This window comes from Pistacia vera, unplaced genomic scaffold (assembly GCF_008641045.1).
Source record: "Pistacia vera cultivar Batoury unplaced genomic scaffold, PisVer_v2 Contig35, whole genome shotgun sequence".
Classification (NCBI taxonomy): Eukaryota; Viridiplantae; Streptophyta; class Magnoliopsida; order Sapindales; family Anacardiaceae; genus Pistacia; species Pistacia vera.
The window spans coordinates 448,641-592,819 of NW_022196168.1; the positions used below are offsets into that span (position 1 = coordinate 448,641).

A 144,179-nucleotide genomic window follows, 5' to 3' on the forward strand; every position below is an offset into this window, starting at 1 on the left:
TGTTTTGTGTGTGGGAAAACCAGACATTTTGCTAGCCAATGTAGATACAGAAAAACTGGAGACAACAAAAATCCTCCTAAAGCCAATCTGGCTAAGGGAGATGATGTTATTGCTGTTGTGGTTGTCTCACAAGTGAACATGATTGCTCAAAAGAAAGAATGGATAATTGATTTTGAGGCCACAAAGCATATTTGTAGAGATAGAAATTCTTTCTATGAATACATACCAATGAAGGATGGAGAAGAATGTGTTGACCTTGGTGATTCTCGCTCTACTCCTGTTTTGGGAAAGGGGAAAATTCTTCTTAAACTTACTTCTAGGAAAACCCTTTGACTGAGTAATGTTTTACATGTTCCAAACATTTGATATAATCTTGTATCTGTTTATGTATTAGGAAAGGTTGGAGTGAAAGTTTCCTTTGAGGGTGACAAAATTGTAATGTCCAAGAATGGGGCTTTTGTTGGGAAGGGGTATTGTTCTGGAGAGCTATTTAAACTCAATGTACTTAATGTTATTATGAATGAAAATGCATCTTCTTCTGCTTATGTTATTGATTTAATAGATTTATGGCATGGTAGATTAGGTCATGTGAATTATGGTTATTTGAAAAAGATGAAAGAACTTGGTTTATTATCAAATGTCAATATTTCAATATTGATAAATGTGATGTGTGTGTGGAATCTAAATCCACTAAAAAGACTTGTAAACGAGTTCTAGAATGAGAAAATGAGCTTCTCGATTTAATTCACAGTGATCTTGGTGATTTGAAACAAACCATGACCAGAGGAGGAAAAAAGTTTTATATAACTTTTATTGATGATCACTCTATATATGCACTATAGTATACTTATTGAGAAGTAAAGATGAAACAATTAAAATGTTATTAACATATAAAAATGAAGTTGAAAATCAACTCAATAAGAAAATTAAAAGGTTAAGAATAGATATAGGAGGTGAATATGAGTCAAATGACTTTGATTCTTTTTGTAGAGATCATGGTATTATACATGAGACTACACCTCCTTATTCTCCATATATATCTAATGGAGTTGCTGAGAGGAAAAACAGAATTTTAAAAGAAATGGTGAATGCTATGTTGATTAGTTCTGGAGCACCTTTTAATTTGTGGGGAGAAGCAATGCTTTCAACTTGTTACATACAAAACAGAATTCCTTTTAAGAAAATAGGCAAAACACCATATGAACATTGGAAATGTCATTTACCTAACCTGAAATATTTTAAAGTGTAGGGGTGTTTTGTTAAAGTCCTAATTCCTGAACCTAAAAGGAAAAGGATAGGACCCAAGACTATTGATTGTATGTTTATAGGTTATGCTTAGAACAATGCTGCTTATAGATTCATGGTAATAAAGCAAGAGGTTGGTTTGTATGATGCAAACACAATCATTGAATCTAAAAACGCAGATTCTTTGAGAATTTTTTTCCTAAGAAAATCAATTGTGAAAAGACTTTACCTCAAAATGAAACTTTGGAGAGTTCTACTCAAAATAAAACTCTTTGGAATTCTTCTGAAAGTTCAGAGTTAGAAATAAGGAGAAGTAAGACAGTAAGAAAAGCCAAAAGTTTTGGTGATGATTACTATGTCTTTCTTACAGAGAATAATCCTCAAACTTATGAAGAAGCAATGACTTCTTGTGATGCATCCTTTTGGAAAGAGGCAGTAAACAATGAAATTGAGTTCATTATGAGTAATCATACATGGGAAGTAGTTCATTTGCCTCCAAGAACTAAACCAATAGGGTGCAAATGGATATTTAAAAAGAAATTAAAAACTGATGGATCAATTGATAAATACAAGGCAAGATTGGTTGCCAAAGGTTATACACAAAAGAAAGATATAGATTATTTTGACATTTATGCTCTTGTAACAAGAATAGCATCAATTAGAGTGTTAATTGCTTTAGCGGCAATTTACAAATTACATATACATCAAGTGGATGTAAAGACAACTTTTCTTAATGGAGACCTGGATGAAGAAATTTATATGAAACAACTAGAGGGTTGTGTTATCCCAAGTAATGAGCATAAAGTATGCAAACTGGTAAAGTCTCTTTATGGACTTAAATAGGCACCAAAACAATGGCATGAGAAGTTTGACCAAGTGTTAGTCTCAAATGGTTATACAATTAATTATTCAGATAAATGTGTATATTCTAAATCATTTGAAGACAATACTTATGTGATAATATGTCTCTATGTTGATGACATGTTAATATTTAGAGCTAATATGGATGTGATAATTAAGACTAAAGAGTTTCTTGCCTCAAATTTTGATATGAAAGATATGGGAGAGGCAAATGTTATTCTTGGGATTAAAATCATTAAGATAAATGATGGTCTTAAGTTATCACAACAACACTATGTTGAAAATTTCTTAAGAAAATTTGGGTATTTAGACAGTAAACCCGTCTCAACTCCTTATGATGGAAATACTCAACTTAAAGAAAAATACACAACACAGTGTGAGTCAAAATAGATATGCCCAAATCATTGGTAGCCTTATGTACTTAATGAATAATACGAGGCCTGATATTGCTTATGATGTCACTAGATTGAGTAGGTATACTCATAATTCTAATAAGAGTCACTAGATAGCATTAGACAAAGTTGCTAGATATTTGAAGAGCACCATTGATTATGGGCTAACGTTTGGAAGTATACCACCTATATTAGAAGGATATTCTGATGGCAATTGGATATCATATTCAGATGAAATAAAATCCACAAGTGGTTGTATCTTTACACTTGGTGGAGGTGCTATGTCATGGAAGTCTTCCAAACAAACTTGCATAGCTCATCCTACCATGGAGTCTAAGCTTATCGCCTTAGAAAAGGCATGTTCTAAGGCTGGGTGGTTAAGGAATTTCTTAGCAGATCTTCCCATTGAAACTTACCCTCTTGTTTCAGTATCAATCCATTGGGATTGTCAGGTCACAATAGCAATAGCAAAGAGCAAAATTTATAATGGGAAAATAGACATAATCGGATAAGACATACCATTATAAAGCAATTGCTAGAATCTTGGGTAGTAAGCCTAGATTTTGTGAAGTCAGAGTTAAATTTGGCCGATCCTCTGACTAAACCACTAAGTAGGAGATTAGTGGAATACACGTCGAGGGAGATGAGACTTATGCCTAAAGCATAAGGCAAGAGTGATGGTAACCTTACCTATGTGATTGGAGATCCCAGGAAGTAGGTTCATAAGGGTAATAACAAGTCACTTGTTGTCTTGATAAATATTATTGAATTTTATATAGAAAGTCCTCCCTGTGGCTAGATAATATTGATTGCAGTGAATAAGGTTGAGTAGAATTAATCTTAATGAAATTCATAGCCAATATAAATGGTGGTGTGAAAAACTGCAATTCACACCTTATGGAGGTTCACCTATGTGAGTGTGGAATTGGGTCGATTTCCATGAAAGCTTAGGCAAGCATCTTTAGAGCACTCATGAAATTCAGGCTAGCACAGGGCCATAAAGTGTTAAACCGTAGAATAGTATACAATGTAGAGAATTTAGTGTGAGGAACTAATCTTCTAAATTACATAAAGAAATTGTTGGTTCATAGAAACTTAGTTGCATCAAATTTTTGTAACTCACGTTTAGTTACTCAATGATTGGTTCATAGTCCGAAAGACACCAACTCAAAAATATTAAACTCTATAATCAGTGGTGATTGGTTATTTTGAAATATGTGGGGGATTGTGATAATAGCTGCTATTATGGTATTTCAAAATACCAAGTTTTAATTGCTTTTGGACTGTTATGTGTTAAAAGCAATTGAATATTTTAATTGATTTTTGGATTGTTATGTATTAAAAGCAATTGAATTGCTACAGTTAAGGCAATTCAAATCATTCTTGGGCTGTTATGATTTTAAAAGCAATTGATTGACTTTGGTTACATCAAGAATGAGTTAAGGGAAAACGGGCATATTTTCAAGTATAAAAAGGGGTGGTTTTCTCATTTGAAAAACATAATTTTCACTTGAAAAATTCTTGTTTCCTCTGTGTTTGTTAACTTTCCAGCTCTCCTTCACCGCTGTTACATTCCTTATCCTGTTCTAAATCTCTCTTACAGAGTGCACTCCAAAAAGAGATTCGTCATTGTATCCTAGAGGTCAGTCCGTTGTTTACCTTTTTGCTCCACAAAGATACTTTCAATAGGGGCGGAATTTTGATCTTAAGGACAGTGCTTTTGCACACCTTGACGCTGCTACATCGTTATTGTTTTGCTGCTATTTTGTTGCTGTGTTTGTTACTATTTTACTACTGTATCATTATTGTTTTGCTACTATTTTCTTACTATTCTCACTATTGTCTTGCTGTTGTTTTCCTACTATTCTTGCTGCAGTTTTTCCTGTTATTCTCGTTGCTATATTGCTGTTGTTTTCGTGTTGTTTTACTACTGTTCTTCTACTATTTTGTTGTTGTTATTCCATTGTTTTGTTGCTTATTTGTATTAAAATTTCAACAATAAATACATCAACAATATAGGAAAATAAAGTTATAAAATAAATTATGATAAGATAATCATATACTATATAATATATTTCTTTAAGACACTTATTGAATTTTTAATTTAGATTTTAGGCATCAACATTATGGAAAAACAAAATGATAATAGATTACGATAAAGATATAACAACATGATCGTATAGTTACCAATGTGATAAAATGCTAATCATTTGAACTCTCTCACATCTATAAAAGGGTAGTAAACTAGTAATCGCACTGTAATTTTCATCCTGCTCTCCCAAGGAATATTGTTTACAGGAAATTCACTGGGCATTTGTGACTTTTTCACTTGATATTTGACCAGTTTGTTGCCAAGGCTTCGCTCAAGTGAAGGCCTGTTAATGAGCTGAGTCGAGCTGAGTATTTGACTAAACGAGCTCAACTTGTGAGGGGGGAAGGGTTAAACGAGTTCTAGCCAAGTCGAGCCGAGTTGCTGATAGCTAGCTCGACCTAAACTCGTGAAGGGTTAAGGGGGGAATCGAGCTTGGCTCACGAGTCGTTACAAAAATAGTCAATTTTTTTAATTAAATGAGACCTAGTGACGTCGGGACATCGCGAGAAATCCCAATCTTGGCGAGGTTGAAAACCCGACTATGGCTACCAATTATGGTGAGGTTAGAATAAACCCCACTATGGCGTGAATAGCCAAAAGGCCACCTTGGTTGGCTAAGCCAAGGATAACTAAAACCTAGAGAAAGCAAATGTTTTAACTCAAAATATATTAAATAATATTAAAGGATGAGTACAAAGGACAAAGTAAGGCTTTATTTATAGCCTTCCAAGTGAAAAGTTAAAGCATATCTCTCCCATGTGGGACAAAAAAAAAGTCAACATAAATATAATTAAAAAATTTGGATTCATGAGGTGCATAAAGGTGTTGGGCATTGGAGAGGCCAAAAGGCATAACTGTCTATTCGTATAGCTCAACATGAGTTTGTAGTCTTCCACGCATCCCCAACCCGCATTCGAATTTGATGATAGCCACTTCGTAAGTCTATTTTGGAAATAAAAAATGGTGACTCCATGCAACTGATCCAGCAATTCATCATGCCGAAGAATGGGGAAACGATACTTGATAGTAATTTTGTTCACAACACGACTATCGATGCACATATGCCAAGTCCCATCTTTCTTTGGAACTAGTAAAGCAAGGCTGCACATGGACTGACACTTTCTCTTACTAGGCCTTTCTCTAAAAGCTACTTAACTTGGCATTGTAGCTTCTCATGTTCTTTAGGATTCATGTGGTACATTGGTTTATTTGGAATGACAGAGCTAAGAATAAAATCAATAGCATGTTGAATATCTTGCATTGGTGGCAACCCTGGCTGTATCTCATTCAGCACAACATTAGAGAATTTTTGAAGTAAGTGCTTGACTTCCTCAGGCAAGGCAAGAGACACTTCATTTTCTTTGGACAATATTAACAAACACACTTGTTTTATTTCCTGACAAGCTTTCTTAAGACCAAATCTCGTGATAAATGCTGCAGACTCCTTTAGTTTCTTCAAACGATTTTTTTGGTCTCATAAGGGTCAACATTACCCTTACCCCATCATTTTTGAAAGAATATGTGTTCTTGTATCCATCATAGAAAGCTTGACGGTCATATTGCCATGGGTGTCCCAATAATAAGTGGCAAGCATTCATTAGAACAACATCACACCAAACTTCATCTTAATACTTATCCCTAATGGAAAATCGAGCAAAACAACATTTGGACACCTTGACTTCGTTTCTTTTCCTCAACCATTGTAGTTTATAAGGATGAAGATGTGCTATGGTTGGAAGCTTCAATCTCTTTACCATATAATTGGCTATAACATTTTCATAGCTACCCCCGTCAATAATGACGTTATAAACCTTCCCTTTGGATATGCACCTTGTATGGAAAATATTGTGACAAAGCAAACTTTCGTCTTCGGTCATCATAATAGTGCTAAGATTGCGACACACCATATATAAGGGATTCTCCATTATCAACATGCACTTCTTCTATTATGTCCTCATCAAGCATTTCTTCCTCACCTATTGTATCCTTCTCAGCATGATCTTCAATAACTTCTTTCTCCACAAGTGAAACAATTCTTCGATTTGGACAATCAAAAGTGATATGCCCAAAGCCTTGGCACTTGAAACATTTTCTTGAAGTAGCATTAGGAGTGCGACTAGAACGACCCTCTTTATCATTTCTATAAGGAGGCTTGAAGGAGTTTACTTTAGGATTTAGAACGGGTGCTAAGCTTTGTTTCCCATGACTTGTTGTAGTCTCCCTTTGTCTCATGGAATTTATAGTGTTTTTTCATGCTCGTTGCTTCTCAACCTTAATCGCCAACTGGATAACATCAATCAAACTCTAGTATGGTTGTAATTGTATGACATCTGCAATCTCTACATTAAGACCTCCTAAATAACGAGTGATAGTTTGCTCTTTCGGTTCATGGATATCACACTTTAGAAGAAGTTGCTTAAACTCCATCGTATACTCTTCCACTGACATGGTTCTTTGTCTTAAATTATGAAATTGAAGAAAAATGTCTCGCTGATAATGTGCTACAAGAAACTTGCGTTTGAGTTCTTGGCGCATCTTCTCCCATGATTTGATATTCTAACGACCTTCTTTTTCTCACTGTCATTTTAGATTCTCCCACCACATAGGTGCATATTTCTTCGATTTTATTGCAACCAGTTTCACACACTTCTCATTAGGGACATCTTAAAGCTCAAAATTTTTTTCTACAGTGTGTAACCAGTCAATAAAATCATCTGGTTGAAGTCTTCCCTCAAACTCAGGAATGTCTGCTTTAGAGTTTGAAATCCCAAATTCACTGCCTCGACCCCTTGGATGGAACCTAGGAGATTCATCTCATGATGAAGAGTCTTCCCCAAATGGATTGGTGCCTTCACCTTCACTATTGAAGCTATTGTTGATTTCATCATCTTGATCTTGTGTGACTCCCTGTCTTGCAAGTTGTTCTTGTAATTCTCTGATTTGGATTTGTAATTCCTCTATTTCAACATCTCGAACAGTTATCTGATGATTTTGGGGTTTTGGTGGCATTTTGTGGTAGAGGTGATGAGGTATAAAAATCAAATAATTCATAGGAACTTGATATAGTAGTAAGTGCTACTATGGTTCAATACGCACTAGGAAAATTCCCAAGAAAGTGAAGGGGTCAAAAGCAGTCCCATTTAAAACCCACTTTCCTTAGACTCTTATTATCTTGTTGACAGAATTTTCCTAGGCATGCATGTGAATTAAATAGCTACTCACTGTCCTAAACCAAAGCTCTGTAAACTACTGACTAGGCAAGGAAAAAACTAGAATAATGGCTACTTGAAAGTAAAAGTGAGAAGGAGGAAAAATACCTGAAGAAGAAACCAAAGCTCTAATACCAAGCTGACGCCAGGACGTTGCGAGAAACCCCAATCTTGGCAAGGTTGAAAACCCCATTATAAATGCCAATTATGGTGAGGTTAATAATGGCTACTTGAAAGTAAAAGTGAGAAAGAGGAAAAATACCTAAAGAAGAAACCAAAGCTCTAATACCAAGCTGACGTTAAGACATTGCGAGAAACCCCAATCTTGGCAAGGTTGAAAACCCCACTATAGATGCCAATTATGGTGAGGTTAGAATAAGCCCCACTATGACAAGAATAGCCAAAATGCCATCTTGGTTGGCTAAGCCAAGGATAACTAAAACCTCAAAAAGGAGGATAAAACAATTGCTTTAACTCAAAATATATTAAATAATATTAAGGGATGAGTATAAAAGACAAAGTAAGACTTTATTTATAGCCTTCCAAGTGAAAAGTTAAAGCATATCTCTCCCATGTGGGACAAAAAAAAGTCAAACATAAATATAATTAATTTTTTTTTCTTTTTTTCTTTTTATGCTCCCGCATCACCTGGTTTTTCATGGTATTCAACCCATTTTATGCCCTATACATTAAAACAACAACTAAATCTCTTTACACAATAAACATACAAAAAAATGTTGGGGACCTGCATGTATAGTATATTCCATTTTAATGCCACAAACTATTTGACAAACACAGGTAAACCTGCATGTATTTGCAAACAACTCAATCTCCACATGTAATCATTTCATCATATTATTTACCATTTGCCATACTGGTTCTGTTTCAACAAAGTTAGTGAAGTGAACTAAAGTTTTTGTTTGGTTCACTTTACTTAATTCATCTTTCATTAAAACAAAAAGGGGACTATATACAAACTTAATCCCAAAACATCAAAATATAATGTTTCATAAAAAAAATGGCTGTACGTTGGGCACTACATCCCGAAACCATTCTTGGCCCACTCCTGCAAACAAAAAATCAATTAAGGACATAAGTACATAAAGATGAATATGTGAACCCAAACAAAAAATCAATTAAGTTAAACCTGTACAATCCTGCTGCCACAACCAATGACATGCGGGGGAATCAAACAATCTACTTATTCCCGTCAATTGAAAGGATAGAAAGAACAATCTTCAAGTGGTCTTGCTCTTTCTTAAATGAAATAAGAAATAAAAATTAAGTTTAGATTAACATAAAATAATTGTAAATATTGAATTGCACTAAAAATAGAATCAATGGAACTTACTTTGCATTATTTCTTCATTCCATTCAAAGATTGACACCAATCACATTCACATAAGAGCAATTTCACCGTATCGGGAGACAAAGAAGCTCGATAACTATCAATAACCCTACTCCCGACACTGAATGCAGACTCTAAAGCAACAGTAGTGATTGGGATGGCTAGTATCTCACAAGCCATCATAGATAATATATGGTACTTGGTTGAATTTGCCTTCCACCATTGTAAAGCATCGAATGCCTCACGATACCCCACACACTTATGACACCCCTCTTCCAAATAACAGTCTAGCTTAGACTTACTTGGCTCAACAGTCTCCACCACATCCAGAAAATTGCTAAAATCATCCCAAGTCGCGACTCCTATAGCCATTGCCTCCTCACCAATGGTTCCAACTCCAACCCCTACTATTGGAGGTCCACAGGAAATAATAGAAGCTTTATTAGCTTAAACATACTCTTCATATAGCTCATACAGTGCATCTCGAACAGTTACAATATTTGCACGGGCTTCTAACTTAGAATACATATGGGGGAAGGCCCACTAAATTACCCTTATTTTCAATCGAGGATCCAATACAACAACCACAAACATCAACACATTAAATTCCCCTCAATATTTATCAAACTTCTCCTTCATCTTCCTTACCATGTTTCTAATGAACTCATCTTCATAGTCGCTCTTACTATCCAACATCATTTTCACTAGATAGGCCCCCTTTAGAAATAAATTAGATGTCGGATAATCACTCCTGCTAATGAGATTGGTTGTACCACTAAAAACCTTTAAAATGTCACACACTTTCTCCACTTTCTCCCAATCCTTGTCCCGTGGACAGTAATGATAACTTGAATCCCTTTCTTTCAACCTGGGAAATACTTTTTAAACTTAATTGCCATTGTCAACATTTCATACATAGAATTGCATCTTGTTTTACAATGTAGAATAAGCTTCCGAAATGGCAATTTAAATTGTTGAACAATGTCAATAAAAACCCTAATCCTACTTTCTGAAGCATTGATGTATAAGACACTCTTATGGATGTCGTCAATGATATGCCTAATCTAATAAAGTCCATCTTGAACAATGAGGTTCTAGATATGGGCACAACATCTAACATGAAACAATTTACCTCCACAAATCAGATTCCCCATAACTTCAAAATTTTCCCTCATAATTCTGATTGCAGCATCACTACTTAAAGCGTTATCCACTAAGATAGTGTACACATTATTTTCAATCCTCCATTCTATTAGGCACTTAGAAATGGAGTCAACAATCGCAACACTAGTATGCGGAGGAGGTAAATACACAAAGTTCAGGACACGTCTATTCATCGTTCAATTACCATCTATACAAAGCCTAGTGAGCACCATATACTCCATCTTCTGATTGCCAGAATTCCACAAATCCGTAGTCAAACTAATTTTTGTCACATTCTTCAACAACATCTTCAACTTCACTTTCTCACTCTCATATACCTTCGTACAATCATTTTTGCAAGTATGGTGGGAAACCAGACTCCGTTCAGGAATCCCATACTTTATCATATTGTTGAAGCCCTCTTCCTCCACAACTGAAAATGGATCCTATGCATAAGCACCCAATGGACGATCAGTTCCCTCATCATCATGATGTCAAACTTTCCACTTGAAGCAGGCAAAACAAAAGTTCCAACATCAAAACCGACAACGGGAAAAGTAATGTGTTGTTGCCTCATGGAAGCTATTCTCTTTGAACACCATTTTAAATGTCTATTAAACTGGGTGGTGCTTCTGGTGGCATTAATAGACAGCTTGGCTTTGCAATGGATACATTCTGCCTTTTTTGTACCCTCGGGAGAACCACCTCCTTAAACTCTGTCCAAACCACTGATGTTTTAGCTCTCTTTTTCCTTTGAATTGGATTGTCATTCTGCCCACCATTATCTAGGCTACTAACATTGTGTTCTGTATTTATAGTGGTCTCATTCAAGGTATGTTTATTGCCTGATGTAATTGTAATTGTATCTTGCTCTATAGAGCTACTTGAGGTACTCCCGTCCATTTCCAAACTTATAATACAAAATAAAAACAAAGGGTTTAGCTTTTCTTATTGATATTTGATGGAACACCCCTGATGAAATCAAACAAATCCAGTAATAAAACAATCCAAAAAAACACACAAGATATGGCCACTACAAATATGGAATTAATTCAGCAATAAATTGGAAATATGTGGAGTGCCTCCTGAAAAATTCAGAACTATATGTTCAAGTATTGACAAGCTAGTCAAGTAATCCTTTAAGATGAAATAATTGGAACCAAACTAAACTGCCTAGTGCCAACCGTGAGAAATAAAACCAAATGCAATATTGTGAAATTGCCCCAAGTGCATTTGGTTTATCCACTCTAGTCGTTCAGCTGTTATTGTGAAATTTGCATGGACAAAATGGTGCTTGGATGAAGAGTGTCATATAAAATGCAACAATCATCAACAACACAGTCCACAACACAAACACATTTCAATAGACAATAATCCTCAACAACATAATCCACACTTCAGAACACAAACACATTACACAGTTCAATAATCCTCAACACACTCGAATGCCAAACAAACGCAACATCACAGACACATTTCTATAATCCTCAACAGTCAACACACCTGAATGCCCAACAAATGTAACAGCATAATCCACATCACAAACACATTACACATTTGACATTTCAATGCATATTGGGAAAAACAAAGAAGAAAAATGAGTCAAAATAATACCTTACTTATTTACCGTGATAGCGAGAAAGACAGCGGAACAATGGGCAAGTTGATGGCAGGAAGAGAAGTATACAGCAATGAAGAGAACTTGGAGGTCGACGGAAATGGTGAAACGACGGCGAGGAAGAGAATAGCTATAACAGGTGATGCCGTCGGCAATAACAGTGGACCACGACAACTACGAGCGACGACGTGCAAGTTGATCAGGATTTGTCAATTTTGGGTGGGCTCGCTGTTTCAATTTAGGGATTTTGTTTCAAATGGGGGTAAATGATCGTGTTTTACCAAGTTTTACAATGGGGGAATTTGTCATTTTTTAAACTATTATGCTTAATAATTGCAAATTGCATTTAACCCTCAATAGTTTGAAAAACCCTCGGTGTGACCCTCTCTAACTCGAGCCAGATTCGGCTCGCAAGCCGTCGAGCCGAGCTAAGCAATGATCGAACTCGGATTGCAACCCATTCACGAATCGAGCCGAGCCCTTGGCGAATCGTAACTGAGCCAGTTCACGAGCCGCTTGATTCGTCTAACAGTCTTACTCAAGTGGATGACGAGTGCTTCCCCAAGGTGATTTACCCGCTCCCTAGAAATTACTTTTATCTTCCGTTGAGGAGTTACCACGCTCTCCGTTATCTTCCATTTCCTTTTCCTTAAACCTAGATTTTGATTTACAAGTTAGAACTTGTTTAGGTTTCTTTTATTTTTTTTAAGATGTCATTTATCATTATATGGTTAGCATAAATTCAACAAGTTGTTCCTTTTAATTTATTGCTATTATAGTGTTTTTTAATTTCCTATGCTAACCATTTAGAGACTAGTGCTGTTATCTTTTTTTTTTTTTTTTTTTTAATAATGATCGAGTATGTTCGGACCAGTTTATACATACTTCAACTAATCTCTGAGATTCTGAAAAATGGTTATCGCTATTAATAACCGATGAGGAATCGAACTCATGATTTATTGAATAATACGCCAAAAAGTCTCTATCAAATGACTAGAACTATTATCATTTGGTTGATCCTTTCTTAATTGTCTGTATTTCTTAATCTTTCCAACTTGTTTATAACTTAGCATAAGATAGTCCTCAACAACTTGATTGGGCTTTGACCTTATCAAGCATCCCCCACAAAACGATTCAAGCGAATTGAAAAAAAAAAAACGAAATTTTCATCACACTCTACACTAGATTTTTCATTTGCATTCAAGTCATAACTCATAAATTATTAATTTCTAAAGAGGAATCGGGAATAACGTTACATGCCATCCAAAGCCGTCCGATTATTTCCTGTAAAATGAACGGGTGATCCTATGGCTTTAGATAGTATTATTATAGCCTTGAAAACTACAAACAGAAAACTGAGAAATATAAAACATATCTTTACAAACAAACAGTCTTTGATTTGAGGAAACGACTTCGGATATTCATAGGCAAGTTGGATTGTTAATGTTTGGTCTTCTTCTCTCTCTTTCCCCATCTTTATCCATCGACCTCCCAGTCAACTCATCCCCTTTCTCCTTCCTCCAAAAACCCTAATCTCTTACGTTTTCAACAATTTCCTCAAATCAACCAAGTCAACCCTTAACATTTTCCAATCTTATTGAATTCAGTCAAATCTTTACGATCTGGTTTTAGTGTCATTACTTTCTCATTAACATTACAAGTAATTACCTTCATTCTCTTTTATTTTCTTTTATTTTCGTTTCTTCTTTCAATATGTCGTCGGAGATCGAGGTCGTCGAAGAGGTCGACCAATCATCCCAATCGCAGAATCACCAATCCAACGACGTGGTGGTCGACGAGGAAAGTCTTCGGAACGATGTCTACACGGCCGCCGCCTATGGAGATTTGGAAAAGCTTCAGAGGTTGGTTGAGTCCGAGGGTTGCTCCGTCTCCGAGCCCGATGGATTGGGCTACTATGCGCTACAGTGGGCCGCGCTTAATAATCGGACGGCCGCTGCTCAGTATATCATTGAGGTGGGATTAATTTTTAATTAAGTTTGGAATTCATTGATGAATTATTGATTTATGGTTTCATTTTATTTAATTAATTGTTTTGGGTTTCTTATATGGCAGCATGGTGGAGATATAAATGCTGCAGATCATACCGGGCAGACTGCATTGCATTGGAGTGCAGTTCGAGGTGCAATCCAAGTTGCCGAGCTTCTACTTCAAGAGGGTGCACGGGTTAATGCGGCTGATATTTATGGCTATCAGGTTAGCCTCTTTATTTATTTATTTATTTTTTTTCATGTATATGTACATCACATAAATGGGTCATATGCAGTTTTGTTGGTGTTCACATCAGTTCATATGTCTAGTTATGACTTTATGGAGATGCACAAAAACTTCCCTAGCTAGGTGAATAAAGAAAAAGAAACATCTTTGAATTCTGAAGTAATAGATGCCCAAAGAGAGGCCCAGAAATTTACTTTATCCCACATGGACCAAATCTCTTCTCCACTTGTATCCTCAAATGGAGATGCATGCGTTTCTATGAACTGAATATTGTATTTCAGTAGCAGGGGCACATTTTTCCTTGGGTTTGACTACCTTACTACTTATATTTGCTTTCTTTGCATGTGAGGGATATCTAATTCATAATTATGTTGTGGTGGTATGACCTCATAAGAAAGGTGTTCAGAAGGCTCTGAAGTCATGGCAATGTCAAACTGAAATCTTGTCTGCATTGAAAAAGTAAACAGGGTCACATTCTACATCTGTTTCCTTAAGTTAAACTAAGTATGTTCAGAGTGGGTTTCAGCATGCTTGTATGTTGTGTGTTGAATGACCACATGAGGAAGGTGTTTATTATGTTGGATAGCAGAAGCAGACACAGACTTGCCATTCAGTGGATTATGTTTAAGCAAACTTGCTTGATGATTTCAATGGAAAAAATTGATTAATTTCTATGGCATGAAAAATTTCTTGAATTTTGTGAAGACAGTATCATATTCAACCCAAAGATCACTGCATTGTATTAGATTCATGGATTGTTGACCAAAATCCTTATCTTCATGTTGTGGGATATAGTATTGATAAGAAAACAATTTGCATCTTGACCTTGAGTTCCTCTCTCTCTCTCTCTCTCTCTCTCTCATATTACCAGAATGGTAAAATATCTGGCCGTAGAAGTTGTTGGCCAGGTTAAGTTATGGTTTTCTGCGTGAGTAATGAAGCCAGAGTATGGAGATATTCTGCAAGTGGTGGTCTGTTTAGTGGAAAGTGAGGAACACATTCTTATGTTATGATTTTCATTTAGTATAGGGTGACTTAATTTGGGTTATAACTGCTTGGAACAAAGTTAAATTGTACCAGGTTTGCAAAACTCAAACCCTATTGCCAGCCCAGCATCGGTCACAAGTTGATTTTTCCTACCTTCACAATTTACTATTGTATACTTCTTATTTCAGGAACCTATCTCATAAGCCAATTTTGTGTTTTGGCTACACTTCCAGTTGGTGTCTCTAATGTGTTTTTTATCTAATTGTTGGTTTCTGAGTGTTTTCAGTCACCAAACTTCACACCAAGAGTGGGAGCTGGTGTGTTGATGCATTTTTTAACCTTCATAGTGCCCCTACTATAAATTTCTCTTTTGAATATCTTTAGGCTGCAACCTGAGTAGTTTCAAGTAGATATAAGGATAGATATTCAGAGCTTTGATTTCTTTAAGCTGGCATTGGTTCCAAAATTTACTTGTTAGCTCTACTGCATGTTACTGAAGTATATGCTGCATGTCTGATTGCTTAAAGCAACTTAAGAGGATTTCTGGTGTTGCAACGGTGAGAGGCTTTTGCAAAGCTTTAACCTGGGAGATGGAAAAATAAGTCAAAAGGTAGAGAGATAACAAAGGAGTTAAAGAAGATGGGCAGGGTATCCAAAATAAACTAACACATAGAGGAGATCGGCAGATATGTGAGATCACAGCAAGTAAAGAAAATAGTGATACCCTTGTCAAAATTATCAATTTACATATCTATTTTCCTAACAGGAAAAAGAATAAAAAAAGATGGAGATGGAGATGGAGATGGAGATGGAGATGGGCTGCAGGCAGAGGGCAGGTGAGAATAAAAAACCCTAGCCCATGTGAATATGGTTAAAAGTAACTAAAACTATCACCAGGGTGCTTGTGTAAAAATATATGGTTAGGGCCTGGTGTAGCTGCTAAATTATATCTCCCACCTTCACCCTGGATCTGGGGGTGATCTTTGAGACCACAGTAGTCCTGATCTATACCTTTGGAATAAGAAATCCAGCCTGATTGGTATGGGTTTGCGCAGAACTCGATAGACTGGGTTGAAATTGAACCCGTCTTAGTGCTTGCTCATATCTTTTCTTCTTATTTTTTTAATTCTTATTCAAATTATGAAGATGTTTTTGCTTCCTGCTATTTTCTTACTTTGGTATTCATGTGATGGTGAACCATTCTTCCTTTGTTAAGCTGCAGATTCTTATGCATAGTGCAAAGCAATGTTAAGTGTCATGGACTGACATTTAAAACATGAATTGAAGCTTCAGAGACTGACTACTGTACATTTTCAATTTTCTCATGTTAAACTAAGTTTCCTAGGCACATGTGATTAGTGTCATAATTCATTGTTTAGTCTTGTTACCATACATTTTCTTTTTCCGAGCCTGTAACATGTCAAGATGGTTTGCTAGTGTCTTATCAGAAAGGAAAAAACAAAATGATGGATGCATATTGATTGTTAACTGGACTTGGTTGCAGACTACACATGTTGCAGCCCAATATGGTCAAACAGCTTTCCTGTATCACATAGTTTCAAAATGGAACGCTGATCCTGATGCTCCTGATAATGATGGAAGAAGTCCTTTACACTGGTATATGAGAACTTCCCCCAAACCTTTATGTCAGCTTTGTTTGCATTGTTGAAAACGTTTTGAGAAGCGGCACCAAGTTTATTGTCTGAGCCCTTCCTCCATATTTGGGTTTCATATTTTTTTCCTTGCTTACAACATGCTAGAGTTGAATACGCATTCTTTTTATGTCAGTCTTAACTTATGTTTTGTCCTTACTTTTGTTATACTAACCATCAAACAATGAATTCTTCTGATTGTTTCCTTTAATTGGTAAAATGATGATATTTATTTTTGACTTGGAAAAATTTAGGGCTGCTTACAAGGGTTTTGCTGATTGTATACGTCTACTTTTGTTTTTGGATGCATACAGAGGACGCCAGGATAAAGAAGGTAAGCGTTTGTGTTGCTGTGAATTTCATTGGTCAATTATATAAAGGGTCAATTTCACCAACCAGGTCAATTCATGAATTACCCTGAGATTTGCTCAAATTCCAGACGATATGGAAAAAATTGGAATTTTCTTATCACAAACTATCTTTGCAGCGGTAGTTTATGAAAAAAATAAGTCTTATGGAAATGAAGCTACAAGAGGGTGGTTAGTGATAGAAAATTTAAGCCTTTCAATTTGTCTACAATTTGAGCAAACCTTGGGGTGGTTTGTGAAATCATCCCTTATATTTCGGAAAATCTTTTGGCATATATAATTAATATGTGTTATCTGAAATGTTCTGTATTTGGAAAATTTCAGGTTGCACTCCACTTCATTGGGCTGCTATTAGGGGTAATTTGGAGGCATGCACTGTGTTAGTACAGGCTGGAAAAAGGGAAGACCTGATTGTTACTGATAATACTGGCCTTACGCCTGCGCAGCTTGCTTCTGATAAGAATCACAGACAAGTTGCTTTTTTCCTTGTAGGTGCTCCATAACACTTTACATTGGTTAGTAATGTTACTTTGACAAATTGTTCCTTGTTTTCTCACAAATATCCTACCTTTTGGAGTTAGGAGCATTTATATTATCAGCATTGACTGATGAATGCTTATTGCCAAATGGATAAACTTCTTTTCAAGACAGTTGGAAAGGAAATTATTATTCTAATTTAGACATGGCATTAAAGTTGAAGAAAAGTATAATACAACATTGTTCAGGCTTGTATTTTTTAGTTGCCCTAATCTACAGGCAGCAACTACGCTTGGTAGTTGATATATGTAGAAAGAGTGCTGGAAATCTTTTTTCTTTGGTACAGTGGCTGCATGTTAGTGATCATGCATCTTGCAATTGATGAAGCTTGCTGTTCTCTGATGCTTTTTGTTCTTGTTCATATTTGCACCTTTTTATATCCTCATTGGATGTAGAATATGATTTGTTCATTTGTCAACATTTGCTTTTATAATAAGAAAAATTTGTGTAAATGTTTTTTATATTCTACAATGTAATTTATTTTGCTATGGCTTGTTTCAGTTAGAATTTAAAGAAAAGAGAAGATAGAAGATAAGAGGAAATCACATATTCTAGGCATCACATCTAGAATTCCTTGCATTGTTTGTAGTGTCCCTTGGCATCATACTTTGGGTTTGATTTGCTTCACACTATACTGAAAAGAGCCTTTAAGCTTCTGAAATTTTTTTAGGATTATAATTTAAAGCATTATATTGATTTGTTCTCCTAGTCTTACGAAGACTTGGACGTCCACGTTGGAATCTAGCAGATTCAGAACGTATACATACATTTATGTAAATTACCAAAATAATCCTGACCACCATAAACTACAGAAGAATGATATGCAGCAAAACAAACTTCTTATTACATGATGAAACATAAAAAATGACTTGATGTTAATTAGAAACACTTATTTAGAACTCCAGTTAAGCATCATATTGAGTTGGGATGATGTTTCCGAATTTATATATATATATATATATATTCCCCTTAGCTGCTTGTTGCCTGGGTTAATAAGTATATTTTCTTGTAATTTTTTATTTTGCAGGGGAATGCTAGAAAGTTGCTTGATAAGCGATTTGATGGGAACAGTACCCTTGGGAAGCTTTCAAAACTAGGACTTGCACCTGTACTTTGGTGTTTGATTTTGCTGCTACTTGTGACTTACATGCATTCTGTCATCATGGGTATCTGCCCTGAGCTTTCTTTAACCAGTCATTCTGTGCCCTTTTAAGGATAGTCTTTTCATTTTTGAATGTTGTCTGCAGCATCAGATTTGCCGAAGTTAACTGCTGGCTTTGGCCTTCTTGCATGGTTGGGTGTTTTCCTAGCAAGTGGCGGATTAGTTTTGTTCTATAGGTGTAGTAGGTATGCTCTAAACACTATCTAGATTTTAAACTTTGAAGCTCTAGTATGAATAGGTTGAGTTGATTGTGTTTACTGTTTTCCTTTTTTCGTTTGTTGACCTTATCTTTTCTGTTTGAGAGTTTATTAATGCCTTGACTGGTGAAACTTGATTGGCCCTCACATTGTTTTTATTGAATGTTGTAAAAAGTATGAATTGTTTTACCCTATGCATTTGGGATCTCTTTAACATTGTTCTATCAATGATCAAGTATTCCAGGAGCTTGATAGTTGCGGAAACAGCATAACGCCTACCTATACAGTGGTCAAGACCTAAACAAAATATGAAATAGAAATCTACTTCAGATTACTAATTAAATCCTCCTGAAAAAGAAATCAACTTTAGGAAAATAAAATCCAACTAAAACAAGTAATAAAATATTTGAATTCCCAAAATAAATTATTTTCTTAAATTGCTACTAAAATATAGATTCTAGATTCTTAATTTAATATTTTTAGGCTATAGAAATTGGCAAGATACTGGGCAGATCCATGGCCTGGTTTTTATGTTGAGTTCATTTATTTCAGTATGAAGATAAATTACCCATGTTCATGTCAGGTTATCCTTTTTATGAGTTTCTTATTGTTCTTGGAGCTGCTTTTCATTTGGAAATTTTTACTGTTAATTTAATAAATAAGGATTAAATATCCTTAGATGTTCACATGACTTTTAGGTTTTTTAAAAGATTGGTATCTTCAAATAATCTAATAATAATGATTGTAACTGGTCAGAACATGAAATTTGGTTGTAAACTCTTTTGGAAAGTTCTGTCCAATCCCTGACTCTTGAGAGATATGAGAACATTGTCTTCCTTTTTGTGTAACCAGCTCTTATATTTGTGTCATAAAACAACATCACATTTGAGCTTGTATATGGTTATGCATCACATCTAGTTGTTCGTATTAGAAAAGACCAATTTTTTAATGAAATAACATTGATATACAAAGGAGTAAACCAGAAGTCTTCAGAATAGAAGAAAAAAGAACATGGATTTAACTTCTGTATACAAACTCCACCAAGCAGGACTGCTAAACTCTTAAAATTATGGCACAGCTATCCAATCCTTCTGAATGACGAAAAGAAGTCCCTTCAAATTAGTTTATATCCAATTCCCACAAAGAAGGAAGATTATGAACTCTTTCCAATAGCAGGAGAAACTCAGGTCCGAGTTGCACAACTTATGGGTTCTAGTTTCCACCAAACAGCCTCAGCTTCCTTATTGTAATGTTTGGTTTTCAACATTGTGGTGTTATCTTATTTCTTGCTAACATTTTATCTATCTGTTTTTGTTTTTCCGGTTAGGGTGGGTTGGGGTTTATGAAGTTGGAGGATTGCAGCAATTTTTTATTATTATTTTTTTTTATGAATTTGATTGGCATAGTTTGTGCTTAAGGTCATTTATTGAGTTTGATTGTTTTGTGCCCCAGGATAATTAGGCTGCTTAAATCTCACTCAAGTATGATTCAGAATTTAAAAATATCTCTTGAATTGTTTCTTATCTAATTTTATTGTTTTACCTCTCACCTTTTGCAGAAAGGATCCAGGTTACATCAGGATTAATGTGCATGATCCACAAATGAAAGATGATGTGAGTTTTATTATTTTTCATTAAGATTGTTTCATGTATTATTTCTCTTTCATGGTTTCGTTTGTTTTATTGTTTTTGTCTTTGGCCCTAAATTTGATATGATTCTATCAGATGCAATTTCTTTTAGCATATGAACATTTTAAACATGGTTTTTATAATTCCTAATTATGTTATGAATATGATTGTACTTTATCTTTTGCCAGGAACCTTTGTTGAAGATTGAGATAAATAATCCTGCTTTGCTGGCTGGAAATTGGTCTCAGCTCTGTGCCACATGCAAGGTTGCTTATTTCAGTCAAGTTTTCTGCTAATATGTGATAGAATTTAACGTTTGCTTTTCTCACTATTTCCTTGTATTTTTTTTTTTTTGTATTGTCATCAGATTGTAAGACCTCTTCGTGCAAAGCACTGTTCCACTTGTGATCGCTGTGTTGAACAATTTGACCACCATTGTCCTTGGGTATCCAATTGCATTGGCAAGGTCTGACATTTATGAGTTAATAAAGTTCACATTTTGTGTCATATGTTACATCAAAATTTAATTAATGATGAAAAATGATGGCAACAAGATCTTTAATGAAGAGTGGAATTCATTTGATGTTGCATGCCGTGTCAGTGGTAATATTTATCCTGATTAGACAAAGTTTAATGTTTTTCTCTATCAGTTTGCTGTTTGCAAAATGTGTTGTATGGTTTTGGATGATATCATGGCTGGATGCTTACAGTTAGTTTGTTATGTTGATTTATGACATTTGACTTATTGGGGAGTAGTGTACTATTTCTCAAATTATTATTATTATTGTTTTAAGATAAGTTAACAATACATTATTTATTGTTCAGCGTAAAATCTTTGTGTTCAACTAACAAAGAGCTATAATATTAGACTTCATAGAAGTAAATGCTGGAAAATGTTTAACCTTTTTCCTTATCACTTGGCTGGTTGTAATTTGTAAAATATGTTGTGATTGAGGATGATATCATGGTTGGTTGGCTAAATTTAGTTTGGTAAGTACATTCAACTTACTGGGAAGTTGTGTACTATTTCTTTATTTTATTTTTAAGCAAAATAGATTATTGATTTCTCACTGCAAATTTTTGTATTGTAACTACTGAAGAACAATAATAATACTTCATACAAGTAAACTGTTTGAAAATTTTTCTCTTGGTCAGTACTTCCCCTAGTTGTCCAAATCCTCCAAGGTTGTCTTTCCTGTGCCAGCAATGGTGCTCTTGGCTTACCAGATATTTTACATCCTCTAGCAACACTTAGACCATTTCCATGTCTACCACCAAAGAGACAATTACCAACTCTATAACTGGTTCTTCCAACAGGCCTGAGCTATTTTGGGAATCACCCTTTGGTTTTGCCTTTCCACCGCCAAAGAATACTGACCAAGTTCAGTTGAGTTCAGTTGAGTTCTGGAGCTTTGTTGTATTGCTACCATCCTTGAAGTCCATGTAATCTTGAGAAATGGTAATCCTTGTTAAAAATGTTCTATTAGGGTTGTCCTAGGTCTTCTGCAGGTGATGTGCAAAAGTCCTAACAAATGCCATTTTGGCTTGACCTTGTACTCCCTCCTGGAATGGTTTGCTTTTTTTTGCTGCTATACAGTGAGTTTTTTGATGAGCCACATCAAGTCTAATTACATTACTACACAATTTAATTTTCATTCAACTCAGGAAGTTTTATGTACTGCCTCTGTAAGTTTAGTTCCATTGGTTTATTATTTCTCTATTTGATTCCATGCATACAGGAATGGTAATATGTAATAATGATATAATTTTGTGTCTTGTTTTCTCATTATGATTGCACAGTTGTCTTTTTGTTAATTTGTTTAGCTCACTTGATTGTTTATTTACCTGTACTGCAGAAAAACAAGTGGGATTTCTTTCTTTTTCTTGTTTTAGAAGTTTCAGCAATGTTGGTAACTGGTGCAGTTACCGTCACAAGTATGCATACTTTTTTGGTTCAAGCTAATTTTTGAAGATATTGTTGGATTTTATTTTTTTGGGCTTAATATTCTTAGAAACTTTGTTTTGCTGGAGGCAGGAATTTTGACTGATCCAGTGGCTCCCTCATCATTTGGAGCGTGGATAAACCATGCTAGTACTCATCATGTTGGAGCTATATCATTTCTGGTTATGGATTTTTTCCTCTTCTTTGGTGTGGCTGTTTTAACAGTTGTACAAGCTTCTCAGGTATGCCTGTTATTGTTTAAGCTGCATGTCTGTATTTTCACTTGCAATGTAATGTGCTGTGGTGTGACAATTTCGTCAGACTAGCTTCACTTGTGTAATCAATACTTGGTTTAGCTGCTGGATTTTAAAACTGTCAGGTCGATGTCCATTTTGGGGTGTGCCTATTTGACTGTAATGATTAGTTATTTTATAATCCCAAAGCGTGTTTGTTGCTGCATCATGACTATGATAGTTGTTTATGTTGGTGTTTGTCTTGCATTTAAATTTCTGTTGTTGATTGCGGCCTCTTTAATCTTCAATTTGGTTGTAAATTCCTGGTTTGGTAGTTTTTATTCATTTGAGAATGTCTATGATCATGTTGCTAAAATTTATTTTGAGAAGTTTTATAAGAATCTGGCTTATAGGATGCCAATTCTTTGTGGGGCTTGACTTGCCTCCATCTCTAAAAACTTGATTTTGTGGATTTTGGATTATTTTATTTTAGATATAGTATATAATGTTTAGATATAGATTGTTTTGAGTTTTATTTTATTCCTGAAATTTTTGTTTGGGTGTTGTTTAGACCTTGTACATCCTTTAGGTAGTACCAGCATTGTATGCACAACTTGATCACTTTTTGTGTATTAGTTCTTTTATTGAGATCTGATTCTCTCTCTCTCTCTCTTTTCTTTTAATCAAAATAAATATCTACTTTTATTTAATAGTATTAGTAGTATGATACAAAATTCGAAAATACCCTGAGAAGCAATGAATTCTTTTTTGTACTGTGGCTACTAAATCTTTTATAAGTATTGTGTCTCAACCAGCTTGTACAGGTGCACTGGGTACATAAATATTGTAAAGAATGTTTGTCTCTCCTGATGGGCTCGAGGAACATGTTTCTGTAATATTATAAACCAAAATTTTGAGGGGGATGCAAATTAATTTCCCTTAATCATATTATACAATGCATTAATTTTAAGCGCTGAATGATTTCAATATTTGTTTTCTCTTCCATGTGATATAAACAATTTATTTTTGCAATATAAGCAAGTTGTTCTGAAGTCTTTGATTTCTTGTGACAGATATCCCGCAATATAACAACAAATGAAATGGCAAATGCATTGCGCTACAGCTACCTTAGAGGTCCTGGTGGTAGGTTTAGAAACCCATATGATCATGGGTGTAGAAAGAACTGTTCAGATTTCGTAATCAATGGATACAACGAAGATGTGGAGGTGATAGAAGATATTGGTGATTCTGAAGGGATTGGAATGATGCAGATGTCAAGAAATTCAAACTTGCAAAATGGGGATGGCCATATGCATCATGCAAATGGCAATGGCCATGTTGCTGTTAACGTGAATTCTAAGAATGCCAACACACATCATGGGCATGGACATGGTCACGGACATGGACATGGACATGGACATGTCCATTCCTCTCATTGCAGCCATGGTAACCATAGTAAATCAAAATCCGATAGCATCCCAGTTGGCCTGGGACTTGGTCTCGGACGCAATTCTGCACGTTCTGTTGTATCTTCATGATGTAATGTAGGCATGGATTGAAAGCTGAGATTCATGTGCATTGTATCATATAATCAATCATACATCAGCTTTAGCATCACCAATTTTAAATGATTGTTGCTCTTTTTTGGTACCAAAGGGTGTTCAATTCTTGTACACTTGGTTTTTGGTGAATTAATTTAGTTGCTCTGCAACACCCATCTATCCCTTTGGATGTTTTTCCATTGCACAATGTAAATATTGATGATGGTGGATTGCCCCATATTTAACTAGTAAATTTTTTTAACACTTGTTTTTCTCTTAATAATTTACATGATTTAGAGGTCTTTATGTATCTGCACCCACTTCTTTGTTAGGAATTTTCCTTTTTAGTGTAACTTTTAGGGAATGTGGGGGCAATGGTTTGGTGGGAAAGTTAGAGAAGAAAGTAGATGGTCATGGATTCTAATTCTATGGTTGTAAGTTGCAAACAAAGTAATGACTATTTCTTGCAAGAATCCCCCACTTCTACTTCCACATCACCGATTTCATTTTCATTTTGTGGTCCATCTTTTATATTATACTTGTTTTTTTCCTTACTGATGGCTTAGAAAATATATATATGTATATATCAAAGAATAAGATATTCTGTTGGGATAAAGGATTTTCCTTTATTTTCTTTTGATTTCTTACAAGTTGGCTTTTATAGTGATTTTCATTGTCAATGAGACACTAAATCAAACATATAAAATTTGTGTTATAATCAAGGGAAATTCTACAACATGATAAAGGCATTAATACAAAATTATTAGATATATGTGTGTACAACTTTATTATTCAAAAACAGTATCTTGTTTCTCTTGAATTATATTTTTAAGACAATTTATTAAATATTAATTAATAATCAAGTGAAGCGGCATTTGTGAGCATAGACGGTCCTTGTCCCGCCGAAGTCGAGCGCACCCTGCTCGTGACTGATAGTGACGGATAAACTGGAACCCACTTTTTCCTGTCTCATCTCATCACCCATTTCCACGTGTTATCCATCAAACGGCTCCCCTCCCCTACTACTCATAGGCTCCTGCCCCCCGGCTCGCACTCAGCAGTCAGCTCTCTCATTTTGATCACCCTTTTATTGAACTGAAAACACAAACAAGAAGAGGGTGAACTGTTTGTTTTATGTGGGTGATATTATTACGATCATCTCTTAACTCAATTCGACTCCTTTTAATTATCAATGTTTTTGTGCGCGAATGCATCACTTATAACTGTAGTTTAGAGCTGTACCGTTTCTTTGTCACAACATACTTGCTATGTGTTCAACTGGGTTTTTTCTTTTTCCCTTATTTTTTATTTTTTCCCAGGCTTTATTTGCAGCAAATTTTTTTGGTATATAAATTGTTAGTGGTAGAACATCAATTATTATATGAAAATAACTCTTTATGTTTGATTAAGAAGTTTTTGATCGAGGATGAATCCGTGGTGTTATTTGGTTCATTAAGGATTCTGGGTGTTTTCCTTTTTAGTTGTATTTTTGTTTATTCATCTGTACCGATGGCATGGTAGATAAAGCCTTCTCTTTTTTTTTTTTTTCGTAAGAGATTGATTTTGGGTTAATTGTTGGTGTTAGAGAACTTGGTTTTAATAGTGTTACTTTTTCTGGTCTGCAGGGTGAAGTGGAGGTAATAATGCTGGATGCTTTGTTCTGAAATGCATTTTAGTACATTCTTCTTTGCATTTTTTGAGATCAATTGAGAGTTTGCAAGATCACCACTCAATGGGGGGAATTTGTTCAAGGAAAAGAGATCAACAGGTTGTTGAAGACGGTGTACAAAGAGGGGTCTCTAGATTGTATTTGAGAAGTTGCAGTTCAAAGTGGTTGCGAACCTCATTTCCTCGCCCTCCAATGGAAAGTAAGCCAGGGGGAGTTAGTTGTCCATCTCTCATGGAGTTATGCATAGATAAAATATGTGAGGTACTTGTTTGCATTCCCTGGGTGTGTTTGATTGAGGATTTCTCTTTGCTTGTACTTTTCTTACATGTTTCAACCGTGACAGGATATTGACAAATATACTTCATTCTCAATGCTGCCAAGAGATATAAGCCAACAAATCTTCAATGAATTGATATTTTCTCATGGTCTTACTGATGCTTCTGTGGAAGCTTTCCGAGATTGTGCTCTAGAAGTAAGACTTTGTCTGTGGTTTGAGCATTGAAGCACTAATTATAATTAAGCTTCTCTACCTTGTTTAGTTCTTGATGGAGGCTTTCAGTTATAAAATATCCGTGATTTGTTTGCAGGATGTTTTGTTGGGTGAATATCCTGGAGTGAAGGATAGTTGGATGGATGTTATTGCTTCACAAGGGTCGTCTTTACTCTCTGTTGATCTTTGTGGTTCTGATGTCACAGATACTGGGTTGGGTCTCTTAAAAGATTGTACCAACATCCAAGCATTAACCTTTAACTATTGTGACAAAATTTCAGAACTTGGGCTGAAGCACATTAGTGGTGATCCTTTCTATTTTTTCCTATTACACGCAGCTAGCTTATTGTAAACTGTTGTGTTATAATTTTATCTTTTTATTATGATGGCCATTTCCATTAATTAGATATTCTTGTTAATGAGACCCGGTGATGTTTTTCTGTTTCCTTGATTTCTGTGTGTTTATAAACTTCTTGATAAGTTCTTATTAGTTTATTTTTCGTCTCCCTCCTGTCACTGAGATCAAGCATCCAATCATCAGCCATGCTACGTAGGTGTAATGTTTGGGAATTTATATTTGTAAATTTTCTAAAACAGTTGTTTAAGAGCTGCTTCTCAGCAATGATTAATGCCCAAATACAGAATAATTATTTATGGTTATGTGCATGTTTATTTATTGCAAGAAGAACCTTTCTACTTGCAAGGTTTAAGCTGCAATAAATGTTCTACCTTCTGAATGTATCTATTGCCATCTACATGTTAATTCTTCATGTTCTATAAGTAGTAAATAGTTAATAACTTGGTAGATAATAATCCTGCCTTTCATGTGGTTTGATGTTGATATGCTGTTGCTTAAATGACAATTAAAGTATTAGTTATGATGTTGTTACTTCCAGAACCCTGCTTTGGGGCTATGACCTCCCACAGTTTTGTGGTGAAATCTTTTTGTGTTCATTTCCCTCCCTCATTTCCAAATATTATCTCTGGAGTAATCATTTGAGTTAGTTTACTGATTATCATTATATTTGGTGCGGCTGTGAATAATTATGTAATCTCATCCTTTAGGTCTTATGAACTTGACATCCTTGAGTTTTAAAAAGACCAATGGTATCACTGCCGAAGGAATGCGTGCCTTCTCCAACTTGGTGAACTTGGAAAATCTGGACTTAGAGAGGTGTTCAGGGATTCACGGTGGATTTGGTCATCTTAAAGGTTTGTTCTGTGTCAGTTAATTTCTGATGATGACAGCTATAAAGTTATATTGCCAAGTTAGATGGAAACTCATGTTTCTTTGATGTACTGGTTAAATCTTTGAGAAAAAATTGTGTTTGTGAAGAATAAATTCCTGTTCTGTGTCAATTAATTGAACAAAGTTTCCAAGTAAGATTCAAGCTCTTGCTACGCGTATGGCTCATGGAAATAACAAGACATGTGATTTGTTGCAAAGATGAAGACAAATGTTTGTTTTTTATTTCCTTTTTGGTGTGTGATGGGTAAGACCAATATGAACGTCTTTGTCATTTATTTCTTACTTCCTTTTAGCGTTAAAAGTTGCGATATAGCTTTTTATGAATGCTAGTTTGATTTAAGCTGCATGTGTTTCTTTATACATTGACAAGCTTTGTGCTTTTGGGGTAGGTGGAGAAGCTTTGGTTTTATAAAAATTGCAGTGTACTGAAAGTTTCTTTATTTTTATATTTTTTCTGTTGGAAGCGAATAGAAGAATTTCAAAGGTTTTTTGCAAAATTTTGACAATCATTTATTCATTATTTTGGGCATCGGCTTCTAGCAATTTCAAATACCTTTCACTGTTTTTAATTGACACAGTAGAGGTGCTGTTGTTATATGATTTAAGAACTTTGATTGAGATTTTTAATAGCTATATTTTACATTAATGGTTGAATTTTTTCAACTTCTTTTGTTTTTGTATTTCATTTATAATCAATTTTTTTGGTGTTTCTTATAAATAGAAAAAGAATAGTACAAAGAAAACACTTAGCATTTTCATGTCATTTTTTGTGTTCTTTAATTGCTAAATAGTCTAATGGCCTTGTTCATTAGGTCCTAAACCTGTAAAGTTACCTTTGAAAGTGGAGGCAGATTCTTTTGGTGGCTAAGAGTTTATTGTGGATTGCCAAAATGTGGGGCAGTGTGTCATCTAGTGCATTTATGTGTCCTTTTTATTCCATATTATTGTCAACTTAATATGACTAGGAACAGATGCAAACTATTAGTTGTACTTCAGGACTTTCAGAAAGTTGCTATGTTAGCATGTTGATCGTGCTCATTTAAGTTGCCACAAAAATGTTCACTAATTATTATTATTTTTTAATTTCTTTCAGGTTTGATGAAACTTGAGTCCCTGAAGATCAAGTGTTGTAAATGTGTTACAGATTCGGACATGAAATCTCTCTCAGGTATTTTAAAATATATTTTAACTTATCTAAAATTAAGCCGTTACATTTATATATTCCAGCCTTGGGTCTTTGGTGGTCCTGTTTGAACGGTGACATGCCACTAGACCTTTAATGTTCAATATTGGATATATGCAAATATGTGGCACTCTAGGTTTCTGTGGTTCTTTCTTATAGTTATACTGTGATTCTTTAGAGATAAGAAATATGCTGAACCATCCACTTTAGGTCCCTGCTCTGTTGGTTGACCGTTGACTAATTCAAATTTTGTATAACATATAACAACTTATTGAGAAGAATCTGAGACCTTATAATTTAGTGATAGAAAGTTAATTATAAAGGTTAGTGTGCAAAATTCATATGGGCTACTCTGTTATTGAATGTCTACCTTAGTGCTAAATTTTTGTATTGGATTTTCTAATAACAATCTTTAAAATGCACTACAACTGTTAAAAGTATTATTTAATCAATATATTTGGCAAGCTAGCTAGTAATTTGATTCAATATCTTTTCTAAAATGAATTGTTGTTTATCATGAACAAGTTATTTGGATTAGCTACAATATGTTGTCTCATAAGTTGTTGGCTGATTGTCTTAGCGTTAGCATTATATGAAGCCATGTTTTGCTGCATGAAAGTTGTCTTTTTTCACCACATCAATTAATTGGTGCTGGGATTGATTGTTAATTGTTGTCCGAGAGGAAGTTCAATGAAGTTGGTTATAACTTATCCTGCTAAGTGTCTATTAATATTGTTCCGCATTTTTCTGTCAGCTTAAGCTTTTAGGATTATTAGTGTTTCAGCTTTGTATTAGAGCCTTATTGGTGGATATGTCATAATTTGAATCATAAAGATTCTCCTATTCCATGAATAAAGTTATAGAACAGCAAGTTGAACGTCTGCTAGGAACAAGTGGCAACCTAATTAATAAATATGACCATACATGTGAGTGTGTTTGGATTCTTTTGTATGAACTTATTTTTATCATTAATGATGTCTTTTTTTTATTTATTTTTTATTTTATTTTTAAGAGGACATTGGTATTTATTTCATTTATATTACAAATAGAATACAATGTTGTTAGATGAGCCAATGGTCAACTACAAAATTGATGAGAAATTAGTGATGCGAGATTTTCTCCATCTCTATGCACTATTAAACCTCCGACTTAAGTGAAAACAGCTGCCCGCTTTTTTAAGTGAACAATAAAGAAGCATCTTGGAATTCTTTAATAATGACACCTGTTAAGATTCCAAAAGTGAACTCAATCTCACAAAAAAATGGCTCTCTTTTATGGATTCCTAAAAGACATTTGTGTTATTTTCTATCTGCATTACCCAAAAAAATTGTTGGCACTGAACACCTCCATAAGAAGTTAGCTGTTTGCCTCTACCACAAGCACAAAAATATTCCATTAATAGGGATACTCAAGATCTTGAATTTGGGATAAACCTACATCAATCTTGCTGTCTCGAAGAGATGATACCACAATTTCAGAGCTATAGGGCAGTGAAGGGACTGATGATTGATGCTTTACCCATTATTTATTTATTGAGTCTTTTTTATCTTTTTTCACTTAACACACTGGGCAGGGTTCAAACAGAACTAGTTTCATTTGTTTTGGAAAATATCACATGTTAATTCTAACCAAGGTTATTGCCCATGGTGAAATTTGAACTTTACTGTGGACGTTACTTCCAAATCATCTTTACTGAAAAAACAAATGTTATGATTAGCCATTTGTCAACCTGTCAGACTATGATTTACAAGAAAAAACTTCCTGAAGATCTAACTCTTAAAGCCTGGTGTCTACCCTAGAATTATTCAGTGAGGCACTCCCTAATTGGACTGATAACTAGAAAGTTCAACAACTGTATCGTTCAGGTTCCTTAAGAAATCAAGATTCTAGCCCCAAGAAACAGGGAAAAGTCCTATGGGTCCTACTAGATTAAGCAGATTTTCTCAGCTGGTAATTTTTTTCAAAATAATGTGTTTCAATTAATACTCGATGGTAATTCTTAACACATTAAGTTTTTTGTTGAAGACCAAGTGAAGAATTTGGCATGAATTTTTGTCTCTAAATTTTTTATGTTTGGCTAATTTATTTAACCTCTAATTTTCTACCTTTATCAGGGCTTTCTAAGCTGAAGGAGTTACAAATTTCCAACTGTAACATTACAGATTTTGGAATTTCTTATTTAAGAGGTATTTTGCAGTTTGCTTTGTTTAATTATTTTTTATTTTTCTTTTCATCTTTGAAGATCATGAGCATGGTTGCTTTTTGTTTTCATTGTATGCATATGACTCACTGAATTGTTTCTTTCATTTCATGTCTGTTATTTCACAGTTCACTATTCTGTACCAATTTTTTATCTTTGTTGTGTACCGTGAAAAGTCAAATTGTGGTTTATTTTTATTAGTGTTTGTAAGGGTATTTTAGAAAGTTTATTTCTTATAAATAATATGTACTGAGATCAGGGAAAGTTTGTGGTTTATACACTACTTTTTGCATACTTCTCCTTGTAATCTAAATCCTAACATGATATCCATGCTAAGTTGACTAGTCTTTTGTTCAAGTTCCTTCATTATTGAGATGGCAAAGCCTGATCCTAACAGTGTATTGATTGGTCAATAAATGCTTTTTTTATTCAGCTTTTGTATAATTATTTTGTCTTTTTTTTTTTTTTTTTTTAAATTAAAAAAAGGTTGCAATTTGGTATGAGGTTGCAATTTATTGTTAATGATTATAGAAAATGACCAGAGGAGAAAACCTTGTCAATTGATGTCCCTAGCCACACTATGATTGTTCCCAAGTTGACAATCATTCGTTTGCTTTATGTTGTGCTTCCTAATGCATTGTTACCTTATAGTATATGCGTAGATTTTTCTACTCTTAATTTGAGGCTATTCACTTCCAATTCTTTGTAAGTGCTCTTTATTAATCCATTCATTTAGGAATTCCAACTGGTTTGACTATGTTGAAGTACTTATTTTATTATAGTTGGATGCTTACCAGTCACAGTATTTAGTCCTGTGTACAGACTGAGTTCCTTAAGGCTGAAGTTGTTGGATCTTTATCTGTATATGGCAGGTTTGCGCAAGCTTATTACATTGAACTTGGAGGGATACGATATTACTGCTGCTTGTTTGGACTCAATCTCAGGTCAACTTCTCTTTGGCTTTTTTATTTGTTATGAACCTTTGGTTGCGTTTATGATTATTGATACAATCATTTGAACCTTGAATTGAATAATTGGGTTTGTCAAGTATATTTGAAATACTGAAATGATAGAGACTTAGCTGATAGATTGGAAAAGGTTACAGGTGATTCTTGGGCTCTATCTATGCAATATGTTATATGCTTGGAGTTTAGTGTGAACAAGAGTTTGTACCATTGTCAGGCAAGGATAATGAAAAGTTGGGGATATAAAATCACCCCTTTTCCCCCTCTGAATCAGCAATGTTTACTATATTTGTGCTTGCCTGTTAAAATGTTCCTTTGCTAATTCTTGGAGGACCAAGATTGAACAAGACATTTTTTATAACTTGTGAGTTTGAAGGTGAGAAAGGAATATCTTTTAGAGACCCTTCAACTGTCATGATATATTAAGTTAATGACTTTCTCAAATGTTTCATCTTACTGGTTCTATCTTATTTGTTTTATTGGAGGGGAAAGGTATTAGTTCAATTATTTCTTAGAAGTTAATTTAATTTTTTCCTTTGATTTGTTTGTTTAAAGCAATTCATCTTTGTGTAGCTCTTGAAGCCCTGGCATGCTTAAATCTTAATAGATGTCGTCTATCAGATGATGGATGTGATAAGTTTTCTGGTAAGTAACGTTTGAACTTCTGTTACCAAATTGAATTTGGTGCTATGCAGTGAAAGGAAAAAAAATAAAGAAAAAATAATAGGTACTATCTCTTATTACTCTATTGTCTATATATCTGCAGGACTTAAAAACTTAAAGGTATTGAGCTTGGCATTCAACAATATAACAGATGCTTGCTTGGTGCATCTAAAAGGTACTCTCTCTCCTTTTCTCACAATCATAAGAGTATAAATCCATATAGATACTATTTTATAACCTATGTTAACTAGTGACATCAGGCTAAGGGAGGTTATGCGAATTTAATTCTTCAAGGCTTTGACCATTCCACATTCCAAATTTATTTTCCACGTTAATGAAGTTACTAAGGACTGTTATTGACCAATTTAGTGTTCACACCTAAAGAGATATTTTTACTTTTCACAAAAAAAAAAAAAAAATTGCTGATTTGAGAACTTTTATGTGGAGAGTAAAGTATTGATAATTGTATTTTGATTGATTCATTCATTAAAGATTTGAAGAGAGTTTTTTTGAATCCGGTACCACTTCACGGTGGTCATTCCTGTAGCACTTTGGTAGTTTGAAAGATCTTGTGTACAAGGTCACTTTCCTATCTGGGATTGTTCAGTTGGGATCCTATCTTCTTAATCCAATTTTTGTAAGACTTAGATACCTTAAGGTAGAAATTCATGCTTGTGATGATCCTTAATGAAGGTCATTTTTGGGTATAATAGCATCTAGAAATTTTAATACTTATGGATTATTTATGCAAATGTCGAGATGCTATTAAAGTTTCTTAATATTGGTTAATGGACTTGAGATTGAAATAGGCATGCAAAGAGGAGGAGGCAGGTTTGAAGGATAAGGATAGTTATCAATCGAGGTTGGCCATGCTCAATCCATGAGATCTCAACCACAAAATAGAGCATGCATAATTGATGTGTTTTGAAAATGACATATATTAGATGCAATTGCAGTCATCCACCATGCATTAATTAAATTATTTATAATTTGTTTCATGTTTATGGCAAAAATATGGTGCAATTAATTCTAACCCTTAATTAGTTAATGATAATAACAATAACATAATTACAACAAGACAATACAAAGTAAAAGCATAAAGATTGTTTTATTATTAATTAAATGTGAGATAAAGCTGCAACCATAACATAATTGTTGAAGTGCCAATTTCACTACTACTATTCACATTACTAGCTGCATAATCCCAGATAGCTTATGGGGGTCCTCTTCTTTCTGAAAAGTTAACTTTTGGGCAGTAGTGTCCACAAAGTTAAAATGTTTCTTTCTTTTTCACCTTTCAAAACTAGGAAGCAGTCATTACATGAGTTTTATTTTGTGTCAGGCTTTTTGGAGCCTTTTGGAGGCTGCCTCTATTCCTCTGTGATTATTGTTTGTTTTTGGGTGGTGGCTGTGTTTTGTTCTCGACTTTTTGTATCAAGCTATAGATGAGACGGTCAATTTGTTTTCAGGTTTCCATATATGTTTTTGTACTATTTCAGTTTCTTATCCAAACAGAAATTTTAAAAAAAAAAAAAAAGGTTTAGGGGATCCATCAAACCATGTTTGGTAAACAAATTCTTACATGTCAATGTGGCAGTTTTCATATTTGTTTTAACATAATAAGTTTAGCTTACAATTGTTACAAACTGTGATAGTTAAAGTCTTTGAATGTCCTGTTTAAAATTTTAATAATTTTCAGTTGTTGGATACTCTAGGTGAACTACCCCATTACTATATTTATATTAAACTTAGAGATAACTCATATTAAACATGCGTAGAAACAGATTCTCAAGTAATAGTCAAGCAGTTAGGAGCATGTATGTGGCAATAAGCAGATCAGACTAAATAATCCTTGAAAGGAAAGAGTTTATAAATGACCGCTCTAACAGTGCTAATAAATCTATGGGAGTGGGAGAGTTTGTAATTCTATGTAAGCGAGGTGGTTTGAGTGAGCGATTGAGATTGTGGAAAGAATTGAGTTTGGGTAGGTTTATAGATATAGAAAAAGGAAGCAACATTTTTAAACAATTAAAGAGTGAAGTTTGTTAAGAGTGTCATCAGGAACAAAATCTAAAGAGGTTCTTTCATGCTCTCTTTTTTTTGTCTTAGAAAATGAGAATATATATTCTTGCCTTTCAGCTAGCCTGACAGGCCTGGTTTGACAGGCTATCATGCCAGCTTAGCGCATTCCTTCTTCTGGGTATGTGCTTGGTCAGGCAATATGAAATTTTAGGCCATACTTGAGCTGCATCCTCTGTGTTGGCCAATTTACACCTTGGGATGAAAAGAAAAAGAAATAAAAGAAGAATGAAGAAGGGAGAGAGCAGGTTGTACATATAATATGTGAAATACTCTGAAAGCTGTTCTTTTCGGTGACTGGAATAAAAATGTTATCGGAATTTACAATAGTAGCTGATTTCTTGCTCGAATCCCTAATTTGATCATTGTAACTATTAATTAATACTTCTTGCAAAATCTAAAGCTTGTAACTGTTATTTTTAGTGGCTTGTATAGCTGTTGTAAGACCTTAATCATGTAAAGAGCAAATGGTTTCCAAGGTTGTAAGTACTTCATTTTAACACAATTGATAAAATTAGATGCAAGGAGCTTTTTCTGAATATCCCATTTATACAATTAGCCTCATAAATGTTCTGTCTTCCATGAGTGGCGATAAGTCCATGGTTAGGGATTTTTAGAGTTGAAGTTTTTGGATCAGGAGAAGTGTTTTCATTTTGTTTTGTTCTATGAACCCTAGGGTTTATGGACATCTTCTCCATTTGTATGGACATCTTGTCCACTCTTTTAAACTTGTATATTTTATGTACTTTTTATAGAGAGTATTTGTTTCTTAGCAAAAAAAAATTATTTGTTTTCAGATTTAACAAATTTGGAGAGCTTGAACTTGGATTCATGTAAGATTGGTGATGAAGGGCTTGCTAATTTGACAGGTTTTTTTCTAACTAATTTATGCTTTTTCATTCTGTTGTCTGCCATGTTATTGGGTGGTTTGCCTTTGTAATTTTATGCATGTGTTTGCCTTCCTGAGCAAATAGTGTCTTTTATCTTTCTATAAGATTTCAGGATAGCTTTATAAAGAATAAATAAATAAAATAAAATGTCTAATCAATGAAATTTGTCATTAGTATATTTTTTATACCACCTAGAAAGCAACAAAAAAGTGCATACTTGGGTGATAGTGCTTGCTTGGCTTTTAAGTGAAAGAGAAAGGTTTCTAATAATCTGCATCAAATAATAATTTTGCTTATTTGGTTCTTCTACTCAGGCCTTACACTCTTGAAAAATCTTGAGCTGTCTGATACACAAGTTGGAAGCAATGGACTCTGCCATCTATCTGGTCAGGACTCCATCTCTACATACCATCTGATACTTTGTGGTATAAATGTTTCAAACTGTGTTAATATTGACAGCAAGAGAAAGTTGAATTTAAAATAATTTGTTTCATATAATGGGAGTTTAAACATGATTTATTTATTCTTTTTTATGATGACATAAGAAAAGAAATGCTAGAATGATCTATCATTTGAGAATGTTGTGTTGTCATCATGTCACAAAGGTTATTTTACAATTTACCTGTCTTGTAAAGCAGAGACATTTCTGTGCATGCCAAAGGAGTTCTTACTATTTAGCATTCTCGCATTTTTGAAGAAAAGTTGGGTGAAGATGTTAGTGATTTATGGGATAGGATTCGGTTCTTAGCATTGCTTTAGGCCTTGGTCTCTAAGGATTTTCTCGATTTTTCACTTTTCTTTATTCATCTAAATTGGGATGGGGTTATCAATTAATTTGATATTGGGGTTTTTGTATAGATTGATTCACATCTATATTGTACAGCTTGTGTCCTTTTGAGAGTCTGTTGCGGACATCTGGTCCACTGCTGTAACTCTTTTTATCATCAATACATATAATTTGTCCTATAAAAAAATGGAGAATGAACTCTTAATACTTTCCTAGCTGCATATTATTACTCATAGTTTACCTTTAGTTCACTTACCATCTGGCACATTGATTATGATTTTTTCTGTTGGTCATCTTCATTTGATTTTCAGTGAATGTTCATTTTGTTTGATGTGGGTTATTGAATGCATGGGCTGATTTATGCAATTCCCTATTCTTAGGTCTGATTCATCTGGAGAGCTTAAATCTGTCATTTACCTTGGTAACTGACAGTGGTTTGAAAAGGTTGTCTGGACTGACATCTCTTAGATCTCTTAATCTGGATGTACATAATGTTACGGATGCTGGGCTTGCAGTTCTGACAAGTAAGCAAATTTTCATGTATATTTTCAGTGCACCATGCCAATATTATGCATCTAGATTGATGCTTGGTAGAAAACTTCTCCCTGTTTTTGTTTTATGTTGTGATTTGTTGGAGAGAAATATTTATATCTTCTAGTTGAGGTACTTGTTTTTTCTGTATTGTTATCTGTATGATGGAAAGAAATTTTGTACTGCTTAACGTGTTAATTTATTTGTTCAGGTTGACATTCCTCGTGTATTTACACGATTAATTCCCTCCATCACCCGCCCCCCCTCCTCTCCCTCTCTCGCTTCTTCTTCCAATTGACTTTCAAATTTTTGCCTTAAATGTTTTATTGCGAAGTTATAAAAGTGAAATTTTTTTTACAAAACATTCATGTTTTGCTTTTTAGTTTATAACTGTCTTATATGATAGAATCATACTTTTGGTTTAATAATCAATGGATCTGTAGGATATTTTTAGCCTTATCAAGTTACTACCAAAGCTTAAGTTGTTAGGTAAGCATTAAAACTCAAACGCACCCTGGTGTGTGATGCATCAGGCTCAGATATTTTTCAGACTTAAGTATTAAAACTTAAATGCACCCTGGTGTGTGATGCAGGTGGATAGGTTATTCAGGGTTTGTTATGCTTGTACAGATACATACTTAATATCTGATTTTTCTGCTTTTGCTGATGCAGGTTTGACTAAATTGACAAATCTGGATCTATTTGGGGCTCGCATTTCCGACTCTGGAACAAAGAGTTTGCGATGTATGTTAAAAGATCATTCCACCACTTGAGTTATATGGATGTCTTTAACTTTTGCCTGTTGGATTTTTTTTCTTTGTAGCCCTTTGTTTCCCCTAAATAGCTCATCTTTCCCTTGTTTGACAAATGATATGAAAGAGACTGCAGAAGTGATATTCTTTCAAGTCAGCATAACAAGCGAATTTGTCCTTAATATGTTCTAATTTCTGTTACTTTCATGCCATACAGGCTTCAAGAACCTCCAATCCCTTGAAATATGTGGTGGAGGTTTAACTGATTCTGGTCTGCAGAATATTAAGGATCTTGTCTCCCTGAAGCTGTTGAGCCTGTCACAAAATTATGATCTGTCAAACAAATCCTTGGAAATGATTTCTGGTGTGTTCTACTTTCCATTACTCAAATTTATGCTTTTAGTAGTCGTTGGACAACTGTGATTTATTATTCTGGGTTGATAGATGGCTCACAGGCATAATTGAGTCTGTTGTATGGTATATGCTGTATTGTTGCCATTTTTTTATTGATTTTTGTGCAATCAGTTTTAGCAAACACAGTTGCAGTGGGTTTCAGTTGGTTATCCTGTCTCTGAACTTTATAATATAGAATCAGAATTATTTTGATGCTTAATTGATGTAGGACAGCCTGAGATTTTGGGATTTAATAATATCTCTAGGGTTTGTTTTCTTTCCTATTTGAATAATGAGTGAATTTTGTTTTGTGGGTTGATCTACATTCCGATTTGGTGTTGATTATTTCCTAGTCAATTTTTTTTTTCAAGACAATGATGCTACACATACAAAGTTGGGATCCCAAATTTGTATCCTAACCCATGTAGAGTTGATTTGACAATATAAGATGATGAGATAAGTGAACTTGACAAATCAACTATCACATGAATTGGAATACAAATTTGGGATCCTAACTTTGTATGTGTAGTATTACTCTTTTTTTGAAATAGGTCTTGGTCTCCTAGATTAGGTAATTATTGTTAGTAGACTAGAAGTAGAGAAAATAACCAAATTTGAGGGGCTGAGTTAAAAGTTGACCAAATTTTTTGTAGTTTGGACCTTTCACCTTATGTATCAAAATCTTCTTCGCACAAGTACAGAATTGCCATACAGCCATGGAAATAAAACCTCAGACCTGCAAATTTGTTCTTTGTATTTCCAGATTTTCAATTCAAATTTTTTTCACTTTACACCAGTTTTCCATCCCATTTCTTATCATTGTTAAACTAACATATAGTGTCATAAACATTTATTAAAGCACGATTCAATTCAAAATAAAAGAAACAAAAATCAAAACCCTAAATGTTAGAAAAGTGGTTCCTAAATCCTAATGTGGATTACTCAATCAAAAGAATAAATTGAGAATCCGTTATACAATGGTCTTCAAATCGGTTTATATATCCTCTTCTGCCACTGTAAACCCGATGAACCCAGCAACTCTTGATTTTTTGATGGGATTTCTTCTTTGAATCATCTGATTTAAGCATACGGTAAGCAAAAAGATGTTACAATGTGTACCAAAAAGCTATTTACCTTTCAAGTCAAGCAAAACAAAGCCTAATACACTAAACCAAGTGAATCATGGTTCCTGCCAGTTGAAAGTTTTTGTTTCCATGGCTGTATGGCTGAAAAAGAAGATGGGGATATTATTGTCCAAAAATAAGGTTAAAGTTCTCACTTACAAAACCTTTTAAAAATTGGTTAATTTTCAACTCAACCCCCCAAATTTGGTTATTTAAGTCGTTTTCTTCTTGAGATATGAACTGATAAATAATAATGGCTTTCTTAGTATATCGATTCATATTATAATTATATTATAAGTCTTCTCAGTAAAATAATCGATAGGACCTCATTTATGAAAGGAAAACAACTAGCTAGGAGATAGACCCACACTTATGGAAATTGATGAACGCCTCCAATTAGGAATCCCTATTGTTCAATAGAAAGATATAAATCAAATTAGGAAAGAGAATGAAATAAATTTTAGAGAAATTACATTAAGTCCCTTAAAACTCTTTATGTTGTCCTAAATCTAAAAGACTATGTTTGATTTGCCTCGTTCTGCGTGCTCACAAGTTTTAAACCAGATTCAAGTGATTTATAAGCTTGAAAACGTGTTTCCATAACATAATACCTCCTTTTATAGTTCGATTTTTATGAGGGAATATTACACTTTAACCAAGGTTTGTTGTTTATAATCTGAAAATAATCTTGGTTTCAAAGATAGAAGTCTCCCATAAAGTTTTCAAATGATCATAAACGTGCCCTAGGACTTTTGTAAAATTTATTAGAAGCATTCTCTATATCAGAGGCCACTTTCTGTTTCTAGAATTAGAGGATTTGTGAGTAATTAGGTCAAACCTCTGGAGAAGTCCATGAAAATTACCATTTTTAACTGCCCAAAAGATTTGAAGCTCGCATTTTTACCTCTGCAAAATATATGACAAGCTACGATAATATCAGTTTAGAAAAGCAGGTGAAGGATTTTTCTATCAAAAACCTTATAGCTAAGATCATTTTGAGCTAAGATGCATGATACGTCCCAAAGTCAGACAACCGTGTAGTAGAAAGTTACTCTCCCAAAGTGAGCTGATATTTTAAAATTAAAGAGCTTGGTACTTTCCATTAGAGATTTTATGCTGACTATCAATCTGTCCACATTAAGATTGCCATCACAATATTTCCTGCAATAGATTATAGATTTTCCACATGAGTTGCAGATAAACTTAAATCTCTTTAATTGAAATGTCTGCATTTTTCAATGTCAATTCAGGACTGACTGCTTTGGTATCATTAAATGTTTCGAATTCTCAAATAACCAATGAAGGGCTGCATTATCTGAAGCCTCTGAAGAACTTACGCTCATTATCTCTGGAGTCCTGCATGGTGACAGCATCTGAAATCAAGAAACTGCAGATGACTGCCCTCCCTAATCTTGTCAATTACCGGCCAGAATAGTTCTGGAGCATTTGTAAATGCCTGCTGTCAACTCGGGATAGCTTTATGTACAGGTTAATAACTTAAAAATACTAGTGTGCCACGAGCATGGGGGACGACAGTGGAACAGTGATAAATATTTAAACAGCCTATAAAATATGGAAGGATCACATATGTAAATATGGCTTGCTGTTGATTCTGAAATTTCCTTCTGTAAAAAGTTGTACATAGGTGACTTATGCTGCAGCAAACTGCATTGTGTACCCTGAAATGGTTTTCAGAGTGCTTGCTGATGGTTTTTGTTGTAAATTTCAAAGCTACTTGTTTTCCGTGTTGAAATCTTGTTATGAACAAATACTTCCCTGCATTATTGTCAAGCTTTAAATCTGTGGATGCTGGGTAGTGCATATTCTTTTTGGAAGGGAATTTGATCAGAGGCAGCTTCGTTAATCAACCTTAGCATACTGTTGTTGATTATTTGGTCATTGTCCTTTCCTGTGCTTAAACTGAGAGTGAGGGGAATTGGTTTTTTCATTTGGTTATGGTAAGAATGCCCCAATTTTGATATTGCTGGGATGGGTGCAACTATTTATCCTAATGAATAAAAATAAAATAAAAAAAAGAACTGTGGTCTTGCTTAGTAACCAGGATGTTCTGAAGGATTAATTATCTCCAAATTCCTTTCACCCAACACCTTACAGTGCTGAGGGGGTTAGAAGTTAGAACATATTCTTATTTCAAATTTTAAGTTCTAACTAAACACCATCTTGATTAAAGGTTCAACTGCTAGAAATCTGCAATCAACAGTGAATTAAATGAAAAACAGAAAAAGCACAAAATCAATTACAGAATATGTAAAACCAAGGTCTATTGGTCGAAATCTAACGTCCAAAGTTCAGATTACATGAGAAGAATCTCAACTAGAAACTTAAACTACAAAATCCGTAAGGCAAGCAAACAATACATTATTGTAATCTCTAAAAATGAATTACACATACAAATATTCTGCTAACTGTAATACAGGAAAAATGGCGGTGAAGGCAGAAACTAACAAAAAAGAGAAATTCCTGCTACTTCATCTTGTCTCCTACTATGTGTGAAAAAAAAAAAAAAACGTTTAATCTTTTGTCTTGGAACAAATTATAGAATACAAATCCAGAACTAAAATTGTTCTCTTTTTTGTATCGAAAAGTACATTACTGAAGCTGAAAGCTGCACCTAAAGTTAAGTACCAAGAAAACCTGCAAAGCAAATAAGCGAAGGTCACAACTAGGAATTTGTTGCGGCAACGTAATCAAATATGAGATTTATGTAAAAATGATAACAAAGATATAAAATAAAAACATATGCAGACCAGAGGTGACCAACCATGAGAATATATATTAGCAACCATTTCTAAAGACAAGGAATCAAGTGATTTTTAGCATTTGGCTACATAAAGGAGCATGTGCCCTGGACTCAATCATAGAGGAGATAAATGGTTCTCCAGAATATGTAAAGAGGTAAGATAGATAAAACAATATAGCAAACAGTTTGAACTGAGAATTTGAGATAGATTTGGGAAGCTCATATATGAAGCTGGAAGCAGAGCAAGAAAGCATACTCTGCATTCAGGATCATATTTTTATCAAATATATCAAGACACAAAATAATTACTCTGTTTACTAATGGAATTGATTCTCCTGACAGAGTCCCATACAAAACAAATACTATTTTAAGAATAGATGATCCAGCCCTACCCCTTATTTAAGAAGGCATATTTCTCGAAGAGCTAAACTATATTTCTCTAAGCGTGTAAAATCAAGCAATATGGTGTTTGTACCTTCACAGATTTTGAAGTAGTGGTTCCATATGCTCAAAATTTAATGGCCTTTTCCCCACCAAAATTTAGAAACAGAAAACAGAAATGAAAACAGAAGAGCGTAGCAGCATATTGCTATGAATTGATATGCAAAGGCTAACAATCAAAAAAGCCACCTAGAAGAATTAAAAGGCATTCTTTTCACACCTCACCAATTACTTTAACATGGTTCATTTGATAGGCCAATTATTTATTCAGTTTTTTCTTGCTACGGCATCATATAATAGAGAACCTTCAGAAGTGTAAAATAGTTTGAACCCAGCTATAAAACCCTTATAAAGAGGAGTATTATTTGTTGTCACATAGTTTTCAATTATCCTCTGGCTTAATAAGAGTGCACCATTGTAGATCAAAAGCAAATATCACAATACATTTCAAAAGATGAGCTACATCAAAATGAAATATTGATTAGGAGATTCTCATAGAAAGTCATCCTAGCTTTCTCTATTCTTAATGTTTTCATGAAATAGTACCTTCTCAATACACTCATCGTGCAATTTGTAGAACATGTTAAAACTCATGGGAAATTTCTTTTTTGAAAAAAAAATAAATAAATAAAAAATAACCTAACCTCAAACGCCATAACCAGATTATTGGTAGGCAATGCATCTTACCTAATAAAGCAGCATCTGACCAAAGATCTAAATAGTATTTTAGACTGCCAATAGAAAATTTTTGCAACAAAACAAGCTGAGTAATCTTAATACAAAAAATCACCTGCCAAGCAAAGATGACAGTAATGTAATCTGCTAGATAAAAGCTTCTTTATGACACAACATGGGGTTCTAATTTTCATTATTATGCATCACGGCAATAACTCAAACAGTGCTTTGCATCATACAGTTTGCAGAGATTTCCTCATATTTAAATTTTTTTCTGTATTAAATCAGCATGAGCATTACCTACCTCAAAACACAGTACATGATATTCCAGAGAACAGAGCAGAAGTGAGTCTTTTCAACATTTTCCTCTTCCGTTTCTCTTCAAAATCTGCTTAAAAAAAGGAGGTTCATGCATGCTCTAAAGCGTAATAAAGCTTTGAAACTCGCCGTCTGAATAATGGTTCAAGCCTGAATGATGGAACCCTACTTTGCCACTTTTTAGCTTCATACATTTCATTCCATGCCTGTACTATCTCATCAATTTTAAACCCTAGACCTGAAATCACAGATTTTAACAGATATATTGCTTAGTTTCATAGATATTATTAGTTTCTGGTACAAGATTTTGAATTAGTAAATTGTGTGTTACCTTTCACAGCATGATCATTAGAACAATGGTTCTTTATCATAATAGCTACATCCGTTGGAGATGCTCCAGCAAGCTCAAACTTCTCAACTGCAAATTCCAAACACTCGTGCCAGGTTGGGAGCCCAAGTTTGTATTCCATAATGGATCGTTCATAGAGTATGGTACCCCATAAGAGGTTTATCTGGGACCTTATGCTTGTAGCCTGCTCTTCAGCTTCATCTGCTGATATATCTTTAAATAAACCATCCAACCCAGCTTTCTGCAACAGGTTATCAACTTCCTTTCGTTTGGAAAGTCCACTCAAGCGTTGTCCTTCCAATTCTTCCCACATCTGCATGCCCTTATCCATATTCTCCTCAGCACTATTATAAAGCTGTATAACCTCCGTAGAGGGCCATGTATCTAAATCAGCATTGCTACTCATTGCATAATACCAAGAAAGTTTTGCCTGCTCAAATTGCTGCTGACCTAGTGCTAAATGACCTTCATAGAAATCTGGTTTGATTCTTAATGCTTCATCATATCTCTTTCCTGCTCTGGTATATTCTTGTTGTGCCAAATCATATGCAGTTCTTATCTGTTCAAGTGCAGATTCTTTTGAAGCATCTTCAGCAAGGTAAACCCTCTTCCTTGCCCTGGACATGTGAACATTTCCCCAGTTGAACAGTGCTAATGCTGCCATCTCTTGGAATTTATCTGCGGCACAGCTGAATAGGCCTTGGGCTTCTTCACTTGTAACAGTATCCTCCATAGCCTCAGAGTATACCTTCATGCCAAGTTCATGAAGATTCAAGTATGTATCAGAATCTAAACCAACATGGTTCTTGAAAAGCTGAACAAACTCGATTATCCAGTCATCTAGACAATATGACTCCTTTTCTGCTGCCATGCCTCTTCCAACGTTCCCATTCTCAAATCTCTCATAGAGTGGATCCTGTCCAGGATTAACCTCTACTATATACAGCCTGGCAGAACCCTGCAATTCTGCTGATGCTTCAGCCCATCTTAGTTCTTCATCAGTTGTAATTGTGATTAAATCACCTTCTTCATCCCGGTACTTAATAAGAACAGCTTTGGAGCTTGGGAATCGATCACTTATAACCTCTCTAAGTTGCATGAGACTGCAATTATGCGGCAACTGAGCCACTCTTATATCCTCTCCATACACCAACTTTACAGTCTTCTTTGGTTCTTCCTCGTTCGTACTACTAATTTTCTCTTCCACAACCACCTTATCCTCAGTCTTCTTGTCCACAATATCTTCATCAATCTTCTTATCCTCAATCTTTTCATCAATCTTCTTATCCTCAATCGTTTCATCAATCTTCTTCTCGTCAATTTTGTCCTCAACCTTCTTCTGTTCAAGTTTGTTGCTCTTCTTCTTCCTTGTCTTCTCTTTCACCCCTTTTGGAGCAAAAGAACCAAGAGGAGGTTCAACATAATCTGGAGGTAATTCAATTACAGTATCATTCACCCTTAATCCCTTACTCTCAAGTTCTTTCTTCACCCTCTCTGCTATCTCAATTGCCATTGCATTATTCTTCTCCAGATTCAGAACTGTAGTAACATCTCTGAACGCCAAATCCAACCTATTCAAAGCCTCGTAACACCTAGCCCTTTTTAGAAGCGCTTTACTATACTTGGGTGTGACTTCTAGAGCCAAATTGCATTCATGAATCGCCTTGGGATATTCACTCAAACCCATCTGCATATAGCATGCTGCCATGTTACTCCGAAGGTAGGATACATCTATATGATTCTTTGGAAGTAATTTGAGGGCTTTATCGTATTTCAGCATAGCTCCTTCCTGGTCTCTCTTTTGAAACAGTTTGTTACCTTCGTCCTTCAACTCCTGAGACATGGCAATGAAAACTTCCATGTCCTTATCATAAGCTTTAGGACTATTACTTAGCTTTGCATTACCATAATTTGATTGCCCACCTGTCTGTTTCTTCTTCTTTCCACTTTGCTTCTCCATTGAGAATCCAGCAATCCAAAGAACCCAAAAAAGGGGGGAAAAAAAAATATTCAACCCGAAAGAAGTCTACCTACTCAAGCCTCAACACTCACTATCCAATCCAAATAAACACCACAAAAACTAAAGAGCAATTATCAAATTGAATCCAAGCTCTCCTACAAGCTAAACAATACCAACACCCCGACAACCTACGTTACATAAACTAAAGGTGCCAAGTAATACCAATACAACTTTAAACCACTAGTTTTGCCTCAATATTTACTCTGATATGGATCCTCACAACCCAATCCAACAACATAAATGACAAATCAGAAAACAACAAAAAGCACACAAATGTAAAGCTTTTAAACTACAAAACCCAAAAGCAATATGCACATAAATCCCCAGAAAACAACTTCAAAGTCGCAAGTTTCTCCTCTGAGCTCAAATGGGGAAATTACAAATACAAGAGAAGTAAGATTTTTTATCTCTCCAAATCAGGATTTTCTAGTATTTCTTCAAGAATAAACAAATCCCAATTCAGAGAGAAACCAACTAGCACGCAATTCAGCTAATAAACACCGTTGCAAAACTTGTTTCAAGAAAATGAAACAATTTGAAAATAAAAACTTATCTGGAAAATGAAACGTTGTTGAGAATGAGCTTGAAATTATGGAGGAAAGAGTGAGAAAATGGGATACGGTTTTAGTTTGTTTAAATGTAAAGGAGAAAACCCTTCAGTGCTTTTGTAAATTGTAAGATTTTGTTTCATAGCTTAACGTAAACGCCACAAGAAGCTGAGAAAAAATATGTTTTTTGTTTTCCTTAAAAAAAAAAAAAAAAAAAAAAATACAAGTGGTGGTTTCGTTGATTCCAAGTTTGTTGGGGACGTTTGATGTAAAGTTAAAGGCAAAGATCTATTTGACTTTTGTAGTTGGCTTACTCTGATTCTATATGTTAATCATATTATATTTGTTCAAAGGAAAACATTAATGACCAACTTTTAACTCAAAAGAGTTTCCATCTTTCAAGCAATCAATACATTTTTAATTCCAATTTAAAGCACTTAATTACCCAATTATGTTGTTGAGGACAACCCCACTACTATCCTAACTTACATGGTTTATAATAAAGTTACATATATCCGTTAATGAAGTTCATAAATCCGTTAAATTCGTAGGTTTTTACTTAATTAACCCTAGCTCAATAGCCCAAAATAAATTAAGATTAACATTAAAAAAGAAAGATAAATCATAAAAAATTTAAGGAAATTATTATCGACTTCAAGTAATTAGTATTTAAATTTAAATGTTTCATCGTCCTACTATTCATAATCTATTAAATGTAAATATATTTAAATTATCTCTTAAACCATTGGATTTGAGATGATTAAACTAACCCTATTAATAATATAATACAAGTAACATAGTCAAAAAGAAGAAAAAACCGGGTAGAAGCCAAATTGGTTAAGAAAGAGGTAAAGATTAAAATATGAGGACAGTGTAAGAAAAAAGAGATGGCCGACTCTTCAAGTTTGCCAAAAAAGAAAAATTGGTGGCCACATAGACAGACAATGGTAGTGGGCATTTATCCTTTAAACAAAACCCATGTGATTTCTGATCAAATCCAATCTCACTTTCTTTTACTTTTCTCACATGCCAAAACGGCAGACGCCTTCCCCAAGAAAGCTGTCGTTTTAGGGAAGCATGTAAAGTTGGAAATTTCTACAAACGTGAGTAGCTGTTACAAGTCACCGCCTCAATGTGGTAATGTTGTCAACTCTTTGACGGTCCGCCTTGTTTTCATCTGACGGTCGTTAGTTTTGAGGCGTACGTGCCTGCATTTTTGCGTAGGGCGCTGCTTCGACAGTCCTTTTCCATTGTTTGTTTAGATCATTTTGTATTTATCTTTCCGTGTATTTGTGCTCATTCAAAGTCATGCTATAGTATTATTCATTGCAACAATTTACAAGACCGTCTTATTAAGGAAGACGTGTGAAACATGTAGGCATGGAGAGGGACAAGTAATGGTGGAAAATTGACCTGACCGGTCCAACCCAACCCGGGTTATGGGGTTGGCGGGTTAGGCCCCCCTCTTGGCCAAAAAGGTTGACCCAACCCAACCCGTCAATCCTAACCCAATGGGTTATGATGCGGGCCGGGCTGGGGTAGCCCATAATTTTTTGTTTTTTAATTTTTTCTTTTGTGTAATTGTTTTTAGTTAACTTTTCAAATATCAATAATTCAATTAAATTATTATTATTATTATTATTATTATTATTATTATTTGTTAACATTTCAAATATTAATTCAATTTTAATACAATAAAATTGTAATATAAGAAAAATTAGATTTATTCATTTATCAAAAAATAAAATAAGAAATTATAACAATTATTGTCTCGTTAAAAACCTTACCAAGAAAAACCCAATAGGACAAAAACTTGGTAAGGAAAAAAAAGGCCAATAATTGATAATTAATTTACAAGTTACAATTTACAAAACAACTAATTTGGGGGTTGACTAGGACTTCCCTCATCTGTATCATCTGTATTACAAAGTTGAAACAATTTTATTAAAGTATTGTTGACAACCTCATATTGATCCTGATAGCACGATCGTTCCCAATCTCAAAGACATGTGAGGACTTCAATCATTTTTTGTGAAAATTTAGTCCTCCTTTCATTTAAAGTTCTTCCACTTGCATTAAATGTTTATTCGGATGAGACGGTTGAGATAAGAATAGCGAAAACATCCACGGCAAGTCTTGATAATACCGGAAAAATACATTTTCTGGTTTTCCAATATTTTAAGCAATCAAAGTTGGCTCTTTATTGTAGATCTGCTGGTAACACTTCGGGGTTTCCCAAATATTGTTGAAGCTCATTACTCTGTGACTGCATGGAGGACAGTACATTCGTTGTTGGTGCTTCTGAAGAGGAGGTTGTGCTTCAGGTTCGCGTCCTCTTCGGCCTATTAAGTTCACTCCAGGAGTCGAAGTCTTCATTTGTTTCTTCTAATGCAACTTCCTTGAATATTTCAACTCTTTGCTGGTTCCCATACCTATTTTTATATTGCAAATATACCTCTGTGAGACACTCTTTTACCTCTCCTAGTTGATTGGCATATGCTTCGTTTTGTAAATTTTCAGTTAATGTGTCTAAACCATTTTCTAAACCTGCTACTTTAATTCTAGGATCAAATATAGCACGTAAACAATAAAGAAAAGGAATGGGTTTCCAATATTTTAAAAAAAAAAAAAAAATTCATTGTCTTTGTTGGTTCACCTAAAATTTCATTGTTTCTGTTTTTTCTAAATAAATCTGAAACTTTTATAATTGTATGTATTACCAACGGACTAGTAGGATAATACACACCAGAAAGTTGTCAAGTGGATTGGTAAAAAAATTTAAGAAAATAATGAATTTTTTTAGCTATATGCTAGAGCTGGGCATTTGGGACCGGGCCCAAAAGCCCAGCTCCAAAAACCGGTCCTAGGAGGCCTGGTCCCAAAACGGGACCAGGCCTAAGGAGGAGGGCCCGGGCCCGGGCCCTCCACCGGGCCCTCCTTCAAGGCCCGGGCCTGGGCCCGGTCCCAGGCCTAGGCCCAAAAGTTTTTTGTCTTTTATCAATTTAATCCTTTGTAAAATTACATTAAACCCCCTAAAATAAGTATAAATTCAAGGACTAAAAATTTTTTTACAAAATTTATTAAAAAAAAATAATAATAACCGTTGGCTGCCAACGGTTATATTTTAATTTATAACCGTTGGCAGCCAACGGTAACTGCCAAGTGCCGACGGTTACATTTATTATTTATATAATACAAGTTTTTTTTTTTTCATTTCCCCCCCCCCCCCCCCCCCCCCCCCACAACTACACTATAAACCCTAAAACCTTTAATTTTTTTCACACCAATCCTCATTCTTTCATTCTCTCAACTCTCTACTCCAAATCTCCAATCAATTTCTCATTCAATTTATATTTATAATTTATTTATATTATTCAAATTTTTTTCTATTTTTCAATATCACATCATTCATATTTATTTAATTTCTTTTATTTTTTTTAATTTATTATTTTATCATAAATTTATAATGTCTTCCCCAATGAGTTTACGTTCCATCCACCAGAAATTGAAGCCTTCAATCCATTTTCACCATTTCCTCCAGAGGATGCAGCTGTAACTCCACACCCATTCGGCCGGGACAAGGTGTAGCCAAACAATGTGACGTGCGAGTCAACGGGCACGGACATAGCCCAACCCCCCGACCGTCAAAGAGGGTCGTGTCCGAGCTCTGGCGATACTTCACCAAATCAAAACGCCAAAGACAAATGGGAGGGGGAAGAATCGTGTGGGATATGTATTTATTGGAACCATTATTGGGGCTGAAAGGGGACTTCGATGATGCGACGACACGTAGAGAAGAAGCATCCCCAAATAAATGCATCTTCAAGCGGATCAGGTACAAATCAAACTCAACTTAATTTTAATCCACAATCCCAACTCTCTCACATGGCAATACAATACACATGTTGCACACGAGAGAATAGCAAGATATATAGTTGCTACAGACTCTCCCATTTGTTTATCTGAAAATCCTTTTTTGTTAATATGGTTAAAACTGCTTTTTGTCCAGCATATACCCCTGTTAGTAGAACTACAAGTAGAAGAATATACTAAAACTTTATAACAAAATAAATATAAACTTAAAAACGAATTTCAAAATTTTAAGAATATATCTATTGCACTTACATCAACATATGGGCTTGTAGATCAAAACCAATTTTTTAACTGTTACAGTACATTTCTTAGATCATAATTGGGTTTACAACAAAATTGATAGGTTTTAAACCTATTGAAAAACATAGTGCTGAAACTATTTATTTTACGATTCTGAAGTTTTGCAAGAATTTATTAACTGATAATTTGTAGCGCTAACACTTGATAATGCAGCTCTAACACCGCGCAATATCTTTATTTGAAAAGAAATTGGATCCACTTGGTGAGGCAAATTTTACACCAGAGATGTGTGTCACATCATCAATTTGATAGTTAAAGCAGGTTTAGATGCTATCACTTCAAGGATTGAGAGGGTGCGTAGAGCTATCGATTTATCGTCGGCAGTAGCAATAAAAAGTGCAAGAGTACGTCAAATATTGTGCAAGAGGACCCACCGGTTCGACCTTTGAATTATGTACAGACATGCCTATCCGTTGGAACTCTACCTACTGAGTTGGAAAAGCTTTGCCAACCGCGAAACAAATTACAGATTTCGTCAACCGGAAGACCTATCCAGAGGAAGTTGTCGATTATGATGATTGGGGGTTTTGTGAACTTTTTTATTCATTTCTTAAAAATTTTTATGATGCTACTAATACATTAAGTGGTATTTATTATCCAACTACTAATTTAGTGTTAGATATTTTAGTTCAAATTGCAAACTTTTTATCAATATAGCATGATAACATTTTTAGTGAAATTGTTTCAGTATGGAAGAAAAATATAAGAGATATTGGTTAGATATTCCATTCTTTAATGGATTAGGCCTTTTTCTAGATCCTAGGTTTAATTATCCGTAGTTAACGATGTATTACTAAGTTAGGCCATTATTTAGGACATGATTATACGTTCTTATTTGACTGACTTTAAAAACAAATTGGATAGCTTTTTTCTTTATATAGAACAGATACAATGCAATAGAAGTGAAGTGGAACATCTGGGAAGGCTATTAGGACCTTGATGTAGCCCCCCCTCAATGGTCGACCAAGTGGGCATATGTGGGACGTAGCGGAAGCTCCAGCTCTAGCTCCAGCTCGTACATAAATAGACCAAATGAGATGACTCGCTACCTACAGGTGGACTTGACCTTTATGACGATGAAGGAGCACTTGACATGATTTTCTTCAATGGTGGAACCAACAAGAAAGTCATTCCCCATTATATCCCAAATGGCACGTGACATTTTCTGTGCCGTGTTCTACAATTGCATCCGAGTCAACATTTTCAACGAGTGGTCGATTGTTGAAGACAGAAAGGTTCTTTAACCGATGAGATGTTTGAAGTGATAACGTGTTTACGGGATTTACTCATGGAGAGAAGAACTACCACAGCACCCTGAAGATCCCGAACTACTCGAACTCTTTAGGAATACAGATTTGAATAATGTAACTAGTGTTGACGATGAAATTGAAGATGAATAATTTAATAAAAAAATTATTTAATTGTTTATTTGTGAAGCGTGAATGTGTGAAATGTGAATATTATATTTATGTTAAAAATTAAAATTAACTTTTAATTTATTTTTTTTAAATTAATTAAATTTTTAGAAACTTACTAATCAACCCCTAAAAAATACTAAAAACCCCCTATAAAATTTCGTTTTGCCCCCAAAATATAAAAAAAAAATTGAGGGGGGAAAATAAAATTTTCCAAACACCATGGGACCGGTCCTAGGCCCATGGGACCAGGCCTTAGGCCTGGTCTGGGTCCTGATTTTTCTCATGGGCCTGGGCCCACAAGGGACCAGTCCCTTGCCCAGGTATACTATATGCCAATCATTTTCTATCAAATAATGAAGACCTCTATTATTTGCTACAAAATAACTAATTAAATTTGCATAAGGTAAACATGAATCAAGCATTAAATAAGTACTATTCCATCTAATAGACATGTCTAATACAAAAGTTTTAGGAGACATATTTGATTTTATACAAGCATCTTGAAATTGAGCATTTCTTTTATTACTACTAGTAATCCAAGCAAAAGAATCCCTAATTCTATCAATATTATCTTTAATTGTTTTCATACCACTTTTCACAATTAAATTACTAATGTGACATACACCGCGTTGGAGAAAAAACTTTAAATTGTCATAAAAATGATAATTAATTTTAAAAAAATCTATAGCTGTACTATTAGTACTTGCATTATCTAAAGTTAAACTTATCACTTTATTAATAACATCATAATCTTCAACAATTTTATTATAAATTTGTTGACCACTATGATCCACATCCATTAATCTAAATCCTAACAAAAATTTATTTAATTTACTTTCATTATCAAAATAATTACTAGTCACAGAAATATAATATTGTTTAGTTCTACCACTCCAAATATTGACGGTTAGAGCCACACTAACATGACAAATATGTATTTTATTTTTTAATTCTAATTTCATTTTCCCAAACAATTTTATTAAATCATTTCTAGTTGCAGTTTTAGAATAACTTTTAAATCCTGGAAAAAAAAAAGAATTTTTAATAAATCTTTCAAAATATTTATCTTCAGTCATATTAATAGGTTGATCAGTTGCAGCAATATATAAAGCTAATTGTTCTCTATATACATCATAATTATAACGCAAAGTAGTACTCATATTAGTTATTTGAGTTTAATTGGTTTCTCTATTTCCATGTTGAGTAATATGTTTATTAGCATGCCTTTTTAAAGTACTAGTATCATTACCTAAACCAGCTTTATAAATATTTTCACAATACTTGCATCTTGCTTTCTTCACTTGAACTCCATTTTCTGTCTTGTAAAACTTATCGAAATGCACCCAAACATCTGATGTGTGTCTGTCGTCAGTTTCGAGAGCAGTTGATGAACCCGCTTCTGCTTGAGATGAAGTTGGACGAGGATGACAATTACGAGGATGACTTCTAGAATCACCGGGAGTGTAATTAAAAAAAAAAATTTGATACAGAAGAAATAAAAAATTAAAGAAGGAGAATTGGAATTTGGAAATATGAATTGAAAATTACAAAAATTAATAAAAATTAAAATGAGAGCAAATTGACAACAAAGAGAATAATTGAGAGATTTCAATAGAGATTAGAGAAAATGAGAGAATGAGAGAATTTGGGATGTGAGAAAATATGAGAGTTTAGGGCCTATTTATAGAAAAAAAATGGGAAAAGAAAATGACAAAAAAGACCCCTCCAAGTGCTATAAAACAGCTATATTTCAAGGGTAAAAAGGGTATTTGCAAAATAAAAAAATCATTTTTTATTTTTATTTTTTTCAGCCAACCCGTGGGTTGAAAACTCCCAACCCGACGGGTTGCCGAGTTTTTTGGCAAAAAAAAAAAAAAGCAACCCGCTTGGTCGCCAGGTTGCTATATAAAAACCTGGCCCACCCGACGGGGTGCATGCGGGTCAGGTTCAACCCAAACCGCCTAAACTTGGCCCGCCTTATAGGCAATCCGGGTTAAACCCTCCTTAATACAGGTCAGGTTAGGGTTGATTTGCCTAACTCGACCCATTTGTTCCACCTTTAGGGATGAGTGGTCCTTGCCTTTAAAGAGAAATAAAAAATATATTATTTTAGAAATATATCAATAGTTATAAATTGTATGAGCCAAAATTCGTATTGGGTCTGACGAGGTCCAACCGTAATAGTAATAAGTGACGGCCCAAAGTCTTGGCCCAATCCCAACTGAACCCATGCTTAGAATACCTTGGGAACTATTTGCTCTATGAGCTGGGAGTTAAACTAAACTGGGTCCGACCCATTCGCCCTTAGCAATCCATAACAAGGATTAGAATCCTAAACAAGTTCCTCTTCTGACAAGACCTCTTATCTCACCAAAAAGGAAAGCCTTGACAAATAGAGGCAAATAATCAAATATCTTCCCAAAAAGAGAGTTCCCCTACCAAATAGGACTCAGAGTTTTACTAGGATTCGAGTCTTTGTAGTTCACTACATAAGCTGAGGCCAACTCCCTCATCGGGCATTCGCAAGAGACCACCCTTAAGCCTTGATTCTTATATCGCCAAACCCATGATCTACTTGAATCCCCTCGCATTGCTAGGACTCCTTGAGAGACTCAATGAGGCACCCCGCATGTATGTCAAGGCTGTCAGTGGCTCTCTTTACAATATTCAGTCTTCAATTCAATTGTAAATTTAACGTTTCCATAAATTAGTGTGGGACTTTGACTTTCACCTGGGAATGTGAATTATTAAGAATGCATGTGAATGATGAAGCCCTGCCTGGAATATGATTGATGAAACTAAGAGGTCGTTGATAAGCCAAGTTATCAAATTTATGGAACAAGTGTGACGCCTCTCAAGCATTTCATCAAACACTTGGTGTGCGTCACCCCGACATTCTAGAACCTTCTGGAATACTCTTGTATATGCTAGAATCTTGTAATTAATATGGTAGTTGGTAGATAGTAATTGGTAGGTGGTATTTTAGAGTTAGCTAATCTTCACCGTTGATTTCGGGAGATCTAGACCGTCCATTGTAAGCTCCAACTACTATAAAAATGGAAGGCCTTCATTTGGCCAAACCATCCAAGAATTGTAAAGTTCTCTCATTAGTAAAGAATTCTCTTCTAGCATCTCTTGTGAGTTTGTGTGAGTGTTTTCTTACTTGCAGGGCTAGAAGAGTGAGTGAGCAAGGCTGACTTAGGGCAATCGTCGGGAGATTGGCACATAAGGTCGTACTAGTCTGAAGGGAAGCAATCAGATCGTAACATTTGGTATCAGAGAGGGAAGATTCTTTGTTCAAGATGTCGTCTGAAGTTTGCCATGAAGAGCAAATGGGGAGGGAGGCCAATCCTAGCCCCAATCCTTCCAAGAAGAACTCTCAAGGAGGGAAGGACAAGTCCGTGGACATGATAGCCTCTATGGAAGCACGGGTGATGCGTAACAAGGTGAATGTTGCCAAAGTGAAGGAACACCTTGACGTCCTCGATCAAAAGATGGACGATGTTGAAGGCATAGTCAAAACCATAGGAGAGTTTCGCCACCATGTTGCCGAGAAGCACCGACCTTTTGAGGAGTTCCAAGAAGTGGTGTTGGACTCTCTCAGGACATTACAAGCTCAAGTGGAAGAGCTCCGATCGGGTCTAAAGGAAAGCAAGGGCGATTAGGCGTTTTGCAAGAAGGGGATGGCAAACGAGGTTGTCACCAATGTCGCACCTCCCGTAAGGGTCGAAGTTCCAAGACCGCAGAAGTATGGGGGAAAGCGAGATGCCTAAGAGCTGGAGAACTTTCTATGGTCCATGGAGAGGTACTTCGAAGTCACTAATGTCCAAAGTGAGCAAGAGAGGGTGAACATTGCAACCTGAGACATCCGCATCTGAGACTGCCAACATGGGGTGCCTCCAACTTCTCAATGCCTTAAAGGTAAAGCCCGTACAACCTAATGTTCAAAATAAGTCCCTCATGCATGTCGAACCCACCATCAACGGGAAGAAAGTTCAAGCCTTATTAGACACAGGTGCTTCTCACAACTTCATCAAAGATAGCGAGGCGAGACGGTTAGGCCTCAAGGTGAAGAAATCAAATGGATGGCTCAAGATGGTGAATGCTGAAGCTAAACCACTTAGGGGTGTGGCTCGAAATGTTGAGTTACATCTTGGCACTTGGAGCAGTAAGGTAACATTTTCAGTTGCACCTTTAGATGATTTTTACCTTGTTCTTGGCATGAAGTTTCTCAGGCAATTCAATGTGGTACCCCTACCGCGATACAACTCTATGTGCATCCTCGAGGGAGTTTCATGCATGGTTCCGACAGTGAGCAAGGACGCACCAAGCAACCAACTCTCCGCAATGCAAATTGAGAAGGGACTTAAGCAGAAGGAAGAGACCTTCCTCACCATGGTGCATGAGTTGGAGGATGAGAGAGGTGGGGATACCGTGGAGCTAATACCGAAGGAAATATCCCAAGTCCTTAAGGAGTACAAGGATGTCATGCCACCCGAGTTGCCAAAATGCCTACCACTTAGGAGAGAGGTGGACCACAAGATTAAGCTAGAGCCGGGAGCCAAACCACCCGCCAAAGCTCCATACAGAATGTCACCACCGGAATTAAATGAGTTGCGGAGACAACTCAAGAAACTTTTAGAAGTCGGATTCATCAAGCCTTCGAAAGCACCATACGGAGCTTTGGTTCTCTTTCAAAAGAAGCACGATGGGTCGTTTAGCCTTTGTATCGATTACCGAGCACTCAATAAGGTAACCATAAAAAACAAGTATCTCATTCCACTAATTGCCGATTTGTTTGATCAACTTGGATAGGCTAAGTATTTCTTTAAGCTTGATTTGAGATCAGAGTATTACCAAGTGCAGATTGCGGAGGGGGATGAGCCAAAGACCGCATGTGTGACGCGTTACAGAGCTTTTGAGTTCAAAGTCATGCCATTCGGCCTCACCAATGCCCCTGCCACATTTTTCACCCTCATGAACCACATCTTCCATCCATACCTTGATCGGTTCGTGGTGGTCTACCTCGACGACATTGTGGTGTACAGTAATACTCTCGAGGAGCATGTCGAGCACTTGCGAACAATTTTTCGAGTGTTACAAGAAAATGAGTTATATGTCAAGCGAGAGAAGTGCTCATTTGCCAAGCCAGAGGTAGAGTTTCTCGACCATAAGATCACGGATGTGAAGCTCATCATGGACAAAGCTAAGGTGAAGGCTATTACTGAGTGGGAAGCCCCAACAAAGGTTACCGAGTTATGCTCTTTCTTGGGCCTTGTCAATTACTACCGAAGATTCATCAAAGGCTATTCCACCATTGTCGCACCACTCACGGATTTGCTTAAGAAGGCCACAAAATGGGAGTGGATGTTTGATCGCCAACATGCCTTTGATTCTTTGAAGAAAGCCATCATGGAGGAGCCAGTGTTAGCATTGCCCAACCATTTGAGGTACATACTGATGCATCTGACTTTGCTATTGGAGGTGTGTTAATGCAGGATGAACATACCATAGCATTTGAAAGTCGAAAGCTCAATGATACGGAGCTGCGATACACGATGCAAGAGAAAGAGATAACAGCCGTGGTGCATTGTCTACACACTTGGCGGCATTATTTGCTTGGTTCCAAGTTCTTGGTGAAGACGGATAATGTAGCAACAAATTACTTCTAGAGTCAGAAGAAACTCAGCCACAAGCAAGCTAGACGGTAAGATTTCTTGGCCAAGTTTGACTATATGTTGGAGTACAAGCCTGAGAAAGCTAACTTAGTGGTAGATGCATTGAGTCGGAAGGCCGAGTTCGCAGCCATAAGCAAAATACAAAGGGACCTCCTCAAGCTCATAAAAGAGGGTCTCGAACATGACACATTGGCCAAGCAACTCATCACCTTAGCCCAAGATGGTAAGACCAAGCACTTTTGGGTAGAAGATGGCCTCCTATACAGTAAAGAGAGAAGGGTGTATGTTCCGAAGTGGGGAAATTTGTGAAGGAACTTGATCAAGGAGTGTCACGACACCATATAGGCTGGACATCCCAGAAAAAGGCACACTCGAGCACTATTAGAGGCAACTTATTATTGGCCACAAATGCGGGACGATGTCGAGCAATTTGTGAGAACTTGTCTTGTGTGCCAATAAGATAAGGTGGAATACCAAAGCCCCGCAAGATTGCTGGAACCGTTGCCCACACCAAGTAGACCATGGGAGAGCATTTCAATGGATTTCATAATGTGCTTACCGAAATCCGAGGGGTTTAGTACTATCATTGTTGTGGTGGACAAGTTGTCGAAGTATGCTACCTTCATCCCCGCATCAAATGAGTGTATAGCAGAAGACACAGTCAAGCTCTTCTTCAAGCATGTGGTAAAGTATTGGTGTCTTTCGAAGTCTATCATCACTGATCGGGACAGTTGGTTCACAAAGAGATTTTGGACTGAGTTGTTCAAACTCATGGGGTCGGCGTTGTACTTTTCTACAAACTTTCACTCTCAAACCGATGGGCAGACCGAGAGAGTGAATGTTTTACTAGAGATATATCTACGGCACTTTGTGAGCTCCAACCAACTTGATTGGGCAAAGTTAATTGATGTAGCCCAATTTTCATACAACTTGCAAAGGAGTGAAGCCATCAACAAAAGCCCATTTGAGATAGTGATGGGCCAACAGCCACTCACGCCGCACACCATGGGTAAAAGTTATAAAGGGAGCAGCCTCGCGGCATTCAAAGTTGCTAAGTCATGACATGAGCAAGCCGACATCATACGAGAGTATCTTGACAAAGCAACCAAGAAAATGAAGAAGTGGGCGGACAAGAAGCAGAGGCATGTGGAGTACAATATGGGAGATCTAGTACTTGTCAAAATCCTCCCATCACAACACAAGTCCACCCGGCCACTACACAAAGCCCTTGTCCGAAGATATGAGGGGCCACTTCCCATAATCAAGAGGGTCAGTAATGTATCTTACAAGCTTGAATTGCCCTCTTGGTTGAGACTTCATCCGGTCTTCCATGTATATGACATACCATGAAGATGCGGAAGATCCAGGAAGGGGAGAATCAAAACAGGCACCATTTGACAACACCAAGTTCTATGACAAGGAGATGGAATGTGTGTTAGCCGATCGTGTCATTCGACAAAAGGGCCACTCTCCAAGTCGGGAATACTTTGTCAAATGGAAGGGGCTACCGAAGAGTGAAGCTAGTTGGGAACCCGAAGATGCATTGTGGCAATTCAAAGACAAGGTCTAAGAATTCTGCGAAGAGTCGACGAGGACGTCTCTGGTTTAGGTGGGGGAGAATGTGACGCCTCTCAAGCATTTCATCAAACACTTGGTGTGCGTCACCCCGACATTCTAGAACCTTCTGGAATACTCTTGTATATGCTAGAATCTTGTAATTAATATGGTAGTTGGTAGATAGTAATTGGTAGGTGGTATTTTAGAGTTAGCTAATCTTCACCGTTGATTTCGGGAGATCTAGACCGTCCATTGTAAGCTCCAACTACTATAAAAATGGGAGGTCTTCATTTGGCCATACCATCCAAGAATTGTAAAGTTCTCTCATTAGTAAAGAATTCTCTTCTAGCATCTCTTGTGAGTTTGTGTGAGTGTTTTCTTACTTGCAGGGCTAGAAGTGTGAACGAGCAAGGCTAGAAGTGTGAACGAGCTAGGCTGACTTAGGGCAATCGTCGGGAGATTGGCACCTAAGGCCGCACGAGTCCGAAGGGAAGCAATTGGGTCGTGACACAAGGCAGCAAAATGTACTATCAAGTACAAATCATGAAACATTGTGCTGCTGAGAACTAAACTTTTGCGCAACTTCATTTACAGAGCAAGCTCTGCTCATATACGCAGCAGCTCAGGCCTTTTACAGTTGAATTGGACTGTTAGAGCTTAAGTCTGGCAGTTGAATATGAGCTTACTTAATTAAGCGATTCCTGAACTGGAGCTGGAGCTATGACAGTTGATTTGGACTACTGAAATACAGCTGACTGTATATGTTGTGAACTGCCCTGCAAGCACTCACTCTGATGAGCTTCGTTGAATCAACTCTTTGACAGTTCGCCTTGTTTTCATCTGATGGTCGTTAATTTTGAGGTGTACGTGCCTGCATTTTTGCATAGGACGCTGCTTCGACAGTCCTTTTCCATTGTTTGTTTAGATCATTTTGTATTTATCTTTCCGTGTATTTGTACTCTTTCAAAGTCATACGTGCCTGCATTTTTGCATAGGATGCTGCTTCGACAGTCCTTTTCCACTGTTTGTTTAGATCATTTTGTATTTATCTTTCCGTGTATTTGTACTATTTCAAAGTCATGCTATTGCTATAGTATTATTCATTGCAACAATTTACAAGATTGTCTTATTAAGGAGGACGTGTGATACATGTAGGCATGGAGAGGGACGAGTGGTCCTTGCCTTTAAAGGGAAATAAAAAATATATTACTTTAGAAATATATCAATACTAATAAATTAGTGTGAACATTTTAATTTTGTTGTAATATATATAGTTCGAAAGAGGAATTATGAGAATAAGGAAAAATATAATAAGGGGATTAAATTGAGATGATTGAAGAAGTAATTCTGAAAGCTTATTATGGATTGTGGCAATGTGCAGCTATTTGTAGTTTGAGCCGCCAGTAGGACCAATTACATTAACCCAAAGAAAAGCAAACTTTTTTTTTTTTTTTTTTTGGTGATCGGGAGTGTCTAAACCAATTTGCGCACACCTCAACTAATCCTTTAGAGCCCTAAAGTGAATCATCAGGTAAATTCTATCAGTGGTTACCCCTATTAGTGTTTAGGAGGACTCAAATTCAGAAACTCATGTAGGAGTCTCTTTGCTCTTTTACTAATAGGTCGCCAATTAGTGGTTAAGCAAAGCAAACTTGCTACTCTTGTACCATTCCCCCTCCCTTCCTTTCATGTACCAACATTAATAATTTAGCTACAAGCCTAAGTGAGAAGATTTAATCCAAACCTCTTAAAAACATAGCTTATAGAGTAGAGCTATATTTAGGTCATTGAAAAGGGTGGTGAAACTGTCAACAATATCATTGGATGACTATGAAATTGTCTTGAGCATGAAGTTCCCGAGACAGTATAAATGTGGTGGTAATGCCCTATTGCAAATGCAGTTTGCATAATAGATGATGGTCCATGCATAATTCTTACAATAGCCAAATCATAATCGAAAGGGAAACGGCAGCGAAGGCTTAAGTCTAAACACACTCAATTGCTAAGACAACTTAAGCCTTCTTTTAAATATATTTTTAAGCCCCAATAATAATAATCTTTTAGAGAAAAAAAGATAATGGGTTAAGAAAGAGTTTTAGAAAGAAGAATATCGGGCTAATTTTGGGAAGAAATATAATATCTTAATAAATTAACTATTTTTTTAAATGTTTTTACTTAAAAAGAATTTTAGTGGGACTTAAATAAGAGGACTCTTTCACATAATTAGGTGGGAGATAATGTCACGTCTAGCCCAATTCAGAGGTATATTGGCCAAATCCATGTTGAGAGGTTAGGATATGGAGAATATCTTTAAGGAATCTTTCCTGAAAACTCCTTCACCAAAAATGTGTATCAGATAAGCTCCTGTATGTGATAGAAAAAAACATCAAAGACAGGCATATAGTTTTTATCCGAATAGGGCTTAATCATGGCCTTCAATTCTTATTGGATATATATATATATATATGTTGACCTCTACATCTACTTGTAAACATGTATATATAGCCCGCTAGTTTGTTCGATTTATTTATTCCAAGTATTGTATTCATTTGAAAGATAATAATATAAAATGAGTTCTCCCAATCTCTAACTTCCTGTGTTCTTAATTTATTGAGTGTTTTGATTAATAAGAGTGATGGAATCTCTGATCTTTCCACAACAAATCTAAATATTTAAAGTTAGTATAATTTCATTTTATAAATACAGTATGTTATTATTAGACAATTCATTTTATGTTTAGAAGCACTAAATTATCTTTTGCGTATTTTATAACCAAATATTAATACACTATATAGCATCCGTGTATTAAACAAATTCATCCATCCACTTTATTCTATAAAATACAAGGAGATTCCCTATTTTCAGTGAGATTTTGAGAGATTTTTAAATTATAAACACTTTAATTAATTTTAGCCCAAACTTCAAAGAGTCACAAAAATTAACCCTTCTGGCCATTAACAATTATAATGCATAGAAGGAGAAATTCCACTGGAACCCAAAATAAATTAAGCACAAAACATCAAATATTATAACAGCAAAGAAATTTTATCAACTGAAATAATGCGAATATAATATGATCATCTTATTCTTGTTATTAACATTTATTTCCAATCTTCTTAAGTTTTGTTGTTTTGAATACATCTAGGTTCAACCAGAGGTTTAGTAAACACGCCTACAGATTGTAATGCCATCACCTAATGGGACATGAGAAAGCTGGACGCGAGGATCACCTGCAAGTAACTTGTTGAGTTCCAAAGTTGCTTGCCTTCCTGCTTTTAGTATCTCTGGAGTCTCATCTTCTGGCATTGCAACCGATCCTATCCACAGTGTATTGTCATACACAGCAATCCCGCCCACCTTCAACAATTTCATCAACCTCTCATGGTAGTTCCAATAATTAACCTTGTCGGCGTCTACAAAAGCGAAATCAAAGCTGCCGTCATTTCTACTCTGTAGATGAAACAGAGGATGGGAGATTGTATTTAGAGTAAATTTGAGTAGAATATAGAGAGTTTGAGATGTTTAAAGATCTTTACATCTTGTAATAACTGATCAAGAACTGGTAGAGCCTCTGACTCTATGAAGTCTATCTTGTGTTCAACTCCAGCTCTTTTAATCACCGGTAATCCTATATCATATGCTTCACGATTCATATCAATTGCTATAATCTGCATTAATGCATTAATTTCCAGTCATAAATAGTTCACCATGATAAGACTGATGACAAAGTCGAAAGCAATGGCACTCTGAGGTCGATAAATTACTTACCTTACCATCTTGGGGAATGGCGAGAGCAGTGAGCAGAAGGGAATATCCAGTGAAAACCCCAATTTCAATTGTTTTCTTGGCATCAACTAGCTTCAAGAGCATCGCCATGAACTGACCTGCATCTGGTGCAGTACTCATCATAGCCCTACAAATTAACAACATCAACAACAAATGTGTAGACTAATAAATATCATTATTGCCGATTTTGAATGGATTCTGTTAACAAGCTTGAAATGTCATTGAGCACAAGCTACTTATTTTCAACCTGATTTACTTCTTTATCCATCTGTTATCACATTAGAAACCATGTCTAACAGGCCTATCCGGGCACCAAATGGAAGATTTAATTCTAAATGTTTGAATGGACTTGTATCAAAATTATTATAATGTTGATAAGAAAGTAAATATAAAGAAGAACAAATACCTTGGATGGGCAGCAGTAACATCCCTTATCTCCCGCAGAGGCTCGGGTTCTCGGGGGTACACGCTAGTCTCCAGAACATACTGCCAAAATATTATAACTTGACATTAACAAGTTTATTAAAAAGACAAAAAAACAATTATCAGTAGACAGAATTAATGGGTGATGATACATTGTACAACTCTTCAGTCTGCAGTAATCCTTTAGAAAATCTTGCTGGCGGCTTTGTGCCTTTCTCCATCGTACCCTTCAGTCTAGTACTTGACAGAAGATTTTTCAAAGTTATAAACTGATGTAACATCAAGTGATTTGAACAATAAGTAAAAATTAAATTACTCTGGTCAATTAATTGAAGTAAATTGCATTACAATCACCTATTAATTATGTAATTCAATTAAAGACCACAAAGAGAAAGGAGTTTCTCAACACAAGTATACAAATGGACAGTCAAGAATAGATATCAAAGCAGTTCAGCAATTAAGACTCAATGTAACAGTTACACTTACAATTCAGGTTCACATTTAACTTTGTCTACGTTAAAACTAGGTTAACTATGAAGTGGTTTAAAGTAGTAATCCAAACAAAATGTCAATTTCAAGCAAATTAAAGCCCAAAAAAATAGTCATCCCCAGAATATCTCAATAAAATCATATCAATAAGGCAAGTTGGCTGCATTAAAGGAGCGTACCAGAATAGTGCTATGCTCAAACCTTAGGGGTGGATAATGTGAATAAGCCCATCAAAATCTATGCTGAACATGAACAGAAAGAGAGAAGTAATTAATACCGATATGAAGATCAGTTGACGATGACGACGAGTGAATTTAGAGCGCACTGGGAGAAGGGTTAGCTGGCCGGCGTCTTCTTTTGTCTTGGATGAGATGAGATGAGATGAGATGAGATAGATGAAAATCACTTGCAGAAGCATATATACTTACACAGAATTCCCCTCCAAATGCCGCTATGGATCAATGGATCACGTGACGACAAAAGTAATAGAATAAAGAAACGCTGCGTTTCTTCCATTATTCGAAAATAATAAAACCACGGAAGGTTGCGCATCGAATCTGTGTATCGAATGACGTGACAAAATCCTGACTGTTGATTAATTTTAACTGATAATGAATCAACGGTCAAAATTTTATCACGTTATTCAATACACAAATTCGGTGTGCAACCTTCGATAGCTGTAGCATTACTCTTCATTATTTCACCACTGTTTTGTCCATATTCCAAATACAAATGCGTCTTCTATTTTCAAAATCATATCCTAAATTAAAGGCTATTTTAAACCCTCTAAGTTTTTTAATTAATAAAAACACCCTCAACAAAAAAAAATTATAAATTGATAAAAATACCCCCACCCACTTATAGTTGCCAGATTCCGACAACCACCATCGGTGGTGGCTAGAATCTATCACAACGACGCACTACTAGTCAGAACTGGCCGGCAATGCACCAATTTTGCCTTTTTCGACTAGATCTATAGTGGATCTGGCCATCGTTGACGACCAGATCTGGTTGTGGACAACTAGATTTGACCGTAGATTTGGTTTTTTCTTACCAAATTCATGGTGAATCTGACCGAAAAATGTCAGATCGGTACACGACCGACTAGATTCGACCGGTCATATGTTGTAATGCCAGATTCCGGGTTGTAATGCCTATAATAAAAGTTTAAAAAATCAATAATACACCCCTACCAACCCAACCACTGTCGGCCGTCGACAACCATCGTCGGTAGCTAGCAACCTAACAATTCACAAAAGACTGGAAATGGTCATATCGATGCACGACTGCCATTTTCGGCCTTCCATGTGCTGTGGCCGTTAACGACCATCGATCTGGCCGTTGATGGCTAGATCTTTGGCCATTTCCAACTAGATCTCTAGCCGGAAATGGCCATATCGGCTCACGGAAACCATTTCTAACCTTCCGCGCGTCGTTTAGATGGCAACGATAGCTAACCATTGGCGGCCGGCAACGGCAGGTGGGTGGGGGTGATGGCTTAGGTGGACTACAATTTGTTTTGAATTCAAGGGTAATTTTGTCCAAAAAATTAATTAATTGAGGTAAAATTGTAAAAGTCAGATTCATGTAAATTGATTTTAAAACAAGGGCATTATTATCCAAAAATTTATTAATAAGGGATGAAATTGTAACAAAAATAAGATAACCAAGTAATCTTACAATACTTAAGAAATTAGAGGTAATCGGATTATCTCCAATATTACCAACAATAATTATTATCGGCATTGAAAGATTACCAGAATTTTATATTACTTGACAACCAAACATGATAATCAAGTAATATAAAATGACATAACCTTAGTAATCCTATATAATCCCCAACCAAACACCCCCTTCAAGTTTATCTCTTAACAGTTGTGGTGGTTGCTTATGTGAATGGTGCTTGTGGTGGTGGCTTTCTTGTGTCGGCAAGGGGTTTGGTTCGGAGAATGTTGTATAACTAGGAATGTTATATTAATGGGAAGATAGATTATCTTGAAGATTATTGAGAATGTTTAGGAAAATGTACTTAGTTAAGTTGGAATAAATTAGTGGGTATGTTATATTGATAGGTTTGGTTGAGGGGAATAAATTGTTTGGTATGTTATATAAATTACTGAATTATATTATTATTTTTTTAACCCCTATACTTGAGAGTTTAGCTAAAACATCCCATAATAAAAGTTTAAAAATTAATAAAAGACCCTAGCCACCCAAGCCACAATTGGCCATCGATCACCACCGCCGGTTGTCAACTATTATGGTCAGAATGGCACATGACCGATCAAATCTGGTCGTTGATTTGACCGTTTCGACCATTAACGGTCATGGATCTAGCCGTTTCTTGCTAGATCAACGGATCTGGCCGAAAACGGCCAAATTGATGATTATTAATAGTCAGATCGATGCACAGCTGTCTAGATGCAGCCCATCATGCCTCGTTTTGGCGCTAACGGTTGGTGGTGGTGGCCAAATCCAACCACCACTCTAAGGTAATTGTTTTTAAGTTCAAGGGTATTTATGCCCTAAAAATTTTGTATATAAGGATAAAATAGTCTATAAATATTATTGTAAATTGTTTTCAAAACAAGGGCATTATTGTCCAAAAAATTTAATAGTTAATGGTAAAATTGTAACAAAATTAAAATTACCAAATAATCTTAAAATACTTAAGAAAATAATAGTATTCAGATTACCACCTATATAAGTATATAATCAACAGTAGTGATTATTGGTTTTGGAAAATTATCAGAATAGTATCACTATGTTTGGCTTACTATTTTTATCCAGATTCTGGATCCTATTCTCCAAATAATGTTTGGCACATTATTCCAAGAATATTACCCTATTTTTTTAAATTACTTTTAGACCCCATAAGGTTATTAATTTCATCAAATACACACTAAAAAAAAGTTTAAAAATTATCAAAAACACCCCCGCAACCCATACTTGCCAGATTCCGGCAACCACCGTCGGTGGTAGCCGAAATCTATACAACGGCCAACCTGCCGACCATAAATGGTCGGAAGTTCACCGATCTGGCCTTTTCCGGCCAAATCCACCACGGATTTGGCCGAAAAAGGCCAGATCTGGCTGTGAACGACGGCCATATCTTTGGCCGTCGCTGACTGACGGCCAAAGATGGCCATCGTTTTGGCCTTTTTGGGCCGTCGACGGCCATGGCAGGCCATAGATCTGGCCTTTTCCGACCAGATCTGTGGTGGATCTGGCCGGAAAAGGCCATAACGACTCGTTACGACACAGATCCGACCGGTCTGTGTCGTAACGCGATTTTCTGGCCAAATTCTGGCGGTGGTGGCCAGAATCTGGCACTGCAGGTGGTGGGGGTATTTTTGTCGATTTACATGTTGGGGTATTTATGAAATTAGCAAACTTAGGGGGTTTTTCTATAAATTTTTAAATTTTACCTCGTAATACTCCCATATTCAATTATCCAATACTACCCCCAAAATAATAAACCAAACGCATACATAGTATATTACTTCACAACGAAAGCCGCTATATTAGGTAAATGCAATGAACTCTATGTTTAATTCATTTTAACTTTGAAACCAACTGATTTTAGAAATTAAAAGTAAAAAAAAAAAAATGTGTTAGTGAGATTTTTGAGATGAGAAAAATAAATGATAGAAAATTTTGAAAATTAATTTATAAATACAATATTTGAAAATTTATTTTATACCACGTGATAAAAGTCACATGACTTGCACATGTCTCACTCCATTCGGCTATCTATGACATGGCAGAAGATGATTGGGCCATGAGCGTGGAGTCTGGTCATCAGCGCCATCAGATCAGCGATACCAGTCTCCCAAGCGGACTCCAGACTTTCCCAATTTCAGAATTCGAGTTAGTGAGATTCATTTGCTGTCTCTTCTTTTTCGTTTAATTACGAAACAGAACTATGAGATTGGCGTGTTTTGTTCTTCTCGTTTCATATTTCGTATGCAGCTACGTGGTAGCTGATCAAATCTACCCAGCTCATGTAGGTAATAAGTAATAACCCATTTTCATCTTTATTTATTTATTCTTGTTATAATCGATTCAATAGCTTTCTTTTCCTTTCTGAGTTTAGCTCTATGTACATTTATCCAATAAAGAACTTCTCTTTGATCTTACTATTCATGTTTTATCGGTAATTTCATTGTTGTTTTCATCATTTGAGCTTGGTTTTATGTCAATTTCTTTGATTTAACATCTAATTTTTATTTGGGTTGGTATTGATTTTCTTTTTTGGAGAGTTTTCGGTGAGTTATGGAAGAACTGGGATTTTATGAAGCTTATGTAGAGCTTAATGATTTGAACTTGCTTTTAGATTACGATGGGTTTAAGCTTCTGTGTCTTTGTGTAATGTAGTTGGGAGTGTGTCTGCTCTCCTTGCTGTCTTTTATGTTCTGGGTAGAGTTTTGACTCCATGGCTAACTGTGCAAAGAAGCATTTCTTTCTTTCTTTCTTTTTCTTTTTCTTTTTTTCTTTTTGGTGAGCTTGTGCTGGATGTATGGAGTTCACCTTACTGTATGCTGTTCTTCCTTGGTTTGCTATATATTTAAAGACAAACCATTAGAAAATTTAATTTTTGTGTGAATCTTGGTGATGAAAAGGTTAGAGAATTTTACGAGAGTGAAAGCTTTCATGGGAGAAAGGTTTGGAGATTTTTAGATTTGGGATCAAATAAACTCATCAGAGTAGTTGAGCGTTAGACATTCAGTGCTTTTGAAGAGCTTTGGTGCCACCCAAAGGGTGTGTGGCCTGGTTATGTGATTATGTTAGTGGTTTAGAGCAGCCAACGTGATGTCTTTTAGGATTTCAATTGCTTAGCATTCATCTGTTGATTTTAGTTTAAAGGTTTGCTTTGGGCTAAGGTTTGCTGCAGGCTACCTAGAGCCAACCATATGTATTTGAGATAGGTTTCTGGTCCGCCTTTTGATTATTATATTTAGTAGTACTGGTAATAAAAAAATAAATGGGGATACTTAAGATACAGGTTCATCTAGATATCTGCAGTTCTTTTATCTAAAAGAACAGGTTCATCTAGATATCTGCAGTTCTTTTATCTAAAGGAACTGGCACAATCGTGTTAGTTGACAAGGGACTAAAATCATGAGGTGCTTTATACAGGGGCTGACCATGGATAATGCAGTTGTTACTACTCATGGCCTTGAGGTCCTTTTTCAAAGTGTATTATCAGTCATAAGAAGACATAATGGTTAGGCTCTCATGCACTTGTGTGTTTTATATGCTAAAAAACTTAGTCATTGTATAGAAATTATGCCATCTGACCACTTTGCTTTAAACTTATCACTTGCTTTTCTTGTAATCCTATTTTCTTATGTTTGATCCTGGTGTGCTAGGTATTTTATTTTTGTATACTTTTCTCTCATTAATGGGTTTACAGGTGGTACATTTGGCCGCAGCTCTCGTGAGCCAAAATACAAGATTGAATTCCATTCAGAAGACTCCCCATTTCATCCTGTAAGTATTGCTTAGACTTTGGAGTTTTTACTCCCCTTTTCGTTCTCATTAAAAGTTGACCATGGCCATTATGATCAGAGAGTGCATAATGAGACCAATATGCTGAACATTCTCTAGACTTCATATGTTGCAGATATCTATCTGCAAGTCTCTTTTGTTTTCTTTAATATATATATATAAGATATCAATCATTAAATTGATTTCAGTTGGTATTGCATGATTTTCTCTAGAACAACATATTTATTATGGCTGTATGAATTGTTATGCTGGAACTCGAGGACAGTATTGCTATCTAATAGCATTGTGTTCAACTCCAGCTCTTTAATCACCGGTAATCTATATCATATGCTTCACGATTCATATCAATTGCTATAATCTGCATTAATGCATTAATTTCCAGTATAAATAGTTCACCATGATAAGACTGATGACAAAGTCGAAAGCAATGGCACTCTGAGGTCGATAAATTACTTACCTTACCATCTTGGGGAATGCGGAGAGCAGTGAGCAGAAGGAATATCCAGTGAAAACCCCAATTTCAATTGTTTTTGGCATCAACTAGCTTCAAGAGCATCGCCATGAACTGACTGCATCGGTGCAGTACTCATCATAGCCCTACAAATAACAACATCAACACAAATGTGTAGACTAATAAATATCATTATTGCCGATTTTGAATGGATTCTGTAACAAGCTTGAAATGTCATTGAGCACAAGCTACTATTTTCAACCTGATTTACTTCTTTATCCATCTGTTATCACATTAGAAACCATGTCTAACAGGCCTATCGGGCACCAATCGAAGATTTAATTCTAAATGTTTGAATAGACTTGTATCAAAATTATTATAATGTTGATAAGAAAGTAAATATAAAGAAGAACAATACCTGGATGGGCAGCAGTAACATCCCTTATCTCCGCAGAGGCTCGGGTTCTCGGGGGTACACGCTAGTCTCCAGAACATACTGCCAAAATATTATAACTTGACATTACAAGTTTATTAAAAAGACAAAAAAAACAATTATCAGTAGACAGAATTAATGAGTGATGATACATTGTAACTCTTCAGTCTGCAGTAATCCTTTAGAAAATCTTGCTGGTGGCTTTGTGCCTTTCCATCGTACTCTTCAGTCTAGTACTTGACAGAAGATTTTTCAAAGTTATAAACTGATGTAACATCAAGTGATTTGAACAATAAGAAAAATTAAATTACTCTGGTCAATTAATTGAAGTAAATTGCATTACAATCACCATAATTATGTAATTCAATTAAAGACCACAAAGAGAAAGGAGTTTCTCAACAAGTATACAAATGGACAGTCAAGAATAGATATCAAAGCAGTTCAGCAATTAAGACTCAATGTAACGTTACACTTACAATTCAGGTTCACATTTAACTTTGTCTACGTTAAAACTAGGTTAACTATGAAGTGGTTTAAAGTAGAATCCAAACAAAATGTCAATTTCAAGCAATAAAGCCCAAAAAAATAGTCATCCCCAGAATATCTCAATAAAATCATATCAATAAGGCAAGTTGGCTGCATTAAAGGGATACCGAATAGTGCTATGCTCAAACCTTAGGGGTGGATATGTGAAAAGCCCATCAAATCTATGCTGAACATGAACAGAAAGAGAGAAGTAATTAATACCGATATGAAGATCAGTTGACGATGACGACGAGTGAATTTAGAGCGCACTGGGAGAAGGGTTAGCTGGCGGCGTCTTCTTTTGTCTTGGATGAGATGAGATGAGATGAGATGAGATAGATGAAAATCACTTGCAGAAGCATATATACTTACACAGAATTCCCCTCCAAAGCCGCTATGATCAATGGATCACGTGACGACAAAAGTAATAGAATAAAGAAACGCTGCGTTTCTTCCATTATTCGAAAAAATAAAACCACGGAAGGTTGCGCATCGAATCTGTGTATCGAATGACGTGACAAAATCCTGACTGTTGATTAATTTTAACTGATAATGAATCAACGGTCAAAATTTTATCACGTTATTCAATACACAATTCGGTGTGCAACCTTCGATAGCTGTAGATTACTTCATTATTTCACCACGTTTTGTCCATATTCCAAATACAAATGCGTCTTCTATTTTCAAATCATATCCTAAATTAAAGGCATTTTAAACCCTCTAAGTTTTTTAATTAATAAAAAACACCCTCAACAAAAAAAAATTATAAATTGATAAAAATACCCCACCCACTTATAGTTGCCAGATTCCGACAACCACCATCGGTGGTGGCTAGAATCTATCACAACGACGCACTACTAGTCAGAACTGGCCGGCAATGCACCAATTTTGCCTTTTTCGACTAGATCTATAGTGGATCTGGCCATCGTTGACGACCAGATCTGGTGTGGACAACTAGATTTGACCGTAGATTTGTTTTTTTCTTACCAAATTCATGGTGAATCTGACCGAAAAATGTCAGATCGGTACACGACCGACTAGATTCGACGGTCATATGTTGTAATGCCAGATTCCGGGTTGTAATGCCTATAATAAAAGTTTAAAAAATCAATAATACACCCTACCAACCCAACCACTGTCGGCCGTCGACAACCATCGTCGGTAGCTAGCAACCTAACAATTCACAAAAGACTGGAATGGTCAATCGATGCACGACTGCCATTTTCGGCCTTCCATGTGCTGTGGCCGTTAACGACCATCGATCTGGCCGTTGATGGCTAGATCTTTGGCCATTTCCAACTAGATCTCTAGCCGGAAATGGCCATATCGGCTCACGGAAACATTTCTAACCTTCCGGCGTCGTTTAGATGGCAACGATAGCTAACCATTGGCGGCCGGCAACGGCAGGTGGGTGGGGGTGATGGCTTAGGTGGACTACAATTTGTTTTGAATTCAGGGAATTTTGTCAAAAAATTAATAATTGAGGTAAAATTGTAAAAGTCAGATTCATGTAAATTGATTTTAAAACAAGGGCATTTTATCCAAAAATTTATAATAAGGGATGAAATTGTAACAAAAATAAGATAACCAAGTAATCTTACAATACTTAAGAAATTAGAGGTAATCGGATTATCTCCAATATTACCAACAATAATTATTATCGGCATTGAAAGATTACCAGAATTTTATATTACTTGACAACCAAACATGATAATCAAGTAATATAAATGACATAACCTTAGTAATCCTATAAATCCCCAACCAAACACCCCTTCAAGTTATCTCTTAACAGTTGTGGTGGTTGCTTATGTGAATGGTGCTTGTGGTGGTGGCTTTCTTTGTCGGCAAGGGGTTTGGTTCGGAGAATGTTGTATAACTAGGAATGTTATATTAATGGGAAGATAGATTATCTTGAAGATTATTGAGAATGTTTAGGAAAATGTACTTAGTTAAGTGGAATAATTAGTGGGTATGTTATATTGATAGGTTTGGTTGAGGGGAATAAATGTTGGTTGTTAATAAATTATGAATTATTATTATTTTTTTAACCCTATACTGAGAGTTTAGCTAAAACATCCCATAATAAAAGTTTAAAAATTAATAAAAGACCCTAGCCACCCAAGCCACAATTGGCCATCGATCACCACCGCCGGTTGTCAACTATTATGGTCAGAATGGCACATGACCGATCAATCTGGTCGTTGATTTGACCGTTTCGACCATTAACGGTCATGGATCTAGCCGTTTCTTGCTAGATCAACGATCTGGCCGAAAACGGCCAATTGATTTATAATAGTCAGATCGATGCACAGCTGTCTAGATGCAGCCCATCATGCCTCGTTTTGGCGCTAACGGTTGGTGGTGGTGGCCAAACCAACCACCACTCTAAGGTAATTGTTTTAAGTTCAAGGGTATTATGCCTAAAAATTTTGTATATAAGGATAATAGTCTATAAATATTATTGTAAATTTTTTCAAAACAAGGGCATTATTGTCCAAAAAATTTAATAGTTAATGGTAAAATTGTAACAAAATTAAAATTACCAAATAATCTTAAATACTTAAGAAAATAATAGTATTCAGATTACCACCTAATAAGTAATAATCAACAGTAGTGATTATGGTTTTGGAAAATTATCAGAATAGTATCACTATGTTTGGCTTACTATTTTTATCCAGATTCTGGATCCTATTCTCCAATAATGTTTGGCACATTATTCCAAGAATATTACCCTATTTTTTAAATTACTTTTAGACCCATAAGGTTATTAATTTCATCAAATACACACTAAAAAAAAGTTTAAAAATTATCAAAACACCCCCGCAACCCATACTTGCCAGATTCCGGCAACCACCGTCGGTGGTAGCCGAAATCTATACAACGGCCAACCTGCCGACCATAAATGGTCGGAAGTTCACCGATCTGGCCTTTTCCGGCCAAATCCACCACGGATTTGGCCGAAAAAGGCCAGATCTGGCTGTGAACGACGCCATATCTTTGGCCGTCGCTGACTGACGCCAAGATGGCCATCGTTTTGGCCTTTTTGGGCCGTCGACGGCCATGGCAGCCATAGATCTGGCCTTTTCCGACCGACAGTCTGTGGTGGATCTGGCCGGAAAGGCCATAACGACTCGTTACGACACAGATCCGACCGGTCTGTGTGTCAACGCGATTGTCTGTAGTATTATTCATTGCAACAATTTACAAGATTGTCTTATTAAGGAGGACGTGTGATACATGTAGGCATGGAGAGGGACGAGTGGTCCTTGCCTTTAAAGGGAAATAAAAAATATATTACTTTAGAAATATATCAATACTAATAAATTAGTGTGAACATTTTAATTTTGTTGTAATATATATAGTTCGAAAGAGGAATTATGAGAATAAGGAAAAATATAATAAGGGGATTAAATTGAGATGATTGAAGAAGTAATTCTGAAAGCTTATTATGGATTGTGGCAATGTGCAGCTATTTGTAGTTTGAGCCGCCAGTAGGACCAATTACATTAACCCAAAGAAAAGCAAACTTTTTTTTTTTTTTTTTTTGGTGATCGGGAGTGTCTAAACCAATTTGCGCACACCTCAACTAATCCTTTAGAGCCCTAAAGTGAATCATCAGGTAAATTCTATCAGTGGTTACCCCTATTAGTGTTTAGGAGGACTCAAATTCAGAAACTCATGTAGGAGTCTCTTTGCTCTTTTACTAATAGGTCGCCAATTAGTGGTTAAGCAAAGCAAACTTGCTACTCTTGTACCATTCCCCCTCCCTTCCTTTCATGTACCAACATTAATAATTTAGCTACAAGCCTAAGTGAGAAGATTTAATCCAAACCTCTTAAAAACATAGCTTATAGAGTAGAGCTATATTTAGGTCATTGAAAAGGGTGGTGAAACTGTCAACAATATCATTGGATGACTATGAAATTGTCTTGAGCATGAAGTTCCCGAGACAGTATAAATGTGGTGGTAATGCCCTATTGCAAATGCAGTTTGCATAATAGATGATGGTCCATGCATAATTCTTACAATAGCCAAATCATAATCGAAAGGGAAACGGCAGCGAAGGCTTAAGTCTAAACACACTCAATTGCTAAGACAACTTAAGCCTTCTTTTAAATATATTTTTAAGCCCCAATAATAATAATCTTTTAGAGAAAAAAAGATAATGGGTTAAGAAAGAGTTTTAGAAAGAAGAATATCGGGCTAATTTTGGGAAGAAATATAATATCTTAATAAATTAACTATTTTTTTAAATGTTTTTACTTAAAAAGAATTTTAGTGGGACTTAAATAAGAGGACTCTTTCACATAATTAGGTGGGAGATAATGTCACGTCTAGCCCAATTCAGAGGTATATTGGCCAAATCCATGTTGAGAGGTTAGGATATGGAGAATATCTTTAAGGAATCTTTCCTGAAAACTCCTTCACCAAAAATGTGTATCAGATAAGCTCCTGTATGTGATAGAAAAAAACATCAAAGACAGGCATATAGTTTTTATCCGAATAGGGCTTAATCATGGCCTTCAATTCTTATTGGATATATATATATATATATGTTGACCTCTACATCTACTTGTAAACATGTATATATAGCCCGCTAGTTTGTTCGATTTATTTATTCCAAGTATTGTATTCATTTGAAAGATAATAATATAAAATGAGTTCTCCCAATCTCTAACTTCCTGTGTTCTTAATTTATTGAGTGTTTTGATTAATAAGAGTGATGGAATCTCTGATCTTTCCACAACAAATCTAAATATTTAAAGTTAGTATAATTTCATTTTATAAATACAGTATGTTATTATTAGACAATTCATTTTATGTTTAGAAGCACTAAATTATCTTTTGCGTATTTTATAACCAAATATTAATACACTATATAGCATCCGTGTATTAAACAAATTCATCCATCCACTTTATTCTATAAAATACAAGGAGATTCCCTATTTTCAGTGAGATTTTGAGAGATTTTTAAATTATAAACACTTTAATTAATTTTAGCCCAAACTTCAAAGAGTCACAAAAATTAACCCTTCTGGCCATTAACAATTATAATGCATAGAAGGAGAAATTCCACTGGAACCCAAAATAAATTAAGCACAAAACATCAAATATTATAACAGCAAAGAAATTTTATCAACTGAAATAATGCGAATATAATATGATCATCTTATTCTTGTTATTAACATTTATTTCCAATCTTCTTAAGTTTTGTTGTTTTGAATACATCTAGGTTCAACCAGAGGTTTAGTAAACACGCCTACAGATTGTAATGCCATCACCTAATGGGACATGAGAAAGCTGGACGCGAGGATCACCTGCAAGTAACTTGTTGAGTTCCAAAGTTGCTTGCCTTCCTGCTTTTAGTATCTCTGGAGTCTCATCTTCTGGCATTGCAACCGATCCTATCCACAGTGTATTGTCATACACAGCAATCCCGCCCACCTTCAACAATTTCATCAACCTCTCATGGTAGTTCCAATAATTAACCTTGTCGGCGTCTACAAAAGCGAAATCAAAGCTGCCGTCATTTCTACTCTGTAGATGAAACAGAGGATGGGAGATTGTATTTAGAGTAAATTTGAGTAGAATATAGAGAGTTTGAGATGTTTAAAGATCTTTACATCTTGTAATAACTGATCAAGAACTGGTAGAGCCTCTGACTCTATGAAGTCTATCTTGTGTTCAACTCCAGCTCTTTTAATCACCGGTAATCCTATATCATATGCTTCACGATTCATATCAATTGCTATAATCTGCATTAATGCATTAATTTCCAGTCATAAATAGTTCACCATGATAAGACTGATGACAAAGTCGAAAGCAATGGCACTCTGAGGTCGATAAATTACTTACCTTACCATCTTGGGGAATGGCGAGAGCAGTGAGCAGAAGGGAATATCCAGTGAAAACCCCAATTTCAATTGTTTTCTTGGCATCAACTAGCTTCAAGAGCATCGCCATGAACTGACCTGCATCTGGTGCAGTACTCATCATAGCCCTACAAATTAACAACATCAACAACAAATGTGTAGACTAATAAATATCATTATTGCCGATTTTGAATGGATTCTGTTAACAAGCTTGAAATGTCATTGAGCACAAGCTACTTATTTTCAACCTGATTTACTTCTTTATCCATCTGTTATCACATTAGAAACCATGTCTAACAGGCCTATCCGGGCACCAAATGGAAGATTTAATTCTAAATGTTTGAATGGACTTGTATCAAAATTATTATAATGTTGATAAGAAAGTAAATATAAAGAAGAACAAATACCTTGGATGGGCAGCAGTAACATCCCTTATCTCCCGCAGAGGCTCGGGTTCTCGGGGGTACACGCTAGTCTCCAGAACATACTGCCAAAATATTATAACTTGACATTAACAAGTTTATTAAAAAGACAAAAAAACAATTATCAGTAGACAGAATTAATGGGTGATGATACATTGTACAACTCTTCAGTCTGCAGTAATCCTTTAGAAAATCTTGCTGGCGGCTTTGTGCCTTTCTCCATCGTACCCTTCAGTCTAGTACTTGACAGAAGATTTTTCAAAGTTATAAACTGATGTAACATCAAGTGATTTGTACAATAAGTAAAAATTAAATTGCTCTGGTCAATTAATTGAAGTAAATTGCATTACAATCACCTATTAATTATGTAATTCAATTAAAGACCACAAAAAGAAAGGAGTTTCTCAGCACAAGTATACAAATGGACAGTCAAGAATAGATATCAAAGCAGTTCAGCAATTAAGACTCAATGTAACAGTTACACTTACAATTCAGGTTCACATTTAACTTTGTCTACGTTAAAACTAGGTTAACTATGAAGGGTTTTAAAGTAGTAATCCAAACAAAATGTCAATTTCAAGCAAATTAAAGCCCAAAAAAATAGTCATCCCCAGAATATCTCAATAAAATCATATCAATAAGGCAAGTTGGCTGCATTAAAGGAGCGTACCAGAATAGTGCTATACTCAAACCTTAGGGGTGGATAATGTGAATAAGCCCATCAAAATCTATGCTGAACATGAACAGAAAGAGAGAAGTAATTAATACCGATATGAAGATCAGTTGACGATGACGACGAGTGAATTTAGAGAGCAGTGGGAGAAGGGTTAGCTGGCCGGCGTCTTCTTTTGTCTTGGATGAGATGAGATGAGATAGATGAATATCACTTGCTGAAGCATATATACTTACATAGAATTCCCCTCCAAATGCTGCCATGGATCAATGGATCACGTGACGACAAAAGTAGTAGAATAAGAAACATATACTATATTTCACCACTGTCTGTCCATATTCCAAATACAAATGCATCAGTCGTTTCCTATTTTCAAAATCATATCCTAAATTAAAAACTATTTTAAACCCTCTAAGTTTGTTAATTAATATAAACACTCTTAAAAACAAAATTTATAAATTAACAAAAATACCCCTATCTATCTACAGTTACCAGATTCCAACAACCACCATCGGTGGTGGCCAAAATTTGTCACAACGACGCATTATCAGTCAGAACTAGCCGATAATGCACCAATTTAACCTTTTTCGATCAAATCTACAATGAATTTGGTCATGGATGGTTAGATCTAACTATAGATCTGGTCTTTTCCGATCAAATCCATGATAGATCTGATCAAAAAAAGGTCAGATCGATGCACGACTGACCAGATCCGATCAGTCGTGCGTTGTAATGCTAGATTCCGGGTATGATGGCCGAAATCTGGCAACTGTGGATGGGTGGAGGTATTTTTGTCATTTTACAAAAAAATTATATATTAGGATGTTTAGTTAAATTAGCAAACATAGGGGGTCTTTTTGTAATTTTTGAATTCTATCTCGTAAATAACCACCTAACTCTACCTACCAATAATATTCCAAAAATACTATTCCAAATAATCAAACAAACACACACATATATTTTACAATTACGATAATTCTTATTATTTATAACCCCTCCTCTACTTTTAAATTTCTTCGTGTGCATTGGTTCAGAGAATACTGTATTATTGAGAATATTATATTAATGGAAAAAAAAAAGATAAACTTGAAAATTACTTGAAATGTTTAAGAAAATGTGTTTAGTTGGTTGAAATAAGTGATGGATATATTATATTAATATGTTTGGTTGGGGGAATAGATTGATGTGTATGTTATTTAAATTATTGAATTGTCCTCTAATTAAATATCATTATTTAGATTATTGTAACCCTCCTAGATTTAAAAACTTAGCAAAAACAACCTTATAATAAAAGTTTGGAAAATCAACAATACACCCCTACCAACCCAGCCATTGTCGGCCGCCGACAACCACCGTCGGCAGCTGGCAACCTAACGGTGCACAAAAGACCGGAAATGGCCATATTGGCGCACGACTGCCATTTTCGGCTTTCCATGCGCTGTGGCCGTTAACGGCCATTGATCTGGAAATTGACGGCTAGATCTTTTGCCATTTCCAACTAAATCTCTAGCGGAAATGGCCATATTGGCTCACGGAGATCATTTTTGACCTTTCGTGCATCGTTTAGGTGGCGGCGGTAGCTGACCACTGGTGGCTGGCAACAGCAAGTGGGTAGGGGTGGCGGCTTGGGTGGACTGCAATTTGTTTGGAATTCAAGGGTAATTTTATCCCAAAAAAATTAATTAATTGGGGTAAAATTGTAAAAGCTAGATTCATGTAAATTGATTTTAAAACAAGGGCATTATTGTCCAAAATTTTTATTAATAAGGGATAAAATTGTAACAAAAATAAGATAACCAAGTAATCTTACAATACTTAAGAAAATGGAGGTAATCAGATTACCTCCAATATTACCAACAATAATTACTATCGGTATTGAAAGATTGCCAAAATTTTATATTACTTGACAACTAAACATAATAATCAAGTAATATAAGATGACATAACTTTAATAATCCTATATAACCCCCAACCAAACGCCCCCTTCAAGTTTATCTCTTAACAGCTGTGGTGGTTGCTTATGTGAATGGTGCTTGTGGTGGTAGCTTTCTTGTGTCGGCAAGTGGTTTGCTTCGGGGAATGTTTTATAATTGGGAATGTTATATTAATGGGAAGATAGATTATCTTGAAGATTATTGAGAATATTTAGGAAAATGTGCTTAGTTAGGTTAGAATAAATTGGTGGGTATGTTACATTGATATGTTTGGTTGAGAGGAATAAATTGTTGAGTATATTATACAAATTACTGTATTACCCTTCTATTATTATATTATTAGTTATTATTTTAACTCCTATATTTGAGAATTTAGCTAAAACATCCCATAATAAAAGTTTAAATATTAATAAAAGACCCTAGCCACCCAAGCCACTATTGGTCACCGATCACCATCGCCGGTTGTCGACTATTGTGGTCAGAATGGCACATGACTGGTCGGATCTGGTCGTTGATTTGACCGTTTCAACCATTAACAGTCATGGATCTAGCCGTTTCTTGCTAGATCAACGGATTTGGCCAAAAACGGCCAAATTGATGGTTGTTAATGGTCAGATCGATGCATGACCGTCTAGATGCAGCTGATCATGCGTCGTTTTGGCATTAACGGTTGGCGGTGGTGGCCAGATCCAACCACCAGTCTTGGGTAATTATTTTTAAGTTCAAAGGTATTTATGCCCTAAAAATTTTGTATATAAGGATAAAATAGTCTATAAATATTTTTGTAAATTGTTTTCAAAACAAGGGCATTATTGTTTGAAAATTTAAATAGTTAAAGGTAAAATTGTAACAAAATTAAAATTACCAAATAATCTTAAAATACTTAAGAAAACAATAAGTATTCAGATTACCACCTATATAAGTATATAACCAACAGTAGTAACTATTGGTTTTAGAAAATTATTGGAATATTATGGCTTCGTTTGGTTGGATTTTGAGAATGCTACTTTTAGTATTCCCAAAAAAGTTAAACAGTAAAATACCCAAAAACTCACAATATTATTCAACTTTATTCAACATGTTTTAAACCCCCTAAATTTGTTAATTCAATTAAATACCCCTAAATATTTTTAATGTTTTTGTTACGGTGACTCCGGCCACCCTCCGGCGATGGTGGCCGGCTGTCCGTATTTGAGGGTGGATTGGGGGTGTTTTTGTTAACTTTTAATGTTTTATTATAAGGGGTGTTTTGTAAAAAAAAACAAACATAAGGGGTATTATTCAATTTGTAAATCCTACATCGTATACCCGCCCAATTAACTTTTTTTTTTTTACTTTTTCAAAAAACTTTTCCCAAAAACACAAAATGTGAACCAAACGGAGCCTATATTATTCACAACGAAACGTTATATTAGGTAAATGCAATAACTCTATGTTTAATTCATTTTACTTTGAAACCAATGATTTTAGAAATTAAAAAAAAAAAAAATGTGTTAGTGAGATTTTTAGATGAGAAAAATAAATGATAGAAAATTTTGAAAATTAATTTATAAATACAATATTTGAAAATTTATTTTATACCACGTGATAAAAGTCACATGACTTGCACATGTCTCACTCATTCGCGTACTATGACATGGCAGAAGATGATTGGGCATGAGCGTGGAGTCTGGTCATCAGAGCCATCAGATCAGCGATACCAGTTCCCAAGCGGACTCGAGACTTTCCCAATTTCAGAATTCGAGTTAGTGAGATATTTGCTGTCTTTCTTTTCGTTTAATTACGAAACAGAACTATGAGATTGGCGTGTTTTGTTCTTCTCGCTTCATATTTCGTATGCAGTACGTGGTAGCTGATCAAATCTACCCAGCTCATGTAGGTAATAAGTATAAACCCATTTTCATCTTTATTTATTATTCTTGTTATAATCGATTCAATAGCTTTCTTTCCTTTCTGAGTTTAGCTCTATGTACATTTATCCAATAAAGAACTTCACTTTGATCGTACTATTCATGTTTTATCGTAATTATTGTTGTTTTCATCATTTGAGCTTGGTTTTAGTCAATTTCTTTGATTTAACATCTAATTTTTATTTGGGTTGGTATTGATTTTCTTTTTGGAGAGTTTTCGGTGAGTTATGGAAGAACTGGGATTTATGAAGCTTATGTAGAGCTTAATGATTTGAACTTGCTTTTAGATTACGATGGGTTTAAGCTTTGTTGCTTTGTGTAATGTAGTTGGCAGTGTGTCTGCTTCTTGCTGTCTTTTATGTTCTGGGTAGAGTTTTGACGACTCCATGGCTAACTGTGCAAAGAAGCATTTCTTTCTTTCTTCTTTTCTTTTTTTTTTTTTTTGGTGAGCTTTGCTGGATGTAGGAGTTCACCTTACTGTATGCTGTTCTTCCTTGGTTTGCTATATATTTAAAGACAAACCATTAGAAAATTTAGTTTTTGTGTGAATCTTGGTGATGAAAAGGTTAGAGATTTTACAGAGTGAAAGCTTTCATGGGAGAAGGTTTGGAGTTTTTAGATTGGGATCAAATAAACTCATCAGAGTAGTTGAGCGTTAGACATTCAGTGCTTTTGAGAGCTTTGGTGCCCCCAAAGGGTGTGTGGCCTGGTTATGTGATTATGTAGTGGTTTAGAGCAGCCAACGTGATGTCTTTTAGGATTTCAATTGCTTAGCATTCATCTGTTGATTTTAGTTTAAAGGTTTGCTTTGGGCTAAGGTTTGCTGCAGGCTACCTAGAGCCAATGTATTTGAGATAGGTTTCTGGTTCGCCTTTGATGATTATTTAGTAGAGTATGGTAATAAAAAAATAAATGGGGATACTTAAGATACAGGTTCATCTAGATATCTGCAGTTCTTTATCTAAAAGAACTTGCACAATCGTGTTAGTTGACAAGAACTAAATCATGAGGTGCTTTATACAGGGCTGACCATGGATAATGCAGTTTTACATATGCTTGTGGTCCTTTTTCAAAGTGTATTATCAGTCATAAGAAGACATAATGGTTAGGCTCTCATGCACTTGTGTGTTTATATCTAAAAAACTTAGTCATTGTATAGAAATTATGCCATCTGACCACTTTGCTTTAAACTTATCACTTGCTTTTCTTGTAATCCATTTTCTTATGTTTGATCCTGGTGTGTGGTATTTTATTTTTGTATACTTTTCTCTCATTAAGGGTTTACAGGTGGTACATTGGCCGCAGCCTCGTGAGCCAAAATACAATTGAATTCCATTCGAAGACTCCCCATTTCATCCTGTAAGTATTGCTTAGACTTTGGAGTTTTTACTCCCCTTTTCGTTCTCATTAAAATTGACCATGGCCATTATGATCGAGAGTGCATAATGAGACCAATATGCTGACATTCTCTAGACTTTATGTTGCAGATATCTATCTGCAAGTCTTTTGTTTTCTTTAATATATATATATATATATAAGTTCAATCATTAAATTGATTTCAGTTGGTATGCATGTTTTCTCTAGAACAACATATTTATTATGGCTGTATGAATTGTTATGCTGGAACTCGAGGACAGTATTGCTATCTAATAGCATCATGGGATTTGGTCGGGTGTTTCTTACCTTAATGATGTAAACATTGAGCTTATTACAATAACTTTATTGCTTGTATTGAACTTCTCAGAGGAAAAACAACTAAGCTGCTTTGTGTTTTTTTGAATTTTTTTTTTCTTTCAAATATTATTGTAAGAACTGAAAACAGCTTTTTTCAGAGAAGATTTTTTTTTTTTTTTTTTTTTTTTTTTTTTTTTTTTTTTTTTTTTTTTTTTTTTTTTGCATTTGGTATGTCTTAAGAAAATTTTTTAGACATGATTGTTAACGATTGACAAATGTCTGATAATAGTTGTTAGCGACCACGAGTGAGCCAAAGTGATTAAATGTAATAAATGATGGTTGAGTGTATTGATCATCTATGATCAATTGCGACAATCAATCCTTGTAAAAAGTTGTTGACAGTTTCTAATGATGTGGCCAACAGTTGTCATAGACCAATAGTGAAAGTGAAAACATCAATTGTTATCAATGATACTTAACAAAAAAAAAAATTGTTATCAATGATGAGGTGGTAAGAATCCTGGTTGATTGGTCATGATTGTTTTGGATATTGACTATTGGTAGTCATCTGATGTTTCTGGAAGATTTCAACACATTTTGGAAAATAACTTATGGACTTTATAAATTTTGAAATTTCCAGTATTCTTCAGAAATTAAACTTCGTTTTCTGTTCACTCGGAAATATTTTCCAATAGACCAAACAGGAAAATCTAAAAAATGGTTCATGCAAGTTCTTTTCTGCTGTAGAACCAAACAAGACATGTTAAGCGTCTTGACATGTATACGTTAACATATACAATTTTTTCAATGTAGATGGAAATCTGTCTACATTTTAAAGTTTTGACCAATCCTTTTGCTAGAAGTTCTCTAAATTATCATATTCACAATGTGACTAGAAGGTTAACAGAAGCTTATGTCTAATGGGCCAGGTTCATGTTTTAAAGGTTGTCAGTACCTTTATCCTGTATTCATTGTTACTGAACCTAGCAATTATGCATGATGGGTTTGTGTTTCATGTTGGTACTACAATTATCTTGCATTCAGTCTGGTTGACTGATGTTTAGAATCTGTATTAGTTCCATCCTAAGTCTGTATATGTGATCTTATTGTCTGAATTTAGCTGCAGAAAAAAGAGTACTAAGGTATCATGATCTAATGCCTAGCCCTAACAATTTTTCAGGATGATGACCAGGAGTCTGTGGTTATGCCCAATAAAAATGGACAGAATTTCTTATGTTACTTGCCTAAGGTGGAGAAAACCAGCATTGGGAAGCCAGTAGCGCAGCATAACACAAGCAGCATGATTCTAGAAACTGAGAAACGTGTTAAATTGAAGACACCAGATGAACTGCTTGAACCATTGAAGGACCGGTGCTTTATCAGAGTTGGCTTCTGTCACCCAAAAAATTATTTTTGATTTCTTATGTTGATTTATGCCTAAGATATTTTCTAAATTTATTAAAGAAATAATTTAAAAAATTCTTTTTTCCTTCCTATAGTTACTTTTTGCTTACTAGAAATTGTTGTTATTGTCTTTGTATTTCATGACCTTTTTTTGTTTTTTATAATTGATGCATTGTTCACACATATATGCAGCAAGAGGGTTGGTGGTCATATGAATTTTGCTACCAGAAAAAGTTACGACAACTGCATTTGGAAGATGAAAGGGTAATCTTTTAATTGTACTTAAGGCGATTTCCTGTTTTCCTCTAGGACCATTATTGTTTTATTCACTTCACTGTGTTTGATGTTTCCTGCACAATATTTTCTGTTGTAGAATGTCTTGCTGGTAGATGAAGTATGCTGTTATTCAAGAATAAATCAAAACTAGGAGGGTTCATACGAATTTTCATTTGCTGAATTTGGTGTTGGTACCCGATGTATAGTGGATCCTTCTCTTCCTGTTCAATATGTTGTTTTCGTTTTTGCACTGTTTTTGTAATAGTAAAAGTAGTGGTATTAAAGATCAAGGACAGCTGTAGTAGCTGTTATATTTATTTTTCATTTTCAGTGCTTTTCATTTCTTTTTAGGATTTAAAAGAGTAAAAAAGACCTGACAGCTTTTTCTTTCTTGAATTCACTTGCTACAGGTGGTTCAGGAATTTATTTTGGGTGTGTATGATGAAGAGGCAACAGCTGCTTTCAACCAGAATCTTTCTGACATTTCCACACTGAAAGACCCTCGCTCCAAAGATGCATCGCAAAGGTATTATTTCATCACAAGGGTGAATCATATAAACAATCTTTAAATTTAAAAAAAAAAAAAAAAAAAAAGAGGAAAGTGTTTATCATGCTAAATGTTTCATCTAGGTACCATGCTCATCAATTCACAAATGGAACAATCTGTGATCTCACAAATCAGCCCCGAGAGACTGAGGTATAAGTGATTAAGTCTTCTTTGGTTTTGGTCTTTCTCCTTATTTCCCTTCTCATCTGTTTCGCTCTCATTTTTATGTTCAGGTGAGATTTGTGTGCTCAGAACCTAGAGCTATGATTAGTTCTATTACAGAACTATCGACATGCAAGTATGCACTTACCGTTCAGTGCCCAATGCTTTGCAAGCACCCGTAAGTTCTCTCTCTCTCTCTCTCTCCCCGAAACAATTTCTATCCATATGATGTGGAGGAAGTAGAATACATCAATCATATCCAAATACTTGTTGCTATTTAAGTAGATAGTTTTGCCGGATGATGCTTTTCATAAAGTTGTTTGCATACACTTGACATGAACATTTTAATTATAATAGTTGTCACTTTCTCAAATAATATTTTCTGATTCCATCTATCATTTTATCAAGTCTTAGCATATGATTCTGTTAACAAACTTAATCACTGCTTTATTATTTGTCTGTCTCATTACTGCAATCTTGATAATTACAACCATTCTAGCAGAAAGTTTGTCTTTTTCTTCATGGTGATGATAAATTCTAGATTGGAGAGGCAAGCAATGTCTGTTTGCAACATATTTTTGCTTGTCTGTTGTGTAAGTTCACTCTCTTCATGCATCTCACTCTCAAACACTCATCTGTTATCCACCTTCCTCATCGAACGGAAAAAAACCCAAAGTGTTCATTTGCTACAAAACATTCCAATTTACCCTAAATGAATTGCGCATGTTATTTTACGTTTGCAAGTCAATTTCTGTGCTGCATTACTTGTTCTGATGACTAGCCTTTACTCTACAGTTTGTTCCAAGAAGAGAGACCGGTGTGGCACACCATTGATTGTAATGTGCTTCCAAAGGATTACAAGGTAACAAAAGTAGGGGAAGACAAAGTGGAACCTGAACAGATTTTTATGGTCACTGATGATGCTTCTCCATCAAATTATGAGACACAAGAATAAGCAACTTATTATTGACAAAAAAAGGATTCTGTCCATATCAATTACTTAACAAAGGAAAGGATTTTACTCAGTGTCTCGCCCTTCACCCACATATCAGTGCAGTAGATAGTTATTTTCAAATCTTTACAAAACAAAGTTACTCTTCATTTTTGAGTATTTGTGTAGTCATCTTAGGGAAATCTCAAATTTCCATCTTATCAAATATTACAATACTACATAAATTCTGGGATTATAAATGGTAAATGTTGAACTTTTTCAGCTTTTTAATGGCATGGGGTTCACCTAATTTTAGGCTAAGCCTTGGGGAGTATTGAGAATTTGTTGTCTTATAAGTAATGTCGATGGGGTAATGGTATTTGTACAAAAAGAGTTTGTACAAATTGACGTGGTATATTACAAAGTATGTCATGTGATATTGGGACTCATGTAATTTAATATCACATTAATGTTATGTAGACTCTCATATCATGTGGCATTCACATATTGTGTCACGTCAGTTTGTATAAACTCTCTTTGTACAAATAGCATTACTCAATGCCGATGTTAGTTAGGGGGTGTTTGTCTAAGCTTATAAGCTGGTCAAACTTGCTTATAAGCTATAAAATTAAGCTGACCTGTTTGTTTATAATTTTTTTGAGCTTATAAGTTGAGCTTATAAGCCAAAAAAAATAAGTTGGGGGGGAGGTACTTATTTTTTTTGGCTTATAAGCACTTTGCTTATAAGCTAGTTTGACCAAGTATATTACCACATTATCCTTGTTTAATTTTAAAATTCCATAGTATGTCATTGTTTAATATAGTACTGTTTTGAGAATTTATAAGACAAAGGTACTTAAAGCCATATTTTATAACAACACGTCAAGTTACTTCATCAGTCACTTATTAAGTACTTTAACCAAACACGTAATGCTTAAAATTCAAATGCTTATAAGTAATTTAGCTATAAGAATTATTGGCTTATAAGCCATTTTCATAAGCTCAGACAAACAACCCCCTTATTTATCAATTGTATGGAAAGATTGTTTGTATACAAACTGGTGTGGGAGTGGCACATTGCCAATACACAATAAAATAGAGTGGTAATACACCCATAATTTTATAATAAATTTTCTTTTAAATCTCGACGTGACAATTCTTAATTGATCAGTCGTAATATGAGGGGAGATTTATTATAAGTTGACTAATTACGAGTTACTTATTAGGGTGTAAGTGGAAGTTTGTGAAAGAATATCCTTCATAAAATTAACAAGTGTAAAAATTTATTCGAAAAAAGTAATTTATGTGTGAAGAGTGAGAATAAATTAAACGATCAAGAACAGTTTCTTCTTCAATCAAAACACAAAAAAAAAAAAAAAAAAAAAAAGAAAAGAAAAATACTAAATACCTTCAAATCCTTTTGGCCACATCTGAAATCTGAATGACCAAATTCTCGCTTCTTTAAAACGATAGCAATCAATAATTAAAATGATAAAATCCTTTCCACTTTTACCCTTATTTGTACTAATAATTTAGAGACCCTTATAAAAAAATTCAAGGAGTCAAAACTGAACTCCTGAAATTTATCTAATTTGGTTTTCTAATTCATAAGATTGTAAAAAAAGCTTTGAGTTCTCGGTAATTTTAATGGTTTTTTTTTTTTTTTTTTTTAATTTTATTTCCTCTTGATTTTTAGCCAAAAAAAAATGTAAATTGAAATAGATAAAAGATTTCTAGACGGTAATTTTCTTCCCTTAATTTCCTGAACCACTAGACGTATAAATTCGTAATTTTGTTTTGTTTCCTTAAACCAAAGTTGCTGAGGAGATCCACAAACCAGAAAAAGAGAAAGATAAAAAAAAAAAAGAGGATATATGGAATAATGTATTAGGGGTTATGATGATTTTATACCATTGAAAGTTAGCTAAATTAAATTTACAGGCGCTTTTTTTTTTTTTTTTTTTTCTTTTACATCCCTAATTCAAATAGTATGGCATGTTGGCTTTTATTATTATCCATATTTCAATCTCTTCTACAATATTTGGCACATTATTATAGAAATATTATCTAGTTTTAATATTTAGACCCAAAAGGTTATTAATTTCATTAAATACCCATAAAAAAAGTTTAAAAATTAACAAAATACCCCCGTGACCCATATTGCCAGATTCCGGCAACCACCGATGGTAGCCAGAATCGCCAAACGATGAATTACCTACCGAAAATGGACGGTTATAATCACCGACCTGGCTTTTCCAACCAGATCCCCAGTGGATTGACGGAAAGGCTAGATCTGGCCGTCAGCGACGACAAGAAATGTCAATGACGGCCACATCTGGCCATCGTTGACCGAAAACGACAGCAATATCTTTGGCTGTCGTTTTGCTTTTCGACGGCGACGGCCACGACAAGCCGTTAGATCGGCGCTTTCGGCCAGATCGCGCGTGGTGGATCTGACCGAAAAAAGGCCATAATAATGCGTTACGAAAGATCGACCGGTCGTGTCGTAACGCGATTTCCGATCAATCGGCGGTGGGTGATCGAAATCTGACACTGCAGGTGGTGGAGGTGTATTTGTCATTTACATGTGGGATATTTATTAAATTAGCAAAATAGGGATTTTTTATTAAATTTTTAAATTTTACCCGTACTACTCTCATATTCAATATCCAGAATATCCCTAAAATCCTATCCAAAATATAAACCAAACGCACCGAGAATTTTTCATTCTTACTCAGCAATATCAGCTAGAAAACAGAAACATGCGTGATAAAGTACATATACTCAGTGAATAAAAGCTTGTCCAACTGTTATTTCTACTACTAGAGATTCAAATAAGTAAGCTCACCCATCCCATAAACATAAATATGACATCTACTTGTGCCTTAATACAACAACACATACCTTTTATTATTATACACGTATTTACCTGCATTATGTTGAAGTTGTGTTTCTTCTTCTCTTGGCTGACTAAGCAGAGCCAAGTACTCACTTATTGCTTCACACCTTTTGAACTTCAATGTATAGTGTAAAACGATCTCCCGTAATTCATTGGCAAGTCACCCCATCTCTGCATCTCGCTCTTCTATTTCACTTGCATTGTGTTGATGTACCTTCAACATCCTCATTGCCACTCAAACTACTTGCACCCATGTTGTTAGCATTGAAACGGAGGAACTTTCACTGTTATTAGCTGCACTGTGGGGTTTAACCCAGGTTGCTCAAGTAGTCGGGCCATTGCTTGGTCAAAATTGCTACCACCTGACAAGTCCAACCACTGAACACAAAAGCACATAAAAACCTCGTAAGAGCCTTGATAGGATACCAAATGCAGGTCTCCTCTGAGTTTATTGACTGAATAGACATATATCAAAAATATATTTTTTTATACCAATACAAGATTAGCACAAAACGTATATAGGCATACTTCAAACTTCTATTAATCCTAAATAATAGACAATGAACTTATTTGACATCTCTAACTCTGAGCCTATTGGCATTGTTTGTGCAGTGAAGGCAAAAGGGGTTTCCATCAAATAAACAGGAAAAATTATCTACAGGTGCTGTGAAAGAGTACCTTTTGAACGTTCAAAAACCATAGAAACAAGCTGTTCAATTGTGCATCTGCTGCTTGGCGACGTCTTTCCTTTTTTAGATTCAATAAAACCTTAGTTAAAAAAATAAAATAAAAATTAGTGATGAATAGTCTAAATTAATTCAAATAGAAAATTAATGAGAAAAGACAAATAACTGTATGCAGAATTGTTTCTGGATTTGTTAAGTCATCCAAGCTTTTGAGTGTCATTCTCATTTCTTCGAAGGCTTCAGCAGCAGATCTTTCTAACCAAACTGCCAAATAAGCAATTTCAACTTTGGTCCAGGACACTTGATAGCTGGCTGTTGAACAAAACAAAATCATTATATACTAGACAAAGATCCCTTATACGTTTTAATATCATATTAAAAAAGAAAGAGAACTGAAGTTTTTGTATTGCTTACCCAATCGAGACCAATTCTTTTTAAGTTTTGGAGATCCACAGCTTTTCTCAGGGTGTCACTCATACTTTTTTGCTCCCTGCAAACATGTTGGCATTCAACAAAATGATGAAGAAGAACTTAATAAATTTATTGATGTTTCAGGTGAATGAGAGAAAAACGATGCAGTGATACACACATACAGATAGCAAGAATTTTATCTATTGTCAGTAGGAAACATGACAGCAAGACCAGATAGACAAACAAAATTCTTCTATTTCTATAGGCATGTTAAGTACTTGGTGTAGTACAAATGAGTCGTCGCTAGAATGCTTAAGAAAACATACAGAGATATAAATTATAGTATTATTTTTTTGTAAGCCTATTGCATTAACTTATCAAATAACGTCACCTATCCCTCTTTGCCGTTCATTACCTGCCTTTGCTTGTCTCCTTGCCTTCTTCTCCACAAGAAAATCAAAGGCACCAACATCTTGATTGCTATTCGCAAAGCCCTCTTTGCATCATGTTCGTGAAGCCCATGCTGATAACCAAGGATAAGGCTTCATCTGGCACTTGTAGCTGAAATCAACCACAGAATATTGTTCACAAAAAAAGAAAATAAGAAGAAAAAATGAAAAAAACCTTTTTGAGTATGAACTGACAGCTGGCAACAAACAGAAACACTAGGAAAAAGCTTAAGAGGCCATCCTCTTTGTGATTAATTTATATAATATTAGCGTTAGAGATTGTAATATAAATATTCCTTCAATTTACAAAGAATTGAAATAACTATTTTACAATTTAATTCTTTAAGAACAATCTAGACATACAAACTAAGGCAGGTAAACAGAGCAAATTGTTCTCAATATATTTGGTTTGACCTATATTCCAACTTAATTCTCTGATCATATAATTTTCATTATCACCTGAAGAATTGTGCTTGGCAGAGGACAAGCCTTAGATTTATCGAACTGACCACTGTGATATGCCACACAACCTTCAAAAGCTCACATCTAATGTCTACAAAAATAAGATAAAAGGAACTTAGTTCACAGGCTGGCCAAAATTATTCTTGTGGTCAGGAGCATAAAGACTGAAAAGTGAAAATGAACACTCACAAAGCAAGCTCTGGATAACGACCAGCTTGAAGCAGTCTCATAAGTGAGGAGTCTTTCCAATGAGAACGTTGTATTCCCTCTAGCTTTTCAAGGCGTACTCTGCCACTGAAAGCCAGCTAATGTCTTGGAGCAAAAATAGCCAGCCATGTCTATTTGCAGAATCGGGACATTCAACAAGCTGGAGCAGAAAACATGGCCAAAAGGAAGAAGATTTTTAAAAGATTGAAGTTTGATAAGGGGGAACCTCCATAACAACGTCCATCAGCCATTGCTAATTACAACAGTAGTGTTTCAATAGAATTAAAATTCGTCAAAGTTGTAAGGGTTTATAGCACGTTTGTGTTACAGACTGAGTAGCAAGTAATCAAAGCTTTAGGATTATATAATTTAAACTACATATGAATCAAAAGCAAATTCAAGAAAGTTAGACTATTACAAAAATAGTGATTAACATGCATATTATTTATAAGCAGATCACGAAAGAGCTCCTGATAGAGAAATTAAATAGAGCAATTTCAGTAAATCAAATGATTGTAAGACCCCACGTGAGATGACATGGCCAAAGTGATAATCATGGACTGAAAAACGATCCAAATGAAATAACCATTAATTGAAGAATGAAAAGTTTTCTCACCTTCAATGACCTTGGATTGCAAAGAGAGAAAGCCTCTACAAAAGGGAAGAAAACGAAGCACTAAAATTATAGGTTATTAAAAGGCAAAGATTTAACTGGATTAATTAACAACCATCTTCAGTGGTGAAGAATTTTAGTAATGCTAACCCTAATGTTATAACAGCTAAAAAAATTGTGGAAAAAACCAAAAAAAGGAGAAACATTGAAAAAACTAGTCCCTCAAGACATCAAATACAGGTTGCTCTCCTCATAAGCGATATCGAGAGTAATGAGATCACACTATTCTAGGCTGTCAAAGAATAAACCAAAAATTGTACAGCCATCAACAAAGTGTCCTTCTGAGATGTTGGGTAAAAGGATGTTCAATCAATTACTCTTCACAGAATGATAAACAGCAACAAACATTACAAAATAAAAAGATATTAGCAACTGACCTCTCCATGGTGAGCACTTCCAAAGCAATCCCTATACATTTCCCTCTTAATTAGACTCTTAGCATTTGCATGAAGCATCAGACCCACATCATTGCCCTATCAAATGACAATTAAATGTTAATATCACAGACCAAAAACCCTTAAAAGTCCAAAATATAGCACATCTAATTTTAGTGAAACATATTACAAGCAAAATCATTCATATATCATACCGCCGATCAGTCTCAGACCCAAATTGTTTTCTGTCCATTTTGATCTTCAAGCTCCAGGTGAAGTCCTCAACTGGTAATGAACATCTGCATGTCTCTAAGTGCGGTAGCAGCTGCCCTATCAGTTGGATGTATAAGTTAAGAAGTCAGTAAACATTAAATCTGAAGAGAAAAGACTAGTAATTGATTTTAAAAAAGTAATCTTTTTCCCTCCCGTTCTCAGCATCACTTGAAGAGAACAGGGGGAATAGATATCTGAAAAAAAACACGTTGAGCAGAAAGAGACAATTATAACCGATCATATAAGTCAATCACATTAGGGTACAAACTAAATGTCTATATTGGCTTGATATAATATCTGTTCACCACTCAGTTAAAATGGGCAGATTTTACTGCATAGTCAAATTCAAGTAGACCTTTAATATTGCAAAATCCAACTCGGGTTTAACAAATAGAAACAACCAGATTACCTACTTAGCGCAATGTTTGCCAATTATATTACTAGAAGATAAAAATAAATGACAACAATAAAAATTTAGTGAAAATCCTAGGAAAGACTGGGGCGTATCGTTAGGGAAAAGATAAAAGAGGAAAAAGAAAACACAATTTTCCTTATTTTGTAAAGAGAAGAAAAGATATTCTCTCACACTAAGTTGTACAAGAACAAAAATAAGTTGTGGTAACATATAATTGTTTAAAAGCCAAATTTGTATCGTTTTCAACAGCTTTCCAAGACACCAAACAAGCAGAAACCTAACACAAAGAAATAAAGCACAGACCATGAAGATAATTGAACATTCTACCAAATTCAAATACAATTACAGTGATCGTAAACCAAAGCTATACATACAAACCCAAAAGGCTTTACAACACGTTTAGAACCCTCACAATGCCACTTCTCACTCATCAAACACATTGAAAATCCAGGGAGATATCCATCACACCGCACAAAACCATTACACAAAAGTAATTACATAATGGGACAAGGCAACACAAAAAACATATAAGAATCAAAGAAATAAAATTTCTGACTGAATGAGAGCCATACTTTCATACAAAGACACAGTTAATCAAAACCAACAAACCCAATCCACCACAAAAGCTAAGAATTTTGAATTTTCTCAAACAATTCAACACAGTGAGTCCATGGATAACTTTCAAAAACACCATTCGATCAAAAACAATAAGAGGTAATCCAAAATTACAAAATTCAACATGGCGACCCACATTTATCTAATTCATCCCAAAGGCCGCACTTTGATATAAGCAACTAACTTAAAAAAAGATCAAAACCCAGAAGCAGATAGAAATTAAACACAAGAGTGTGTGAGAGACTCACGATGCGCGGAGATTACGAGAACGTTCTTCTTCAGCGATCAATCATCCTTCCCGACTTGCCCTCGTCAACAGAGAGGAGACGGTGGCGGAGAAATCTTAGCGTTATTCTGATAACGCCAAATTGGCTCAAATTTTTCAATGCCATCAGCCCGGCTTTCAAAGACTTTGAGTCACATTTAACAAGTTGACGGTTGAGGCAAAGTTTGATCGCTTTGAACTTTTTGCAACAGGTATGCTCAGTTTGCCAGTTCACACTCTAACACGCAACCCAAGTGCCTGCTATCTTCAGTTTCGCCATGAAGACTCGATTCTAACGGAGAAGTGAAAGAGAACTGACTTTATGTTTGGCTTAAGAACAAGGAGATCTTCAGGCTGAAGTTTGTAAGTGGAGTTATGATCTTATTATATTATACGGGGATAACCGACTCACAATACCAAGGTTTCATAAAGACAAAGTGGTACCCAAAAGGTTTGAAACGACAATAGATACCTTGTCATATTCTGTAGTGGTTCGTTATACACCGTTTCTTCCTAGTGAAAGACAAAATGCCCTCAAACAGTTTGAATCTTTGTTTATTTATAAAGCAATTTAAAAAACCCAAGTTACAAATTGAACTAAATACCCCAATGTATAAATTTATAAAAACAAAAACACCCCACCACCTGCAGTGCCAGATTCGGACACCACCGTCGGAATCTGGCCGGAAAGTGCGTTCGCACAGACCCGTAGGATTGTGTCGTAACGCGCGATGCCTTTCGCCAGATCCGTGTGACTCTGCGGAAAAGGCAATCTCGCAGAGCTGGCGTCGACGACAAACCCATCTGCGGCGTCGCGGCAGATTTGGCAGTAGATAGGCCTTCCGGCCAGATCAGCACGGATCTGCCGGAAAGGCAAGATCTGGCTGTGTTCGAAGGCAGATCTGCCTTTTCCGGCCAGATCTGAACGGAAAAGGCCAGATCGGCAGTACGACACAGACCCGATGGGTTGTGTCGTAATGTAGTTTCCGGCAGATTCGGCGATGGTGGCCGGAATGGCAATGGGGGTGTTTTTGTTATCTAACAAACTTTTTATATAGGGGGTGTTAATTAATTAGCAAAACTTAGGGGGCTTTTAGATATTTAAATTTTAATAAAACTAAATTGAAACTTGAAGGGCATTTTAGTCTTGTCAAGATTAATAAACAGAAATCAGTAACAGAACATGACAGAGGTACCTATTTTCGTTTCAAAAACCTTTGGATAACCAACTTATCGTTACGATAATCTTGGGTTGCACAATCGTTCGCCTATTATACGTTAAGATTTGCGAAAAGAGGGCGAGATTTACACAGTGATTTATTAAAATTCCAATTTCTTATCTTTTCATAGTAAACCAGTCCACTTTCTATAAGAAGTGAGTTTGGCTTCAGAGAGTCACAAACCACTAATCAAATTTATCGTTATAAAATGTTAGAAGATACTTTCAATTGTCTAAATCAATAATAAATATCACACTAGGGATAGCAGTTTTATTTGGTTTTTAAGACATTGACATAGAATATCAAATTAAACTAACTAGACTAATTCCTAATAGGGGGTTTGACAGTAAAATAATTGGTCTCTTTGTTGAGTTTTTGGGTTCAAAATAGGATCACTACACACCATATATTATTGGTTACTGATCCTTGAATTAAGGTGTTTAAAGACCTTAAGAGATTAATGAAGACCTTGAGGTACGCGAAGTTGGCCCAGACACTAAGTTACCAAAAAAAAAATCAAACTAAAGACACATCATTTGAGAAAATTTAAAGTATGTAGATACAAGATTTTATCTCTAAAATTGGATTAAAAGGGTAGTTTCGCATAGAATATCTGCTGGTTACCAAAAAAAATAAAAATCAAGCTAAAGAAACATCTCATTTGAGAAAACTTAAGTATTGTAGATACACAGATTTTACCTTATAAATTAGGGATAAAGGGTAGTCCGCGTAATATATCTCTACGGTTCTCAAAAAAAAAAAAAAAAAAAAAACAAAGTAAAGACACATGTCATTTGAGAAAATCTAAAGATTGTAGAGAACAGATTTTACCTCCATTAAATATAATTAAAGGGTAGTCTCGCATAGTAGATTCCTACGGTTACAAAAAAAAAAAAAAAAAAAAATGAAAAAATAAAAAAAGTAAGAAGACACATCTCATTTGAGAAGATCTAAAGTATTGTAGATACGAGATTTTACCCATAAATTAGGGTTAAAGGAATCTCACGTAAATGTATTTTTTCGGCTACCCAAAAAAAAAAAAAAAAAAAAAAAAATAAACTAACAAACGACAACTCCATTTGAGGAAAATCTAGAATAGTAGATACGAGATTCACTCATTAAATTAGGGTAAAATGATAGTCGGTAGATATATCATACCGATTACATAAAGGAAAAAAAAGAAATCAAACTAAAGCACATCATTTGAGAAAATCTAAAATATGTTAGATACGAGATTTTACCTCATTAAATTGGGTTAAAAGGGTAGTCTTGCGTAAATATATCCTACCGTACACAAAAAAAAAAAAAATCAAACTAAAAAAACACGTCTCATTTGAAAAATCTAAATATTGTAGATACGGATTTTACCTCATTAAATTATGGTTAAAAGGGTTGTCTTGCATAAAAATATCTACGGTTACCAAAAAAAAAAAATCAAACTAAAGACATCTCATTTGAGAAAATCTTAAGTATTGCAGATACTAGATTTTTCTTCATTAGATTAGGGTTAAAAGGGTTCTGCCGGTAGATAGTATATCCTATCCATACCAAAAAAAAAAAAAAAAAAAAAAAAAAAAAAAAATCAAACTAAAGACACATCTCATTTGAGAAAATCAAATATTGTAGATACAGATTTTACCATAACTAAATAGGATTAAAAGGGTAGTCTGATGTAGAAATATCCATCGATAACCAAAAAAAAAAATTAAAACAAACAAACACATTCATTTGGAGAAAAATATAAGTATGTAGATACGAGATTTTACTATTAAATTAGTGTTTAAAAACGTTGTCTCAATTAGATATATCCTAATCTATTAAGGAAATTTAATGTCCCTAACTATAATAGGATAAAAATCCTATTCTAATTTCTATTACACAAGAATTCATTGCCTTATTCAACTCCTTATACTAAAAGGAAAAATCTAACCATATATGGACTCTTTAATATTATCATTCTATGAGATAATCTTCATCTTCCTATTTTCCTCTTGAACCATTCACCTAACAAAGGAAGGTCACCTAAGTAAAGGACTCATATTTACTCTCTTAATATTATATCCTACGAGTGTCTTGACTTGAACGTCTTGTCAATGCACCCCGACCGTTTTCTGTGCTTAGTAGAGATTAGTTTTCTTGCAAGGTACTGTTTTTTGTGCTTGTAGGGATCCAAATTAGTAGAGAACAATGTTCTTGCAAAGTTCCAAAGCGAATTAGTGGAGACTAGGTACTGTTAGCAAGAGTTTGACAAGGTCACTGTGAAGTAGAGGAAGGACATAAAAGGGACTTCTACCCTATATGCAATTCTGCATCAACAAGTACTATGATAGTAATAAATTAATGTTTGCTTTCTTTAAAATAAACATAAAAATTAAGGCCGCATTAAATTTAAGCAAAATGAAATAAACCGAATAGTTGATGGGTTTTATGTTGTTTTGCAATATCTAATTGTTACGTATTTAAAGATGTTGGAGGTGGTAATTCACTCACTGGATTTCTTGGTGGTAGCAGCAATGAAAATTTTAACTACATGTCATTAGGGGTTTTGACACAAACCATAATCTGAACATGTTGGTGTGAAAGATGTTAGGGATGTGAAAAAAAAAAAAAAAAGCAGCCCAGCCCAGACATAAATTACACCCAGGCCCGGACCTGGAAAATCAGGCATGAGCCATGAGGTCTACCTAGGCCGGGATATATTATATAAGTTTTATTAGTAAAAGTAGAAAGAGAGTAATGCTACAGTTACTGACGGGTGTGCACCGAATTTATGCACTGAATGACGTGGCACAATCCTGACCATTGATTTATTATCAGTTAATATTAATCAACGGTCAAGATTTTGTCACGTCATTCGGTGCACAAATTCGGTGTAAACTTTTCGGTAACTCTATCATTTTCCTTAGAAATAACCCGCAGGCTCATAGGGACGTAGCCTGGTGGTTTACTACACTTTCTTTGGTTGGCCACTTGGGTTTGAATCGTTTGGTCCGTGGGGATAGGATAGAGGTTCAAAATGCTTTGGGCAATGACCCACCCCCTATTCTTTTTTGTGAAAAAAAACATAACCCTTATAAAAAAAATTTGAAACCCTTAAAAAATTACAACAGCCCCCTTATACACTATTCAACTACCTTTTAAAATAAAATATAATCAATAATCTCTTAAGGGTGCATTTGGTTTCAACAATGTTTTATTACCAAAAAGATAAATTACCAGTGAGATAGATAACTTTGAAGATTAATGAATATAGATTATTATTGTGTATGGTTTGTGTAGACTGTATAAATAATTAAGGGTGCGTTTGGTTTAGTATTTTGGATAGGATTTTAGGGATAGTATTGGGTTATTGGATATGGGAGTATTACGAGGTAAATTTTAAAAATTTATAAAAAAGCCCTTAAGTTTACTAATTTAACTAAAGACCCTAACATGTAAAATGACAAAAACACCCCCACCACCTGCAGTGTCAGATTCCGGCCACCACCGCCGGAATCTGGCCGAAAAATTTCGTTACGACACAGACTTGTCGGATCTGTGCCGTAACACTTCGTTATGGCCTTTTCCGGCCAGATCTACGGTCTGTTATGGCCGTCGACGGCCGGAAAAGGCCAAACGAGGGCCATCTTTGGCCATCAGCGACGACCAAAGATGTGGCCGTCGTTGACCGTCAACGACGACCATTTCTTTGGCCGCCGCTGACGGCCAGATCCGGCCTTTTCCGGCCAGATCCGTGGTGGATCTGGCCGGAAAAGGCCACAGCGGTGAACTTCCGGCCATTTCTGGTCGGAAGTTAGGCCGTTGTACAGATTCCGGCTATCACCGACGGTGGTTGTCGGAATCTGACAAGTTGGGTTGATGGGGGTGTTTTTGTTAATTTTTAAACTTTTTTTCAGGGGGTATTTAGTGAAATTAATAACCTTATGGGGTTAAAATGTAATTAAAAAAATAGGGTAATATTTCTAGAATATTGTACCAAACATTATTTGGAGAATAGGATCCAGAATAGGGATAAAAATATTAAACCAAACATGCAGTAATATGTTTGGTTAGTAGTAATTACAAAATACATAGATATGATTTTACTGAAATGCCATTTACAAGATTATTTATATACATATATGGCATTTTTGTCCAAATAATTAATTAATGACGTTAAAGAAGTCATTCAACAAGTTGGGTTAATTGTTATTTGATATCAATAGGAGGACATTTGTGTTTAGAGTTTTATCAATTAAGGGTAAAATTGGAACAAAAATAGGATTACCATGGTAATCTTAAAAACCACCCTTTGAGTTGATAATCACATAAAACCCCTATATCACCTCTCATATTACCTGAGAAATAAAAGATTACCTGGAAAATGAACACTCACAAAGCAAGCTCTGGATAACGACCAGCTTGAAGCAGTCTCATACGTGAGGAGTCTTTTCCATGAGAACGTGTATTCCTCTCTAGCTTTTTCAAGGCGTACTCCGCCACTGGAAGCCAGCTAATGTCTTGGAGAAAAAATAGCACCAGACCATGTATTTGCAGAATCGGGAATTGTCAACAAGCTGGGAGCAGAAAACAAATGGCAAAAGGAAGAAGATTTTTAAAAGATTTGAAGTTTGATAAGGGGGAATCTCATAAAACATCCATCAGCCATGTGCTAGATTAAACAGGTAGTTTCAAATGAATTAAAATTCGTCAAAGTTGTAAGGGTTTATAGCACCGTTTGTGGTTAAAGACTGAGTAGCAAGTAATCAAAGTTAGTTGATTATATAATTTAGCTACATATGAATCAAAAGCAAATTTCAAGAAAGTTAGACTATACAAAAAGTGATTAACACATGCATATATTTTATAAGCAGCTCACCAAAAGAGCTCCTGATAGAGAAATAAATAGAGCAATTTCAGTAAATCAAATGATTGTAAGACCACTGTGAGATGACATGGCTCAAAGTGATTAATCTGGACTGAAAACAGATCCAAATTGAAAATACCATTTTAAATTAGAAGAATGAAAAGTTTTCTCACCTCAATGACCTTGGGATTGCAAAGAGAGAAAGCCTCTACAAAAGGGAAGAAAACAGAAGCACTAAATTAATAGGTTATTAAAAGGCAAAGATTTAACTGGATTATTAACAACCACTTCAGTGGTGAAGAATTTTTAGTAATGCTAACTATAAATTGTATAACAAGCTAAAAAATTGTGGAAAAAAAAACAAAAAATAAGGAGAAACATGAGCAAAAACTAGTCCTCAAGACATAAATCGCAGTGCTTCTCAAATGTCAGTAATTGGCTCATAATAGATCTCGAGATAAATGAGATCACACTATCTTAGGCTGTTAAAGAATAAACCAAGAATTGTACAGCCCATCACGACAGTGTCCTTTGAGATGTTGGGTAAAAGGATGTTCAATCAATTACTCTTCACAGAATGAATCACAGCAAAACATTTACAAATATAAAGAGTATTAGCAACTGACCTTCCATGGTGAGCAATTCCAAGCATCCTATACATTTCCTCTTAATTAGACTTTAGCATTTGCATGAGCATCAGACCCATCATCATTGCCTATCCAAATGACAATTCAAATGTTAATATCACAGACCAAAAACCCTTAAAAGTCCAAAAATATAGCAACATCATTAATTTTATTGGAAACATTATTACAAGCAAAATCTATTCAAATCATACCGCCGATCAGCTCAGACCCAAATTGTGATTTTCTGTCCATTTTGATCTTCAAGCTCCAGATTGAAGTCCTCAACTGGTAATGAACCATCTGCATGTCTCTAACAAGTGCGGTGCAGCTGCCCTATCAGTGGTGTATAAGTTAAGAAGTCAGTAAACATTAAATCTGAGAGAGAAAAGGCTAGTAATTTGATTTTAAAAAAGTAATCTTTTTCCCCTCCGTTCATCATCATCACTTGAAGAGAACAGGGGGAATAGATATCTGAAAAACAAAAACCGTGAGCAGAGAGAGACAATTAAACCGATCAATAATAATCACTCACATTAGGGTACAAACTAAATGTCTTATATTGCTTGATATAATACTGTTCACCACTCAGTTAAAATGGGCAGATTTTACTGCATAGTCAAATACAGTAGACATTTTTAGATTGCAAAAATCCAACTCGGGTTTAACAAAATAGAAATCAACCAGATTACCTACTTAGCGCAATGCTTTGCCAATTATATTCTAGAAGATATAAAAATAAATGACAACAATAAAATTTTTAGTGAAATCTTAGGAATGAGGTACGTAGGGAAAGATAAAAGAGGAAAAGAAAACACAATTTCCTTATTTTGTACAAAGAGAAGAAAAGATATTCTCTCAACTAAGTTTGTACAAGAAACAAAATAAGTTGTGGTAACTACTATAATTTGTTTAAAAGCCAAATTTGTATCGTTTTCAACAGCTTCCAAGACACCAAACAAAGCAGAAATCTAACACAAAGAAATAAAGCACAGACCATGAAGATAATTGAACATCTACCAAATTCAAATCCAATTACAGTGATCTAAAACCCAAAGCTCCTCCATCCAACGCCCAAAAGAGCTTTACAACACGTTTAGAACCCTCCAATGCAATCACTCTTCTCACTCAATCAAACACATTGCCGTCACAAAGGCAGATATCATACACACGCACAAAAACATTACACAAAAGTAATAATATGGGACAAGGAACACAAAACACATATAAGAATCAAAGAAATAAAATTTTCTGACGAATGAGAGCACTATCATTTCTCATACAAAGACACAGTTTATCAAAACCAACAACCCATAATCCACCACAAAAGCTAAAGAATTTTGAATTTTCTCAAACCATTCAACACAGTGAGTCCATGGACTAACTTTCAAAAACACTATTCCGATCAAAACTAATAAGAGGATAATCCAAAATTACAAAATTCAACATGGCGACCAAATTATCTAATTCATCCAAAAGGCCGCACTTTGATTATAAGAACTAACTAAAAAAGAATCAAAACCCAGAAGCAAGATAGAAACTTTAAACAAAGGGGTTGAGAGGCTCACTTGATGCGGGAGAATCTCGAGAACGTCTTCTTCAGCGATCACTCATCCTTCAACGATTGCCCTCGTAACAGAGAGACGAGTGGCGAGAATCTTAGCGTTATTCTGATACCCATTGGCTCAAATTTTCACTGCCATCGCGTCTTTCAAGACTTTTCCAGCACATATCAAGTTGACGGTCTGAGGCAACATGTTTGATCGCTTTGCAACTTCTTCTCGCAAAGGGTATGCTCCGTTTTCCAGTTACCCTCTAACACGCCAACCCACGTGCCTGCTATCTTCAGTTTCGCCATTGAAGACTTCGATTCTACACGAAGTAAGTGAAAGAGAAACTGACTTTATTGTTTGGCTTGAAGAAAAAAGGAGACTTCAGGCTGAAGGATTTGGAAGTGGAGTTGTGTACTATCTTATTATATTATACGTTAAGAGTTGCGAAAAGAGGGCGAGATTTACACAGTATTATTAAAATTCCAATTTATCTTATCTTTTATCAAAGTAAACCAGTCCACTTTCTATAAGAAGTGAGTATTGGCTTCAGAGAGTCACAATTCCACTAATCAAATTTTATCGTTATAAATGTTAGAAGATACTTTCCCATTGTCTAAATCATAATAAATATCACACTAGGGATAGCAGTTTTATTTTGGTTTTAAGACATGACATAGGCATATCAAATAAACTAACTAGACTAATTCCTAATAGGTTGGTTTGATAGTAAAAATATTTACTCCTTTGTTGAGTTTGGGTTCAAACCTTAGGATTACCTACTACATAACACTATGGTTACCTGATCGGCTGATCCTTTGGACTGTAAGGTGTTTAATAGACCTTAGAGATTAATTGAAGACCTTGAGGTACGCGCAAGTTGACCCAGACACCAAGTTACCAAAAAAAAAAAAAAAAAAATTAAACTAAAGCACTCTTATTTGAGAAAATTTAAAGTATTGTAGATACAAGATTTTATCTCATTAAATTAGGATTAAAAGGGTAGTCTCGCATAGATGTATCTTGCTGGTTACCAAAAAAAAAAAAAAAAAAAATCAAACTAAAGAAACATCTCATTTGAGAAAATCTAAAGTATTGTAGATACAAGATTTACCTTATTAAACTAGGGATAAAGGGTAGTCTCGCGTAAGATATATCTTACCGGTTCCAAAAAAAAAAAAAAAATAATCAAAGTAAAGACACATGTCATTTGAGAAAATCTAAAGTATCGTAGATACAAGATTTTACCTCATTAAATTATAATTAAAGGTAGTCTCGCATAGATATACTAACGGTGTACCAAAAAAAAAAAAAAAAAATGAAATCAAAGTAAAGACACATCTCATTGAGAGAAGATCTAAAGTATTGTAAGTACGAGATTTACCTCATTAAATTAGGGTTAAAAGGATAGTCTCGCGTAAATATATTTTTTCGGTTACCCAAAAAAAAAAAAAAAAAAAACTAAAGACAAATCTTATTTGAGAAAATCTAAAGTATTGTAGATACGAGATTTCACCTCATTAAATTAGGGTTAAAATGATAGTCTCGCGTAGATATATCATACGATTACTATAAAGGAAAAAAAAATCAAACTAAAGACAAGTCTATTGAGAAAATCTAAAATATTGGATACGAGATTTTACCTCATAAATAGGGTTAAAAGGGTAGTCTTGCGTAAAATATCCTACGGTTACCAAAAAAAAAAAAAAAATCAAACTAAAGACACGTCTCATTTGAAAAATTCTAAAAATATTATGATACGAGATTTTACCTCATTAAATTATGGTTAAAAGGGTAGTCTTGCAAAAATATCTACCGTACCAAAAAAAAAAAATCAAACTAAAGACATCTCATTTGAGAAAATCTAAGTATTGCAGATACTAGATTTTCTTCATTAAATTAGGGTTAAAGGGTTCTTGCCGCGTAGATATTCCTATCCAAAAAAAAAAAAAATTAAACTAAAGACACATCTCATTTGAGAAAATCTAAAATATTGTAGATAAGATTTTACCTAACTAAATTGGAGTAAAAGGGTAGTCTGATGTAGATAATCCAATCGATAACCAAAAGAAAAAATAAAACAAAAAAAACAATCTCATTTGAGAAAATATAAAGTATTATAGATACAAGATTTGCCTTATTAATTAGGGTTAAAAGAGTTGTCTCAATTAGATATATCCTAATCTATTAAGGAAATTAATGTCCTAACTATAATAGGATAAAAATCCTAGGTAGAAAACAGAAATATGCTGTGATAAAGTGATCATATACTCAGTGAATAAAAGCTTGTCAGAACTGTTTATTTCTACTACTAGAGATTCCAAATAATTAAAGCTTCACCCCATCACCATAAACATAAATATTGACATCTACTTCTGCCTTAATACAACAACACATACCTTATTATTATTATACACGTATTTACCTTGCATTATTGTTAGAAGTTGTGTTTTCTTCTCACTTGGCTGACTCAAGCAGAGCCAAGTACTCATTTATTGCTTCACCTTCTTTTGTAACTTCAATGTCATAGTCCGAAAACGCATCTCCCGTTAATTCATTGGCAAGTTCACCCTCCATCTCTGCATCTCGCTCTTCTATTTCATTTGTCATTGCTGTTGATGTACCTTCAACATCCTCATTGCCACTCAAACTACTTGCACCATCGTTGTTAGGCATTGAAACGGAGGAACTTTCACTGTTGTTACCTGCACATGTGGGGTTTAACCCAGGTTGCTCAAGTAGTCGGGCCATTGCTTGGTCAAAATTGCTACCATCCTGACAAGCTTCAACCACTGAACACAAAAGCACATAAAAACCTCGTAAGAGCCTTGATAGGATACCAAATGCAGGTCTCCTCTGAGTTTATTTGACTGAATAGACATATATCAAATAATATATTTTTTTTATACCAATACAAGATTAGCACAAAACGTATACGGCATACTTCAATACTTCTATTAATCCTAAAATAATAGACAATATGATCTTATTTGACATCTCTACCTCTGAGCCTATTGGCATTGTTTTGTGCAGTTGAAGGCAAAAGGGTTTTCCATCAAATAACAGGAAAAATTATACATACAGGTGCTGATGAAAGAGTACCTTTTGAACGTTCAAAACCCATAGAAACAAGCTGTTCAATTGTAGCATCTGCTGCTTGTCGACGTCTTTTCCTTTTTTTAGATTCAATATGAACCTGCAGTTAAAAAATAAAAAATAAAAAAATAAATTAGTCATGATATATGTCTAAATTTAATTCAAATAGAAAATTTAATGAGAAAAGACAAATAACCTGTAATGCAGAATTTGTTTCTGGATTTGTTAAGTCATCCAATGCTTTTTGAGTGTCATTCTCATTTCTTCGAAGGGCTTCAGCAGCAAGCTCTTTCTCAAACCTGCCAAAATAAGCAAGTTTTTCAACTTTGGTCCAGGACACTTGCATAGCTTGTGCTTTGAACAAATACAACATCATTATATACTAGACAAAAGATCCCTTATACGTTTTTAATATCATATTAAAAAAGAAAGAGAACTGAAGTTTTTTGTATTGCTTACCCAATCGAGACCAATTCTTTTAAGTTTTGGAGATCCACAGCTTTCTTCAAAGGTGTCACTCCATACTTTTTTTGCTCCCTGCAAACATGTTGGCTATTCAACAAAATGATGAAGATATGAACTTATAATAAATTTATTGATCGTTTCCAGGCTTTAATGAGAGAAAAACGATGCAAGTGATACACACATACAGATAGCAAGACATTTTATCATATGTCAGTAGCAGGAAACATGACAGCAAGACCAGATAGACAAACATTCTTCTTATTTTTCTATAGGTATGTTAAGTACTTGGTGTAGTACAAATGAGTCAGTTCGCTAGAATGCTTAAGAAAACATACAGAGATATAAATTTATAGTATTACTTTTTTCTAAGCCTATTGTATTTAACTTTATCAAATAACGCTCACATTATTTCCCTTCTTTGCCGTTCATTATCCTCCCTTTGCTGTGCTCTCTTTGCCTTCTCCTCCACAAGAAAATCAATGGCACTCCCAACATCTTGATTGCTTATTCGCAAAGCCCTCTTTGCATCATGTTCGCTGAAGCCCATGCTGATAACCAAGGATAAGGCTTCATCTGGCACTTGTAGCTGAAATCAACCACAGAATATTGTTTCACCAAAAAAAGAAAATAAGAAGAAACAAATGAAAAAACCTTTTCTTGAGGTATGAACTGACAGCTGGCAACAAACAGAAACACTAGGAAAAAGCTTACAGAGGCCATTCCTCTTTTGTGATTAATATTATATACCTTTAATGCTTTAGAGATATGTAATATAAATATTTCCTTCAATTTACAAAGAATTGAAATAACTATTTTACAATTTAATTCTTTAAGAACAATCTAGCATACAAACTAAGGCAGGTAAACAGAGCAAATTGTTCTCTAATATATTTGGTTTGACCTATATTCCAACTTAATTTCTCTGATCATATAAAGTTTATTCATTATCACCTGAAGGAATTTTGCTTGTGCAGAGGACAATGCCTTCCGAGATTTATCGAACTGACCACTGTGATATGCCACCACCCCTTCCAACAGCTCCATTCTTAAATGTCTACAAAAATAAGATAAAAGGAACTTAGCTTCACAGTGCTGGCCAAAATTATTCCTTGTGGTCAGGAGCATAAAGACTGAAAACGTGAAAATGAACACTCACAAAGCAAGCTCTGGATAACGACCAGCTTGAAGCAGTCTCATACGTGAGGAGTCTTTTCCATGAGAACGTTGTATTCCCTCTCTAGCTTTTTCAAGGCGTACTCCTGCCACTGAAAGCCAGCTAATGTCTTGGAGCAAAAAATAGCACCAGACCATGTCTATTTGCAGAATCGGGACATTGTCAACAAGCTGGGAGCAGAAAACAAATGGCCAAAAGGAAGAAGATTTTTAAAAGATTTGAAGTTTGATAAGGGGGAACTCTCATAACAACGTCCATCAGCCATGTGCTAGATTACAACAGGTAGTTTCAAATAGAATTAAAATTCGTCAAAGTTGTAAGGGTTTATAGCACGTTTGTGGTTACAGACTGAGTAGCAAGTAATCAAAGCTTTAGTTGATTATATAATTTAAACTACATATGAATCAAAAGCAAATTTCAAGAAAGTTAGACTATTACAAAAAAGTGATTAACACCTGCATATTATTTTATAAGCAGCTCACGAGAAGAGCTCCTGATAGAGAAATTAAATAGAGCAATTTCAGTAAATCAAATGATTGTAAGACCCCACTGTGAGATGACATGGCTCAAAGTGATTAATCTGGACTGAAAACAGATCCAAATTGAAATAACCATTTTAAATTAGAAGAATGAAAAGTTTTCTCACCTCAATGACCTTGGGATTGCAAAGAGAGAAAGCCTCCTACAAAAGGGAAGAAAACAGAAGCACTAAAATTAATAGGTTATTAAAAGGCAAAGATTTAACTGGATTAATTAACAACCATCTTCAGTGGTGAAGAATTTTTAGTAATGCTAACCCTATAAATTGTATAACAAGCTAAAAAAATTGTGGAAAAAACAAAAAAAGGAGAAACATTGAGCAAAAACTAGTCCCTCAAGACCATCAAATCGCAGTGCTTCTCAAAATGTCATGTAATTGTGTCTCATAATAGATCTCGAGATGTAAATGAGATTCACACTATCTTAGGCTGTTAAAGAATAAACCAAGAAATTGTACAGCCCCATCACGACAAGTGTCCTTCTGAGATGTTGGGTAAAAGGATGTTCAATCAATTACTCTTCACAGAATGATATCACAGCAAAAACATTTACAAAATATAAAAGAGTATTAGCAACTGACCTCTCCCATGGTGAGCACTTCCAAAGCATCCCTATACATTTCCCTCTTAATTAGACTCTTAGCATTTGCATGAAGCATCAGACCCATCATCATTGCCCTATCAAATGACAATTCAAATGTTAATATCACAGACCAAAAACCCTTAAAAGTCCAAAAATATAGCACATCATTAATTTTATTAGAAACATTATTACAAGCAAAATCTATTCATATATCATACCGCCGATCAGTCTCAGACCCAAATTGTATTTTCTGTCCATTTTGATCTTCAAGCTCCAGATTGAAGTCCTCAACTGGTAATGAACCATCTGCATGTCTCTTAACAAGTGCGGTAGCAGCTGCCCTATCAGTTGGATGTATAAGTTAAGAAGTCAGTAAACATTAAATCTGAAGAGAAAAGACTAGTAATTTGATTTTAAAAAAGTAATCTTTTTCCCCTCCGTTCGTCAGCATCACTTGAAGAGAACAGGGGGAATAGATATCTGAAAAACAAACACTGTTGAGCAGAAAGAGACAATTATAACCGATCACTAATAAGTCACTCACATTAGGGTACAAACTAAATGTCTTATATTGCTTGATATAATATCTGTTCACCACTCAGTTAAAATGGGCAGATTTTACTGCATAGTCAAATTCAAGTAGACATTTTTAATATTGCAAAAATCCAACTCCGGGTTTAACAAAATAGAAATCAACCAGATTACCTACTTAGCGCAATGCTTTGCCAATTATATTACTAGAAGATATAAAAATAAATGACAACAATAAAAATTTTAGTGAAAATCCTGAGGAAACGAGGTACTTAGGGAAAAGATAAAAGAGGAAAAAGAAAACACAATTTTCCTTATTTTGTACCAAGAGAAGAAAAGATATTCTCTCAACTAAGTTTGTACAAGAACAAAAATAAGTTGTGGTAACTACTATAATTTGTTTAAAAGCCAAATTTGTATCGTTTTCAACAGCTTTCCAAGACACCAAACAAAGCAGAAATCCTAACACAAAGAAATAAAGCACAGACCATGAAGATAATTGAACATTCTACCAAATTCAAAATCCAATTACAGTGATCTAAAACCCAAAGCTCCTCCATCCAACGCCCAAAAGAGCTTTACAACACGTTTAGAACCCTCCAATGCAATCACTCTTCTCACTCAATCAAACACATTGCCAGTCACAAAGGCAGATATCCATCACACCGCACAAAACCATTACACAAAAAGTAATTACATAATGGGACAAGGCAACACAAAACACATATAAGAATCAAAGAAATAAAATTTTCTGACTGAATGAGAAGCACTATACATTTCTCATACAAAGACACAGTTTAATCAAAACCAACAAACCCATAATCCACCACAAAAGCTAAAGAATTTTGAATTTTCTCAAACAATTCAACACAGTGAGTCCATGGACTAACTTTCAAAAACACTATTCCGATCAAAACTAATAAGAGGATAATCCAAAATTACAAAATTCAACATGGCGACCACATTATCTAATTCATCCAAAAGGCCGCACTTTGATTATAAGCAACTAACTAAAAAAAGAATCAAAACCCAGAAGCAAGATAGAAACTTTAAACAAAGAGTGTTGAGAGGCTCACTTGATGCGGGAGAATCTTCGAGAACGTTCTTCTTCAGCGATCAACTCATCCTTCAACGACTTGCCCTCGTCAACAGAGAGACGAGTGGCGAGAATCTTAGCGTTATTTCTGATACCCAATTGGCTCAAATTTTCACTGCCATCGCCGTCTTTCAAGACTTTTCCAGCACATATCAAGTTGACGGTCTGAGGCAACATGTTTGATCGCTTTGCAACTTCTTCTCGCAACATGGGTATGCTCCAGTTTTCCAGTTCCACCTCTAACACGCCAACCCACGTGCCTGCTATCTTCAGTTTCGCCATTGAAGACTTCGATTCTACACGAAGTAAGTGAAAGAGAACTGACTTTATTGTTTGGCTTGAAGAACAAAGGAGACTTCAGGCTGAAGGAAGTTTGGAAGTGGAGTTGTGTACTATCTTATTATATTATACGTTAAGAGTTGCGAAAAGAGGGCGAGATTTACACAGTGATTTTATTAAAATTCCAATTTATCTTATCTTTTATCATAGTAAACCAGTCCACTTTCTATAAGAAGTGAGTATTGGCTTCAGAGAGTCACAATTCCACTAATCAAATTTTATCGTTATAAATGTTAGAAGATACTTTCACATTGTCTAAATCATAATAAATATCACACTAGGGATAGCAGTTTTATTTTGGTTTTTAAGACATTGACATAGACATATCAAATTAAACTAACTAGACTAATTCCTAATAGGTTGGTTTGATAGTAAAAAATATTTACTCCCTTTGTTGAGTTTTTGGGTTCAAACCTTAGGATCACCTACCACAATAATATTATGGTTACCTGATCCTTTGAACTTATAAGGTGTTTAATAGACCTTAGAGATTAATTGAAGACCTTGAGGTACGCGCAAGTTGGCCCAGACACCTAAGTTACCAAAAAAAAAAATCAAACTAAAGACACATCTCATTTGAGAAAATTTAAAGTATTGTAGATACAAGATTTTATCTCATTAAATTAGGATTAAAAGGGTAGTTTCGCATAGATATATCTTGCTGGTTACCAAAAAAAATAAAATCAAGCTAAAGAAACATCTCATTTGAGAAAATCTAAAGTATTGTAGATACAAGATTTTACCTTATTAAATTAGGGATAAAGGGTAGTCTCGCGTAGATATATCTTACCGGTTCTCAAAAAAAAACTAACTAAAGACACATCTCATTTGAGAAAATCTAAAGTACTGTAGATACGAGATTTCACCTCATTAAATTAGGGTTAAAATGATAGTCTCGCGTAGATATATCATACCGATTACTATAAAGGAAAAAAAGAAATCAAACTAAAGACACATCTCATTTGAGAAAATCTAAAATATTGTAGATACGAGATTTTACCTCATTAAATTAGGGTTAAAAGGGTAGTCTTGCGTAAATATATCCTACCGGTTACCAAAAAAAAAAAATCAAACTAAAAACACGTCTCATTTGAAAAAATCTAAAATATTGTAGATACGAGATTTTACCTCATTAAATTATGGTTAAAAGGGTTAGTCTGCAAAAACTATCTACCGAATACCAAAAAAAAAAAATCAAACTAAAGACATCTCATTGAGAAAATCTAAAGTATTGCAGATACTAGATTTTCTTCATTAAATTAGGGTTTAAAGGGTTCTGCGCGCGTAGATATTCCTATCCAAAAAAAAAAAAAATAAACTAAAGACACATCTCATTGAGAAAATCTAAAATATTGTAGATATAGATTTTACCTAACTAAATTGGATAAAGGGTAGTCTGATGTAGATAATCAATCGATAACCAAAAGAAAAAATAAAACAAAAAAAACATCTCATTTGAGAAAATATAAAGTATTATAGATACAAGATTTGCCTTATTAAATTAGGGTTAAAAGAGTTGTCTCAATTAGATATATCCTAATCTATTAAGGAATAATGTCCTAACTATAATAGGATAAAAATCCTATTCTAATTTCTATTACACCAGAATCATGCCTTATTCAACTCCTTATACTAAAAGGAAAAATCTAACCATATATGGACTCTTTAATATTATCATTCTATGAGAAACTTCCATCTTCCTATTTCCTCTGAACCATTCACCCTACCAAAGGAAGGTCACCTAAGTAAAGGACTCATATTTACTCTCTTAATATTATATCCTACGAGTGTCTTGACTTGAACGTCTTGTCAATGCACCCTACCGTTTTCTGTGCTTAGTAGAGATTAGTTTTCTTGCAAGTACTGTTTTTGTGCTTGTAGGGATCCAAATAGTAGAGAACAATGTTCTTGCAAAGTTCCAAAGCGAATTAGTGGAGACTAGGTACTGTTAGCAGAGTTGACAGGTCACTGTGAAGTAGAGGAAGGACATAAAAGGGACTTCTATATGCAATTCTGCATCACAAGTACTATGATAGTATAAATTAATGTTTGCTTTCTTTAAAATAAACATAAAAATTAAGGCCGCATTAAATTAAGCAAAATGAAAAAAACCGAATAGTTGAGGGTTTTATGTTGTTTTGCAATATCTAATTGTTACGTATTTAAAGATGTTGGAGGTGGTAATTCACTCACGGATTTCTTGGTGGTAGCAGCAATGAAAATTTTAACTACATGTCATTAGGGGTTTTGACACAAACCATAATCTGAACAGTTGGTGTGAAAGATGTTAGGGAGTGAAAAAAAAAAAAAAAAGCAGCCAGCAGACATAAATACACCAGGCCCGGACCTGGAAAATCAGGCCTGAGCCATGAGGTCTACCTAGGCCGGGAATATTATATAAGTTTATTAGTAAAAGTAGAAGAGAGTAATGCTAAAGTTACTGAAGGGTGTGCACCGAATTTATGCACTGAATGACGTGGCACAATCCTGACCATTGATTTATTATAAGTTAATAAATCAACGGTAAGATTTTGTCACCCATTCGGTGCACAAATTGGTGTAAAAATTTCGGTAACTCTATCATTTTTTAGAGAAAACCCGCAGGCTCATAGGGACGTAGCCTGTGGTACACACTTTCTTTGGTTGGCCACTTGGGTTTGAATCGTTGGTGTGGGGGATAGGATAGAGGTTCAAAATGCTTTGGGCAATGACCCACCCCCTACTTTTTTGTGAAAAAAACATAACCCTTATAAAAAAAAATTTGAAACCCTTAAAAAATTACAACCGCCCCTATAAACTATTCAAACCTTTTAAAATAAAATATAATCAATAATCTCTTAAGGGTGCATTTGGTTTCAACAATGTTTTATTACCAAAAAGATAAATTACCAGTGAGATAGATAACTTTGAAGATTAATGAATATAGATTATTATGTGTATGGTTTGTGTAGACTGTATAATAATTAAGGGTGCGTTTGGTTTAGTATTTTGATAGGATTTTAGGGATAGTATTGGGTTATTGGATATGGGAGTATTACGAGATAAATTTTAAAAATTTGTAAAAAAGCCCTTAAGTTTACTAATTTAACTAAAGACCCTAACATATAAAATGACAAAAACACTCCCACCACCTGCAGTGTCAGATTCCGGCCACCAGCCGGAATCTGGCCGAAAATTTCGTTACGACACAGACTTGTGGATCTGTGCCGTAACACTTCGTTTGGCCTTTTCCGGCCAGATCTTACGGTTGTTATGGCCGTCGACGGCCGGAAAAGGCCAAACGAGGGCCATCTTTGGCCATCAGCGACGACCAAAGATGGGCCGTCGTTGAACGTCAACGACGACCATTTCTTGGCCGCCGCTGACGGCCAGATCGGCCTTTTCCGGCCAGATCGTGGTGGATCTGGCCGGAAAAGGCCACAGCGGTGAATTCCGGCCATTTCTGGTCGGAAGTTAGCCGTTGTACAGATTCCGGCTATCACCGACGGTGGTTGTCGGAATCTGACAAGTTGGGTTGATGGGGGTGTTTTTGTTAATTTTAAACTTTTTTTCAGGGGGTATTAGTGAAATTATAACCTTATGGGGTTAAAATGTAATTAAAAAAATAGGGTAATATTTCTAGAATATTGTACCAAACATTATTTGGAGAATAGGATCCCGAATAGGGATAAAAATATTAAACCAAACATGCAGAATATGTTTGGTTAGTAGTAATTACAAAATACATAGATATGATTTTACTGAAATGCATTTACAAGATTATTTATATACATATATGGCATTTTTGTCCAAATATTAAATAATGACGTTAAAGAAGTCATTCAACAAGTTGGGTAATTGTTATTTGATATCAATAGGAGGACATTTGTGTTTAGAGTTATCAATTAAGGGTAAATTGGAACAAAAATAGGATTACCATGGTAATCTTAAAAACCACCCTTTGAGTTGATAATCACATAAACCCCTATATCACCTCTCATATTACCTGAGAAATAAAAGATTACCTGCAAACCAAACGGGTAATGACAAAAATAAAGATAGATTACTGAAGTAATCTTCTAATGGTCCTAACCAAAGTAACCAAAATTTACATCCAAACCCTACCGTGCGTTTGATTCAGGAAATATTATATACATAGGAATGTTATATTAATGGAATATAAATTATTTTAAGGGTGGATTTGGTTCAATGAATGTTTGATTACTGAAACATTAGATTACCTTGAAGTATTGGGAATCTTTAGGAAAATATGTTTGGTTAGTTGGAATAAATTGATGGGTATGTTATATTAATATGTTTGGTTGGGCGGAATAAATTGGTGGATATATTATTTAAATACTAAATTACGCTCTTTTTAAATATATAAATATTGTTATTATTAATTTTTGAATAATTCTTTTAACCCAACATTTAAGATTTAGCTAAAACACCCTTGCTTATATAAAACTTTAATTTATAACAAAATCACCCCCACCACCCGAAGCCACTGCCCGCCATTGTCGACTGCCATGGGAAGTCACCAGAAGTCGCTTGGAGTCACCGTGAGTAGCCCACTGTAATCGAGAGGCTTCAATATGGTCGTATCTGGCCATATCGAAGCCTTCTGGTTACGGTGGGCTACTCACGGCAACTCCAAGTGACTTCCGACAACTTTACGCGGCAGCCGATGGTGGTTTGGCTGGCGGCAAGCAGAGACAGGTGGGTGGGGGTGGTGGCTTGGGTGAGCTGCAATTTGTTTTGACTTCAAGGGTAATTTTGTCAAAAAATTTAATTAATTGGGATGAAATAGTAAAATCTAATTCATGTAAATTAATTTAAAAAAATTGAGGTTATCAGATTACTTCCAATATTATCAATAGTAACTACTATTGGTATTAGAAGATTACCAGAATCTTATATTACTTGACAACCAAACGTAGTAATTAAGTAATATAAGATGACTTAACCCTAATCCTATATAACCTCCAACTAAACGCCATTTAAAGATTATTGAGAATGTTTAGGGAAATGTGTTTGGTTAGGTTGAAATAAATTGGTTGGTATGTTATATTGATATGTTTAGTTGGCAAGTAAATGGGTGGGTATGTTATATAGATTACTAATTTGCTCTCCTTTTAAAATATTAAAATATTATTATTATTTTTTTTAAACTCCTACATTTGAAATTTTGCTAAAACACCTCAACCATATAAAACTTTTATTTGTAGCAAAATTAACCCCACTCACCCCAAGCCACTACTGGCAACTAGCCATCACCGTCGACAGTCACTGGAATGGCGCACAAACAGATCCATAGCCTGAAACGACCACAGATCTGGTTGTGAAAAGGCCAAATATTTGGTAGTGATTTGGCTATTTTTGGCCTTTGATCTGGCTGAAAACAGCTAGATCCCGCTAGTCGTGCGCTAATATGGTAACTGCCGATGACGGCTGGTGGTGGTCTCGGGTGGTTGAGGGTATTTTAATAACTTTTTAAACTTTTTTGTAGTAAAAGTGTTTTAGAAACATTCTCAAATGTAGGGGATTTGGGTTAATGATTATTTGTTAGATATTTGAGAGCAATTGTGTTCGAAATGGTATTTAATTAAGGGTAAAATAGGTATTAAAATCATATTACTTCGATAATCTTTTAATAATACCCCTTAACAAGGTAATCTGATTATCCTCTATATTACCAACAGTAAATACTATTTACAATAAAAGATAACCGTTATATTTTATTACTTGTAAATCAAACAAATGAATCTTAAAAAATAAACGAAGATTATCGAAGTAATCTTATATGACCCAAACCAAACCCACTCTAAGTGATTTTTTTAAACCTCTTAGTCATATCAACCAAACTTGGGCTTAAAGCCCAGATAAGCCAATCATGGCCTGGATTAACCCAGGCTTTTTCCCAAGCTTGATCTTGCATTTTTTTTTAAAAAAAAAAACCAAGACCCTAACGTTTTACATTCCAAGAAGGTGTTGAGTAATGGCCTAGGCCTAGTGTCACGAAACTATTTTGGTGTAGTGGCACACGTCGGTGATGGGCCTGATGGCGCTAAACCCCCGCTTAGCTAGCCAACCCAAAAGCCCTAACCAAGGTTAAGAACACAGGTCTTGCTGGAATTCGCACAAAAATGGAAACTCAAATAGTGAGCACGAAATGTTTACGAAGACACCAACCTTCAACCTTTTATTTGTTACTGAAAGAAAGGAAAGACAATGACCTAGCTCTCATAATAAGAGGGCTTTATGCTTTGAGACACCCTCACGAAACATTCTCTAAAGACTCACGATAGTTCTCTTGCTACTCTAGGCTATATAAAGAGTGCTTAATGCTTAGCAACATCCAAGCCGCGGTTTCTTTCGCTGAAGATGGGCTCAAGTCTGGTTTTTGGCTTTTTCTAGTTGATTCCGAAGTCTAAAATCACTTCTGAGGCCATCGTTAGACTCCCCATAACATCTTTTATAAAACTCATACCTTCACGTGTCAATCTCACTCACTGTTGCAGACTATGTCCAATAATTACTAATAGTGTTAGGTTAAAGATGCGAATATGTAATAAATACAATCAAGGATATCAATTTGGGATTTCGGTAAACCCCGAGTGGAAATATTGGTATACTTCTTTTTTTTTTTTTTTTTAATCTTATACAGTTATACTATGTTATCTTTGATGACATTATAATATTACTTATAATATCTTATAGAGTTGGTATTATCAAAAACAACAAATATACCAAGGAGAGTTATATAATATGTAATATTATTCAAAATATATGAATATAATATGACACATAACTGCTAGCTTAATTTATCATTTCATTCTTCAAAATTATTCGATAATTTCCTTAATGTCGCACGTCACTGTTAAATTATGATATAATTTTTCTAACAAAAATGAATGGTAATTTTAGGATTATTCTTTTTCTTTTTCGAGTTGTTATTTTAAATGAATAGATTTAAAATGTAAATAAGAAATTTAATTTAATATTTTTAGATGTAAGAATGTGCCTAGGAAAACCACAAGAATAAATTAAAATATTTAAATTAATACTTTTATGATCTTTACTCAAACGGTCTACCCATATTTCCGTGATACCATCTATATCAGCGATCATCAGCTTAAATGTGATCACTCAGTTTCAGTCCAGTAGCCATGGCAGCCGGCGGCAAAAAACCCAAAACCGCCACAACCACCGCCGCCAAAAAACAAAAATCCAAACACTTCACTCCAGAACTCCTCTCTCTTATCTCTGCCGCCACCTCCGCCGCTCAATCTTTCCTCCTCCACAACGACATTCACCTCCTCCCCTCCCAAATCCTCTCCCTCGAATCTCTCTTCTCTTCTCTGTCCTCCCATTTCCCTTCTCTCCCTCCCTCACTCCCCACTTACCCCTCTTTCTTCCCTTCATTCCTGTCCACTTTCTCCAACCCCTCCGACCTCCAATGGCTCCGTTTTTTCCGCATGTCTCACCACACCTTCTCCCATCTCCTCTCTCTTCTCTTTCCCGTTCTTTCCTCCTCTCTCCCTTCGTTTCCTCCAGATGCCGCCCTCGCTGCCACTCTCTTTCGTCTCTCCCACGGTGCTTCGTATAAATCTCTCGCTCGCCGCTTCGGTTTTCCTTCTTCTGCTGACGCGTGTCGCGTGTTTTACACTGTTTGCAAGGGGATAAATGAAAAGTTGGGAAATTTGGTGGACTTTAGAGATAATTTGGGGAGGATTGTGGTGGGTTTTGGGTGGATTTCGTTGCCTAATTGTTGTGGGGTTTTGGGATTTGGGAGTTTTGGTGTTGAGGGTGAGTTACTGGGGAAAAATGGGTCTTTGTTGGTTCAGGCTTTAGTGGATTCTGAAGGAAGATTTCTTGATATTTCTGCTGGTTGGCCTAGTACGGTGAGGCCCGAATCAGTTTTACATCAAAGTAAGTTGTTTTCAGGTGTGGAAGAGTCTAGGGAGTTCTTGAATGGACCTGCTTATGAGTTGGGTGATGGTAATTTGATTCCTCAGTATATATTGGGGGATTCTTGTTTTCCTCTATTGCCTTGGCTTATAACACCTTATATGAGAAGTAATGAAGAGGATAGCTTTGGTTCAGCTGAGAAGGAGTTTAATGCTGTGCATAGTCGCGCAATGGGGCTGGTTGGGGCTGCTTTGGGTAGTGTTAAAGCCCGGTGGCAGCTTTTGGGTAAGAAATGGAAGGAGGAATGTGTTGAGTTTTTTCCTTTTGTGATTGTGACAGGGTGTTTGTTGCATAACTTTCTGATAAAGTATAGCGAGCCGATGCCGGATGATGATGTGGTGTGCTTGAAGGAAGAGGAGCTTCCGGTTTATGAAGGAGAGGTAGATGATAATGGGCGCAGGATTAGAGATACGCTCGCTGAGCATTTGAGTCGGGTGAGTTTGAGAAGATGAGTGCTGAAATTATGCTTGTGGTTGAGTTGTAGTCTTTCTTCTGCTTTTGTTTGAATGCTTCATGGTATATAGTAGTTAACTGGCTTCACTTTGTTTAAATTCTAATTTTGAAATGCTTTGCTTTAACTGCTTCATATGTTTTTAATTTTGCATTCTTAAATGAGAGTTTGATATCTATTGGCACAATCTTGCACTGTGGAGGAAAGAAACAATGCTAACATGATGGAATTAGTAGTCAAACATTGGATGTAAAGTTCACTTGTTAAAACTTAAAAGCGATTCGTGTTTGTATTGCGTGAGTCTGAGGATGGACACCGTAGCTTATCTGGCCATCACAAGATGGTAGCAAGTGCCGATTCATATCAATTAAACTATGCTCTATATACTATGAGTGTGCATCACAGAGTTTAAATCAGTTAACGCGAGGTATTTTCCCAGTTAAGTTGAGAAAAGCTGAATCAGAGGTCTCTCAGAATGATCTTCTCCTTTGTTTATTTTGTGTGTGTGGGTGTCAGTTTGATAGGAAACAAAAAGAATGTCATTTCCCTTTTATAATTTTTGCTGGACATGCTAGGTCTGCCCGGCTGTTGGACTTGCATGTGACAACGGTTGTTCGGGAATTGATTTTATATGGCTTACAATATTTTCTGGCCTCTTTCACCTCATAACTTAATTCCTCCAGTTTGTTTCTCCCTCACTCTTAATCCAATGCTACTATAAAGCTCGAATCCCTATATATTTTATTTTTCAGTTGTTTGGGGAGTTAAAGAGGGATGGGATTATATTAAGAGGCTGAAGGCTATTTTAGTATGAGCTCTGATTACATATGTGATGACTACAAACGCCCATTATGAACTTAAAATACAACCAACTTGTGTTTGTATAAAATTCAAAAGAGAGGGCACTATTGCAAGAACCCTTTCTTGACATGTTTGAGATTTCAATTGCTGCGATACAGTGGGCTGTGGGTATTTCAAGTCACATGGTCTTTAAAGAAAGTGCTTCTTGTTTTGCATTGTTCTTTGACAATAGATTTGGAAACACTTCACTTTAAGCAAGGAGATGGGACTACTTGTTGGTCAATTTGGTGGTAGAGAAATTAATGAAAAGCTCCACCATCTATTACCCAGCTCAAGTGTTGGATTTTGGATGGGATGTTAGTCTTCTTAAGGGGAGTAATCCAGCTGAGCCGAGCTTTGGCTAGCTGGAGCTCTCCACTTGGCTGGACGTAAACAGTAAAAGCTTGAACTCAACCGAGCTTAAGATGTTTAGCTCGAGCTCGATAAGAATATGGGGGATCGAGCTCGAGCCGAACTTGATTTCAAATGAAAATATATCAAAATGAAGACAATGGAAACAACTCCTAGGCCCTAGCCATAAATTTTACACCAATCGAAATCCTCATAAACAAATCAAAAGAAATCCCCATAAACATTTAAAGCATACAAAACCCATAAACAAATCAATTATATCATTAGATCGTTATGGTCAATGTACAACTCTAGGAGGTGCACCAATTGATAGAGACCTGGAATATAGAACATCTTATTAATATTCAGAATGATTATTCAGAGCAAACTATCTAATCAAGTTTCTTAATACATAATTGACATGATGTTTAATACATAATTTAACCCATATATATAATTTTTATTTTCAAAACTAAAGCAATAAAATATGTGAAATGCTTGATTGAAATAGGTTAAAATATTTTGGAAAATGTTTTGGGTAAACTTCTAGAAAGTAAAATAAGAAATGTAAAAAGTATTTTGTTAGTGAATTTTAAAATATAACAATTTTTTTTTAATTATATTTAATTTTTGAAATTTTTTTCACATCAAAATCTAACGCTTTTATAGATGGCAGTGTTGCTTGATACAAAGAACTAAAATTTGTTTTGTGGTAGCTTGAGGGAAGACAAGTCTGACAATCTCATCGTGGCTCACGTCCAGCACTTCTAATTTGTTCAAAGAGCCTAGTATTGGGAAGAGTTAAAAGAAAAAAAATTCCTAAATCAAGACTTCATGCGGACTAAATTAAGTAGCTCAATGAATTTATTAGAAAGCTATTAATTTTTATTATGTTGAATCCAATATCCAGTCAATCAAGCTATTTGAATAATCCCACTAAACCACTATTGGATGGTCCAATAGTAAAAGAGTAAAGGAGGATTTACGTTTATATGGTCTCCCGAGTTCGAGTCTTCATGACTCTTAATAGAGGTGGTCACTAGAACTCTTACCTGGAGACTCTTAATAGGGGTGGTCACTGAAACTCTTATCCGACCGGTAGTTCTAGGGTCCTAGAAGATTATTGAACATTGAAGAGAAAAATTGTTTATGAAAATATATTATTTCCATCAATTAAGTCAATTAGTAACAATATTTTTATTTTCATATTTTTTATATAATATATTGAATTTATATGGATTATATTTATTTTTGAAATCATGAAAATACTACGTTGAGTAACTAAAAATCACTTTAAATATATGTCAACAAAGTATCCATTTCTTGGAATGTAGTAACAGTTTCAAACTCACTACTCATAGTTGAAATTAGCATCAACTGTCATAGTCCGTTATTTCCCATTGCATTGAAATGATAATATTTATAATATCTTTTAAGCTAGTACTAATATTGAAAATTTTAAGCCTTTATGCATTATGAATTGAGACAGTGGTTTTATTTTAGAATTTTATATTAAGTTATCAATTTATGATAATGGTAAGCAAAAAGATCTCACATATTATCTTTATTTATGATTTTAATATGCTCTTATTTTCACTAACCCTTTTAAATTATGTTAAAAAGTGTGTAAATGTAAGTGTGTGTGGGATAAAGGAGGGCCTTGACCATTTAACCCATTGCTATGCTGATTGGTTATCTCCATGTAGGTTGGCTATCATAATTTCCCACACATAAACTCTAATCTTTGACACCATATATGAGGTCTAGTAACTCTTTTAGTATCAATTATTAATTATTTAAAAAAACTGAAGTTGTTAGGTAAATGGGTTACCCAAACCTACTACAAATTCATTACAAACCCATTGGATTTTACCCAAATCAGCCCAACCTTTATTATATAGTTGGGTTCACCCAACCCAAATGAATTGACTATTGAGACAGGATCTCCACTGTTTTTTGTTGCCATTCCCTTCAATTATTCAAGGTATTGACATTTGACACCTAAGAATGAGAGACGAGTCGAGCAGCTCGCAAGCTACTCGAGCTTGGCTCGTCAAAAGCTCACACTCGACTCATAGCCATCGAGCTCAAGCTCGAGTACACCTCAAGACTTGCGAGCTCGAGCTCGAATACTAATATTTAGGCTTGATTGAGCTTGACTCGAACTCAAGCTCATCACTGTTCATCACGAACCAAGCTCGAGTATCAAGATACTCAATTCGGCTCTGCTCGTACACACGACACCCCACAGCCCCCAAAAGTCTCTTATTTAAGTTCATTAGTGGGGTGCAAATAGATCTACTCTTATTAATTCTTAGATAAAATACTTTGAAAGAGATTTAATAAGAACAATACCTCCCAGACTCGATCCTTTTTCATTCTATTTAAAGAAACATTGTCAAGCAACAACAGAAATAACGACAACTACCCAATTATCCAATCATTCAAGTGCTTAGATAAGATTAGATCCTAACCCCAAGGCAACCTGATAATCTATAAAGATATAAAAAGAATAAACAATAGAGCATTCCCCAACCAAGAATCCTCTCAAAACAAAAGCATAAATTTTGTTCATTCCAAAATGTTACAAATAAAACTGAAAAAAAGAGAATCTTGAGATATAACTTTCCACGGGCTTTAAAAAGTCATTCTCACAACCCCCATTTGCTTGAATGAATTTTAAAATGGGTGTAGAGATTGTTTCTATGGGTGTATATAGCCTCACTCTTTTTCCTTTTTTGTTTTATCACAAATAAGGCAGAATAATGTAAGAAAAAAAATCTCAAGAAAAGCATCACCAATACCTTGTGCTGGATGAGAAGGCAAGTCACTCATCATGACCCAAAATTATATAAAACTTTTGCTGTTTCTATTTATATAAAGAATTTAAATTCTAAATTATTGTAAAACATCAATCTATGTCGATAATTCATAAGGGTTTTGTGTTTTAATTAACATAACAAGCAATCAAAATGGCAAGAAATNTTAATTTTAATTTTAACATTATAATCAAACATTTAATGAAGAATAATAATCAATTCGAATATTATTATATTCTAAGAAAACATGTAAACCTAGTTAAAAGCAGGGACGAAGCCAGGGGGTCACTTGACCTCCTCAACTTTGGAAAGTTTCCTATTATTATCATCTTATATCATAATAATAGGCAATTGATTGCATGATTACAAATTTTCAATGAAACAATTAAATTAACATAGGAGAGGGAAAAAGTTACTAACCTTGATTAGATAACGTGTTCTTGAGGTTACAATTGGAAATTGATAAAGACTCAAGAGAAGTCATGCTCCCAAGCATTTGAAGAGATTTATTGCTGAAAGTACTGTAGCCTACGTCCAACTCTGTCAAATTCTTGAAAGTGGGCAATTCTAAGTAAAGCAAAAGAAATATATAAGTGGAAATATATAAAGATATACCATAAACTAAATTAATGTTTTATTATATTTAACAAAATTAATTTAAAAAAATAAAAAGCCTGATCAAACCAATATTGGACAATAAGATATGAATGATCTATGAGACTAGAGTCAATCCAGCATTTCATATTCTGAATTAGGTTTGGACTATCCTTTCCAAAACCCTTTTGGGACAAGTTATCTCATGGTACTTATTAAACTCTTTAGTGTAAGATTAATTGAATGTCCCAAACCAATTAACTAATATTTCTAAATTAGAAATTGTTATCATTATCAATATTATAAATAATAATATAAATTTTATTTTTAAAATTATAATCAAATAATTAATGAATAATACTAGACGTTAAATTAATGTATACTAAAGGTTGTATAAATGATTTGTTTATATAAGTAACATTATTCAAAATTTAATATTAAAAAGCGTTCCATTCTAAATTTAGGCATAGGCCATAAATAAGAAATGTCTTAATTTATTCAAAAAGCATAATCTTGTGAATATTATAATGTTTGCAGTTGATAGAAGCGATTTCATTTATTAATCAAGTTCATGCATGAATAACAAGCAGCTTGGTTGCAAATATGTTTTAATTTAGCTAGTCCAAGATAATTATGTTTATATGTCAACCAAAAATACATGACATTGTTAATTTCCAATTACAAATTAATTTAAGTTGTAAGGAGAGGGAAAAGTTACTAACCTTGGTCAAATAAAGTGTCGTTGAGGTTACTTTCAATCCGACACTATCTCCTTTTGATAAATGCGGAAACGAGAAGGAAAATGTGCTATATATTTTGTCCACGCAGAAACAATGAGAACAAGAATGTGTACACATTCACACGATATTACAACTGGCAAACTAATAATGAATTCACATAATGTAAACATTAACAATATCACAGAAAGTTCACAAGTTGACAATAAGACTTTACAGTGAGCAACGTAACTGACCTCACGATCACAACGATGATTCGTAGCCTTCTCATCCTAACATTATCTCGTTACTTTTTTAGGCATGATAACATGATGTGAAAACGGCTTGGAAACTTTTTTTTTTTTTTAATTAGATATAGAAAAATTTGTAATGCCATGATTTAATTGGAATTTTTTTTTTTTTTTTTTTTAACTTTAGTGAAATAATACAATTTTAATGTATTTATTTGTATTTGATATAATATGATTATGAGTTTTTTATTCTTCTAATATTTATATGTTTATTAGTAACTTTTGGCATTATTAAAATCTAGGAAATTACAGCAATAGTTCGGCAACAATTGAAAGTTAAATGATTAAAAAAGTCCACAAAAGTGGCCCATCATATGGTTTAGAATCCTAATACAATTGATCTATAAGAGTTAAAATGGAATGTTTAATGGTTTGGGCCGAGAACAAGTAAAGTACGTTGGGTCTGGGTTTTGCTACTTAACCCACCACAAACTAACATTTGGTTCATTCTAAAAAGATTAGTAGGACACAAATTTTTCAACACAATCTATTTTTGGTATAAGTGTATTACCATTTTAAGTAATGTTATAGTCACCGAAGTAGTACATCGAATTTATGTACTAAATGACGTGGTAAAATCTGGACCTGATTAATTTTAACTTAATATTAATCAACGGTCATGATTTTATCACTCATTTGGTGTATAACCTTCTGGCTACATCTTTTTCGAACCATTTTTAGGCACTCTTTTAGTTGGAGATTAAAGGGTCAGTTTTTCGAAGTACAAACATCTATTATTGTTGGCAATGCTCAACTAAATGTAAGAATAAGAAATCAGATCAATGGCTTACTTCATTATTATCCTTAACCTGGTTTTTTTTTTCGGGCCAGTGGACTCCGGCACCGTGACTAGTTTCCAACAACCCATTTCAGCCATTGTATTATTCAAGATATTATAAAATTGTAAAATAATAATTTTAGACCTCTTTAATATTTTATAAGTTTATATTTAGATGCTACGGTATATGAAGTATTTGATTAATGTGTTCTTTAAAAATTTTCAGTGTTTAGATTTAAGTTAATTTTTTTTTTTTTTTTTTTTGATGAAGTGGTTTTTTTGAAAATAATTTGCTTAAAAAAAAAAATCAAAAGATTTAAACTATATAGATTTAAATGAAAGTCAGAAAACAAAACAAAACTTTAGTAGAATGTTAGCACTACGCAAATTCGATGAAACATATTGCAATATCAATTTCTTAATCATATTAAGATGGTTCTTCACTAATTTAGATGTTCTTTTGAACTATTTTCCTCCGTTGTTATTTCCTTTGACTGTCATTATATAATTCTTTATTTAATCAAAAGAAAATAGTATATATTATTAGCTATTTGATATCATAAGCTAAAAAAACCCTTCAAAAGGTCGAGAAAATATCCTCAGTTCTACTTTTACTTTTTATACAAAATTTAAATAAATAAATCTGCAAAAAGATTTAATAGAATGATTCACCAGTTTGATTTTGAGAAAATCTAAATTTTAGTGAACAAAAGTTTTCGAAATGCTTATACAAGACTATGGCGGCGTTTGGTAACATATCTAATAACTATATAGTGTTGACAACAAATAATCTTTAGTCTTGATCTAGAAATCAAAATTTTAAGCTTTTTCCATTTAGAGGAAAATGACTAATTCTCAACCTTAAAGTGGTAAAACCAAAAACCAATATACATAATACTTGCTTACTTACGAACTTACTATTATCTATAACCTTTGTAAATATAAAGCATAGTACGGGTACCTAAGATAACGATACATAAACTAGTACGGATACCATATGTAATTTAACAAAGGTGAGTAAAGTAGTTACTAAGTCGTGAGTAAGCATAACATTACTCATAAATATGATAAATATTCATTTTTTCTAAAGTATTTAGAATGAAACAAAACAGTGCAAATCATAGTAAAAATGAAGTTTTTAAATGAAAAAAAAAAAGCTTCAAGTTGACATTGCAAAGGCAAACTTAGTGGGGTTGTTATTCGACCCCTTCAACCCTTTTAGGTTTAATAAATAACAAAACTGTCCCTGCTTTCAAAAATAACACGAATCCCCTTACTGTTGGTGAGCTGTTAGTGTAATGTAGAATTTACAATTATGAGTACCTTTACATTAAAAATATTGAAAATAGATTAAGGAATTTATTTTTTAGATATAAGTTTTAAGTTTCATTAACATTAAATAAAAGTAAAATCTCTAAATTTTGGTGTCATCCTCGATAGGCTTTCTTCAACCACCAATAACATATTGATTAATAATGTATTATTTGAATTACAAAATAGTTGGCACCCTATAATTTTATGGTCTATTCATGAAATGATAGTAAGATAATCAAGAATATGTTGGCACTTTTACATCAACAAAAGATTTCATATTTAAAGAGAACACAAACATGCAAGTTTCAAGATATGTAAATATAATCCAATAACTATTCATGATCAAATCACTTAGGGAGATGATCTACAACAAAATAGTAGCAGATGTTATCCCAACTCAATAATATAGAACCATCTACGACGCCAAAAGGGTTTATGAGTAAAACTGCAACAATCCCTAAGAGCACAATTACATAGACAGACACAACAAAACTAATATAGAAGATTCCATATCAATGAAATCATTGTCTCTCCACTAATACTTGAATCTTTTGGCCTGTTTAACTTGATTCAATTGCATTGCAACTTTTGCGCAATGGTTTTCACAAAGAAATGGATTTCCCTCATAGCTACCTTCTTCAAAGGTTGAATTGTGCAATCTATCAGATTTTTTCCCGATAAATTATTGTGTCCACACTGAAAACAGCCAAATATTTACCTCTACAAGCTGGGAGATTTTCCAATCAAATTGTATATGAAAATCCAAACTCTCGACCTGCTTAAGATTTGAAAATGTCGGTGGGATTGGTCCTGTCAAGTTGTTGTGAGAGAGATTAAGTGTATGGATTCCAACAAGATTTCCAATTTGATAAGGAATCACACCAACTAGCTTATTGCAGGAGAGATCAATCCCAGACATGTAGGTGAGAATTTTTCCTTGGTAAGAGTAAGATATATTTCTTCGTTGTAAACTCTAAGTTTCTTCCTTCCTCATTGGAGATTCTTTGGAGCCCCAGGAAAATCAGGTAAGGAATCAGAAGCAGCAGTGACAATTGTATATTTAAACAAGGAGGATATGTCCAGATAGCTTGTTGTGAGAAAGATCTATCAAGCGTAATTGACTTAACTTACACAAAGAATTGGCACTTCACCTTGAAAATTGTTATTACTCAAGATAATAAGTTAAATTAGAAGTACCAATCCAATCGGGATGTTGCTTTCAAAGTGATTATATCCGATATCTAGCGTCGTAGAGAAGAACTTATGGAGAATCCATCATTCAAGTCGTCCCTGTAACTTTTTTTTTGACAAATGAACTTGTTATTGATAAGGGAAAGCAATGGTAACTCCCTAATATTTTTCTCTGAAAGGTTAATACTTCAAGACTTTCTAGTTGACAAAACTCTGTTGGGATTGAACCTTCAAGATGATATTTACATTATATATCTTCAACAATGGCATATTTCCTAACCACCCTGGTATGTGCCAACAGATGGTTATCACTTATATACAACCCTTCCAAAGAGCAATCAGACAAACTATCTGGATCTTTCCTGTGAAATTATTGCCATCCTTGCAACACTTTAAACAGCTTTTTAGGTTAAAATTTGCAGGGAATATTTCACCTTGGAGGCTATTATTGACAATACAAGGAATTGTAGTGAGAAACAACCCATGGCCAAATGATGAGGAATTCCCTCAATCAAGAAATTGTTGGACATTCCAAACTTTCCAATGAGTTCATATCACCAAATGAAAGGGAAGCTACCATTTAAAGCATTTCTGACATGTAAGTTTTTAGCATGGTATAATCTCCAATTTCGTTGGAATATGCCCATGAAGAATTGATGGATATATCTAATTCTTCCAAAACAAGTGAGGATGAATTGGTAATTGCAAAGGCCTGAAAGAGAATGTTAACTAGATAGTTTTTCTAGGTGGTATTGTTGTTAACAACCAAACTGGAAACTTTCCCGTCAAATTACGTTTGAGAGTCAACTTCTTGTAAGGCATGCTGACTGTAGAGAATTGGGAAATGAACCACTATATCCATAAGCGGGTATACGATGGAATTTAATTGAAAATTTGGAGTCAGGAAATGACTCAAATCCTCCATAGATCTCATTATTCTCACGATAAGATCTTGAGTTGTGAATGGTTAAAAAAGGTTCAAGTGAGATCGGATTTGGAAATGATTGTCCGAAAGCCTTAACTCTTGATGGAGGTTAGCATCTTAAGAGGGGATGAGGAGTGTCTCCTGTAAAATGATTTAAAGAGATGTTAATACTTGAAGGGAAGTCAAGTTTGCAAGACACGAAGGCAAGTACCCCCTAAATCATTGTCTTCCATAAGTAACTCTCGGAGATTTACCAAGTTGCGATTCCTGCAATACAACATGTTCTTTTACAGCACACTTTAAAGCTAAGAAGATTATAAGGTGGAAACCATTACTCCATAAAATATATGCTTAATATTTTTAACGTGTATAGTGTACTATCTTCAAAGTCGACCTAAATTTAATCTTATTACTAGATCCTTTGATTAATGAATCTATAAGTGTTATTTTTAAGGGTTATTAGATATATTGTTCTTTTAATCTAAGATAAATAACATCTGCAGTAATTTAATCTTATACAATTTTTATAGTTCAGAGCTCACTTCATCATAGTAGTTCCAATTCTATTATTTTTTTAAAAAGTTGTTAAAAGAGAGGGGCAATTGGTTTAATAAATTTAACGTGCAAGGAAAAGGAGAAGCTGTATACCTTCCTCAAGTCCGTCTGTGAAATTACAACCGGTAATGATAAATGCGTGAGAAGTCATCCCATGTTTGAGTAAGTGAGAGCTGAAATCCGTACAGTTGGCAAATCTACAAACATTACACAAAAATATTGATAATGAGGTTAAAGAAGATTATCCTATAAGTAAATTGGATACTAAATCCAATGCATAGTTCAATCAAGTACTGGTATTATAATATGTTTTGAGTAAAGTTGAGAGAGTGAAATCCATTACAGTTGGCATCTACAAACATACACAAAAATATTGATATAATGAGGTTAAAGAAGATATATCCTATAAAGTAATTGGATACTATCCAATGGCATAGTTCAAATCAATTACTAGTATTTATAATTAAATAATAGTAAAAATAGGTTGATTCAGATGATGCTACGGTTTAATGACAACCAACTTTGTTTTTAAGTTATTAAATCATACAAATATAATGAATGAAGTTAAGAGATACACTAACAATAACCCAATAAGTTGATCAACTCATGTTTGGTTAATGACTAGTATTTATTCATATTTAGGTACAAATTTTGCTGAGATTTATGTAATTTTTTTTACTCTAATCACTAATCAGTTCATTCGATCATTATTTATCTCCTAAGAAAACATTTATGTTATAATTTTTCCTAAATATTTTTGGACAATTATCTCATTCCTTAAGAGACTTTCTAGTTAAACTAATTGATGTCCCAAACAAATAACTAATTCTAATTATAAATTTTATCATTATTAATATTTTAGATAATAATATAAATGTTAATCAAAAGCCTCCATTCTAACACTAACACATGACTTCAAATCAATCAAACAAAAAAATCACGTCTTAGATTTCTCTATTTTATCACACATCAATCATACGAATATATGATTCACAACCCAAAAATCTAACTAAAACAAGGCAACCGACATCGAATCTACAACAATGATTAAAAAAAAAAAAAAAGAATAACATCGTAATAATATAAATAATTACTTTAGCAGCAGTGAGAGCTTCTTGGGATTTTTCAAGGGTGAAATTATTCTTCTTGTGTTTAATAGAGTCCATCATTTTCACAGTACGACGAGACGGCCTAGAAGAAGAAGAAGAAGTTATCTGACTCAGCTTTGACGAACATGAAAGCTCCAACACAAGTCCTACAGCTGTAATTGTAGCAGCCATGTTTAAGATAGTCTCTCACTCGCCAGTTTCAAAATGTTGTTTCGAGTTCGAGAAATAGAAGATGAGAACTGAGAAGTGTCTACATTTGTAAGAGGCACACCGCTCCACTCTCGCTTTACAGGGGAATTGATTTTTACCAAGATTGTGGCGTGAAATGATCTTTAGTGTCATTACCTTACCACCCCTAAAGTTTGAGTTTTTATCTCACGCCCCAAATATATAATAAATTTTCTCAGTACCCTCCCATTTCAGAAATTGTCACATGTCTTTCACGGTCTTGTAACCCTTAATAAAGGCCTCTATATAAATGGTAAAAAAAAAAAACAAATTAAATGTTATCCCCTGTTAAAATTAATATTTAATGTTTTATAAAGATGATCGGGAACTCCTTAGATGAAGAGAGTATAACAAAAAAATAAATAAATTAAAAAAGAGAGACAATAAGGGTGATAAATAAGATGTTGTTAGCAATGCACGATCCTAGGTGGCATCATTTAATATTATTCTGAGTAGTATTTAATTTTGTTTAATGATGCCAACTTTGTTAAATGCAACGGTTTTAGGTTTATTTTTATTGGTTTAAGTCGTTAATAAATCAACTTGTATATAATTCATTTTATAACAAGTAGTATTGAGTTTCGTTTTATACATCACTTGGTCCATTTGATTAATTTGATTCTTTTATTAAATATTTTTTTTATTAATTTTAGTTTAAAATTTATTAAAAGAGCATAACAAATTAGATGGATATTTTTTTCATTTATTTCTTTTTTTAAGATTTTAACAGAGTCACTCTAATGTCATTATTCTATGGCAAACAAGTCTCACTTTCTCAAATCCCAAGTTCCTATCATGAGGAGAGCTAGCCACTAGCCACCATCGCGCTGGGCCAGTGGCTAGGCCTCTCTTTATAAACCATTCTAATCACTCCAAACAGATTTTAATCAAAATTCTGCTTTTACCAGCAAAACCTCCGCCATCAAATTTCATCACCCAAATCCAATAAAATCTAACTTAAAAAATTCAGCAGTCTCATTAATCTAACCTTCAAAATTTTATTAGCAATCTTATATATCTAATCTCCAAAATCTAATACCTAAATTTCATTAAATCTAAAATCTTAAAAAAGAAAAATCCAAAAACATAGAAAAAGGAAATATGTTGCTGCAATGGAGGTTGTTGGCAACCAAATTTGGCCGTCACGTTTGGGCTCCATGTGACGGCCTAAATCTGGCCACTGCAAGGCTCTAGATAAAGGAAGAGAACGAGGGAGAAACCAAAGAAATAAATGAATAATATAGGGGTGTGTAAAAGAATCGGTCAAAATCAGAATCGACGGGTATTCGAGTTCTAGTTTTAGTTTTTTTATCCGGAACCAACCCTCAAAAGGTAGGTTTTGGTTCTAAAAATCAAGAACTGACATTGTGTGGGTTTGGTTTTGCTCCATCACCTCAGGAACCAGAATTGAACCCTGGAATCGGGACTAAATTGAAATATTATAAAATGATGAAACCAGAATGGACCTTGAAATTAGGACTAAATTGAAATGTTATAAAAATATAGGGACCATTTAAACATTTTGTGATTCAATAGAAATTTTACCTGATTTCTTCTGAATTTTTTCTTGTTTTAAAATTATTTGAATCAAGCACTAGTAATGGAATGATTTCCAAAATAGTTCAATTAACGAATGAATTGTCAACTTGTTATGATGAGGAAGGAAAATAAACTTTCTCATTTCATATATAGGGGAAAGGGTTAGATTATTCAAAGTCTAATTAACCTATTACATTAATATTCAACAGCAACAATTGGCTTTTGATTACCCATCTACTTTGAAATACAAAGAAACTCAACCTCAATCCCCATCGATATCTTCGAAAACACATGAGGCTTAAAAGTTGTTCTTCTGCCAGGAGTTCAATTTCAGTAACACCCTTTTCTTTAATTTAAGAGAAACCCAAATCTTCATTGTTCATACAAAAAATCAACAAAACATAAACAAATCAACAAAACATAAACAAATCAATTTGGCTATTTTTTTCTTTTTTATCAAAAAATCAGCGAAGCATTAAAAAATAAATCTGACACAGATCCTCTTTTGATTAATGCGGAAACGAAGAAGGAAAATGTGCCTACATATTTTGTTCAACACAGAAACAATGAGAACAAAGAAAGTGTACACATTCACACAGATATTCAACATGTGCAAACTAATAAATGAATTCACAATTATGTAAACATTAAACAAATATGCACAGAAAGTTCACGTTGACAATAAGACTTACAGTGAGCAACGTAACTGCCCTCACGACTTCACAGACGATGATTCGTAGCACTTCTCATCTAACATTATCTCGTTACTTTTTTAGGCATGATAACATGATGTGAAAACGAGCTTGGAAACTTTTTTTTTTTTTTAATAGATATAGAAAAATTTGTAATGCCATGTATTTAATTGGAATTTTTTTTTTTTTTTTTTTAACTTTAGTGAAATAATACAATTTTAATGTACTTTATTTGTATTTGATATAATATATTATGAAGTTTTTTATATGCATTCTAATATTTATATGTTATTAGTAATCTTTTGGCATTATTAAAATCTAGGAAATTACAGCAAGTTCGGCAACAATTGAAAGTTAAATGATTACAAAAGTCCACAAAAGTGGCCAATATGGTTTAGAATCCTAATACAATTATCTATAAGAGTTAAAAATGGATAGTTTTAATGGTTTGGGCCGAGAACAAGTAAAAGTACGTTTGGGTCTGGGTTTTGCTACTTAGACCCACCCACAAACTAACAGATTTGGTTCATTTAAAAGATTTAGTAGGACACAAAATTATTTCAACACAATCTATTTTTTGTATAAGTGTCTTTAACCATTTTAAGTAATGTTAAGTCACCGAAGTAGTACATCGAATTTATGTACTAGAATGACGTGGTAAAATCTGACTTGATTAATTTTAACTTAATATAATCACGGTCTATGATTTTTCACATCTTGGTGTATAACCTTCGGTGGCTACATCTTTTTCGACACCATTTTTTAGGCACTTTTTAGTTGGAGATTAAAAGGTCAAGTTTTTCGAAGTCAATACATCTATTATTTGGCAATGCAGTCAACTAAATGTAAGAATAAGAAATCAGATCAATGGCTTACTTCATTATTATCCTTACTGTGTTTTTTTTTTGGCCAGTGGACTCCGGCACCGGTGACTAGTTTCCAACAACCCATTTCAGCCATTGTATTATTCAAGATATTATAAAATTTGTAAAATAAATAAATTTTAGACCTCATTTAATATTTATACAAGTTTATATTTATTATGCATACAGGTATATGAAGTAATTTATTAATGTGTTCTTTAAAAATTTTCAGTGTTTAGATTTAAGTTAGAATTTTTTTTTTTTTTTTTTTTGATGAAGTGGTTTTATTTGAAAATAATTTTTAAAAAAAAAAATCAAAAGACTTTAAACTATATAGATTTAAATAAAAGTCAAAAACAACAACCTTTAGTGAGAATGTAGCACTACGCAAATTCGATGAACATATTGCAATATCAATTTCTAATCATATTAAGATGGTTCTTCACTAATTTAGATTTCTTTTGAACTAATTTTCTCCGTTGTTATTTCCTTTGACTGTCATTATATATATTCTTTATTTAATCAAAAGAAAATAGTATATAATTATTACTATTTGATATCAATAAGCTAAAAAACCCTTCAAAAGGTCGAGAAAAATATCCTCAGTTCTACTTTTAACTTTTTATACAAAATTAAATAAATAAATTCTGCAAAAAGATTTAATAGAATGATTCACAAGTTTGATTTTGAGAAAATCTAAATTTTAGTGAACAAAAGTTTTCGAAATCTTATCAAGACTATGGCGGCGTTTGTACATATCTAATAACTATATAGTGTTGACAACAATAAATCTTTAGTCTTGATTAGAAATCAAAATTTTAAGCTTTTTCCATTTAGAGGAAAATGACTAATTCTCAACCTTAAGAGTGGTAAAAAAACAACACAATAAATATAAATAATACTATGCTATCTTACGAACTTACTAATTTTATAACCTTTGTAAATATAAAGCATAGATACTAGTCAGTACGATACATAACATAGTAGGATATCTACATATGTAATTTAACAAAGGTGAGTAAAGTAGTTACTAAGTTCGTGAGTAAGCATAACATTACTCATAAATATATGATAAAATTTCATTTTTCTAAAGTATTTAGAATGAAAACAAACAGTGCAAACATAGTAAAAATGAAGTTTTAAATGAAAAAAAAAAAAGCTTCAAGTTGACATTGCAAAGGCAAACTTAGTGGGGTTTATTCGACCCCTTCAACCTTTTAGGTTTAATAATAACAAAACTGTCCCTCTTTCAAAATAACACGAATCCCTTACTGTTGGTGAGCTGTTAGTGTAATGTTAGAATTTACAATATGATGAGTACCTTTTACATTAAAAATATTGAAAATAGATTAAGAATTTATTTTTTTCAGAATATAAGTTTTTAAGTTTCATTAACATTAAATAAAAGTAAAATCTCTAAATTTTGGTGTCATCTCGATAGGCTTTCTTCAACCACCAACTAATACATTATTGTAATAAATGTATTATTTGAAATTACAAAATAGTGGCACCCTATAATTTTATGGGTCTATTCATGAAATGATAGTAAGATAATCAAGAATATGTTGGCACTTTTTACATCAACAAAAGATTCATATTTAAGAGAACATCAAACATGCAAGTTTGCAAGAATGTAAAATAATCAATTAACTATTCATGATCAATCACTTAGGGAGATGATCTACAACATAATAGTAGCAGGATGTTATCCACAACTCAATAATATAGAACCATCTACACGCCAATAAGGTTATGAGTAAAACTGCAACAATCCCTAAGAGCACAATTACATAAGACACAAAAAACTAATATAGAAGATATCCATATCAATGAAATCATTGTCTTCTCCACTAATACTTGAATCTTTTGCTGTGTAAACGGTGATTCAATTGCATTGCAACTTTTGCGCAATGGTTTTCCACAAAGAAATATTTCCCTCATAGCTACCTTCTCAAAGGTTGCAAATTGTGCAATCATATCAGGGATTTTTCCCGATAAATTATTGTGTCCACACTGAAAACAGCCAAATATTTAACTCTACAAGCTGGGAGGGATTTTACCAATCAAATTGTTATATGAAAGATCCAAACTCTCGACCTGCTTAAGATTTGAAAAATGTCGGTGGGATTGGTCCTGTCAAGTTGTTGTGAGAGAGATTAAGTGTGGATTCCAACAAGATTTCCAATTTGATAAGGAATCACACACACAACTACTTATTGCAGAGAGATCAATCCCAGCATGTATGAGAATTTTCCTTGGTAAGAGTAAGATATATTCTTCGTTGAAACTCTAAGTTTCTCCTTCTCATTGAGATTCTTTGGAGCCCCAGGAAAATCAGTAAGGAATCAGAGAGCAGCATGACAATTGTGATATTTAACAAGGAGGGATATGTCCGATAGCTTGTTGTGAGAAAGATCTATCAAGCGTAATTGACTTAACTTACACAAACGAATTGGCACTTCACCTTAAAATGTGTATTACCAAGATAAGGTAAGTTAAATTAGAAAGCGTCCCAATCCAATCGGGAATGTTCCTTTCAAATGATTTAATCCGATATCTAGCGTCGTAGAGAAGAACTATTGGAGAATCCATCATTCATCGTCCTGTAACTTATTTTTGACAAATGACTTGTTTAATTGATGAAGGGGGAAAGCAAAATGGTAAACTCCACTATATTGTTCTCTGAAAGGTCTATACTTCAAGACTTTCTAGTTTGACAAAACTCTGTTGGGATTGAACCTTCAGATGATAATTGACATTATAATATCTTTCCAATGGCATATTTCCTACCACCCTGGTAATGTGCCAACAAGAGGTTATCACTTATATACAACCCTTCCAAAGAGCAATCAGACAAACTATCTGGGATCTTTCCTGTGAAATTATTGCCATCCAATTGCAACTTTAACAAGCTTTTTAGGTTAAATTGTCAGGGAATATTTCACCTGAGGGCTATTATTACATACAAGTAAGAATTGTAGTGAGAAACAACCCATGGCCAAATATGAGAATTCCTCCAATCAAGAAATTGTTGGACATATCCAAACTTCCAATGAGTTATATCACCAATGAAGAGGGAATGCTACCATTTAAAGCATTTCTAGACATGTTTAAAGTTTTTGCACTGGTAATAATCTCCAATTTCCGTTGGAATATGCCCAGGAAGAAATTGATGGATATTCTAATTCTTCCAAAGACAAGTAGGATGAATTGGTAATTGCAAAGCCCCTGAAAGAGATTGTTAACTAGATGAGTTTTTAGTTGGTATTGTGTTTAAACAACCAAACTGGAAACTTTCCGTCAAATTAACGTTTGAGAGATCAACTTCTTGTAGGCATGCTGACTGTAGAGGAATTTGGGAAATGAACCACTATATCCATAAGCGGGTAATACGATGGAATTTAATTGAAAATTTGGAGTCAGGAAATGTGACTCAAATCCTCCATAGATCTCATTATTCTCACCATAAAAGATCTTGATTTGTGAATGTTAAAAAAGGTTCAAGTGAGATCGGGATTTGAAATGATTGTCCGAAAGCCTTAACTCTTGGATGGATGTTAGCATCTTAAGAGGGGATGGGAGATGTCTCCTGTAAAATGATTTAAAGAGATTCTAACTTTGAAGGAGTCAAGTTTGCAAGACACAAGGCAAGGTACCCCCTAAATCATTGTCTTCCATAAGTAACTCTCGGAGATTTACCAAGTTGCAGATTCCTGCAATACACATGTTCTTTTACAGTCACTTTAAAGCATAAGAAGATTATAATTGTGGAAACCATTACTCATAAAATATATGCTTAATATTTTTATAACGTGTATATGTGTACTATCTTTCAAAGTCGACCTAAATTTAATCTATTAACTATAGATCCTTTGATTAATGATCTATATAGTGTTATTTTAAGGGTTGATTAGATATATTTTCTTTTAAATCTAAGATAAATAACATCTGCAAGTAATTTAATCTTTTCATACAATTTTATTATAGTTCATGACTTCACATAGTAGTTCGCAATTCTATTTATATTTTAAAAAAGTTGTTAAAAGAGAGGGGCAATTGTTTAATAAATTTAACGTGCAAGGAAAAGGAGAAGCTGTATACCTTCCTCAAGTACCGAGTCTGTGAAATTACAACCGGATAATGATAAATGCGTGGAGAAGTCAAGGATCCCATGTTTGAGTAAAGTTGAGAGCAGTGAAATCCGTTACAGTTGGCAAATCTACAAACATTACACAAAAATATTGATATAATGAGGTTAAAGAAGATATATCCTATAAGGTAAATTGGATACTAAATCCAATGGCATATTCAAATCAATTACTGGTATATAATAATGTTTTGAGTAAAGTTGAGAGCAGTGAAATCCATTACAGTTGGCAATCTACAAACATTACACAAAAATATTGATATAATGAGGTTAAAGAAGATATATCCTATAAGTAATTGGATACTAAATCCAATGGCATAGTTCAAATCAATACTAGTATTTATAATATAAATATAGTAAAAATAGGTTGATTCAGATGATGCTACGGTTTAATGACACCAACTTTGTTTTTAAGTTATTAAGATCATACAGAAATATAATGAATGAAGTTGAAGAAGATACACTAACAATAACCCAAATAAGTTGATCAACTCAAGTTTGGTTAATGACTAGTATTATATCATATTTAAGGTACCAAATTTTGCTGAGATTTTATGTAATTTTATTTTACTCTATCACTAATCAGTTCATTCGATCATTATTTATCTCCTAAGAAAACATTAGATGTTATAATCTTTCCTAAATATTTTTGGACAATTATCTCTTCCTTAAGAGACTTTCTAGTATAAAACTAATTGAATGTCCCAAACAAATTAACTAATTCTAAATTATAAATTTTATCATTATTAATATTTTAGAAATAATAATATTGTTAATTTTAATTTTAACATTATAATCAAACATTAATGAAGAATAATACATTCGAATATTTTATATTCTAAGAAAACATGTAAACCTAGTTAAAGCAGGGACGAACCAGAGGTCACTTGACCTCCTCAACTTTGGAAAGTTTCCTATTATTATCATCTTATATCATAATAATAGGCAATTGATTGCATGATATGATAAAATTTTCAATGAAACAATTAATTAACATAGGAAGGGAAAAGTTACTAACCTTTATTAAATAGGTTCTTGGTTACAATTGTAAATTATAAAGACTCAAGAGAAGTCATGCTCCCAAGCATTTGAAGAGATTTATTGCTGAAAGTACTGTAGCCTACCCAACTTCTGTCAAATTCTTGAAAGTGGGCAATTCTAAATAAAGCAAAAGAAATATATAAGTGGAATAGTAAGATATACCATAAACTAAATTAATGTTTTATTATATTTACAAAATAAATTTAAAAACAAAATAAAGCCTAAATCAAACCATAATGGACAATAAGATATAGAATGATCTATGAGACTAGAGTCAATCCAGCATTTCATATTCTGAATTAGGTTTGGACTATCCTTTCCAAAACCCTTTTGGGACAAGTTATCTCATGGTACTTATTAAACTCTTTAGTGTAAGATTAATTGAATGTCCCAAACCAATTAACTAATATTTCTAAATTAGAAATTGTTATCATTATCAATATTATAAATAATAATATAAATGTTATTTTTAAAATTATAATCAAATAGTTAATGAATAATACTAGACGTTAAATTAATGTATACTGAAGTTTGTATAAATAATTTGTTTATATAAGTAACATTATTCAAAATTTAATATTAAAAAGCGTTCCATTTTAAATTTAGGCATAGGCCATAAATAAGAAATGTCTTAATTTATTCAAAAAGCATAATCTTGTGAAGATTATAATGTTTGCAGTTGAAAGAAGCGATTTCATTTATTAATCAAGTTCATGCATGAATAACAAGCAGCTTGGTTGCAAATATGTTTTAATTTAGCTTATATGTCAACCAAAAATACATGACATTGTTAATTTCCAATTACAAATTAATTTAAGTTGTAAGGAGAGGGAAAAGTTACTAACCTTGGTCAAATAAAGTGTCGTTGAGGTTACTTCCATAAATACCAATTGACTGAAGAGAAGTCATAGCTCCAATCATTTGAAGAAAGTTGTTGTGAAAAACAGTGTTCCGGATAGTTAATTCTATCAAATTCTTGAATGAAGGCAACTCTACAAAAGCACAAAAGTAATATTTATTCTCCCCTTGAGATTTATGGAACATCATACATACAAACTTGATCACCTCAAAAGTTATATCAAGTATTTTTCATATTATCGTTGGTTATTGTAATTTAAAAATATTTGTATTATAGATAAAAATAAATTTGAAATTTAACAACTTATAGTTAAGTTAGCAAGAAAAGTTTTGAACTTTGTCCCTTGTTAATTAATTAGATAGCTACTTTTTATAGGAGGCTTGTTACTTTTTCTATTTATACATTTGACACTTTAGTGCCGTAATAATGTTTAATTTCCTGATTAAAAATTATAAATTTTACTTGTAAGGAGATGAAAAAGTTATTAGGAAGATTATCAATTTAGGACCATTTATTTTAAATACAATAAGGGAAAGACTGTAAGTTATAAAACTTGATTAAAAAGGTCACTTAACACCTAAATCTTGTTTAAATTAATTTTTTTAATGACATTTATTGTAATACCTTTTTTAAAACTTAGTAACTTATAAAAATATAAAAAGACTAACATAACTCTGAAAAGAAAGGATATTTTTATTTTGCTATAAATTAATAATAACTGTAAATTAATATTTTTCTTTTCCTTTAAAAACATTACTTTTTTTTTTTTTTTTAATGAAATGGGGGTTAGTTTTATATTTCTGATATTGGCGGGTGCTTACATATTTTATGAAAACTATGGGGGTTTAGTAACAAGTCCCTTAAAGTAGTTATAAAAGTTATTGAAAAGAGTCAACTGCTAATTTATAAATTACTTATTAATAGGTTATGCTTGATTGAATTGGAAACTAAAAATTAATTAAACTTGTAAGAAGAGAGAAGTATTAACCTTGCTCAAGTAATGTGTTTGCTAGATTACAACCGGTCAGAGATAGACTCTCAAGGGAATGGCACGATCCATTGAGTATTGCAGGGAAGTTGTTGAGAGTCATTTTACCAAAACTCACATCTTTCAAACTCTTGAAAGCAGGCAAAACTGGGAACAATATTACTCAAAAAATGCAGGATGTTAATTGAATGTTCTTGTTAGATAATATGTGATATATATGATTAATCTAGAATTCTAATATGCAGACGATTCATGCTCCTAACTAATTTTATGCCTAATTTGTGGGACAAGTTATTTTCTAGAAGAAAACTAGTTATACAAATTAAAAACAAGTCAATTGGTAAGGAGAAAGGGAAGTATTAACCTTGCTCAAGTAATGTGCTTGGAAGATTACAATCATCCAGGTATAGAGTCTCAAGAGAAGTCATGCTCCCAAGCATTTGAAGAGATTTATTGCTGAAAGTACTGGAGCTTACGTCCAACTCTGTCAAATTCTTGAAAGTGGGCAATTCTAAGTAAAGCAAAAGAAATATATAAGTGAAAATATATAAAGATATACCATAAACTAAATTAATGTTTTATTATATTTAACAAAATTAATTTAAAAAAATAAAAAGCCTGATCAAACCAATATTGNTTTAGAAATCAAAATTTTAAGCTTTTTCCATTTAGAGGAAAATGACTAATTCTCAACCTTAAAGTGGTAAAACCAAACAACCAATAAATATATGATAAAATATTCATTTTTTTTCTAGAGTATTTAGAAGTGAAAACAAACAGTGCAAAGCATAGTAAAAATGAAGTTTTTAAATTAAATAATAATAATAATAATAAAGCTTCAAGTTGACATTGCATAGGCAAACTTAGTGCGGTTGTAGTCGACCCTTTAAGGTTTAATAACTAACAAACTATCCCTAAGATTTCAAAAATAACATGAATCCCCTTACCGTTAGTGAGCTGTTAGTGAAATGTTAGAATTTACAATATGATGACATTGATGAGTGCCTTTTATTTTAATAACTTAACAATAAAGGGATTTTTGTTATTACTATAACTACAGGGAGATTTTAAACATTTGATTATGCTTAAGGGGAATTATTGTTATGAACCCAAATTATTTCATAAAAAATCATCTTGTATATATAATGTTTTGGTAAAAGAATATTCTTTGGAGATTATGTTTTCTATATTAAATGGATTCTAAATTAATAAGGAGATATGATTAAGAAGATAGGATATTTAAAAGAATTAAAGAGATAATTCACTGATTTATCATAAATTACTTAATGATATAATATATCTTTTAATAACCTAATCCTTTTAGGATTCCTTATTAAAGACAATAATATTAAAAGATACTGCATTATGATAAAAGATTTCTACAGGATGTATTATTTCAGCTTTTAATGAGAATATTAATTCAAATGGGAAAGAGATAATCTTAGGAGGAAACCAAATGCCTATAATCTTAGGATTTTAGGGCTACAAAGAAACCTAACATGATAAGGTCACAGAAGCCGCTATATAAAGGACTTTTGCTCAAAGGGTAAAGTAAATTCTTTTAAAATCTTAAACACGCTTATTAGCTTTTCATATGAGTGGCTAACTAGAGTGTTAGAATGCCTGAAGTAACTCTAAACCAAAGGAAAGACATAAGAGGGATTTTCACCTTGAATGAGATTCTGCATCAACACATCATATTTTACATAAAAAAATATTGAAAATAGATTAAGCAATTTATTTTTTCAGAATATAAGTTTTTAAGATTCATTAACATTAAATAAAAGTAAAATCTCTAAATTTTGGTGTCATCCTCGATAGGGCTTTCTTCAACCACCAATAACATTATTGATTAATAAATGTATCATTTGAAATTACAAAATAGTTGGCACCCTATAATTTTATTGCTCTATTCATGAAATGATAGTAAGATTAATCAAGAATATGTTGGCACTTTTTACATCAACAAAATGATTTCATATTTAAAGAGAACATCAAAACATGCAAGTTTGCAAGATATGTAAATATAATCCAATTAACTATTTCATGATCAAATCACTTAGGGAGATGATCTACAACATAATAGTAGCAGGATGTTATCCACAACTCAATAATATAGAACCATCTACGACGCCAATAAGGGTTTATGAGTAAAACTGCAACAATCCCTAAGAGCACAATTACATAAGACACAACAAAACTAATATAGAAGATATCCATATCAATGAAATCTTGCTTCTCCACTAATACTTGAACCTTTTGGTCTGTATAGGTGATTCAATTGCATTGCAACTTTTGCGCAATGGTTGTCCACAAAGAAATGGATTTCCCTCATAGCTACCTTCTTCAAAGGTTGAAATTGTGCAATCATATCAGGATTTTTTCCCGATAAATTATTGTGTGCCACACTGAAAACAGCCAAATATTTAACTCTACAAGCTGGGGAGGGATTTTCCCACTCAAATTGTTATATGAAAATCCAAACTCTCGACCTGCTTGAGATTTGAAAATGTCGGTGGGATTGTCCTGTCAAGTTGTTGTGAGAGAGATTAGTGCATGGATTCCAACAAGATTTCCAATTTGATAAGGAATCACACCAACTAGCTTATTGCAGGAGATCAATCCCAGACATGTAGGTGAGAATTTTCCTTGGTAAGAGTAAATATATTCTTCGTTTTAAACTCTACATTTTCTTTCCTTTCTATTGGAGATTCATATGGAGCCCCAGGAAAATCAGTAAGGAATCAGAAGCAGCAGCAGAGTGACATGTGATATTTAAACAAGGAGGGATATGTCCTGATAGCTTGTTGTGAGAAAATCTATCAAGCGTAATTGACTTAACTTACACAAACGAATTGGCACTTCACCTTGAAAATTGTTATTACTCAAGATAAGGTAAGTTAAATTAAAGCGTACCAATCCAATCGGAATGTTGCCTTCAAAGTGATTATATCCGATATCTAGCGTCGTTGAGAAGAACTATTAGAATCCATCATTCGTCGTCCCTGTAACTTATTTTTTGACAAATGACTTGTTCAATTGATGAAGGGGGAAAGCAAAATGGTAAACTCCCAGTAATATTGTTCTCTGAAAGGTTATAATCTTCAAGACTTTCTAGTTGACAAAACTCTGTTGGGATTGGACCTTCAAGATGATATTTGATTATTATAATATCTACCAAATCTAACATATTTCCTAACCACCTTGGTAATGTGCCAACAAGATGGTTATCACTTATATACAACCCTTCCAAGGAGCAATCAGACAAACTATCTGGGATCTTTCCTGTGAAATTATTGTCATCCAATTGCAACTAACAATTTTTTAGGTTAAAATTTGCAGGGAAATATTTCACCTTGGAGGCTATTATTTGACATACAGAATTGTAGAGAACACACCC

The 144,179-nt window shown here is 34.3% G+C and overlaps 9 protein-coding genes across 12 annotated transcripts in view; 4 read left to right on the plus strand and 5 right to left on the minus strand.

Annotated features, from left to right (window-relative positions):
- The first annotated feature begins 13,621 nt into the window (after positions 1-13,621).
- LOC116139309 (protein S-acyltransferase 24) lies at positions 13,622-24,657 on the plus strand. Its single transcript, XM_031424986.1, has 13 exons — positions 13,622-13,882; positions 13,982-14,122; positions 16,635-16,747; positions 17,037-17,116; positions 17,475-17,638; positions 18,715-18,853; positions 18,935-19,034; positions 20,605-20,659; positions 20,863-20,940; positions 21,042-21,140; positions 22,531-22,609; positions 22,710-22,858; positions 23,923-24,657. Exons 1-13 carry the CDS (start codon positions 13,622-13,624, stop codon positions 24,385-24,387), a joined length of 1,923 nt encoding a protein of 640 aa, XP_031280846.1. The 3' UTR covers positions 24,388-24,657.
- A 760-nt stretch (positions 24,658-25,417) lies between these two features.
- On the plus strand, positions 25,418-41,172 carry LOC116139312 (F-box/LRR-repeat protein 14-like). The gene is made up of 16 exons (XM_031424989.1): positions 25,418-25,526; positions 26,016-26,320; positions 26,403-26,531; positions 26,647-26,854; positions 27,615-27,761; positions 28,892-28,966; positions 31,096-31,167; positions 32,054-32,125; positions 32,720-32,791; positions 32,913-32,984; positions 35,686-35,757; positions 36,093-36,164; positions 36,946-37,089; positions 37,769-37,840; positions 38,066-38,212; positions 40,616-41,172. The coding sequence occupies exons 2-16, from the start codon at positions 26,123-26,125 to the stop codon at positions 40,798-40,800; spliced, it is 1,737 nt and encodes a 578-aa protein (XP_031280849.1). The 5' UTR covers positions 25,418-25,526; positions 26,016-26,122; the 3' UTR covers positions 40,801-41,172.
- Positions 41,173-41,724: 552 nt separating this feature from the next.
- On the minus strand, positions 41,725-46,637 carry LOC116139262 (protein PHOX1-like). 2 transcript variants are annotated; one of them, XM_031424946.1, is made up of 3 exons: positions 43,892-46,637; positions 43,543-43,798; positions 41,725-42,020 (listed from the first exon to the last, which is right to left on the minus strand). In XM_031424946.1, the coding sequence occupies exons 1-2, from the start codon at positions 45,867-45,869 to the stop codon at positions 43,650-43,652; spliced, it is 2,127 nt and encodes a 708-aa protein (XP_031280806.1). In that variant the 5' UTR covers positions 45,870-46,637; the 3' UTR covers positions 41,725-42,020; positions 43,543-43,649. The 2 variants fall into 2 exon arrangements, with proteins under 2 accessions (XP_031280806.1, XP_031280805.1); XM_031424945.1 differs by having other exon boundaries at positions 43,547-43,798; positions 43,892-46,636.
- A 15,724-nt stretch (positions 46,638-62,361) lies between these two features.
- On the minus strand, positions 62,362-64,389 carry LOC116139250 (probable caffeoyl-CoA O-methyltransferase At4g26220). 3 transcript variants are annotated; one of them, XM_031424923.1, is made up of 6 exons: positions 64,279-64,389; positions 63,665-63,746; positions 63,496-63,575; positions 63,072-63,216; positions 62,840-62,971; positions 62,362-62,753 (listed from the first exon to the last, which is right to left on the minus strand). In XM_031424923.1, exons 2-6 carry the CDS (start codon positions 63,731-63,733, stop codon positions 62,463-62,465), a joined length of 717 nt encoding a protein of 238 aa, XP_031280783.1. In that variant the 5' UTR covers positions 63,734-63,746; positions 64,279-64,389; the 3' UTR covers positions 62,362-62,462. The 3 variants fall into 3 exon arrangements, with proteins under 3 accessions (XP_031280783.1, XP_031280785.1, XP_031280784.1); XM_031424925.1 differs by having other exon boundaries at positions 63,665-63,752; positions 64,279-64,378; XM_031424924.1 differs by having other exon boundaries at positions 64,181-64,378.
- A 3,392-nt stretch (positions 64,390-67,781) lies between these two features.
- On the plus strand, positions 67,782-87,018 carry LOC116139252 (protein OS-9 homolog). Its single transcript, XM_031424927.1, has 8 exons — positions 67,782-68,011; positions 69,418-69,494; positions 84,588-84,791; positions 85,004-85,075; positions 85,498-85,613; positions 85,718-85,784; positions 85,868-85,974; positions 86,592-87,018. The coding sequence occupies exons 1-8, from the start codon at positions 67,927-67,929 to the stop codon at positions 86,749-86,751; spliced, it is 888 nt and encodes a 295-aa protein (XP_031280787.1). The 5' UTR covers positions 67,782-67,926; the 3' UTR covers positions 86,752-87,018.
- On the minus strand, positions 76,068-78,135 carry LOC116139251 (probable caffeoyl-CoA O-methyltransferase At4g26220). The gene is made up of 6 exons (XM_031424926.1): positions 77,985-78,135; positions 77,371-77,452; positions 77,202-77,281; positions 76,778-76,922; positions 76,546-76,677; positions 76,068-76,459 (listed from the first exon to the last, which is right to left on the minus strand). The coding sequence occupies exons 2-6, from the start codon at positions 77,437-77,439 to the stop codon at positions 76,169-76,171; spliced, it is 717 nt and encodes a 238-aa protein (XP_031280786.1). The 5' UTR covers positions 77,440-77,452; positions 77,985-78,135; the 3' UTR covers positions 76,068-76,168.
- Positions 87,019-104,927: 17,909 nt separating the features above from the next.
- LOC116139310 (NEDD8 ultimate buster 1) lies at positions 104,928-110,533 on the minus strand. The gene is made up of 11 exons (XM_031424987.1): positions 110,160-110,533; positions 108,771-108,893; positions 108,551-108,647; positions 108,077-108,112; positions 107,413-107,600; positions 107,208-107,310; positions 106,661-106,842; positions 106,251-106,328; positions 105,988-106,090; positions 105,798-105,891; positions 104,928-105,487 (listed from the first exon to the last, which is right to left on the minus strand). Exons 1-11 carry the CDS (start codon positions 110,459-110,461, stop codon positions 105,153-105,155), a joined length of 1,641 nt encoding a protein of 546 aa, XP_031280847.1. The 5' UTR covers positions 110,462-110,533; the 3' UTR covers positions 104,928-105,152.
- A 7,064-nt stretch (positions 110,534-117,597) lies between these two features.
- Positions 117,598-119,096, plus strand: LOC116139329 (protein ALP1-like). The gene has a single exon (XM_031425008.1). It carries the CDS (start codon positions 117,667-117,669, stop codon positions 118,918-118,920), a length of 1,254 nt encoding a protein of 417 aa, XP_031280868.1. The 5' UTR covers positions 117,598-117,666; the 3' UTR covers positions 118,921-119,096.
- Positions 119,097-139,011: 19,915 nt separating this feature from the next.
- Positions 139,012-144,179, minus strand: part of LOC116139276 — a 6,150-nt gene continuing 982 nt past the window's right edge. Inside the window, exons 3-5 of the mRNA XM_031424957.1 lie at positions 141,144-141,290; positions 139,778-139,924; positions 139,012-139,049 (exon numbers count right to left, since the gene is read on the minus strand). Of these exons, the coding sequence (XP_031280817.1) occupies positions 139,012-139,049; positions 139,778-139,924; positions 141,144-141,290 (332 nt within the window). The remainder of the gene's footprint in view (positions 139,050-139,777; positions 139,925-141,143; positions 141,291-144,179) is intronic.

What these genes read in the sequence shown, in the direction of transcription:
- LOC116139309 (XM_031424986.1), top strand. Translation starts at nt 13,622, where the DNA reads ATGTCGTCGGAGATCGAGGTCGTCGAAGAGGTCGACCAATCATCCCAA. An exon ending in CTGATATTTATGGCTATCAG is followed by an intron (nt 14,123 to 16,634) that starts GTTAGCCTCTTT and finishes ACTTGGTTGCAG; the next exon opens with ACTACACATGTTGCAGCCCA. An exon ending in AGCTCTGTGCCACATGCAAG is followed by an intron (nt 20,941 to 21,041) that starts GTTGCTTATTTC and finishes TATTGTCATCAG; the next exon opens with ATTGTAAGACCTCTTCGTGC.
- LOC116139312 (XM_031424989.1), top strand. Translation starts at nt 26,123, where the DNA reads ATGGGGGGAATTTGTTCAAGGAAAAGAGATCAACAGGTTGTTGAAGAC. An exon ending in TGGGCTGAAGCACATTAGTG is followed by an intron (nt 26,855 to 27,614) that starts GTGATCCTTTCT and finishes CTCATCCTTTAG; the next exon opens with GTCTTATGAACTTGACATCC. An exon ending in TTGCTTGGTGCATCTAAAAG is followed by an intron (nt 32,985 to 35,685) that starts GTACTCTCTCTC and finishes ATTTGTTTTCAG; the next exon opens with ATTTAACAAATTTGGAGAGC.
- LOC116139262 (XM_031424946.1), bottom strand. Translation starts at nt 45,869, where the DNA reads ATGGAGAAGCAAAGTGGAAAGAAGAAGAAACAGACAGGTGGGCAATCA. An exon ending in TAATGATCATGCTGTGAAAG is followed by an intron (nt 43,799 to 43,891) that starts GTAACACACAAT and finishes CTGTGATTTCAG; the next exon opens with GTCTAGGGTTTAAAATTGAT.
- LOC116139250 (XM_031424923.1), bottom strand. Translation starts at nt 63,733, where the DNA reads ATGGAGAAAGGCACAAAGCCGCCAGCAAGATTTTCTAAAGGATTACTG. An exon ending in AGACTGAAGAGTTGTACAAT is followed by an intron (nt 63,576 to 63,664) that starts GTATCATCACCC and finishes ATATTTTGGCAG; the next exon opens with TATGTTCTGGAGACTAGCGT. An exon ending in CCATTCCCCAAGATGGTAAG is followed by an intron (nt 62,972 to 63,071) that starts GTAAGTAATTTA and finishes GCATTAATGCAG; the next exon opens with ATTATAGCAATTGATATGAA.
- LOC116139252 (XM_031424927.1), top strand. Translation starts at nt 67,927, where the DNA reads ATGAGATTGGCGTGTTTTGTTCTTCTCGTTTCATATTTCGTATGCAGC. An exon ending in AATCTACCCAGCTCATGTAG is followed by an intron (nt 68,012 to 69,417) that starts GTAATAAGTAAT and finishes ATGGGTTTACAG; the next exon opens with GTGGTACATTTGGCCGCAGC. An exon ending in AGGACCGGTGCTTTATCAGA is followed by an intron (nt 84,792 to 85,003) that starts GTTGGCTTCTGT and finishes ACATATATGCAG; the next exon opens with CAAGAGGGTTGGTGGTCATA.
- LOC116139251 (XM_031424926.1), bottom strand. Translation starts at nt 77,439, where the DNA reads ATGGAGAAAGGCACAAAGCCGCCAGCAAGATTTTCTAAAGGATTACTG. An exon ending in CCATTCCCCAAGATGGTAAG is followed by an intron (nt 76,678 to 76,777) that starts GTAAGTAATTTA and finishes GCATTAATGCAG; the next exon opens with ATTATAGCAATTGATATGAA. An exon ending in TTGATCAGTTATTACAAGAT is followed by an intron (nt 76,460 to 76,545) that starts GTAAAGATCTTT and finishes TTTCATCTACAG; the next exon opens with AGTAGAAATGACGGCAGCTT.
- LOC116139310 (XM_031424987.1), bottom strand. Translation starts at nt 110,461, where the DNA reads ATGGCGAAACTGAAGATAGCAGGCACGTGGGTTGGCGTGTTAGAGGTG. An exon ending in AAACAAATTCTGCATTACAG is followed by an intron (nt 105,892 to 105,987) that starts GTTATTTGTCTT and finishes TTTTAACTGCAG; the next exon opens with GTTCATATTGAATCTAAAAA. An exon ending in GGGTTTTGAACGTTCAAAAG is followed by an intron (nt 105,488 to 105,797) that starts GTACTCTTTCAT and finishes TTTTGTGTTCAG; the next exon opens with TGGTTGAAGCTTGTCAGGAT.
- LOC116139329 (XM_031425008.1), top strand. Translation starts at nt 117,667, where the DNA reads ATGGCAGCCGGCGGCAAAAAACCCAAAACCGCCACAACCACCGCCGCC.